This window comes from Mastacembelus armatus, chromosome 15 (genome assembly GCF_900324485.2).
Source record: "Mastacembelus armatus chromosome 15, fMasArm1.2, whole genome shotgun sequence".
NCBI classification, from domain to species: domain Eukaryota; kingdom Metazoa; phylum Chordata; class Actinopteri; order Synbranchiformes; family Mastacembelidae; genus Mastacembelus; species Mastacembelus armatus.
Genome location: NC_046647.1, coordinates 1046460 through 1177671, shown reverse-complemented (window position 1 = coordinate 1177671; position 131212 = coordinate 1046460). Strand labels below are relative to the sequence as shown.

Sequence of the window (131212 nt, the reverse complement as noted above, 5' to 3'; positions counted from 1 at the left end):
CAGATCATTCTTTAATAACTTTTGAATTTAAAATGATGGATCATGCAGCATTTGGAAGAAAATTCCACTACAGCAGATGTTTATCCGACAACGCTGTTAATAAATTTAAGAAAATGATTCCATCTTTATTTATGTCTATGCCAAGTATAAACATAGTGGAAGGCAGCTGCTTCAATCCTACTCCCTACCAAATTGATCATGTTGTTGACAGCGCTGTAACCTCACTGCGTGAAACGCTTGATTCTGTAGCCCCTATGAAAAAGAAGTTAGTGAATCAGAGAAGACTAGCCCCATGGTATAATTTACATATTCGTACCTTAAAGCAGGCATCACGAAGGCTGGAAAGGAAGTGGCGTTCCACAAACTTAGAGGAAATTTTTCTAGCCTGGAAAAACAGTCTACTAACATATAAAAAAGCTCTCCGTAAAGCCAGAACTGCATACTATTCATCACTAATAGAGGAAAATAAGAACAATCCCAGGTTTCTTTTCAGCACTGTAGCCAGGCTGACAAAAAGTCACAGCTCCGTTGAGCCCAGTGTTCCCTTAGCTCTCAGCAGTGATGAATTTATGAGTTTCTTTACAAATAAAATCACAACTATTAGAGATAAAATTCAGCAGATGCTTCCTATACCTGCAATAAATGAATCTTCTACTACAGTAGCTCTTGAATCATCTGTAGGACCTCAGTTATGTTTAGACTGCTTCTCTCCCATAGAATTCTCTGAATTTACATCAGTAGTTGCTTCATCGAAATCATCAACGTGTCTCTTAGACCCCATCCCGACTAGACTGCTTAAAGGCACCCTGCCATTAATGAACCCATCTTTATTGGACTTGGTAAATTTATCTCTAGTATCAGGCTACGTACCACAGGCCTTTAAGACTGCAGTAATCAAACCTTTACTCAAAAAGCCCAGTCTTGATCCAGGAGTCTTGGCTAATTATAGACCAATATCCAACCTGCCATTTATTTCTAAAATCCTAGAAAAAGCTGTTGCTAAGCAGCTATCAGACCACTTACACAGGAATGAACTATTTGAAGATTTCCAATCAGGATTTAGAGCACATCATAGTACAGAAACAGCACTGTTGAAAGTTACCAACGATCTTCTCTTAGCCTCAGATAATGGACTTGTTTCAATACTTGTCCTCCTAGACCTTAGTGCAGCATTCGACACCATTGACCACAACATCTTATTACAGAGACTGGAGCATGTGATTGGTATCAGAGGAACAGCGTTAAAGTGGTTCCAATCCTATTTATCGGACAGATTCCAGTTTGTTCATGTCCATGATGAACCTTCCACAAGAACAAAAGTTGGTTATGGAGTTCCACAAGGCTCCGTGCTAGGACCGATACTGTTCACCCTGTACATGCTTCCTTTAGGATATGTCATTAGGAAGCACTCTATTAATTACCACTGCTATGCAGATGACACTCAGTTATATCTATCTATTAAACCTGTTAACACAAACCAGTTAACCAGACTTCAAACCTGTCTAACTGACATAAAGGCCTGGATGACCAGTAACTTTTTACTTTTAAACTCGGAGAAAACAGAAGTCATTATATTTGGGCCAAAAAATTTCAGAAATAACTTTTCTAAAATTATAGCTACTCTAGATGGCATAGCCCTGGCCTCCAGCACTACTGTAAAAAACCTTGGAGTTATTTTTGACCAGGACATGTCCTTTAACTCACACATAAAACAAATCTCTAGAACTGCATTCTTTCACCTGCGCAACATTTCCAAAATTAGGAACATCCTGTCTCAAAATGATGCAGAAAAACTAGTCCATGCATTTGTTACCTCAAGGCTAGATTACTGTAACTCATTACTATCTGGATGTCCCAATATCTCCATAAAAAGCCTCCAATTAATCCAGAATGCCGCAGCCAGAGTCCTGACAGGAACTAGCAAGAGAGATCATATTTCTCCTATATTGGCTTCTCTTCATTGGCTCCCTGTAAAATATAGAATAGAATTTAAAATCCTTCTTCTCACATACAAATCCCTTCATAATCAAGCTCCTTCATACCTCAAAGACCTCATAGTACCATATTATCCCAATAGACCACTTCGCTCTCAGAGTGCAGGTCTACCTGTGGTTCCCAGAGTTTCCAAAAGTAGAATGGGAGGCAGAGCCTTTAGTTATCAAGCTCCTCTCCTATGGAACCAGCTCCCAGCCTGGGTTCAGGAGGCAGACACTCTCTGTACTTTTAAGGCTAGACTTAAAACCTTAATTTTTGACAAAGTGTATAGCTAAAGGCTCTGCCTCCCATTCTACTTTTGGAAACTCTGGGAACCACAAGTAGACCTGCACTCTGAGAGCGAAGTGGTCTATTGGGATAATATGGTACTATGAGGTCTTTGAGGTATGAAGGAGCTTGATTATGAAGGGATTTGTATTCGAGAAGAAGGATTTCAAATTCTATTCTGTATTATACAGGGAGCCAATGAAGAGAAGCTAATATAGGAGAAATATGATCTCTCTTGCTAGTACCTGTCAGGACTCTGGCTGCAGCATTCTGGATTAACTGGAGGCTTTTTATGGAGATACTGGGACATCCTGATAGTAATGAGTTACAGTAATCTAGCCTTGAAGTAACAAATGTATGAACTAGTTTTTCTGTCATTTTGAGACAGGATGTTCCTAATTTCGGCAATGTTGCGCAGGTGAAAGAAGACAGTTCTAGAGATTTGTTTTATGTGTGAGTTAAAGGACATGTCCTGGTCAAAATTAACTCCATGGTTTTTCACAGTAGTGCTGGAGGCCAGGGCTATGCCATCTAAAGTATCTATATTGTTATAACAGCTGTTTCTGAGGTTTTTAGGCCCAAATACAATAACTTCTGTTTTCTCTGCATTTAAAAGTAGAAAGTTACTGGTCATCCAGGACTTTATGTTCTTTAGACACGCCTGAAGTCTGGCTAACTGGTTTGTGTTATCAGGTTTCATAGAAAGATACAGCTGAGTGTCATCTGCATAGTAGTGGTAATTAATATGTCCGCTTCATTTCCCCTTTTCCCCTTTGTCTCTTTTTCCCCTTTTTCATTCTGTGTTTGTCCTCCTTGTTGTCTTAATTCTCCACAGGTGTGCGAGGCAAGGAGGCACACCCTTCAGAACCCATCTCCTCTGCCATAAAAGCCCCGGTCTTCTTCACTCCCATCACCAGTTTGTCAGTCTGCCTCATCAGTAATAACTACCCTGCCCCTTTTTTTGCACATGGCTGAACGATGCATACCCAAATTAAACTAGCTGTTGTCTTTATATTTTAAGGGTTATACTGATGACCTTGGTGTCATTTAAAGGAAAAGCTTTCCAGTTTATTTTTTCATGGTGTAAAGTATGAAATATGACTCCCCTTCCCCCCGTAGCTGTGCCCGCTGCATGCCCAGCGTTGTCAGGGAGACAGTACTGTAGGAGTGTGGGCCATTTAAATCCCCCCTCCCCTTCGCCTGCAATACCGTATGACACATCGTTGGAGAGGGCTTTTCATTGTCTACAACATACATCAGTCACCATTGACAAACAATGCAACTGGCTGATTTTACTGTCATTAGAAGTTGTTCTCTCCCTCTGGGTGAGTCATGACTCCCATTGGTTTTGGTACTATGCTGTAAAATGTAACGAACAATTTTGATTGTGGGCTCATGTGCTTCACAGAAGCTTGTTATGTGTAACTGTAGTGAATAAATAGCAAAATCAACCGTAAAACGAACCAGATTCTTTAGGAGGAGAATGGTTTTATGGATTTACTCAGGTATATACGTCTACGACTAAAAACATGGATGCACTATGTTCCCTGGATTCAAAGGAAAAAAATGCTGTTTCAGTACATGTGTGGATTTGTACACACCAGCAAAGGTAAGAAGTGTCATTTTTCCAGCATTTGTACTCTCAAACTGTAGTCGCTGTGATAATTCAGTCCTAAAATACCATACTTTGGTAAAATACCATTTGAATCATGAGACTTTCTGCTTTTAAATGATATATAGTTTGTCGGACTTTGTTGGACTGTGCAGTTACTGGCCCCACCAACCTGCAGTGTCTATTTGTTGTTTATTGTTGCTGTTCTTTTCTCTCTGCTCTATCCACTCACCCCAACCGGTCAAGGCAGATGGCCGCCCAAACTGAGCCCGGTTCTACTGGAGGTTTTTTATTCCGTTAAAGGGAATTTTTCCTCTCCACTGTTGCCAAGTGCTTGCTCATAAGAGATTTGTTGGGTTTTTAGTTTTAGTTTTTGTAAAGTGCCTTGAGATGATTTGTATTGTGATTTGGCGCTATACAAATAAAATTGAATTGAATTGAATTGAATTGTATCTACGTGTGGGTCCTCCTCTCTCGTACACACCCAACAGCCACACATAACAGAACAAACTGGCCAGAAATGGACCCAGCAGATACGACCAAGGAGGATGGACTGATCTCCAGTCTCCTAGGCACCCTGATCAACACCCGACAGCCACATATAACATAGTAGAGTGCTTCCTAATAACATTGCTCCAGTCTCTGTAATAAGATGCTGTAGTCGATGGTGTCAAATGCAACACTAAGGTCTAGCAGGACAAGTATAGAAATTAGTCCATTATCTGAGGTGAACTGTACCATGGAGCTAATCTCCTCTGATTTCACTCCTCTGAGTGTAAACTGTGATCATGAAGACAAGTTAGAGATCATTTTTAAAACAAACTCAACATTCTCCCACCTCTAGTTTGGATATCACCATTACAGCCACTGCATGTTTCTGTTCATAGAGACCAATGTACATTAGCGGTTTACTGTTTTGTCAAAGGTCTGCTGGAGCAACTGCTATAGTTAGCATATATCTTAACACATAGCTAGCTAGCTAGGTAGCTAGTTAGCTAACCTGTGGTTAATAATAACGTTAAGTCACTCGTACTGTGGTGACTTTTGAGCTTCAGTTCCAGAGGCCAGTGTGACTGCTGCTTCTGCTGCTGCTACACAAGATCTCATCTCTTGGTTTGGACCTTGTTCTTCCCATTTACCTGACTTCTTAGGACTTGTCTTATTCTCTGTAGGTACTTTGCTGTGGTTGCTTTCCTTGCAGCTTCTACCTGGGTTCCCATTTGCCTGTGGGATGCTAAGGTACTTGTAGCTTTCCTCAACATCCACTATGCTGTCTTCTGGAAGTTCAGTTCCTTCAGTCCTGACAACCTTCCCTCTCTTTGTTATCATCCGACCACACTTATCCAGTCCGAATGACATTCCAATGTTATTGCTGTATATCCTGGTGGTGTGGATCAGTGAGTTGATGTCTCGCTCACTCCTGGCCTACAGCTTGATGTCATCCATGTACAGGAGATGGCTGATGGTTGCTCCATTTTGTAGTCTGTATCCGTAGCCAGTCTTAGTGATGATCTGGCTGAGGAGGTTCCAGCCTATGCAGAACAGCAGTGGGGACAGAGTATCTCCTTGGCAGATACCACACTTGATGGAGACTTGTGCAATTGGCTTGAAGTTTGGGGTTGTTTTCCATAGTCCCATTGAGTTCCTAGAGTCCTATACACATTGTATAGCTCCAAGCGTTCCAGAATCCATGTGTGAGGCATTGAGTCATAGGCTTTCTTGTAGTCAATCCAGGCTCTCCACAGGTTGGTCTGTCAGGTCTTATAGTCCTGTGTGATTACTTTATCTACTAGTAGTTGATGGTTTGTTTGGACTTCACTTGGTCTCACAACACTCAGCAGTTCCTGAGAAGATCCCAGCAGCAACTGTACTTCTTAAGGAGGCAGAGGAAATTTGGTATGTCAGCCGAGATCCTCAGCAACTTCTACAGATGTACAGTTGAAAGCGTGATCACCAGCTCAATTACAGTGTGGCACGGAAGCTGCACTGTTCAGGACAGGAAAGCTCTCCAGCATCATAAAAATTCAATTCAATTCAATTTTATTTGTATAGTGCCAAATTACAATACAAATCATCTCAAGGCAATTTACAAAAATAAAACAAAAAAACTCCAACAAATCCCTTATGAGCAAGCACTTGGCGACAGTGGAGAGGAAAAACTCCCTTTAACAGAAGAAAAAACGGGCTCAGTTTGGGTGGCCATCTGCCTCGACCGGTTGGGGTGAGTGGATAGAGGAGAGAGAAAAGGACAGCAACAACAAACAATAAATAGACTGCAGGTTGGTGGGGCCAGTAACTGCATATCAGAAATATACAGCTCCAGGAACAGGGACACCTGCAGAAGGTACAGAGAGAGAGAGAACAGAAAGTAAGTTAGAGAACAAAAAGTTAGTGATATTCAATGGTGGAATATTCATGTGAAGAGGGAGGAGAGGAAGGGAGGGGAGAGCTACTTTTTGTCAGCCTGGCTTCAGTGCTGAAAAGAAACCTGGGATTGTTCTTATTTTCCTCTATTAGTGATGTAAATGCAGTTCTGGCTTTATGGAGAGCTTTTTTACATGTTAATATTTTTTCCAGGCTAGATAAAATTCCTCTAAATTTGTGGAACGCCACTTTCTTTCCAGCCTTTATGATGCCTGTTTTAAGGTATGAATAGGTGAACTGTACCATGGAGCTAATCTCCTCTGATTCACTAACTTCTTTTTCAGAGGGGCCACAGTATCAAGAGCTTCACACAGTGAGGCTACAGCACTGTCAACAACATAATCAACTTGGTAGGGAGTAGGATTGAGCCAGCTGCCCTCCACTGTGTTGGCATATGGCATAGAAGTAAATAAAAACTGCACAGTTCATCTGTGGAGCAGCCTTCCTATCACTCCGAGACATTTACAATACCAGGGTCATCAGGAGGGCCCATAACATCATCAGGGACAATACAACACAACCTCTTCACACTTCTGTCATCTGGGAGATACTACAGGAGAGTGAGATCAAGAACAAAAAGACTTACGAACAGCTTTTATTCACAAGCCATTGGACTCCTGAACAATTCAATTAAATTCAATTCAATTCAGTTTTATTTGTATAGCACCAAATCACAATACAAATCATCATCTCAAGCCACTTTACAAAAACTAAGAACCCAACAAGTTCCTTATGAGCAAGCACTTGGCGACAGTGGAGAGGAAAAACTCCCTTTAACGGAAGAAAAAACCTTCAGCAGAACCGGGCTCAGTTTGGGCGGCCATCTGCCTCGACCGGTTGGGGTGAGAGGATAGAGCAGAGAGAAAAGAACAGCAACAATAAACAACAAATAGAGACTGCAGGTTGGTGGGGCCAGTAACTGCACATCAGCGATATACAGCTCCAGGACCAGGGACACATGCAGAAGGTACAGAGAGAGAGAACAGAGAGAGCGGGAGAGAGCACAAACTAGGGGAGAGATGCCATGCTAACATAATAAGCTGGCCAAAAGAGGACATAGAAGCCACCGATGTCAAGACAAGGAAGCTCCTCACAATGCATGGAGGGTTTCACCCCAGATCCATGAGTATATCAGGAAGATGACCCTGAGCGATGGAATACTTGGTGAATATCTCAGGCAGCAGAAGCTTGATGCAGAGCAAGAGGAGCAACAACCATCATGGCAGGACAAACCCCTGCACGGTATGTATCACCGACAGATAGAAGAAGTGGCTTATATCGAAAAGTCCTACCAGTGGCTGGAAAAGGCTGGACTGAAAGACAGCACAGAGGCACTAATCGCAGCGGCACAAGAACAGACCCTGAGCATGAGATCGATAGAGGCTGGGGTCTGCCACACCAGGCAGGACCCCAGGTGCAGGCTGAGACAATCCAACACATAACAGCAGGTCGTAAGATGCTAGCAGACAGGGCGTACATGGAACGCTATAGCCAAGTGGCTGGCATAGTGTACAGGAACATCTGTGCCGAGTATGAGCTGGAGGTCCCAGGGTCAAAATGGGACACACCTCCAAAGGTGGTGGAGAATGACTGAACTAAGATCCTGTGGGACTTCCAGATACAGGCCGACAAACAGGTGATGGCTAACCAACTGGACATAGTGGTGGACAAACAACAGAAGAAAGCCATAGTGGTAGATCCAATTGGTTACCAATCCCAAGTGATAGCAACATCAGAAAGAAGGAACCTGAGAAGCTTGAGAAATTCCAAGGGCTGAAAGAAGAACTAGAAAAGATGTGGAAGGTGAAGGCAACAGTGGTTCCCTTGGTAATCGGCACCCTCGGGGCTGTGACCCCCCTGTGAACTGGGAGAGTGGAACAACATCAGAGCTCTCAGTTCAGAAGAGTGCAGTGCTAGGAACAGCTAAGATACTGCGAAGAACCCTCAAACTCCCAGGCTTCTGGTAAAGGACCCAAGATTGAGGAAGACACACACACACCAGCCGTAGGGGTGAGAAAAGACATTTTATATATGTATATACAGTATATATGTATGTATATATATCGCAACTGATCACATGATCTTCTTCCACCGTTGCTCAGACCTCTTCCTGACCCACTAGATTTCTAAAAATCATTACTAAACAGTTTGTTACCACAACCCACTCATATAGTTGATGATACAGTGATCTTGTTACAAAGGTTAGAGGACTGGATAGGCATTTCTGGTGCTGCCCTTAAATGGTTTATATCCTATCTTAAAGACATCTATCTAATCTAATTTGTTGAAATTGGTAGGTGTATCTCAGACCAAATGGCCTTGACATGTGGGGTGCCGCAAGGGTCCATCTTGGGGCCCTTTTTATTCAATCTTTACAGGCCACTTAATACACAGCAATAATGTGTCCTACCATAACTATGACAGATTTACATATCACTCACAGCAGGTGAATATGGACCAGTCAATTCACTGTGTCACTGCACAAAGAGAAAGTATTTCAATTTTATGCTGCTAAATTCTGGAATAGTTTTCCTGATGATGTTAGACAAGCTTCATTTCTAGCAATGTTTAAAGTCCATGCTAAAAACTTTTCTTTTTAGTTCTGCATATGACAATTGAAAGTGTTTTATCTGCACTCATTCGCCTTTAATTTTATTTCACATTAACTCCCCAATCTCTCTGTACCTTCTGCAGGTGTCCCTGGTCTTGGAGCTGTATATTGCTGATGTGCAGTTACTGGCCCCACCAACCTGCAGTGTCTAATTGTTGTTGCTGTTCTTCTTTGCCTCCTCTATCCACTTACTCCAATCGGTTGAGGCAGGTGGCCACCCAAACTGATCCTGCCTATCACCAGGGTGCCCACCAGTGCCTTTTGTCTCAGGCATGCTTCTGCCACCTCCACCGCTTTCTCCACCTTCTTAAGTAATACTGAATTAAACTAACATAAACTACATTTATAGTGAGTGCTGGTTGGAAAAGGTTTAGCTAGATGCTATAAGCGTTGTACACAGCACAACGTTTTTGTGGCGGGTGCCTGTCTGGTCCTGCATTGATGATAAATGAGTTCAGGCTGGTTTGAACGGGGTGTTATTTAAGTTTGGATCAGATTGCATTTGATTTTAACACATTCCAGTTTGTCACACTAAACAATACCACAGATATTAGGTGCTTTATTGAGAAAAACTGTTTTGAGAGGTAAAGTAGACCTCTTCAGAGAAAGAAAAGTGGTATTGTTGTGAGATTAAAGTTAATTTTGACAAATAAGCAATTTTTTGCCTGCTCTGGCCTCAAAGCATACACATCTGATCTTAAATGTGTATGCTGTGTACGCTGGCTGATTTTTTTGGTTTATTGTTAGTAGGAAAAGGGTGAAGGAGCTTGGATGTATGTCATTTTGTTTCTTTTCACCATAATGATCAGCATTTTACTCCATCTAGTGGTTACTCTGTATCTGGCATTTGCCCACAGCTGCCTGACGACAATGTACAGAAAAACACGCTGGCCTCTGTATTATGTTGTGGTGGATCGATGTCTGAGAGAAACTGTTCCATTGCATTAAAGGTGTGTGTGTGTTTTCTCATTTGTTATATTCTTTTTTCTTTTCTTTTCAAAAGAAATGTTTCAGAGTTTATTTTCCAACTAATCTGTTTATGACATTGTAACCAGAGCTACATTTGATCTTTATATTTGTTAACATTAACATGGATTATTCTGCCATGAAATTTGTGTTTGTCTATATTTGATGTAGTTAAGAGTGCAAAATCAGAAAAAATATTTGCTTTGTGAAAACAGTTTTCTCTCTAGGCTTAGGAGAAGGAGGAGCTTTGTCAAGTCATGATGACGTTGACCATGATCATGATGTCTTCAAGGTTATTTAGGTTTATTCAACACACTTAGTCTGATTTGTAAAGTGGGTGGGGAGTTTAATAAACAGTGGGGTTTACAAGGCAGACAGACTGTCATGGAAAGGCTCTATTGTACTTGCATTATATAAAATAGATAACTTCCTGTTTTGAGCGTGGCCAATAGGCTACAAGGGACTCATGCCAGGACATCCCTGTCTGTGCTACCCTGATTTTGACCATTGTGCTTTTAAACTTTGTGGAAATGCAACATTAAATGTACATCTGTAAGTATATTCACATCTCTTTTGGTGGCTGCTTGCTTTATGATGGTAATAACCTGATGCTTACAGTCCGCATCGATATTTGTGCTATCATCAGCGATATGAATCAAACATGCTTCTGTTCTGGTTAGTTTATGTACAGCTGCAGGAGGGTGGAGGCTGCATGTTCCGTTTGTTTCTACATTACATTTATTAGACATTGTAATGAGAGCTCAAATCTACTCACCTAGATGCTCAGTATATTGTATGTTATGGCATGAGGAAAATGAAGCTGCAGTATGTGGTGTGGATCACTAGAGGGTAGTACAAGTGTGTAAACAGGAGGCAGAGTGCAGGCCTGTGGGCTTACAGCATGACAGTATTAGATTACTTGTGGATGGAGGGATTCCACCTGGCTGAATCAGCTGCATGTTACGTTATGCTGGAATGCACACACTAGAAGTATCTAATGTGCGTCAATCTTCTGAAGAAATACAAAAATCAACTTCTTTTCTTTTGGGCTGCTCCCTTCAGGGGTCACCACAGCGAATCATCTGCCTCAATTTAACCCTATCCTCTGTATCCTCCAGACCCACATGAACTATCCTCATGTCCTCCTTCACTACATCCATGAACCTCCTCTTTGGTCTTCCTCTAGGCCTCCTTCCTGGCAGCTCTAACCTCAGCATCCCTACCATTGTATTCACTGTCCCTCCTCTGAACATGTCCAGACCATCTCAATCTGGCTTCCCTGGCTTTTTCTCCAAAACATCTAACATGAGCTGTCCCTCTGTTATACTCATTCCTGATCCTATCCATCCTTGTCACTCCCAGAGAGAACCTCAACATCTTCAGCTCTGCCACTGTCTCTAAACCATACTGCTGGTCTCACCACTGTCTTGTACACCTTTCCTTTCATTCTTGCTGACACTCCTGTCCAACCAAAACAAAAAAAAAAACAAAAACTAACACCCCTGGTAAAAATAGGAAGACTAATCATTTACTTTGTTTTTATTTTTCACTAAACAGTGTGACCACTTTCAGCAATCTGCAGGTCTACCATACAGTCTGTCAGTCTCAGTACTGAGGGATTGATATTTAGGGTGCAGGCAAGTTAATACAGCCATATGAAGGACTGGTCCTGTGTACAATGAAGAGATGAAGATCTATTGAAAAGCTAACAGTTTGGCTATACACAGTTTACAGAAACACTATGTAAAGTCAAAGTGTACATGTCAGTGAGTAGTATCACACTCATGAAGATGACAAGTACATTAAGTAACCAAAACCATGTAGCCTAATGTAAAGAAACATCTTAATAATCTTGTTTTTACGAGTTATTTTTTTCTAATTTTATTCACATTACTTGCAGTGTTTTGGTGATATCTTTTATATTTAAATAAATCAACCTGCATAATCCCCTATCTCCAGGGCCACAAACCAGACCGCACACATATGCACACACAAGTCAGCAGCACCTCAGTTCTCTGTACCACTCTCAAAAAGTGATTCTCCTCCCCTAGAGACCAGTCTGAAGCTACACTTTTAAAGCTCACCAATGCTCCCATTCAAGCCACACCTGGTCAAGTTTGAAAACATGACTAGGAGATTTTAATTGGATGCAATTAGAGATGGCGACCATGCATAGAGCTGGATGCACCCCTGCTTTTTAGACTGAAGAAAAAAGATGTGCTAATTAGGCCAAAGGCTACTTTTATTTGTGTGACCAGTGAAGACCCTGCACAAGCTGTTTAATGTCACTGCTCTGACAATTAAAACAGGAATTTATTTGAATGAGCAACTAATGTTGACATAAACAGACACCATTGCATTCAGTGCAGTGAGATGAGTTGGCTATGAGCCTTGAATGGCCTGTGATATTGGACAAACAGCAACAGGTGACCAGCAGCTGAACCACTGTGCTGCCATGTTCCTATAAACATGTTTACTCCTTATATAGATTAAAATTAACCCAGTGAGCTTCACTGATGAGATTTTGTGTGGCAGATTTTTTTCTAATCTTTACAGAAAAGTGCACACATCACTGATTATTATTGCATTACTTTGGCTTTTTTATTTAAAAACAAAACATTTGCTTTACGTTATGTCTTTCTGAGAAACCTAACAAAGCTCCTCAGAGGGCCCCAGAAAACCCCTCAAGGACGCCTGGCAGGAACCTGCAAGGGGCACCATTCAATTTTATTTATTTATTTTTTAAAAAGAGATAGCGAGTTCTTATTCCTCTGACAAATTAGCTAAAAACACTTGTCATGCAGCCCAATTTCATATGTTATTTGTGTCACTTGGACCAAACTGGCCAACACATGTGAATCATTTTCTTGGCAGCTGCAGCTTTTTTAAAGCCTGATGGCACCCTGCTGTTATAGCCTACCATCATCTGAAGAAAAAAAAAAAACAAGAATGATGGCCCTATTATAGCTTCAGATGTGAGAGGAGGAGACTGGGACCTGGCTTCACTTGCTGAAAGCTGCCCCCTTTTTTAGGATTCAGCATGTTAAAATGTATCTCTTTTTAAAAAGGCTAGAATGGGTTTTACTTTCTGTTGGTATTTTGCATATAGGCTTTGGCTCAAACTGTTGCTCCAGGCCTGCTAGTCCTGCTGTGGAGGCAAGGCCTGTACTGACAGGGAATACAGTTGTTAAAATCATTTTCTGTGTGAAAAAATGAGTTTCTGTGGGTGAACCTGTACTGCATTTTATCTACCAAACAGGAGATCCAGAGAATGAAAGGGCAGTTCTTCTGCTTTGCATCCAGGTGGTGGCGGCACTAACTTTCAAAGCATGACATGACCTAACCTACAGTGATGGTTCTGTGGTTGTAAACATCACTTTATATGTCCAAGAATAAATACAGAAGGCACATGATGAAAGAATATAAATACTCAAATGGAACGGTGAAACATGACTTGAGTTTCTTGTACAACATTATGTTGTTTTGCATCACTATCCATACAAGCCTAAATATTCATTTATATTATTGGATAATTATGGCTTAAATAAGTCACTCTAATTAAACTTCGTATTTTATAATAGAGTTTGTAAGGCTGAGTACGTTTTGAAAGGAAATCTGTTTAGTTTAAAGCTAAATATCTTGGTGATACACTGGCAAACAGTTTATCACAACAGGAATGCATCTTAATATAAGCAGATTTTCAGTTTTGGAGGCAAATATTTAGCCTGGGTTACCGAGAGGAAGTTCTCTGCCCTCTGCAGATAAGAAGGTGTTGATGAGCAGTAAGAAGAAGTAGTGACATCAAAGCAGCGCAGGGCCACGAGGACAAATCCTTTCTCTCTCCATAATGCTCATTTATTTCCCTGTGCGGCACATACCCTTTGTGTTGCTACTGAAATGCGAGCTAAATTTGAGCCGTACAGATGCGCTCTGGATGACTCCGCCAGCTGCTCAACGTCTTTAACGGAGCGACGCGACTCTCTGGGCGACCCCTGGTGACCCATGGAGCTGCGGAGCATCCTGCAAGTTAAGGGGACCGAAAAAACTACTGAGATTTATTTATTCAATACAGTCTTATTATTCTAATCATTAACACAGTCAGACTTTAAGCTCACATGAAATATCCTAGCTAGGCCTATCATAACATTTAACCATATCCCAATTCTGAAATTCTTAAAGTCCCATTTTTCCTTATAATTCCACACGTAATATTCCCACTACTTTTCAACTCGGAAATAGTTTCTACGTTATCATCTGAATAAGTTGTATAACGAAAAATATATAAACAATATAGAAACAAATATTTCTAGATTGGACAAAAGTGCCCGCGCATAAAATGTGGGGAATAAAATTTGGTTACGACAATAATAATAATAATGATGATTAGATGAAACAAGCAACAATTGGCCTATATTCATTTTAATTTCCAAACAATAAAGAACTAAATTCCTGGGCCTAACCCGTGTTAAGACTCCAGACAACGACCATAAAAACTGAAGGTTTTTATTTTAAACCAGAGAGTGACACTGGGCCGGACAGGATTTTAAGGCGCGATAAAATGAGATGAGATCAACTTTATTAATCCCCGAAGGGAAATTCAGGATACAGACACAGCGGCAGGTGTGTTTTAATACTTACAACCAGCAGACTTTAACCCTAAACATGAGCCTGTCGTCGTGAAGTAAGCCTGGACGCACTGAGCCTTCGATGCGCGCTGCACACCTCACTGCACTTCACTAAGACCCAGACACATCCAAGTGGAACTACCCGAGATCTGTGTGTGCCCGTGTACTGTCCTCATTGTCATTTCAATTGTGAATAACGACACAAGTCACCCGAAAAGCAACATAAATAAAAAAGAATTATTTCAAATTACAAAATAAACTATTAGACTTCACTCAGTCAACATCTAAAGCGGTACACTTCAAAATAAAAGCTTTACGAGTGTATAAGGAATTTGACATTTCCCGAATAAAATTATAACAACCACTAGAATCCAACTAAAACAATAAAAGCTCCGTCTGTGAGCCCTTTTAATTTCGTCATTGCTGCCACTGGTCTGTGAATGAAATGTGTAAAGGTAAAATTGTCCATTATTTCACCAACAGGATTTGAAAGTCAAGAGTTCATTGTAGGTGTGCAACAGCCCCCATTTGGCTGATGAAGGTCGCAAACGGTTCTCAGGTATTTTCACAGCAAGTATTGGTAAAACACGCAGAAACAGGCTTTGCTTGCTTGCTTGCTTTATATCGCTTGAAAAACATGTATTCATTCATTCTTCTTCTTCTTCTTATTATTATTATTATCAATAATATTAATATTAACATTCATATTAATATTACTAATGATGCGAATAATAATAATAATAATAACAAACAATATAATAAATTAAATATAGGTTGAGCTCCTGCAGTAACAACGCCTTGATTAGGAAGGAAGAAAAATGTGCTACTTACAAAACTGCCATTTCGAGCCATTTCGTGCAAACGTTCTTTCATTTGTTCTTGCGCATTTTTGTTGACAGATACTTATAAAACTGAGAATTGAGCCGGTTCTACGTGGCCTTGTGGGTATTAGCGGTAAGACTGAATGATTGTGAGTACAATTCACAGCCTAGTAATGACTTGACACCGGGGTTAAGGCCTTCCAGTAACGCACCCTCCGAGGGCTGGAGCGTGGTTTGTGCTTATGAGGAGAAAATCAATAAGTTTTGATTGCTAATAGTTGATACTGACTGATATTTTATGGAAGATGCTTAGGTCCACTCGACTATGTTCACAAACATCAGGCCTATAATAAAAGTACAAATTGTACAATTGAACATATCATCACAGGACAGTAATGATGAATTATTTAGGTGCATGACGCAGCAGTTCCTTAAATTAGCAAATACTTAATGCCCAATTATGAGATAATTATGAATAAAATATATAGTGTAAAAACCACATATCACCATATTCCTACTTCAGCTTAGACAAAAACTTAGATCCCATTCATGAACTGACTGGTCAGTAAATGGCCAAATATTGGCATAGGCCTGATAATAGGCCTGACAATGTTTAAAACCTGCAAGACTTACACAGTTCATTTTTAGTTGTACATTAGTGGCAGTCTGAAATTGTGACAACATTCAAATAGGCCTATTAATTTTTTTAAAATCAGCTCTTTAGAAAGACAGAACAACACAGACAAACGTAATAACAAAACAAACACTGAAGCACATTATGCTATCTTATTTATACCAAATAATTATATCTCATAAAGTATATTTCATCCTACACTCAGATCTTACTTCAAGGATAAAGAGTTCCTGCCTGAGGTAGACATTCAAAAGCATCATCTGTGACACATGCTGGCCTATTCAGAATCATGAAAATCATATATTCACATTTTATTTTTAGAAACTTCTCTTTCAGGAGACTTTTTTCTGACAAATATTCTTCCTGTTGTTGTTGTTTACATAAGCATGAACTTTAGAGCTATAATTAAGTGAAACAGTCTCAGTTTGTGCAAAACTGCAAAGCTCAGAAAAAACATGGACACTGTTCTCAAACTGTTTTTGTCCTGCAGCTGCTCCACACATTCTGAGCTTGAAAGCCGCAGGCCATCCTGTTAACCAACCAGCTTCATCTCACCCATTGTAGCTTTACAACTTCTCACATTCATTTTGCCATTTGTATAACAACAATCATTTCGGGAGAATAATAATAATAATACGATGAGCAGCCTATGATGGTCTACCGAGCTGCTATATCTAACACAACACAGCTATCCTGTGCTGGTCAGTAAAGAGGCTAAATGGAGCGACAGACCCATTATTGTGTCTTTTACATTGTCTCGTTATGCGATGACAAAAAGGCCTACACGCACGACGTCGCTCTGATTTCCTGGCCTCTCGCTGTCACTTAAACGTCTCGTTTCCATGGTTACAGACAACACAGACTGCAGAGACCGTGGCGACACCTGCATAATGTCTTATCAGAGGTTTCTCCGACGTTATTCTACAGAAGAACGGGAGTCCTTTGAAACTAAAACCGCAGCTGCCGACTTTTACCGGGCTAACGGAATCCCCGAGGCGATAGAGAGAGCCCTGAACGAGCTGTTCTTCCACAAGCCCACAGACGTTTACGGTTACCTGGTAAGCTCGGAGTTTTTCCCACGCTGGTCAGAGCCCTGACAGTTAACGAACTCAGCTGCCAACTTACTGGGTCTGGGTCCCGGTTAGGACCGTCTCATCCACTGCGTCCCAATCGGCTGCTTACTTGTTCCTTACCGTTCAAGTCTTTTCTAGTGTGTAAAAACTCTGCTGCTGCTGAAGTTAAGTCTCAGATCAGGGCCACTTTTGTGTGTTTGTTTCAGCTTGTACGGCGGCTCAGTGTCGCCTCTTATGAAGAAAACAAAACATGCTGTTCTTATCCAGTTTCAGGTACCACTGGGTCTCCAGCTTCGGAGGACATCATGAACCCATGATGTGACACACATTAAAGAATCCAAAAATGCCTGCAAAACAAAAAGGCCATAAGGGGGATGTGTTACACCACTGCAAATGCCCAGGGCTGCTAATTGATGGCCTTAAATTTGAGAGGCAGAAACAATAAGCATACCTTTGTGTTCCCATCAGACTTCATGACTGACTTTATGGTGTTCAGAAACACTCACTACTCACTATACTGCACTGTATAGTGCAATATTCAGTATGTTTGTTATTGTGTAGTGATGCCCCAGTGCTGAGTGCGTGGGGTGTAGAAATGGTAAGTGCATCATTTGTGATGGGAATGCATAAGTATCTAGTATTTTTGACTTTTGTCATTTTTGGGGGCTTACTGTTTGTGTTTTTATTTTTGACTTGCATTGTCCCTAATGGCCACCATACGTTATGGCTCTGTTTCTCATGCTGCAAAACTGTTTCCTATGTAGCAGGCCACCAGTTGCAAATTGAGATATGAATTGAAGGTCTCCTATCACTCAGTGGCCTGGACATTTTAACATCCAGATGGGGACTACCTTCAGAGCAACAATGTTCTGTGCTTTTTAAAAAGTAACTTTCAGAGAAACTGATTCGGGTTACCACTGTGACCCAAATGTATTCTAATATGAGAGGCACAAGCAGGGGAACGATGCATGGCAACAAGGGAAAGAAACCATGATGTATTAAGAGGGTGAATATAGTATGGCGGTTCAGCCAATTCTTCTGTTAACATTTTTGTCAGCATTGGGTTGATATTATGTTTCTCATTAAAATAGTAAGGTATAGAAAAACAGAGTTGATATTGTGTGTGTGTCTTAATACCTTTGCAGTATGAGGATCTAAAAATGTATTTTATATGTTGTCCCTGAATATAACATTGAAAGGTTTTCAGACTACCATATGTTTGAATGTTTGTATGTGAGCCAGTTTTAAACACATCTCTTTGTGACAGACCTAGTACTCTTCAGCTTGCCATTGTTAGGTGCTTGCTAATCAAGGGCATGAGTTATGAAGTCAGTCTTTAATGATTACACTCCTGCTTTAAGGCTGAAAGAATCACATAACTTGAGTGATGTTCAGGGGAAAATTGACCTAATTTGTTTTACAATTAACTGTCACTTCAGGCAAATTACTTTACAAACCTCTCTGCTCCACCAAGCATAAGCAGACTGAATGGAAGGGAGATTTATGATACAAGAGGACAACTATCCATTGAGGTGGAGGTCTTCTGTATTGTCTGCAACAAGGAAAAGGTAAAGCTCATAAGTCACATGTTTCTTTTTTGGCTAGTCCAATAAAATTTCAACAGTTTCATTTATTGCCATTATAGTTTTCTGAACTGCTTGGACTGTGGCTGACAATCATTTATGTACCAGAAGGATATTCTGGATATTCATTTCTGTGTGTGCATTCAGCACATACATGTAACAAATAAGGATTTGAACAAAAGTCATGTTATTGATTAGTGATGTGCTCATGGTTTTACTAGTCTTTTCAAGCATGATGTGCCGAGACAGCTGAAGGCAAGAACAAAGCAAAGATGGAAGCAATAAAAAAAACAGACCATGGCCTTTGACCCTTGCCATTTCAGTATTTATAATATTACAGAAATAGAAAGATGAGTTGTGACACCATGCCCTAAGGTTATGAGGTCACTGAGGAACATACCTAGGGTCTAGACAATATTGATGGATTAATCCTTATTTAACCCTCTTACTTAGTTCAATGTAGGTTACTACTTACTTTACCTGTACTACACATGGAGACTCATATCACAGTATTTAAAGGGAACAGTGAGAAAACAGGCTATGATGTAACAAAACCTTGGCCATAGAGCACACCAAGCATTAAAATATATAAATACATATTTAAACTTGTAGGATGCAACTGTCGTTTGAATATTTTAGTGGAAATATGCTCTAAAACATATTTTAATGGGCAGATGTGCTGTCAAAGACTCCTGTGATCCAGACTGATTGAATACTGTCTTATAGCAGTCAGATATACTTTCTTCTGAAAGTATCTATTCAATTCAATTCAATTTTATTTGTAAAGCTCCAAATCACAATACAAATCATCTCAAGGCACTTTACAAAAATTAAAACTAAAAACCCAACAAATCCCTTATGAGCAAGCACTTGGCGATGGAGCTGTAAGAATTTGTTATTTATTGTTGCTGTTCTTTTCTCTTTTCTCTCTGCTCTATCCACTCACCCCAACCAGTCGAGGCAGATGGCCGCCCAAACTGAGCCTGGTTCTGCTGGAGGTTTTTTCTTCCGTTAAAGGGAGTTTTTCCTCTCCACTGTCGCCAAGTGCTTGCTCATAAAGGATTTGTTGGGTTTTTAGTTTTAGTTTTTGTAAAGTGCCTTGAGATGATTTGCATTCTGATTTGGCGCTATACAAATAAAATTGAATTGAAGAGAGAGAGAGACTAAACTACTAAACTACTTGAGAGAGACCACAAAGTTAGTGACATTCAATGGTGGCATAGGGTTCAGGGTCTGAGCCTACCCTAGCTTTAAGCTTTGTCAAAAAGGAAGGTTTTATGTCTAACCTTAAATGTATAGAGGGTGTCTGCCTCCTTAACCTGATGATTTGCATTGTGATTTGGCGCTATACAAATACAATTGAATTGAATTGAATATTATTGTCTCAGGGGCATCTTTGCACAGCCTGCACCTGGGGTCCTGCCTGGTGTGGTAGACCACAGTCTCTATTGATCTTGTGCTCCTGTTCCTGTGCTGCTATGATCAGTGCCTCTATGGTGTCATTCAGTCCAGCCTTTTCCAGCCACTGGTAGGACTTTTGATATCAGCCACATCTTCTATCTGTCTTTGGTACATACCGTGCAGGGGTTTGTCCTGCCATGATGGTTCTTGCTCCTCTCTCTCCTTCTTGGGCTTCTGCTAGCTGAGATATTCACTAAGTACTTCATCCCTCACGGCCATCTTCCTGATATACTCATGGAGTTTTGCTGTTTCATCTTGGACGGTGGCTCTGACACTCACCGGTCCTCAGCCTCCTTAATTTCTCTTAGTGTCCAGTCTAAGGATGCTGCATTTGGGGTGAAACCCTCCATGCATTGTGAAGAGCTTCCTTGTCTTGACATTGGTGGTCTCTATCTCCTGTTGTGGCCAGCTTAAGTCATTCTTCTTGCTAACAGGATATCAGGTGACCGGCAGGGCGTAGGTGTTGATAGCTTGGACCTTGTTTATTCCATTTAGCTGACTTCTTAGACTTGCCTTCTTCCCTGTAGGTATTTGGCTGTGGCTACTTTCACTGATGAGACTTAGAGCAGATGTACCTCTGCCATTCACCCAGCAAGAGCTGGGATAGGCCCCAGCACATCCCTTTGACCCTGGTTAGGAATAAGTGGGTATAGATAATGGATGGATGGACTTAGAGCAATGTGTGACTTACAGCAACTTACATTTGGCAGTAAATTTTCCCACTGGTTTGCGTTGCATCCAGAAGTTATGTCTGTAATAGATTCAACTTTTGGCCATGAGCTCCAATCCCTACACAGTTTAATGTTCTAGTTTTCTTAATTACCACCAGAACATTCCATGCTTTTTCCAACTGTTAGTCCGTGCAATTTGCACCTTCCTCACACTTCACCTTCATGTGCATCACTAAATTATTACCTCTCTCCCTGACACTGTAATTAGTTCCACTCCAAGGATCCAAGATCAGACTGTGGCCTTAAACTTAACCTAGTGTTAACTTAGTGTTAGAATTATATTCGGGGCTGAGCTCAAAATATGCTTAATGATGCCACTGGGACTGTCCTCCCTCCTCTAGTCCTCCTTAGCATGATGAAGCTCTGTTACTGTTAGCCAGGTTTGTTACTGTTGTATGTGTAAAAAGTCTTTGTGGGCACAAATGTCATTGCATAAGCTGATGAATGATGTCGTTGTTAGTGAGTTGATCCAGATCTGTGAATGCAGCCCTACACACACTCTGACCTGTACAGTCACAGCAGGCCTGCAGCTCTGACTTTGCCTTCTCAGCCCATCTCTTCACAGTTTTAACCAGAGGCTTTGGTTGGAATAAGGTGGAGTGTGTCAGAGATCTAAGGCTGCTCAGGGGACAGAGCGATAGGTGTCCGTTATTACCAAGTAACAGTGGTCCAGTGTCTTTTTGTCCCTGGTGGAACAAGTCATTTGCTTTCTTTACGGATGCAGTCTGGGTGGTTGTTTGGTGCATGTTACAGGGTGTCATGATTCCCCTTTGGGACTTCCTGCCGGGGACTTTTTTTTTGTGTTGAGTTCCTCTTTTCCCTGCACTGGTCCCCAACAGCTTTACGTTACTTAACCTTTATCATTTTCACCTGTTCTTACTCTACCTTTTGTTTGGCTCCCTCTAAAAACTTCCCCCTCTCCTTTATGTTTGCGCGAGCATTAACGGATGTACTAGAAGTTACTACCAGTTGTAACATATGTACTGATTCTATCAGTGGAGAATTTACCTGTTTGCCTGCCTGTCTGCGCCAAAGTTGGTGTTTCATTCCCAGACAGGAACTCTTTGTTGAGAGATCCTGGTTTAAATAAAACTCTTTTTATTTCCTGCATTTGGGTCCTACGCTGAAAATCCTGTGGTTAATAAAATGGTGTACAGTTTCTGATGAGAGCTTCCAAATTTGTGATGTCTTTACACATACCTGTGTTTATGTAGAAGCAGAATCCCTCCCTCTCTTTTTCCCAGATAACTCAGTATGGCAGTCTGAAGAATGCTTGGAGACAGTTGTATGATGTTTAAAAGCTCTTCTGTACTGAATGTGACCCAACAGTAGTTGGGCTCTTGGATCATGACCTTAAGATACACTGTGTGACAGGAGAAAACTGTGCAGGTGTTCTGTGAGAATTAGGGGGTGGGGAGAGAAAATAGACAAGCTGAGACAAGCCAATGGTAGCTCCTGTCCTTCGCCCTCCAAACACACTGCTGGCTGCAGTTTTAGTGCAGGTAACTGTGTCAGTAGTGTAGCAGCAGAAGCAATTCATTTTACAGTTTACTTTGCATTTCCAAATAAAGTGTTAAGATGTGTTTAGAGAAGGTGTCTGAACAGTTTGTTTAGTGCTTGAGAGGCTGTTGAGAATAGACAAACCTGCTGTTTTCATGTTATTCATAACATAATAACAAAGAAATTTGTCTGTGAAAAACTTTAACTAAGTGTTTACCTCTCTTTATGTTCAGAGGATGTGTTCAGCAGCTGTCTCTAGCCACTTTGGTCCTAAGGAATCTTTACTGGACTGGAAAGCCAAGAGTCAGGAGAGAGTTGACCATGTTATGACTGCTCTCCAGTGGATCAGTGGACCTCTGAGCAACATGCTGAAGTGCCAAAACCCCTGCACCCAATCAGAAGTTGACCATCTACTCAGGTAGTGTTCAAATGTCTTTCATGTTACTGTGCAAAAATGAGACCTTTGGATGTTCATGTCTCTAAATACTTCATATGAAATTGTGTTGTTTATATTAATAATTATCAATGTGTATTTCATATTGCCCCACATGTAAAATATTTATTTAGATCAGTATCATAAATTTTCTTATACGTAATTTAATTTCTTTGAAATGACTTCACTCTCTGTGCTCCATTGACAATTTTGTGTGCAACCAAACATGAGGGGTAGTTTTGACAGTTTGGGGGTGGGCTCATGGACATTTCTGTCAGTAAATGCTGTTGGTTGCTTTTTGTGATTGTGCATTGAGAACTTCTCCAGAAGTCCAAGATGGCAGACAAGGACGAACGAGTGTAGGTTTAATACACTCTGTGAACATGCAGATCTATATTTTTCACCCTGTTTTTATGCCCCCTAGCTTTGATATTGACACCACTTAAGCCAAAGTTGGATTTAACCAAATTAAATATTGGATGACAAATTCAGAGCTCAGAGCCCCATGAACCCCCTGAGTTCAATCCACTAGGCTAACTCTAGCCCTCTTTTGTCTCTTTGTTTTCACAAGCAAACATGTATGTATGCTATGTAAGTCAACCACATGGTGCTCCAACGCTGTTTTATTGTTCTCCCTTGTTACCTGTAACCACATGGGAAACCTCTGTAGGCTGCCATTTTGTGTGCCTCCCCCAGCCACCATCTTGGCTAGTGCTATTAGACTCCCCTTTAGCTTAGTGTTCACTCATACATACACACACGTGTGTTGATTTACTCAGTTATAGTAGTAGTAGGTTGTGTTAGTTGTTTTGACTGTAGGTTAGAACAGCTTTATTAATATGATCCAGTGGTAGTTATAAATTAATATTGCTCTGTTAATAAATTCTGCTATAGTTTAATCAGTATTCGTTTGGGATTATTTGTGCATATTGATGTGACAACTGCTGGCTTTTGACCGTGCTTGGATTCAACTCTTCACTGCTCATTTAACCAATGTTTATGTAACACTGACAGTCCTGAGTGAGTACTGTATTGAGACTGCATTTACAGTTTGGTTATTGGTCCATGGTAACAGGTTGGTTCAATTTCATGATTAATAAGAATTATCCTTAATAATCACTAATAATTTAAGTTGCCCTTGACCGGCCCTTTACCTTCATGAAAAAGATTGGAGGGGCTAGACAAAATTTAGTTTACTGACTGGATGAGGAACTTGATGCGGTAGGGTTCTGCCCTCCACAGCTCAGACCATGAGATCACTGAATCCCATCTGGTCCATTTGACACAGTCCCACTGTCTGGTTTACAGTCCCACTGTCTGGTTTACTTGCAACTCCTCAGCCCTGCCTGTCAATTTGTTTTGGTCTTAGTTCTGCCTCTCTTTGCCCTGGGCTTTGATGTGGGTATTTGGAATAATGCCTAGTCTTGCTAAGCCACTGCCACATCAGCATGTGTGGTGCTGCTGAGATTCTGCCTGGTCAACTGCCTTCTGTGCCCTCCACTTTTTTCCAATTCTCACCTCAATGCCAGCCTCAGAGATTTTATCATCACTGGATTCTCTGTATTGCTGCATCTCTCTTGCTCAACTGACCATGAACTCCTCACAAAGGCTGTTGTTAGGGAGTGTTAACTTCTAACTTCTTACCAGTCCCAACCACCTTCACACTTAACAGTTCTTTAATCTTTCCATGATTGATGGAATGTGGGTGCCTCCAAGACAGGAGTGAAACTGACAAGTCACCTTCCCTCTCTTCAGTACCAAGGATGTTGATTTTGCCAACTGGGCCCAAGTAATTAGTTCCACTTGAGCCAACTTGACATGTTCATGGGCAAGGAAAAAGGTGCACCACATGATGTGCCCTTTCTCCATTTGCTGCTGCTTGGAGTCAATGTATTGATTTTTCAGAAAGTACTCTGTTAGTCAGTGGTTATCGACATTGAAAAATATCTTTATCTTATCTGAACAACAAGATTGTCTGAAACTGCTCTGGCAACCTTGACAACCCCCTGGATTTTCCTCCAACCAGGTTAATAATGTTAAACCCTATGGCTAGTTTTGGTGGGTTAACAAAGGCTCTGTATTCACCTAGATTTTCCCCATGTAGTCCCTCGCTGTAGGTGTTGTGCAGGTAGTTTTGTGTCTCCTTCTTTGATGTCGAGAACTGGCCATTGCGCTTCAAGCAGCTGTTTTGGTGAACCCAAAAGGGTTTGTTAGGAAGGCAGTGTATTTCCTGACCCTCACTCGTTCCACCTCCTGTGCCCCTCAGCTCTTCAGAGAATCAGTAGCTTTTTCCTGAAGATGCTGTATAGTTCCCTTTTCTCACCCTTGCTAGCCTTGACCCACCGCTTGGTGCATTCATGGCCTAATGGATAGGCAGTTAGAAATCTTTGTTTGGATGCCGAGGAAATCAACCTTAAAGTTGCGGGTTCGAGTCTCAAGACCAGCAGGAATTGTCGGAATAGCCAGTGAATAGCCAGCGCTCTCTCCACCTTCAATACCATGACTGAAGTGGGGATCTCACCTCTTGAGCAAGGCACCGAACCCCCAGCAATGGCTGCCCACTGCTTTGGGTGTATGTTCACGGTGTGTGTGTGTGCACTTTGGGTGGGTTAAATGCAGAGCACAAATTCCGAGTATGGGTCACCATACTTGGCCACAAAGTCACTTTCACTTCACTTTAAAAGTGTCAGTTCTTGCCTCAGCTGGGTGGTCTTCATTCCCCCGCAGTTGTTGGTGTATTGCCTCTTGGTTTTCCCTGTCTTCACTGAGCCAAACCTTTAAGTGGTAATGAATGTTAAGGCCTCACAGGTTTTTGCAAATTTTGCTAACTACACATTGAATTTGCCTTTGCACTGGTCATTGACTGTTCACCTGTCCTGCATGTTTCTGTAGGTTGACTACATGCAGAGATTATTGCTTTGTGCTTGCTTTGTGCTTGCTTTGTATTATCTGCCAAGACCCAATAAAAAAATGAAATGTTACTATGTTTGGGAGTTGGGGTGTACTGCCTGACTTATCATGGATTCCTGAAACAGAAGCAATCTAGTTTAGATTCCAAAGGTCCAGATATCCAAAATTAAAGTGGCAAGAAAACGTGAATCCTATTAGAAACATAAAAGTAACAATTATGATAACAATTATAAGTCACCCTGTGTTATGTGGTGGGTGTGAAGGATTGGAGCTGGACCCAAGTGCAGCACACAGTTTTCTTTATTTAACTTGGACTCACCAGGTTCAGTACAACTGAGAGCTCTCTCAGCTCTAACTCTGCCACTTGGTGTAGACACAAAATACAAGGCTCCGCCACTCGGCATCCAAACAACTACATTGACTCCGCCACTGTTAGTCAGATCCCCCACCATAACACCCTTATACTCCACAGGACTAGTAGAAAAAAGATGTGTGGACTGATGAAGCTAAGATTGAATTGTTTCAGCAGATCATGCATCACTATGTATGATGAAAAATACAAACAAGGTGAATTACAGTACAGTGAAAGGAGCATCATGATTTGCAGCTCACTATCGTTCAAGAGAAAATGAATTCCCATGTTTATCAAGGTATCTGACAGGATAATGTCAGGGTAGCTAACATTATGCGCCAAGGTCTTGGTTAAAAAATAACCCTTATTTTTGAATATAATAGTTGACCGCTATCTTACCAAATATCTAGATATATGCAGAAGGTATAAAACTAATCTCTAGAACTGCATTCTTTCACCTGCGCAACATTGCCAAAATTAGGAACATCCTGTCTCAAAATGATGCAGAAAAACTAGTCCATGCATTTGTTACCTCAAGGCTAGATTACTGTAACTCATTACTATCTGGATGTCCCAGTATCTCCATAAAAAGCCTCCAGTTAATCCAGAATGCTGCAGCCAGAGTCCTGACAGGAACTAGCAAGAGAGATCATATTTCTCCTATATTAGCTTCTCTTCATTGGCTCCCTGTAAAATCCAGAATAGAATTTAAAATCCTTCTCCTCACATACAAATCCCTTCATGATCAAGCTCCTTCAAACCTTAAAGACCTCATAGTACCATATTATCCCAATAGACCACTTTACACTCAGAGTGCAGGCCTACTTGTGGTTCCCAGAGTTTCCAAAAGCAGAATGGGAGGCAGAGCCTTTAGCTATCAAGCTCCTCTCCTGTGGAACCAGCTCCCAGTCTGGGTTCAGGAGGCAGACACTCGCTGTACTTTTAAGGCTAGACTTAAAACCTTCCTCTTTGACAAAGGGCTGGCTTCAGGTAACCCTGAACCATCCCTTAGTTATGCTGCTATAGGCCTAGACTGCCCGAGGACCATCAGTACACTGAGCTCCCCTACCCTAACCCCCACCCCCTTTCCCTTCCCTTCCCCTCTCTTCCTCTCCTCCCCCCACATGTATATTCACCATTGAATGTCACTAACCTTGTGCTCTCTCTCTCCCCTAGATTGTGCTTTCTCCCTCTCTCTCTGTTCTCTCTCTGTACCTTCTGCAGGTGTCCCTGGTCCTGGTGCTGTATATCGCTGATGTGCAGTTACTGGCCACACCAACCTGCAGTGTCTATTTGTTGTTTATTGTTGCTGTTCTTTTCTCTTTTCTCTCTGCCGTATCCACTCACCCCAACTGGTCGAGGCAGATGGCCGCCCAGACTGAGCCCGGTTCTGCTGGAGGTTTTTTCTTCCGTTAAAGGGAGTTTTTCCTCTCCACTGTCGCCAAGTGCTTGCTCATAAAGGATTTGTTGGGTTTTTAGTTTTAGTTTTTGTAAAGTGCCTTGAGATGATTTGCATTGTGATTTGGCGCTATACAAATAAAATTGAATTGAAGAGAGAGAGAGAGACTAAACTACTAAACTACTTGAGAGAGACCACAAAGTTAGTGACATTCAATGGTGGCATAGGGTTCAGGGTCTGAGCCTACCCTAGCTTTAAGCTTTGTCAAAAAGGAAGGTTTTATGTCTAACCTTAAATGTGTAGAGGGTGTCTGCCTCCTTAACCCAGACTGGGAGCTGGTTCCACAGGAGAGGAGCATGATAGTTAAAAGAATGTGTCATCGGCATAAAAATGTATATTATAGATTTGTGCTGGAGGAATAGTATTGCTGATCTAGAATGGAAATAAAAATGGATCAAGCACCATTTTGGTACCTTTTTAGTTATTAACTGAAGCTGATTTCAGATCATTAGTCAAGGTCACCTGTGTTCTAGTGAAAATGCATTAGCTGCCACAAATATTCGGCAACTCACTACCTACACAGAAAGGTAGAGCTTGTTGTTTTCATAACCTTGTACTTTTTGTGTTCTGTAATTGCACAGCAATTTCTACTTGGAAGAGAGAAACATCTGCAACAGGGTGGAGGAGAGTTCACCCAGTGAATCTGAGAGGGTGCTTACATCTCCATTGCCTGTACAGACTAAAGACAAGAAGAGTATTGATCAAGGTACAGTAGGGACTAGATGTACAGCAGTACTGCTTAATGTTTGGTATCATATCGCAATTTTTGCAATTCTATAATGCTGCATAAGCATCTAATTACTGAACCCAAAGAAGCCTGAAAAGGACCCTACCTGTGTATCAAAATCCTGGTATACACTTAGTTGGGAGTTTATTAGGTAACCCTATACAACAGTCCTGCACTAAATCTTCTGTCATGAATGCTACAATGTTCAGTTTTTTCTTCAAACTGTTTTAGAAAGCTCTTGATTCAACTGTGTGATTCTACATGTGAAAGAAATAGTTAGCTAGGAAAAATACCATAAACCTTTCTCTGTAACAATTAATCATCCTTCATTGAAGGCAAAAAGAACAATACTGCAGAGAAGCCATTTCCTCCAGCAGCACCACCAGAACCAGTTCTGCCTGGCAGCTTGGCCATTGGTTCAGTGTCTCTGGCTGTTGCCAAAACTGCGGCACAGTTAAAGGGCATCCCTCTGTACAAATACATAGCAGCTCTGAAGAGTCAAGAGGTTAGACCATAACAGCACAAACACATATATATACACAGAAGAGCAACGTGTAATGATATCTTACCATTTTGTTAAGACTACATCACAGTTTCACATCCCTGTCTCCTTGGTAACATTGCTGAGCTGTGGGAAGACTTGTCCTGGAAAACTGAGTTTACTGGAGGAAGTCATCCTGATCCCCAAAGCAGGACAACGAGTCAAACAAGTACTCACCACTCTGTCACATTTTTGCCTAGTTGTCTTGGGCATACTTCCTAGAGTTGGCAGTTGGTATAGACATATTCTCTGCATAAAGTTAGTGTTCATTGTGTGAGTTTGTTGCCTCCTTTGTTGATACTATGATGTGGTATATTATTGGTAAGGCACCTCAGTTATTCAATTTTCAATGTAACTTTAATAAAATGCACTGAACTGTGAACTTCTTCAACAGATCATCACAATGACCCTTGAGATACAGAAGGAGATGATGAGAATAATGAACACTTCAACAAAAGCTGGGGTGAGGGACATTACTATTTATTCACTGTAAGAATAGGAGTGCAGGCTTTATGAGAGCATAAAATGTAAGAGGTGGAGGCAGGATTCAAAGCTTTTTCTGTTACTGAGCTTTCCTAAAAGATACACACAAAAAAGATTTCAATTCGATTTTCAAATTAACTCAGGTATGCAGGCCTGAAGGTATGTTGAAATGCTTATTAAACTATTCAATACATTTCCTATCTGCCTTTTCCTTCATGCAGTATTTGTACTGCATGCACAGAATTATCTCCTGCATTGTTCAGTGACCCCTAGCACTTACATTCATAACATGAACAAAGGAGAGGGTGAGTGGGACACTCTTCTAAAACCTTGCAATGACAACTGTCTCATTCAAACCTGTGAATAAATACTTATCTATTGTCATTCACATGTAGCTTCAACTAAGCTGCTTTTCAGCAGTTATATCCAAAGAGTAGAGGAAAGAACATTGTAGGTTAATGTATTTATTACAGTTGGATGTGTAAAAGCACAATCCATATGTAGATGTTGTGAACAAGGCACACTGTCTTTGGTCCAAGGCCACTCAGGTGATTCTCTGTGACAGTGGAGCACTGACTGCAAACTATGAGAGACCCGAGCAGCCTCTGGATCTGATCACTGAAGCCTGCACTAACCTTGGACTGGCACTGGGAACAGAGATCTATTTAGCAATAAACTGTGCTGCCCAGGAGCTAATGGACTATGTAAGTTAATGAAAGGTAATTGGTGCTACTTGCAATGGAATTCATGTGCAAATCAATTCTACATGCATTCAACTCAATGGGTCACCACAAATGCAAACACAGTATAGACACAGCAGATGGAGAGACAAACAGAAGGCAAGCTACACTTCTCTTCCTTTCAGTCCAAAGGAAAATATGAAGTTGCAACAGGCATTTTGAAGTCTCCAGATGAATTAGTGGACATGTACCAAACCCTCATCAGCAAATATCCAGCAGTGGTAGCCATCATCAGTCCATTTAGGAGTGAGGTATGTTCAAAAATATTAGTGTTCTTTTAAGTTTGTGTATGTAGAAAATGCTGTTTATATATTAGCTGTGTTGTTTCTCTTTAGCTCCTGAAAATCAGAAAAGTAAAACTACTACTGAAAATACAACAGTATACCATCAATACAGAGATGGTTTTAAAGTTCAACACTGTGCAATAGTAAATAATACATTTCTTAGGGACTATTGTCAGTGGTGGATGAATCCACACTTGTTCTCCAGTAAATACTTCCAGCACCAGTAGGGCGTGTGAGTGTTTTACACAGCATGGAACAGGTGGTCAAAGGGTCACTTAAATGTGTTGGGCTAAAGAATGCATGTTTTTAGTGTTTTAGGGTTTTAGAGGCCTGTAAATAACTGCCAACAATTTGTTTTAGTGCTGGTAAAGGCATGAAGATAACAGAGGACACCTGAACAAACATGTGGGGTCTTTTCCAATATGAGTCCACCCCTTTTTGTCAAGCTATAAAAACCTGAATTCTGGAGAGAAAAGACGATTTATCACACTTGTGTTTGTTCTTGAGAATAACCTAAACGAAATTTATACAACAGGCGTACATGTGATTATCTCAGAATAAATTACAGTATATTGTATATTGTATACTGCTCCAGGTGTGTGTATTCACTGCTCTCTGTGAGTGCACTTTGGGTGGTAATGCAATTTCCCCATTGTGGGACCAATAAGGTAATAAGGGTAATAACTTATATTCATCGTACTGAGGGTAGTGTTTTAAAACCAAGCATTTCTAACTTTTAGACTGATACAAACCAAATCCCTACATCTAAGTTACCAGGCCTAATTGGTGAATGTAGAATAATTGTATTATTGTATATTGGTCAAATAGTGTTCAATAAATTATAAATAAATTGTATTTAATTTTATTCAATATTAATTATTTAAATATAACAAATATATTTCCATCTCTGGTCATATAGTAACTTAGAAATATAGTGTATAGAGAGAATAAATGCCTCTGCTCAGAAGGTTGTTTTACCAGCTGAAACTTAACATTATAGTAACCTGTTGACAGGGTGACATGTGACAGGTTAGTTTCAGGGTGTAATTTGCCATAATCACAGATGTAGCCAGTTCTTATTTATGGAACAAACCCCTGGTTTACTGTAAACAGCTTGTATTCAACACCTCATCTCAGTCCCTAATTAAGCAACAAATGTTGTGCAGCTTATGGCAAACTTTCATGAATTTCCAGTGCAGCTTTGTGTAGAACCAAAACAGTTTTTGGTTTGAGTAGCAATTTTTATGTCCGCTATTTATGTGTGTCCCTGTGTTCCTGTTAGATTTATGTGCTTATGTTCACGTGTAGTCATTTGTACGGCATGTTCTTGACTCAAATGTGTGTCCTTGTTCTTGTGTATACGTGTTTGTGAACTGTAAGGACAAAGACCAGTGGGAGAAGCTGAGCAATGCAATTGGAGACTCATGTTCACTGCTCTTTGATAGCACTTACAAGTCAAAGACCCCACCCCTTCCCGGAGTCACAGGCCACATCTTAAAATACATTCATGAGACAACAGTCAGTGATTTGGTCTGCATCACATCAGAGCACCAAGGTAACAGATCCACTGATGTATGGTAGAGAAAAGTGGGTACACGTGGGAAAGATAGTAACATTCAGCTACAAGTTAGACTCAAAAACTCAACTTACACATTTATATAACTGAATTACTTCAAGACATGTCTGTGTGAAGCTTTTAACTTCACTTATAAAAAGCAGTTAGGAAAGCTAATAAACAGCAGGTGAGCTACAGGAGTCCATTGCTCAGGTACTTCACTTAGGCTGATAGGCTGTAACAGAGCATCAACACATCAAGCCCCAGTGCCCTCAGTTTATGACAGATAACAGTGACAACAGTGAGTCTGGCAGGTATTTTCCAAGTACATCCATTCCCATAACAATTTATCAACTAGGTGGTTTATATAAACAGAATGAGTGCTGAATTGTTCTGCATACACTACTGCTCAGCACTGTACCCTTCTGCTTCTCAGGTATTTAACTCCCTCCATTCTCTCCCCTACCTCATACCTCTGCATTACAACAAAATGATGTGCATTCAGTACAGCATTTCAATTGAGTATGTATTCATGATAATTAAACTATTGGGTGTTGTCCTACATTCTGGTAGGTGGGGCCTTGAGCCCAGACAGGTCAGGGTTATATATGTGTACATTTGTCCTATTCAAATACATGATACTGTTGCAGTTAATTATAGTTTAATCTTTGATGAGTGTGTCCTAATGGAAAGACAGTTGTCGAAGCTATGGTAATCTGAGCTGCATTTAGATATACTGTAATCAACTAAAGGAGAAGGCCTTTATATAATCCAGATGCATGTGGAATGTAGATACGTATAACACCACATAGACTATTTCAGTAGAGTTACGTGGTTCCAGTGTGGTTACTGGCAGTCTCCAAAACAACATTTAAAAGTATAACAAGAATAACACATTACTTGATGCAAATGAGCAATTTTGGCAAACGCTTCCATTTCCTAGCACAATGTTTTGTATGAGTATGTTCACCTCTTCGTTTCTGCTCTGATACTTATTTACAGCCAAAACATGGTCAGGGGCATAAGTTGTTCTGTTCACTTTAGACTGTCACTCTGCACAGATCAGAGACATCTATGTCAAGGGAATGATTATTTAGAGCAAGCTCTCAAAAGGCCGAAGAGCAACAAAGGTTTATGTGGGAGCAGTAAACTTAAGTGACATGTCTAAAACACTAAACATGCAGCAAACAGGGAGGGCGATGGTGTGGTGGAGAGAGCATGGCAGTAAATAGTGGCAGCATGAAGGTATTAGCAGAGTAACAGGGAGAGGTGTGATGGCTTCACAGTACTCCAGGAATATGCTTGGGCGTTACTAGTCAGTCGTCAAACACATGAATGAAGCAGCTGGTAAGTGCTGAACTAATGGTAGCTCTATAAGTTTGAAGTGTGAAATATTGTTTCATTGGTGGAATATTATTGTTGCTGATCATGTGTTAAGTGTGTGTCTTCACTTGTTGACCTACAGGTTCGTTGTTAATGGGTACAACAGGCAATGAGCCCTGCATTGAAGACTCTTTGGCAGATATAGTAAGTCTCCTTCCCTTTTTGTGCTAATTGTCTGATTAAATGCCGCAGTTTCTCTTTAGAACATTCTGTTTGTATGAGATTCTCTCAAAGTAGAAAGCCTTGTTCCAAAGCAAAAGCCATTACTCTGATAGTCACAAACCACATACCAACTGTTTTATCTGTATGGCCAACAACAAGTGTTGCAGTGATATCATGAAAAGCTTAACCATGATTGTGTGCTTGCACTACAACAAAGATATATGGCACAAAGTGTTTCCAAAGGATAATAATGCTGAGCCCTCTCCAGATGTGTTTGCTTAGCTAGTTACTTTGTGTTAAAGAGGACAAGTTAAGGAAAAAGGCTTATCCCAATCTGACTGTGATGTCATGCTCTGTTTATACTTAAGGAACATATTATCAACATATGGATATGTTGATGAAAAACTTGCATGTATTTTTTGCATATTTGCAGAAAATACATCAGCATCATTTTCATAATAATTTGTCCATGTTATTTTTACTCAAAAATCATTAGATCTATTTCAACATGACAAAAATGTTCCTATCAAATCCCCCCACCCTTCCACCTGTTGGTCAACCTAGTCAACTGTGACTGGGCTCAGGTTAGTCATCGTGCTTGACTTCTGTTTCAGCGAGTGACAAAACACAACAGCAAACCCATCAGTGTGTAACATTGTCTTGATGTGCTTCTTCAGTAGCAGTTTCTGTGGCCTATTGTGCTTCTCTTCTTCTCCTCCCTCAGGCTGTGGGTCTGGGCCTGGACTATGTCAAACTGGGGGGTCTGAGTGGTGCTGAACGGATGATTAAATACAACCGGCTCATTTCTATAGAGGAAGAACTGGTCCAACAAGGAATCCTGGGTAGGTTTTTTTCTTTTTTTTTTACTGTACCCTAGTATTTTTTTAAACTGAAGAGAGAGAAAGGAACCAGACCAAGCGATAAAAATAGGTAGTAATGACTAAGCTTGAGAACATACACCTCTATTTCTGCCAGATTTGAAAGGAAACTGTGGGTGAGGAATCATACAAATGTGTATTTGTGTGTTAGAACAGAAGAATAAAACCCATACCTTGAATCTGTTAATTGGCTATCTAATTGCACACACAACCAAATACTTTCCCATCCATCATTTACAAATAGCAGGTAAGGGAGGGCTGTTAATGAGAGATGAGCACATACCTGTGTATAATCAACTCTCAGCATAAAAAGTTGATTTAATATGTTTATGGGTATTTAATATCTGTGTTAGTATCACATGCCCAAGCCCAGAGAGCACTGAAGTGGAGTGAAAGGCCCAGTGTGCTTCAGCTGGAGCAGCAGAAACACGATTTAAGTACATTTATCTGAGGCATCTGTGGTCCTTTCATTATTTTGTCTTGTCCACAGTCTCCAAGGAGAAGCACTCCCCTCCACTCTTCACTGAAACACTACAGGAGTGGTCCACTACTGCAGAAAGAGCTCTGTCAGACACAGCCTAATGGAATACAGCACATGTTGTATTTTACTTTGAGAATTCAGTCTGACTCTAATCACATAGGTGCAGGTTATGATGTCACTCATATAACCTACTGAGGTGATTCTAACTATAATAAAATGCATTGCAAATAAATGCATTGATATAAATAAATAATATGATATTATCCAGAGAGTGCATTGTAATCAGTTTTCAATTAAACACTTTTTGAAACACTCACACACCCAGTTTCCATTTCAGGTATTTACAAGCCATATTAGCAGAGGCTGTCCACTGCAGCTCCTTAGAGAACCGCAGGTCTCCTTTTAGGTCACCTCCACAAAAGTATCCAAATATAGCTGCACTCACGAACTGTAACACAATGACATGAGCCTTCACTCTTTTGCAGATCATTCTTGCATTTGACTGCTGCAGTTTAAAGCACATTTCTTTCTTTCTTTTTCACAAATAACAATTTATGTCAGTATTTTTTTTTTTTGGCCAAAAACCATGAACATTCAGTTTCTAACTGTTCCAAATTAGCATTGTTGTCAAGAAAGAAATAAAGATATATTCACCCATATATATTGATAGTTTTACATTTAATTTGCATAAAATACTTTTTCTCTTTGGATGTTTATTGCTACACTGTCCTAGATTACCATGAGTCCTGACAACACACCACTGAATTAATGAAACAGTTTTTTGGATTCATAACTCTGTAAGAAGCCATGGCAGGACAAATGCCACAGAACATGTTTTCGCACACAGTTGTGTCAGTGTTATCCAACAAAGCCAGCCTCCTGTCTGTGTGGGACGTGTGAGGAAAGGGCCCCTTCATAACTGCCCAGCACCCTCGCTGCCCCTCTTATGGCTCCTCGGTTCCTGGAGGAAATGATTGTCATTGTGCATAAACAGGAGAGAAGAGGGCTGGAGGAGCATCCGCCTGGCCTGCAGCACAGGAAAAAAAGCCTGTCTGTATACAGTGGGAAGTGGAGGAGTTTCAGAAGTGCTTTGTGTACAAGGCACCTACAGCTGCTTGAATAGGCCTGTCTAGTGAGTTATCCCTTATTCACAAGCCTTTCTGCTGAACAGACAACAGACACAACCCTGCTGACACTACAATAGGCTTGCTTAACCTTTAAGCCTGGACATGACAGTTTAGACCAGCTGTGTTGATACACAAACACAAAACTGATTGGTAAACACACATTTCTTTTCAGTTTCATTGCACTTGTCAGTTTACATGTTCCATAAGTTATCCGATTATTTTTCAGTAACATGTCATTTAATCCAAATTTTAGCGTGTAATGTGAGGCAAATAAACTAAATTCCAAATTTTTCCATTTGTATTCCATTGTATATGGCTTCTTGGTTTGCTGGCAGTGTACCTTCAGTGTTTCTACAAATGTAGGGGACCAAAGACAACTTCTAATCAATAAATAGGTGGACACAAACTGAAGCCGTGCATACTGCAGTGCCTTGACTTAGGCTGCACACCAGGCAATTACTGTTTTTCACAGAATAAATGAAATGACTAACAAAATAGGTCAAATTAAGTGTTTCCCAGACACACTAAAAGAACCTCCCTAATTGCCAGTCCCTAAAGAGACAAAAATACAAAACAACAAAACATTATATTGTATCGGCCGATGAGGGAGTGCTGAGAATGGACTGTGACAGCGGAGAAGTGGAGGAAAGAAAAGGACACAGCGTGGTTTGCGTAATTACATCTTTTGCCTTGACCAGTGATGCATGTTCCTTTCGTCAATCAACGTCAGTAGGTCTGGTGGCTTGGGTAGATGGCAGAGGAAGGGATTGAGCTGGCCATCGACTCCATTTCTGCTGAGGGAAGGGCAACAACACAGACAAAGGACACTCGCATCATACCTCTTCTGAATCAAAGACGTTAGCATACTATTGAGTGATGCCAGGAAGGCCTCGGCTAGAAAGGTCTTATTAGATATGGAGAACATGAGAGGAGACATGAATCGATAAAAAGGCCTTGTCCTCTTTTTCATTCATTTATTCAGGTTAACTACTGACTGACACTCCATTCTCTAAGTTTTTATTGCAGAAACATTTTCATGCCACTTTTGTTATGAGATAATCATATAGGACACCCCAAATATGCTCAGTGCACAACTGATTAGTTCATACATTCTCCAAACAGACCACTTCGGTCCACTGATGGGTCTAAGTCTGCAGACCAATAAAATTAGAGTGGCTGCCTCTGCCGCATTTGGCTCAGTGCTGTGAGCATCGAATGTGCATCTGTGAAGTGCTGCTGATGAATCTGGTTAGAGAAGGGCCTTTGCACCCAATGACTGGGGGGGGGGGGGGGGGGGGGGGGGGGGCTGGAAGCTGAAAATTGCACCTCTGTGCTAAATGAAGCCTAAAGCTTTAATTAACAGCAGCACACAAAAGGTGATGGACAACATGCACAGTTCACAGCTCTCATGTTTCTATCCCTGACTCAAGGAAGTGTCTGGGAAATTTGGGCAGGTGTTGATGTAAAACAAAACAGGAGCACCATTGTGCTTTAATCGCCAGCATTCACGGTGGTTTTCAAAAGGCACAGGCAGATCCTCTGCTTTATACCTGACAAATACCCACCTCTGACTGAGGCTTAAAGGGAATATCCATACTAATTCACAGTTACAAAACAGCCAGTGGTGAAGTGTTCTGCAATTCTGGACTGGTTGAAATGCTGTATGGGTTTCAGTCTTGTCATTTAGTGATCATTCCTTACATGAATACATCACAACCTGTTGACTAAGAATCCTACAGTCTCCTGCAAATTGCAAACAATAAGGTTATTTACATTTATGCAGGAATAAACACAAAAAGATGCAATTTTTTACACAGCAGTTTAATTGTCACATAGGGAGATACAGTACCCTCAGTGAACCAGAATAACTGCAGGATGAAATAAACAAAACAAAACATGCCGGGTAATCCACCAAGAATGTTGAACCCCTCTCAGTTTTTATTGCAAACTGTCTTCCTTGTAGTGTTGACCTGCTGACTGCAAACAGGATAAAAAAATTGCTGCTGTGATAACTTTCCAGATTGTTAAAATTTATTCTCGCTATTTTACTATTCTTGAAAGTATCTGAAGTATCTATATTCAGACTGGCCTTCCGCCAACATATTCTTTCACTGGTGCATGTACAGCTACATCAATGCAGGTCCCTGTTCTTGTTCTTTTAAAGTGGTTCTTTTTATGGTATAAATGCATGTTAACAGTGAAAAGCACCTAAGAGTGTTTATCCATTGATCTGCATCCTCAAAGTGTCTAGCCAGCAGCAGGCGTCCAGCAGATAAGTTAAAACTGAAGGGTGCCTGCAGTAGGGAGGAGGCATGCCCTACATAAAATGGTGGCCTAAAGGCACTGGGCAATGTAAGTGTGAGTGAGAGAGGGCAACAGTGGAAACTAAATCTACCACAGTGACCTGTAATTGCTCACTGAGAGGGTACAAAGTTAACACTTGTCTAGGCAGAACAATTGAGAGATAAAACATTGCTTTGGCCACAAGATCTGCTTCACTGTTTCTAGCACTGCAAAAAATAAACTGGACTTTAGCTTTTATGAAAGTAAGAGCTGAATGAAACGGCTGGTATGGGAAACACAACTTTAATAAAATGACACAGCCTCCATTTAAATCACTGATATGTATGTGCTTTGGCTTGATTCACAACTAGGATGTGAACTCTCATTTGAGTCCAGTGCTGAAATTCACTTTGGACCATTTCTGACTATATTACCGACTACTAATGCAGTCAGATGATTATTTTAAATGCACTGTGTAATGATACAGAGTAAAATGAAATTCTAGACAATTATTTTGCAGCATGTGAACCTTAAGTCTGTATTATGTGGGGACTTTGCTCTGGTGGCACCCTTCACACTGCAGGGGAGGGGGTGGGATGGAGACCTGCACAAAGAGGCAAAGATTCACTCAATGTATAGCAGATTGAAACGACTGTGCCAACATTCTCTCAGTGGGCAGAATGAAGTCAAAGATTGCAAATATTCTTTCCTATCATCGTTAATAACAATATTCAGTGGCCAGGAATCAATCACAGGCCTCGTCTAAAAACTGTGTAGGACCCATACAAAGTTTTTCATAGAAGTACTGACACTACAGCAGGAAGCAAAGGCTGCAGACAAGTGTACATACATACTAGAAACTACCTATACACTAAACTGGCAGGTTTCATGTCTCATCTTTGACAGAAGGACCTGGCAGATGCTGCACGACCGACAGAAAGCTAAACTGAAGGACATGAAACTTACTGGTGTTGTGTTGGGACTCCAGTGCACCTCGTCGTCTCAGCAGGATCCTCTGCAGCTCCTCGTCATGGTTTGGTGATGGAGATGCTGACTTTGGTTGGGGGGAGGCTCTATTGAATTTCTCCTGGATAGTTTCAGCAGAATAGAGCTGCAGAATAACCATAACATCCTCAAGAAGTGTCATTGTTTTCACCTTTGTATTTTAATTGCTACTTGTTTGACTTTAACTAAGGTGGATGCATAAATAACAATACAACAGTAACAGAATATGTGCTTGTTTAATCTGCTCATCATCAAGTTGCAGTAGTAGTTTGGTTGCTTTTGTAGTACTACTTTGAATTTTATCTTAACATTAAGTTCTGATGTGAGCGTAGAAGTCTCTGTCTAAGTTCAACTAAGAAAACCGTGTGAGGACATTTTATTGTTAAAAAGTCCTGTTACCATGATTCCTTTAAGTTCCTGAATGGCAGAATTAGAGGGCAGTCTCTCCATCTGAAAAAAGGAAAATAGGAGGAAAAAGATGGGGTTCGTAAATAAACAGCAGTCTGACACATTATACTTATTTTTCCCCTCATTCTGCACTTAGAGGCTAAACTGCACCTTTTACCACAGAGATGAGACACTGTAGGCAAGCACGAGGACATATGCTTTCTACAAGAAGCAAATGTGTCAGCACACAATCATTTTGAGTCATGTCAATTTTCCCCTTACTCATTATTTATAATTACCTTGCAGAGCAGCTCCTAATGCTATCCAATTTGGCAGAGTTGTTATGGTGGAGGAACACCCAGGCCTAAAGAAGTCTTGGCCATATGTCATGTTTAATCAAAACAAGTAGCCCTCAGATAATCCCACACACCGATGGATTTAAGAGCACAGTTTTTGCTCAAACAACATACAAAAATACTCATTTAGGCCTGAGAACAGTGGATGTTTGCAGCAGTACTTTAGGTAGGTGTTTTCGGCAAAGACGCATAAACTTCCTTTAATAGCTCATCACAGGGTAGATAATTATAAGATTAAACCTCATGAGAAGTAAAATGAGGTTGCATTCTAAATTTGACATCACAGATGGTGAACTCGTGATTTGAGGTGAAGTTGTTTGCTGCTGTTCAAGATTACAGAGAGTTGTATTGATCCCAGAGGGAAGTTTGCAAAGTGCATTAGCCTTACAGTAATATTAGCCTGTCTGTCAAGTGAGCACCACAAATGGAAAGTTACATCTAGTAGTTTAGCTTTAAACTTTTCAGTGTGGGTCACATTCAAGTTCATTCAAAGGAGCACATACGGAATTATTGAAGTTACCTGTTTCCTGCTCGTGTTAGGTGACTGGTTGACCGGTCGAAGTTGAATGCCTTTTTTGATTCTTTGCATCATTTCATCCACTGCCTGCTGCCTGATGTTCACTTCTGTGAGTGACAGACATTAAGTGAAACAAAGATTTCATCACTTCACTGACCCTTAATGGGATTCTGCCTCAGTGGGAAATACCGCCAAGAACCAAAGAGAGTTGAAACGATTTTGAGAGGTATGAGGCAGCATTAGCAGAGCAGCTGAAATAAAGCTCATTTGAATGTGAAAGTTTAAAAATGACACGTCACCAGACCCATCAGTGAAGTTTTTGTTGGAGAAACTCAAGGGTTTTCCTCTTAATTATGCCATAAAACATGAACTGTATCAGTGTGAATTCTATTTTAGGGCCAATTTAAGTGTAGTTGAGAAATAATAATTATTGCTGTGACTGCTAATTTTGTAGTATTCAAAATACACCCGTAGAGTTCAGAGCCTTTCTAGTGTGTGAGGTTAGCAAAATTCATCTGCAACAGATTTCAACTCTGTTAAAAACACAAAATGTGATGAATTTTCCATTTAAAAGTTCTCAGAGGAAAAGAGTTTCTCAACTTAACAAAAGGTGGGAACAAAAATCAAATTCTGCAATAATGCAGCCTATTGGTAAAGAAATGTGAATATTTAATTTTCTAACACAGAACATTCAATGACACTCACAATGGAGCTATTGTCAGTAAGATGTCTTTAAAATGTCACACAAAACTATTTTGTGTTAAAGTAATAGCCAAATATTTTTCTCCAAAGTGCTCAGAAATAGGCCATTATTCAGGTGTCAGAGTAGAAAATCCTTGGGTGGCACCTATTCAGTCCTGTATGTAATTCCAACAAATACCCTGCGCATAGTGCCCAATTCACTCACATATTCAAAAACTATTTAATGAAATGAGGACACAGCGGCGCCTGTTCAGTCAGCATGGACGTTCTACCTGCTCCAACAAGTCAAGGCTTCCCTTTTGTTTGCACAAATTGAAGAATTTAACATGTTGACCTAATAGGCCAATGACGGAGATTTGAGTTTAAATTTCTCATGCACCACTTGCTACACCATTTGTCCTTCTACACAGAAGTGACATCAATTTGCAAAGCAAAAGCCCAAAAGGATAAAATCTGAAAGAAAAAAAAGCAGGATTTGAGACCAGATCTCCGACACTGAAATGCATGAGACACAGCAACACTGAGGAGAATAAAATACAAAATGAACATACAGTGCATACAGAAAGAAAAGATACACTGAATGTTTGAATTTTGAGTGAGTGTAAGTTACAGAATATGGACATTAATACAAGATTTCTCACATTGCCATCCCTTGAATTACAGAATGTCATGTATTTTTTAGGACCACTGTAGCCTTCACATCTTAAGTGCACAAATATCTGGAGTTTTTGTTACTTTTTAATTTAGTTTTTGATTCTGGACTATGTGACACTGTGACCTCAGGTGACCGAACATTTGAGGCACTTTTTATTTGGCCTGCCTGTGACAGACAGACAGGATAGGCATGGTTCCCAATCCAGCTCTGGGCCAAAGGCAGCACAGAATCAAACCACACCTTTTTGGCATAGTCCTTTAGCTGAGACATTCCTTTAGTTGAACAGGTGTGCTGTGGATTTATTGTTTTATTCTGACTTTTTCTTTCTCCCTAGATGTAGATCATGTGTTTTCCATTTCTTGCTCAATATCACCATGTGGACAAGATTTCTGTATTCACCAAACACGAAGAAAGACCTTTTATGTTATTTTTTCAGATGATTTGTTGTCTTGTTGCAGAAATACTGAACTACAATAAAACTTCTAAACTGTTGGGCCTTGGGTTTAAGAGTGTACACTATATTAATACAGCATTATATTCAAACAACAAAGATGCGCATCAGATTATGTTGCAAAAACATTATGGCGAACTTCCAGTCAGTTCAAGTAGATGGTGCAGCAGCATATGTGAATGGCATTTTGTGGCTGCCAGCTGCATACCTGGAGTCTTGGCAGATTCCTGGACCACCATTGGTATGTCAGTGCTGATGTTTCTCCTCTTTCGGATCAATGACAACAATGAACTACCCGAATGAAAGGAAAAATATATCAAAAATGCATCAAAGTAAAACAGCTTGTCCTAACTGATGCTGTTCACAGTGCAGTGGTTCTGATCAAACCTGAGCGGGTTGGAGGCCAGAGCTGGGGCTGGAGGAGGAGGAAGTGGAGGTGGTGGGGGAGGTGGCGGCGCCGGAACTGGGGGTGGGTTGGTAGCTGCCTGGAGCTTCTTCTGGAGCGCCTCAACTGGCCAGTCAAACACATGCAGTAACAGGACACATCAACAACGACAGCACCAAAAACTGTTAAGACTGAGCTAATGCTCTTCTCAGCTGACAAATGACATGGCATGACAGTCTCATGGTCTTGGGTTTTAAATCAAATGGGGTGTTCTGGGATTCTTGTAGCCTACACACACAATGATCCCTCTATAGTTATGTTACTGTGTTGGCAGTGCAATGCCCTATAGTGCATTCATTTCTCACCTGTAAACCGCAAATCCTTAGCCTCCACTTCAGCCTTAGAGCATCTGTCACTGCACTCCCTCTTCTCCTCCTCCATAAGCTCCAGTTTGCGCCTCAATGCTGTCAGCTCCTTCTGAGCCTCAGAGCTCCTGAGTCTGTCTTCCACCTGCTTCATCTGAGCATGGACGCACCACAACACATACTCACTGTTACAACACCATGTGGGTGTATTTTTCTGCAGTTTGTGCAGTATTGAGCCTGAAGCAGCTTATTGTTAATTCAAATTATGTGTATCTGTTTTTTTCTGTCTTTCCATACATGTACGTATATTCCTTAACAGGACATTCCTTTTTCAATAATACAACAACAATAAACAAAAGGTTTCTATTCCACTTTTCTGCTGCCACTGCATTATTATGGCTGTGGCGGCGACAGCTCCCGTGGTGATGATTTCCCACAAGTAACACTGGGTAGCTGCCAGCTGACATTCAGTCATCCACTCCCCAACCCCAGTTCCTTAACCAGTGTTTTTATTGTTCCTCAAATGAAGGGTATGGCTCACCTCCACCCCGACACCAGGAGAGATCACTGATCCCACTCAGCTCTAATTGTTTTCCATCAGTGCCAGAGGAGGTAGGGGGGAGTTGGAGGAAACACTGCTGCTTTTAATTATTAATCTGGCAGGTCATGGCCCATGATAATTCACCAGGCATATTCCCCTATGTAATTAACCAGCTAAATAATTCCTGTTTTGATGCATATGAATTAGAGGAATTACAGGTGCAAAGAACAGGGATGGCATATGGTGTTTTCCTTATATTTGAACTACTTTTTGTGTTTCTAATAAGTGTGACTGTCATCATAATCTAGTCTTGAAGTCTCCATATTACATACTGGGGATTTGGTGTCAGCGGATGGCCACGGTCTTTGACCAAACAGACTTTCAGGCAACCACGGTAACATCTTGATCATGCTCCAGTAGAGACGTGTGTCATGGATGAATTAAGAAGAACTGGATAGTGGAGTCTAAGATGGCACCCAGCAACTTACAGTAAGTGAAAATTGCTCACCTGGCAAATGATCCCCAAAAAATATCTAGCTTTTCGTTTTGCTTTTACAATTGGACTGCCGCTTTAATGTTAGAAGTCACTATATTCTGATCTTTTCTTAAGGTACCATAAGCTTTAAAGCAGGTTAGCCTCATCCTAGATGTCTACAAGATATCCAAACAGAAAGAAAGAAGCCTGTGTCTATGTGTGATGTTACAATCTATAAATCAGTCTTGTTGTGCATGAGCTGTGTATACACAGACCTGGTTCTGGTGCTCCAGTCTCTGTGTCTCTAGATCCTGAGTCAGTCTGGTGACCTGGCTGAGGGCTTCCTGCAGAGCCTGGCTGCCGATGGAGCTTTGCATCAGGATCTGACTCTTCCTCTGCAGCATCTTTTGCTCAACCACCATCTGAAGAAATGAGAGACGGAAAATAGACATTGCACCACTTGGAAGAGACGCAGGACATAGTGTTGCAAGATATGAAAATCAGCCTGCAAAAAAAACAAAAACAAACAAACAAACAAAACACTCACTGCTCTGGCAAAGTGCTCTGCCTCTGCCCTCAAATCCCGCTCCAGGTCCAGTGTATCCTGTAAGGCCTCATATTCTTCCACTGCAAACTGAGACACTGGACAAAGATTTCCACACTGGGTAATTTGGTAATTTCTATAGGCAAAAGCAGCTTCTTTTTCATTGGAGATTATTAGTTAGATTATTACTGAGCACATTATAGCCCCCTCTAACCTCTGTTATATTTCCCCAGGAGCTTCTTTTGCCGCACCGTCTCAGCAATTAAAGCAGTGTTGTCATGTTTCTCTCTCAGCAGCTGCAAATAGAAGAGACGGTACAAAAAACAATACAGAAAAAAAAAAAAAGTCTGTTTAAGGAGTTCTGCTTCAGCATAATGACAGTCACCATCATAATAAAGACAACATGGAAGGTTCTAATGGTTTTACATTTACAGCCACTATTTTTACTTCGAACAATAAGGATTATGTAGCAAACTACATAATCATACATAACAAACTGTGCTATGTAACACATACATTACTGAGAACTGTCCTTCACTCTTCTAAACAAACAAAAGTATATTCCATTCAGTGTCAGATATCCATGTTTACTACTGCAGGCTACTTGTACCTCCACACGGAGGCTCATTTATAAAACAGAATGTGGTTTTCCAACCATCAAGGCAGCCATCCGTCAGTTTTTAATTCATTTGTCTGCAGTATTATTTACTTTTAGTGATTACATTCATAACTAAACTGCAAGTAACTTATGGAAATATGGAGACACCAAAGCAAAATATAAAGTTCTAATACTGGAGAGAACTTCTTGGTATTCATGCCAATGTAATTGTTGAGTCACAGTGATACAGGGTTAAGATTCTGTCAAAGTGGTAGAATTATTACATTTACCAGCAACAGCTTGGTTTTGGTTTTGACCCTTTCCACCCTGTGGTGTACTAAAGTTACTTATTTTACTGAGTTGGACTTAAGTAAAGTTCAAGTATTACTGTACTTGTTTTATTTATTTATTTTGTAAAGTGACCTTGAGTGTTGTGAAAGGCGCTTATAAATAAAATGTATTATCATCATCATCATTATTATTATTATTATCATTATTACTAATATCAATGTACTAGTAGTACACTTGTGGTGTATTATTTTAAGTATTGGACTAAATTTGTCATGAGGCGGCGGGACTCCCTTCCTGTTTTTATTTCACTCCTACTCCTACCCCCTCCTTTCCTCCAGCCTTTTCCCCTCTCGGGGCTTATTGTTCACAGGTGCGCGAGGTGGGACGACTCTCCAATCAGCAATCACCTTCCCGTCAATAAGAAGCCTGGTTCCCTCCGGTCAGATCGCCAGTTCGTCGTCAAACTTTCCCGGTAGCTTCGCAACCGATTGTTGTTTTGACCGCTTGGCAATTCCTAGCCTAATTACTTACCTCTTCTCCAGGTTCTCAGCCTCGCCTCGCAACCTGTGGAGATCTCCGCCCCGACCGACAGCCTCTCTGGCGACTCATCCGGGGCCACCGCCCCGTTTCAGCTCCTCAGCACAATCCCAATAAACTCTGTTCTGCTTGGCATCTGCTCGTGGGTTTCTGTGTCTCGCTGACGCGCACACACACCGCCTTGACAGAACAAACTGGCCATGATGGACCCAGCGGACACCAAGCCAGAACCATCTTCTCCGGCTCCGGACCTGCAGCAGGCACTCCTGCGCCAGGGCGCGCTTCTGGGCGAACACGACCGGGCATTACGAGCGGTAATGGAGACTAATCATCAGCTCCTTCAACAGATGGCGCAAGTGACGGAACAGATGTGCGTTCTGTCTGCTCGCCTGAACCCCCCAGCCCTCCAGCCAGAAGCCGACACCTCGAGTCCCAGCCAGGCCAGTGCTGCAGTCCTACCGGGCCCCCCGCGGGACACGCCTGTTACAGATCCCTCTCCGTTCTCAGGCGATCCAGATAAGTGCTGCAATTTTATTTTTCAGTGCACGAATGTGTTCAAGGCCCGTCCCACTAGTTTCACCACTGACCAGTCCAAGTTACTCTTCTTTTCTGGGCTATTGAGGGAGGAGGCTCTTACGTGGGCCCAGGCTGAACTTGCCGCTCGCCCCTTAGAGACTCAGACTTTTGAACAATTTTTAACCTCCTTCCGCCATATTTTTGACTACGCTGACCATGCAGGGACAGCGGTTAAGAGACTGCTGGCTCTCCGCCAGGGAGACCGGCGGGTGGTGAAGTACGCTATAGAGTTTAATACTTTGGCTTCGGCTGTGAACTGGGGAAATAGGGAGCTAATGGGGGTTTATATTCATGGACTAAATGGAGACATAAAGGACCTGTTGGTGGGGCGAAGTGAGGAGTCATCCCTCAGTGCTCTGGTGTCCCTTACAGTCACCCTGGACAACCAGCTGCGGGAGCGACAGAGAGAGAGGGAGGCGGAGCCGGGGTGGAGACGGAGACGCACCGTCACTCGCGGCCCCGAGATCCCAGCGGCAGCCACGCCTTCCCGGATAACCTGCCCTGCGGAACCAGAGGAACCTATGCAGCTGGGTCGCGCCAGACTTAGCCGTGCCAAGCGGCAGCGGCGCCTCCGCCAGGGATGTTGTCTGTACTGTGGCTTGGAGGATCACCTCGTCGCCAACTGCCCTAGTTGCCCGGGCGCCCCAAAAGCACCGGCTCGCCAGTAGGCGTGGGGATAATGGCGAGCCCACTTAAGAGCCCCACTTGTAGTTCCCGTTTGCTGTTACCAGCAGTAGTCACGATCGGAACCCAGACTCACTCATCTCGGTCCAGGTAGAGGCGCTGGATGGGCGGCCGTTGGCGCGGATTTTTCACTCACAGAGAGGAGATCAGTTTTAAGCTCATTTCGTCTCCCGTGTCACCACTAGTTTTAGGTCACCCCTGGTTAAAGCAGCATAACCCACACATAGATTGGGAACAAAATAAGATCACGGGGTGGAGCACCCTCTGCCACGCCACCTGCCTCCGCCGGACCCACAGGGGTCGCTAGTGAGCCATCTCCGGACCTCTCCGGCGTACCAGGTTGTTATCACGATCTGGCAGGGGTGTTTAGCAAGGACAGGGCCGTTTCTCTTCCTCCACATCGGCCATATGATTGCGCCATCGACCTTCTCCCGGGGGCTCCCCTGCCTTCGAGCAGATTGTACAGTCTGTCTCACCCCGAGAGAGAGGCGATGGAAAAATATATTCGAGACTTCCTAGCGGTCATCTCCACTCGGTTCCGGGTTTTTCTTTGTTGAAAAGAAAGATAAGACCCTTCGTCCTTGCATAGATTTCCGTAAGGTCAATGAGATAACCATTAAGAACCGCTATCCCCTGCCGCTGCTCTCCTCAGCTTTTGAGGTCCTGCAGGGGGCAGTAGTGTTCTCAAAATTAGATTTGCGAAACGCCTACCATCTGGTCCGAATACGGGAGGGGGATGAATGGAAGACGGCGTTTAAGATACCGCTCGGGCATTTCGAGTACCTTGTTATGCCTTTTGGTTTAACCAACGCCCCGGCCGTTTTTCAATCACTAATTAATGATGTGCTAAGGGTTTACCTGCACCAGTTTGTTTTCGTTTACCTAGATGACATCCTTAATTTTTCCCGTTCTCTGACCGAACAACGTCGCCATGTCTGCCTCGTTCTCCAGCGCCTCCTTCAGAATCGGCTCTTTGTTAGGGCTGAGAAATGTGACTTCCACTGCTCAGAGATCGCATTTCTCGGTTTCATCATCGAGGCAGGAAGGCTCCGCCCAGACCCCTGTAAGATTGCGGCGGTAGTTGTTAACTGGCCGCGACCCAGGAACCGGCGGGAGCTCCAACGCTTCCTGGGGTTCGCTAATTTCTACCGCCGATTCATAAGGAATTACAGCACCCTGGCTCAGCCCCTCACCCTTCTCACCTCCACCAAGATCCCTTTTAACTGGACCCCGCAAGCAGAGACGGCTTTCCATGCCCTTAAGCTCCGCTTTACATCGGCCCCAATCCTGATCCAGCCGGACCCCCGGCGTCAATTCATTGTCGAGGTGGACGCCTCCGATGTGGGGGTCGGGGCGGTCCTCTCCCAACGTTCCGAGGAGGATCACAAGATGTACCCCTGCGCCTTTATGTCCAAACGCTTGTCACCCGCGGAACAGAACTATGATGTGGGCAATCGTGAGCTGCTGGCAATTAAGCTGGCGTTGGAGGAATGGAGACACTGGTTGGAGGGGGCAGAACAACCTTTCCTGGTCTGGACAGACCATAAGAACTTGGAGTACCTTCAGTCTGCCAAGAGGTTCAACTCCCGACAGGCACGCTAGGCCTTATTATTTAGCCGGTTCAATTTCTCGGTTACCTACCGGCCGGGCTCCCACAACCAGAAGCCAGACGCCCTCTTGCGTCAATTACCCCAGGCCCCGAAGGAGGCCCCCGCCGAGACCATCCTCCCGGCTCAGAGAATCGTCTCCGCCTTAACCTGGGATGTGGAGGCCCAGGTTCGGGAGGCGCAGACCCGGGAGCCAGACCCGGGTGGGGGCCCTTCTAACTGTCTTTTTGTTCCGTCCTCTGTGCGTCCGCAGGTGTTGCAGTGGGCCCACTCCTCCAGAATTGCCTGTCACCCAGGGGTGACGCGGACTAGCAACATCCTACGAAGGCGGTTTTGGTGGCCGGCCATGGACGCCGACGTCCGGAGGTTCGTGACATCCTGCTCTACGTACACCCGGAGCAAGACGTCCCACCAGAGGGCGGCGGGTTTGCTGCACCCGCTGCCAGTCCCCTCTCGGCCCTGGTCGCACATTGCCCTGGACTTCGTCACCGGCCTCCCTCCGTCTGAAGGTAACACCACCATCCTCACCATCATTGACCGGTTCTCAAAGGCTGTGCATTTCGTCCCTCTCACCAAGCTCCCTACTGCACTGGAGACGGCACGGCTCCTGACAGATCATGTCTTTCGCCTACACGGAATCCCTCTGGACATAGTCTCCGCCCGGGGTCCCCAGTTCACCTCCAGGGTCTGGACGGCTTTCTGTAAGGCACTGGGAGCTTCGGTGAGCCTTTTTTCCGGCTTCCACCCACAATCCAATGGTCAGTGTGAACGGGCCAACCAGGAGCTCGAGGCTGCACTTCGGTGTCTGGCCGCAACGAACCCATCTTCCTGGTCCTCCTCCCTGTCCTGGATTGAGTATGCCCACAATTCCCAGTGGTCCTCTGCCACTGGGATGGCCCCTTTCGAAGCCTCCATTGGCTTTTTGCCTCCGCTTTTTCCTTCCCAAGAGGCAGAGGTCGCCGTGCCTTCCGTGCAGCACCATCTCCGGCGCTGTTGACGCGTTTGGGCCAGGCGCAGGCAGCACTTCGACGTTCCTCAGCTCAGAATAAACGTCTGGCGGACCGGCGGAGGATTCCTGCCCCAGCCTATCAGGTCGGCCAGTCCGTCTGGTTGTCTACACGGGACATCCCCCTCCGCTCGGACGCCAAGAAGCTGGCTCCTCGGTTCATCGGGCCTTTCCGGATTTCCCATCTGGTCAACCCTGTGGCTGTCCGCCTGGTCCTGCCCCCCACCATGAGGATACACCCGGTGTTCCACGTCTCCCAGGTGAAACCAGTCTCCTCCTGCAACCTACAGGCCCCGGCTGTTGCCCCCCCGCCCCGACTCTCCAGTCTTCACCATCCGCTGGCTCATGGACGTCCGCCGGCGTGGTAGAGGTCTTCAGTTTCTAGTGGACTGGGAGGGTTACGGTCCGGAGGAACGTAGTTGGGTGGCCCGTTCCAACATCCTGGATCGGAACATGGTGCGGGCGTTCCTCCGCCGCCATCCGGTAGGGCCTGGGGGACGCCGGGTGGGGGGGGGGTCCTGTCATGAGGCGCAAGGACTCCCTTCCTGTTTTTATTTCACTCCTATTCCTACCCCCTCCTTTCCTCCAGCCTTTTCCCCTCTCGGGGCTTATTGTTCACAGGTGCGCGAGGTGGGACGACTCTCCAATCACCAATCACCTTCCCGTCAATAAGAAGCCTGGTTCCCTCCGGTCAGATCACCAGTTCGTCGTCAAACTTTCCCGGTAGCTTCGCAACCGATTGTTGTTTTGACCGCTTGGCAATTCCTAGCCTAATTACTTACCTCTTCTCCAGGTTCTCAGCCTTGCCTCGCAACCTGTGGAGATCTCCGCCCCGACCGACAGCCTCTCTGGCGACTCATCCGGGGCCACCGCCCCGTTTCAGCTCCTCAGCACAATCCCAATAAACTCTGTTCTGCTTGGCATCTGCTCGTGGGTTCCTGTGTCTCGCTGACGCGCACACACACCGCCTTGACAAAATTGGCCCACCTTTAGTTAATAAAAGTATACTTTTAGTAAGATTTAGGTGTAAGAATACTACATTTTGATTACCAAATTGTTCATATTAAGTTGATTTTTTTTACTTTTCACTTTTTACTTTAAGAAAGTATAAAGAGCAAATACATTTCTATATGTTTTGTTAGCCACCTAATATTCATAACCATACTTTAGGGATAAAAATAGTAAACTAATTTACTTTAAAGTTGTTGAACTGCAACTACAATACAGCAAGTACTGGCCTGGACAGGAAACTATGAGCACTTCACATTTGAACAGCTTCCTTTGACTTTGATAAGCCCATAGAAAACTCAGGACAATCACAAAGACAGCTCTTCTACACAACAAAAGGACAGGACATGTATCACTTAGGAGGCAGGTAAAACTAACTGGACAAGACTAATTAACTACAACACAGGATAAAATAACCACATACACAGCGACAACCACACAGCAGAAGGACCATAACCAAACAATGTGAACACAAACAATATTAGTGGTCAAACACAGTTTCTATCCTTGGGGCATGCTGGGAAATCTCACTAGTCCAACCCCGACCACACTGTTATGCTGTGTCTACTGTAGGTAGTAGTTAGACCTTTGCCAATCGAGAGAAACGAGACCCAAAGTGCAGATCAGTGCTGTAGCCAGTGATTAATGTTTTACCAGCCTGTCTCCTTTTGTTACTAACCCATGTACTATTTACTCTGAGATATTCCACACAAAACTACAAAACAAATACTCAAATGTTATGTAGAAGGCAGGAATGCTTAATTATATTTAACCATACTAAGTATATCTTCATCAAAAAATAAGTACAGGTATAGACCAGATATGTGTAAGTGTACTTAAGTATAAGTACAGGTACAGGCTGAATATACTTCAAATTTTCTGTATAGTTGCCAGAATAATCCAAGTGCACATGGGTATAATTTTGTGAAGTATATTTCTGATAAGCACATTCAAAGTAAACTGAAAATATTCTATTTTAAGTCTACTAATAACACAGTTGAATAAACTTCTTTTTTGTAAGGGAAGGTCTGAGAACATGACATATTTGGCTCTCCAAAGCTTCCAAATGGCTAAAATTGACAGTCTTGCATTGTTGTGCTTCATTTACAGGTTCAACAGCATCTGTGTCACTGATTATTCTAAGGTTGTTTGTGAGTCTGATTTAAAATTTTGATTAAAAGTAGAAATTGGAGTTTTTGAGTGTTTCAAACCTCACTCTGGCCTGGTGATGGGGACACATATTGTATTTCAACATTCTCCCAAATGTTGGCATTCATAGAGCCCAAGGTTGTTCATTTTGGCCTCACAGTTGTATTACTGGTTGAATTTGGGTTATGTTATTTGATGCAGTAATTCCAACAAAAAAAATGCCTTAGGCTTAAGGGATTAATGGCCCTTCTCTTGGTAACAAGTTTTTAATAATTTGGTAGCCTTGCTGTTGACATAGATTTATTATGGACAAAACGCATTGTACATGGTATCTGAGTGTTTGTGAGAGAGAAAAACTAATAAAAAATGCTTAAACTTACTTCTTCCCTGATTTCTCTCAGCTGTTCTCTTACTGCCTCCAGATCAGTGAGGGCTTGCTTTTTCTCCTTGAGGGTTAACTCCACATTCTTTTGTAGCTCTTAAACAAAGAAAACCCAGGAAGTGTTAAAAAGTATTCTTACACTAAAAACATCAAGTCTTGCACAGCAATAGGCTAAGTTTGTAAACATGAAGGTAAACGAAAATAATATACTGCAGTTTTTTGTCTAATATCTTTACAAAAATAAATATAATGATTATGACAAATGCAATTTAAAAGGCATGAATATACAGAAACACAAAAGCAGAATAAAAGACAGCACTGTTGCACATGTGTGTCAGGTATCCACTTCATGCGGTAACTGATTAATATTTGGGAATTTCTGTTCCCAGGGACTCAAGAAACGGTTTTGTTCTGAAATCTCTTTAACTGCACAAAAATTAAATCTGTTAATACAAGGCGGCTCACAGCAGGACCAGGATGAGACATTTAGCAGGGTACTTAAGCAGAAAAAGGTCAGTGACACATAAAATTGTTTTTGGGAGGGATTGAATGCCCTTTGTTAAGCAGGACTGTAAGGACTTAAGTATTCTGTTGAATAAAATTCTCCAAATCCAAAGAAAATGCTTCAAATATCTCAGCAGTTTTATCGTTGATGTGCTTAGGTCAGAACCATTTGTTTTTTAAAGTAAAAAACATATAGAGTGCACATATCATGTGTGTTCCCTGACAGGATGTTCTTTGACCAGCTATCCATTAACATGTAATTATAAATTTTCACTATATTAAGCCCACAGTCTTTGAGCAAGTCAACTTAATTCTGTATTCAGTCATCTTCTGCATCAGAGTATAGCATTTCCAAATGACATGATTATCTCTCCCTTTTAATGCCAACAGCCTTGAACAACATGATGGGAAAAGCATCATGGAGTATAAATCCATTATCACCGAAGGTATAATTACTGGTTGACTAAAGGAACTGACCATGACATTTCCCACAGACAGCTTGATTGGAAGAAAAGTAGTTCAGTAATACTCCATTTCAAACAGTTTAAGAGTCACTGGACATCTGTAGCTACTAGCTCCTTACTTCATATAAATGAAATGCGTAACTTACGAGTTTATAAATGGGGAGCTCACACTTTTGGCCAACCATATTGGATGATCTTCTTGTCTTTATAGATGGTACATTTAGTATGTACTGCCTTTAATTACACCACTATCAAATGAGGCTACTGTTAAAAGAGCATTCCAATAATTTGGTATTAAACTAAATTAGAGAACAGATTAAAAAGGTACTAAACTTCTTTATTAAGGATGTTTCAGTGCTCACAGTACATCAACAGTCACCATTACTGTTTGTTTTCTTAAAATTGTAAAAATGATTCTTCCTTAGCCTTTCACCCAAAGAGATAATGGATGGATGGATGGATGGATGGATGGATGGATGGATCATTACCTGTTCAAGTCTGGCTCCATGCAGCCATGACATAAAGAGATAGCAATGTTTCTTTGTGCCTAGAATTGTGAATGTAGTGTACAGTACCCTGCTGCACTGGTAAATATGACAGCTGGGGGACTTGGGGACATTGTGTACCTGAAATGGTGGTCTGGCAGTAGGTGGAGAAGCAGACCTTGCTGGCTGCATTTATGTCTTCATCATTCTCTTCTTCTTCATCATCTAGATTGATCTTTTTGATGGTCTCTGGGCTGAGGTGGGAAAGCAAAATCATGCTCTTCCTCTTTAGAGAGCAGTTCTGACGGTTCAGCTACACTCAGGAGGAACATAAAAAGACATACGCGTGTCAGTGCTGTTCATAGTCAATATTATATATAAGATCAATGGCACTCTAATACTATTTAAAGATGCTACATGTGTATATTTTATATTTCTCAAAATTAAAGCATTTTTAAAGTGCTGTTATTTGATATCCGCATTACCTGCAAATGAAAATGATTAATCTTTTGTGCCATAAAGTACCATACAGAGATCCAGCATCATTTATATGGTCAATTATACAAAGTAAGCTATGAAATGTGTTGCTGTGTGGTTCAGTTCAGCAGCTGAATGAGATCAAGGATTTCTGCTCACAACATAAAAAAAATAATTGGTTGGACAAATTTATGCAAGTAATCATTTAAAACTGAGAAATTACAACAACCTTTTTCTGTGATACCTCTATGTAAAATCTATTGGACATAATTAAGCAGCAAAGACGGCACAAACACAAATACTAACCTTTGTAAAAAGAGGACTCTTCACAGATAATCTGCTCAGCACTAGCTGGGCATTCAGCAAAACAAGCCAAGACAATAACCCTTAAGTGTAAATAATTTCACATACCACAATATGAGATGATGCATATATTGATTGGACAATATATTTAGCACATATAAGATGACATGAATTCAACCGAAACTGTGAGAATCTACATCTTACAGCACCTTAATTTTTCAAATCTGCATAGACTGACAAGTGTGTTTTGTATTAAGATAGTGGAAAACAGGTAACGAAATAAGGCAGCAGAGCGACAGATGGGGCAGATGAGATGTTGTTCAGATTTCCTCTTTTCTTTGGCCCTGCAATCAGTCATAATGGCAGGATGCATGCAAACGCAATGATAAGGTGTGAAAAAACAGTCATCATTAGAGGGGCACAAGCAGACGAACGAAGCGTGAAAAGGCAGTGAATATCTCTCCTTTTAGATGTAATCACAGTTTTTTGATATGACATCTATTTGCATCTTGCATTTTTGTGCATCATGTTTCTCTGTTTATCACTTCTAACACATATTCTTATGTGGTGTTTTTCTTTGAAATTCTTCGCAGTTCTATTTGAAGCATACATACTAAACTGCCACAATGGCCTTTCGTTTCTAAAAGTTCAATCATCAGGACAGCCATATGTATCAATTAAGGAGACCATCACTAAGTAAAGCATGAATGAAGCCTATTGGAAGGAGACGAATGCCAATTATGCATGTTTCTTGGTGTCATCTGGAGGACGAAAAGTGTCTGAAGAGGTAAAAAAATAGAAAAGAGAAATAGAAAAGACAAGCCATAAAAGAAACATTTATTAATGGTATCCTGGTGGGAGTGGATTGCAGCAATTCCATCTTTCGATGATGCCCTTCAGGCCGCATCTCTTTTCTGATATGCAATCAACAATGCATAACATGGAATCATATTCTTTTGATAATCATCTACAATTGGTGAGATGCACCTATAAAAATACATACTCAGATAAATCAAGGCTGACACAGCATTGGGCTGGCACTCTTCAGTGGTCACCCTTACAAGGTCACGGACCCTTCATCTTACCTTTGATCACACATCAATGCAAAAACAGTAAGTATCAAAAATACTTTCTGATTTGACTGGTTGTGAATTACTAACACCACTGGGTGTTTTTTAATTCAAAATACTGAAGACTTAAGGACTTGCTCTAAACTTTAGCTTCTTTCAGAGAGGCCTTGAGAATATTTGGTATAAAAAAAAAATTACCATCATTGCATACTAACAAATAAAAACACAGTTCAAATTATCTGTGCTCCTCTGAGAACAACTCCTGTATTTTGATTTAAATGCAAACAAGTACTAAACTGATAACACCTTCAAGAGAAGGTGTAAGAACTATGAATTTATATTTCTAAAATGCTACTGAAAAGGTCAGCATTTTTTTTACAAATGTAACATCTCCTATTCCGATCTGATTTTATTCACAGAATACATGTTGGTTTTGTGAATAGTGAAGAGCGGATGTAAGCATATGTTGTCTGCTATGGCTCAAGGCCTACCGCACACTACCACACACACATACAAACACACAGTGAGTGTTATAGCCTACACACTGCTATATTAGGATGGAAGGCAAAAGGAGAACCTAGCACTGGTCACTGCTTAGTATCAAAAGAGTAGACGAGGGAAGAAGAGAGCCGAGGAGACCAAAGACATCAAATAAAGCTTGACAGAAAGTAGTCACTTAGACTGCCATGAAGAAAGCTTTTAGCCAGTATATTCTTAAGAACAAACAGATTAACTCCTGCTGTTAGACCAGCACTGGGCTAGTTTATTGCTGCCTCTTAGTGGCCCTCTCCAGTGGACATAGCCTGATACATTTTGGCTTTTTTGAAGATAAATCCTGCACTGGGTCAGTAGTAAAAAATACAACAGAATAATTTCTCTTCCATATATTTAAAGGCAATCACAATTCATCCCATTTGGTTCTGTGTCATCAGCTGCTAAATATTCACTTTGTGCATATTTTATCAGCACATCTGCATCCAATAAAATTGTAGAGTATCTGGTAGGCTCTGAAAGTCTCCCATTTTTATATGAAAGGAAGGTCTGTTCCTTTGTGACAATTTGATGATTAAAACATTACTAGACTGGTCAGACAGATTTGCTATTTCTGCTTCTGTACACCCTTCCCCTGTCTCCTACTATTTCTGCATGGCTTGTCTCAGTCATATCATAGAGATTGGGCTTCTGTTTTTTTTTTTTTGTTTTTTTTTTGTAAAGTGCCTTGAGATGATTGTGTTGTGATTTGGTGCTTTACAAATACATTGAATTGAACTGAATTGAAGTGAATCATAAGGCTGTGGCCGAAAGAGGAACAGCATCATACTACAGGTCAATGCTCAGGAGGTGCTTTATCCAGGAAGGACAGACAGAAAACAACTCACACCTTTATCTACTTAGCCTCCCCTCAGTTATGTTAACAATCATTTGTTATGTGGACAGACACATTTTGATTCTTTGATTTGATTCCTGCATTAAATCACTGTATTACTCATAAAGGCTTGTTCCTAAAGCACAACTGTATTTCGATACACTTATTATTGTTATGGAGTTTTTTAAGCATTTGTAAAGTCACTATGTTATCTCAGATGTTACTCACCACACACTATGAGTAAGAAGGAAATGCAACATTAACAGTATAATTTGTCCTCACTACATGTGCACTTCACAGTAAAACAGTTGTGTAAATATATGCAGTGCAGCGGTTCTCAGGCCTGTACTCCACCAGTGAGCCCATCAAGATATTGCAGACTTATCTTAGCATCTGAAAATTATTTCTTTTTTTCATATTTTCTTCATGTTTTCAGATATACAATAGGGGAGCAGGCATTCTGGTTGAAGGTGGGGGGAAAAGTCTCGAACAGACTGACTTAAGTAACAAAGGATATGATATCCCAGCAATTTGGTCCTTTTAACCCTTTTATGGTTGTACTGTAATTGTTGTTTAGAGGTTACGCTTACTATCACAGAAACAGGACATTGTCAAAAATTCAGTCAGTCAGTCAAATAATCTTTGTGCCACTAGTCTTGATCAATAACTTAGTAAGATCCCTTACTGTATCTGAATGAGTAAATATCTTACTTGTCACCCTGGAAGTCAAGGATGAAAAACAAGCTACAGGTAGGAGAAAATGTCAACCTTCACCCTAATTCTCCCAGCCTGACATTTCCCAAAATCTGGTCCCAACAGGTGGACTGCAAGGGCTTTCATCCAGAAATTGAATGAGAAATTATTACAGCACCACTGGGCTACAAAATCACCATGTACCAAGCTTTCCTACTCAGTCACAACTCACATTTTAGCAAGGACTCCAGAAAAATGTGCTCTGAATAAAAAGAATCCAATGCAATTTTAGACACTAAGTCACGGGGACAGCAGTGGGACTGGAGGACCATAATGCTAATGGCAACATACAAACTCAGGGTGTTGAAGTAACCGTTGCTGACCAGAGTGGCATCTTAAATGGCTTATTTGGGGCTGTGGCATCTATTTAGCCAAATGTGCTCTAAATCAACAAATTCTAAATTATTTATTATATTTATTAATTAAATTCTGATTACATTATTGCTATCAGTTTGTTGGTTTTTAGCATGTTTTCTTGGACTTGAATCCAGGTTAGACAATGTCCTTAACATAAGACATAAAAATGGTATGGCAGACCCTAGCTCAATGTCTAAAGATGAACTGTACCTTGGAGGCCAGGGCTTCAGCACTTTCTCTACACATCCTCTCAGTTTCCAGGTTGTCCTGAATGGTACTGACCTCTTCAATGACCATCTGAGACACTAGGAAAAAGAAGATATTTGGAACCCATTACATTAGTGTCACAGACAACATCATTAACCCACAAAGCAACAAATTACAGCAGACTGCATTATAGTTCACACAGGAGGAAATAATCTGTACACACTGACAAGGAAAGAAACCTGAACACTGCAGTATACGGGAAACCTACACGCAGATCAGTAGTTACATGCTGACTCTCGTCAACCACTGGAGCACAAACTGAGGTTTGCAGATGCCTGCACCACTGGGATGAGAATGTATTTACATCAAAATGTATGTACAAGGGCAGAAGTTCTGAAGCACACAAACAGATTAAGAAAGCACTTAAAACCTGTGGCTCCCCCAACTGGGCCTTTATCAAAACCGCAAGTAGATCCAGTGAGAACCCATCTAGAACAAATATGAAAAGGACTACAAATAACACGGCATTGCCAGTCCATAGTATTCTGAAATACAGAATCTATAAAACCCAAGTGAATCTGCAACAAACACTGCCAACCCAGAAACAGTCTAAGGCTAAAGGTTTGCCCACCCTAAGTACACAACATAAGCAGAGCAGTGTTGTATATGTAATACAATGCAGCGAGACATGCCAAGACTTGCAAAATGCAAAAAAAAAAAAAAACAACTGCTCCACAAGTGCATTGCAAACAGGACATGACTCAGGGTTCCAAACACTCGTTTGAAGACAGCAATGTGCACATTCTGGCCAGAGAAGCCAGATGGTTTGAAAGAGGAATGAAAGAAATCATCTGGGTGGGGTAATGACACATGTGACCTTATGGCCCTCAAAACGTTAGTAAGTCCACATAAGTTAAACTGTGCATGTAATTAGAGAACTAGATACAATGCTGTCATTCAACCATTTAGCCAATTTTCCCTATTGTTCACTTGCAGTACGGCAAAGAAATATTCCCATACACCCAAAAAGCATTTTCTTGATAGATCACAATGATAAAGAGAGTTCTGAAAAATTATGATAGAACATTTTGAACTCCACATCAGGTGGTATATTACTCTTTGCATTATGAATTTTGAATACATATACGTAAACCTTTCCCAGAGCTTTTTCTCTGAGAGTTGAAACCCCTTAAAGAACCCTGAAGAAATCCAAATGGCAAAGTTTGGGGTTTTTTTTTACTTTTAATTGTTTTTTTTTTTGCAATTAAGTGTATTTTTGCTTGCTATTCTGGCTGTCATCTGAGTAGCCTCAATGGCGAGTCATTGTGATTTGAATTCAAAAGGAACTGAAATAAATGTTACCAATGTATCTTTTATTCAGATAATTTTCCCTAACTTTGTATTTTTGTCAGCCAAGGTCAATATGTATTTAGTATAGACTGAATACATACAGGAAACAACTATAGGTATACAGTATAGCTCTATGAATAGATTCAGTTCAATTCAATTTTATTTGTATAGCGCCAAATCAAAATACAAATCATCTCAAGGCACTTTACAAAAACTAAAACTAAAAACCCAACAATTCCCTTATGAGCAAGCACTTGGCGACAGTGGAGCTCAGTGCACCGATGGTCCTCGGGCAGTCTAGGCCTATAGCAGCATAACTAAGGGATGGTTCAGGGTTGCCTGAAGCCAGCCCTAACTATATGCTTTGTCAAAGAGGAAGGTTTTAAGTCTAGCCTTAAAAGTACAGAGAGTGTCTGCCACCTGAACCCAGGCTGGGAGCTGGTTCCACAGGAGAGGAGCTTGATAACTAAAGGCTCTGCCACCCAGTCTGCTTTTGGAAACTCTGGGAACCACAAGTAAACCTGCACTCTGACAGCGAAGTGGTCTCTGAGCAGACAGACTTCTGTTTTATCTGATGTCAGTCCACATTGACTCTTAAGACACAGGCAGGGAACCCATGTCCCCCTTAACCTCCACGTTTTTTTAAGCTTCGTGTCTGTATTTCCTCTGTCGTATTTTGTTGTTTTTTGTTTTTAGCTGCTGTGTCTGATAGGCTGACGGTGAAAATGCCACACACGCACGCTCTGCTGTTGTGATGACTGACACAGGTCGGAGTCAGTGTAGATTAAATGTTTCTGTTTTGACATATAAACTCCAGACAATGTCATGACAGTCATGTCCAGAGATAGTCTGGAGTTGTAGTTTTAACACATGCAGCCACAGCTGGAGTCACAAGAGACAGGCAGGTGGACCGCTGCTATGCACTATGATTGATATGCACTATGGTTGATATGCACTATGGTTGCTATTTTTTAAGTGGGAGACACACTTGACTCTTTTGGCACTGCAGCAAGAGTGAACGTCACGCTTGATGCAAGGATTCTGAGAATCTGTCAACTTATCCTGCTGCTATATTATTGCCCCAAAGAGGTTTCACATGCTCATGACAGCTCAGCTCCTGCAGCGCATTCACCAGGCCACTGGTTCATGTTGATAGATCTGAAATTACTTATTTCCATGTTTCTATCATTTCCCAGCACAGAGAATTCTTACGCTTCAGTTACCAGTCCAACTGCCATTCGGCTACTTGCAGGCTCCCCGTACCTTCTCCATGTGTGTCAAGATCGCACTGGAGACTTTGCATGAAGGCCCTGTTTTATCTTGACGACCTGCTTCTGATAGCATGCTCCTGAGAAGAGTTGTCACAGCAGAGGAGCTAGTGACTCATTTGAGAGCTTTAGGCTGTGCAATAAACTGGAAAAAGAGCTCCCCCAGTCCACTCAGACCAAAGGGTACCTAGGCATGGAGCTGACACGAGGGCCCATCTGTTGAAGGAGAGAGCGGTGACCCTCGTCCTTGTGTCACTTCCGCCTCTCGCCGAAAGCAGTGTGGTTTTGAGCTTCAAAGCGTGCAAAGAAATTGTTCAGATTGTTCAGCAGGATGATGTCTCTGTCACAGGTCTGTGGTCAGGGTTTATAGTCTGTGATGCTCTGAATCCCCTGCCACAGGCTCTGCATGTCTCCGCTGTCTCTGAAATGGTGAACTATTTTCCTAGAATACAGCATTTTTGCCTCTCAGGCCAGCTTCATCAGGCAACCTCATCACCTACTCTGAAGACGGAGTTCTGGGCTCTCAGTAACCTGTGACCTTCCCTTGTCAGCCAGGGTTTCTGGCCCTTACTCTGATGGACTCTGTTACATCATTGATGCATTTATTGATATAGGCAGTAACTTTTTCCACGTAGGCTACTCTTGAATGTGGTGTGGTGGTTATAGGTGGCTGCCTGCCTGAACCCAGCTATGATGAGTAGTCCATCTGGATGAGCTGTCTACTGCTCACTAATGCCATTTTAACATTTCACTCAGTGCTTTGTGTGTCATTGCTGATAGTGCTTGGGGGGGGAGGGTGTAAACCGCTACAGGCAAAATGGCTGTAATTTCCCTCAGTAGGTAGAAGGGTTGACACTCCACCAGAGGTGAACAGTGTTTGCAGACAACCACTGTGTCTTGTCTTGATGTTAACACAGACCCCGCCACTGCAGGTCTTTTCTCCTTCGAGCAGAACCCTGTCTGCTCGGTAGCATGCTAGCTGGTCGAGCTGAATGGTGGAGTCTGCGATGCCGTTGTTGAGTCATTTTTATGAAAGTAAATATGGTTCTGATAGCTCCGGAGCACTGAGGTTTCCACTGCTGCGTCGCATGCTGGTATCTCCGCTGTGGAAAATCCCAGGGAGGGAGGATGCTCTCTCATAAGAGGGAAACGATCGTCAGCCCCTTGGTGTTAGGGCAGCCACTGGGTCTGGCCACTGAGAGGGAAAGATTAGAGGGCTTGGGAGTTTCCCCCGGCATCATCACTACCATCCAGGGTTACTACTGGAGAAGAATTTGGTGTTTCGCAAAACGCCTTTTTGTTCTCTACACAGTGTCTGCTGGGCTCCTAGGAGCATCTATTTCGCAGGCTTGCTCTGCGCTCGAAGCTTGTCCTTGCCGGCTCTTCTTCGCGATTTGTCAGTGGACAAACTTGTGGGCCTCTGTGTGTTCCTTTGTGTGTTTCTACTTGCGGGATGATGCTAGTTCATCCCTTTCTCACACTGTACTGGGGGCTTCCCAGTTGTAATCTGACTGGCAAGGCAAGAGTGCATGCACCGTTTGCACGCACCGAATGCTATGAAGGCATCCATCTCTTATCTCTTTAAGAGGCGTGGTTTGGTTGGAGCTAAATTAATTGGTGATTTCTGAGGTTGTACTTGTTTGCTGCAGAGGGAACGCTCGGTCTTCCCTTTCTGGAGTGGTCCTGAGAGCCAGTTTCATCATAGCATTTAATGCTTTTTGTGACTGACTTAAAGAAACTTTCAAAGTGATGGACTGTTGCTATTCTTTACTTAATTGAGTGGTTATAGCAAGGATTACTAGAGTAGGTGCATAGTTGCTTTATACAAACGCTACCTCAGCACAACACAACTGACCTCAAACCACAGGAAATCAAGAAATTTAAGTTATTACCTTTATTAGTCCCACAATGGGGAAATTCCATTACCACCCAAAGTGCGCACACACACACCCGAAGCAGTGGACAGCCAGTGCCGCAGCACCTTGCTCAAGGGTCTTACCTCAATCGTGGTATTGGTGTGGTGGACAGGGCGCTGGCTATTCACAACAATTCAACAATTCAAGCCGGACCTGAGACTCAAACCCGCAATTTTCAGGTTACAAGTCCGACTCCCTATCCATTGGGCTTCAAGTGCTCCCCTCTAGGCCACGACTAAAGCACGATAAAGCACACCTCTTCACAAAACCATTTGCTTCATAAAGCTGGTTAAGATGTTGCTAAGAGTGTGCTAACAGTGGCTACATTGACGATTACCTGTGCAGACACACATTGATGTATTAGCAGTATTATGTACTTGCCCACTTTCTGGTTCTTACTTTTTGGAGTCTGTCATGGTACTTATATACAATATTCTGGTATAATGCGAACATGGTCATATATGGTATTTTATATATTAAATTATTTCCTGTTTAAACACAGCAACATTAGAATTTGTAGTCCCATGACTTGATGAAAGCAAAAACAGTATTCGCTGTCCTTTTTGTCGAGTTTTGGTCTATACCTGTTGAACTGGGCACAAAATATTCACCAGCTATTCTGTAAATTTGTCAGTCTGCTGTTGCTGGGCAGGTAGCATTCAATATGGAAATCTGAGCTTGTCACTAAAAACATGTGAACACAGCTGCTGGAAAAGAGGCAGATGAAAGTGATGTTTATGAGTTGAAAACTTCAACAATAAATAAGCTACAATGCTCTACAGAGCTGAGTGGAAAGGCAAATGAGCAACACCTTTCACATTACAAAGTCATTTGATCCATTGTAGATATGAAAAATATTGATTAGCACAGCTTCAACTAAACCTAACTAGTTCACAGAATCAGGTAAAATTGCACATCGCAAACCATAAAGATTAAGCTGCAATCACACCTCAGTACAAAAAGGATGTCCTTAAGAATGCCTGCCACTTAACTAATTAAACATTGTGGTTGAGCGAGGGAGAAATTAAGCATTGGTGCCATTGCTGTGGGCCATTCCTTCCTCCCAGTGACACCTAATTAAGAACTTGATGAACACCAATACTGGGCGATATCTATGTTCCTCTGGCACCCCCCACATCAGTCATTCAGCAGCACTTAGCTGCTGGTTTCATCCTCAGCCTCTTCTCCGTGCCTCTCTGTCTGTCTCTATAATGCTGTGGCCACACTCAGCAACCTACGAAGGGACGCCTTGAACTAAATGACATGTTAATTATAATTACTGGTAGCCATGGTAAATAAACAGTGGTGGAAGTGTTGAAAGTGTATGAGCACAAGTCGACGGGGGGCTCTGACACGTCAGAATTGGCAGTCTTAATTGTAAGTTTCGGCCTCCCCATCATCATGGCTCCATCTTTTTTCTCTTTCTTTTTTATGCCTGTCTTTTTTATCCTCCTCTCAGGAAAGACAGTGATTACCCCTGTGCCGACGTGCTGCATAATGGTATCAGCGCCGCCAACAGAGCAGTGAATTAAATTGTATCTGCAGGCACTGTGAAGCCTTGATGAGGGGGGCAGATGCCTTTGTGGTGTTATCATTATAACACAATGGTCATGTTGTCATCAACCTTGCCATCCAATTGAAAAGGCATGATTGTGTGTTGGGGGCTTTTTCTCCTGTCCTCCCACTACCCCCTACCCAACAACCCTGCCGCCCCACCCCCAGCTGTTTCGCTGTGAATAGGAGCAATTTTCTAAGAGCTATGAAATCACGTAATAGGTCCTAATATGCAGCTGCTTGGCACAGTGAGGCAGCCTCTATTAACGCGGAAGTCAAACACAATATGTGTTTTGGCTGTAGAATTGCTGAATATACGAGTACGGCCAGATTTATACAGATGAAAATCCACACAACAGTCACCATTACAAAGACAAACCATTTGCTCCATCTTCTGACATGAGGTCCCCTATTATGAATTCTGTCTTCACTAAAGCATTCAACCTGTAAGGAAAATCATTTTGGAAAATTGAATGGTGGGCCAAAACATTCAAAACATATTTGCAGTGTTGAGTAACAGATTCATGATAAAAGCTGCAGCACTGTTTTCCCAGTGACATTGTCTGTGTCCTGGTTTACATATTTGTACAGCTGGCATTTCCAAAACAGAACATATGTTCTCTTCTTAACTATTGTTTTATGCACATTGATAAACAGATGTGCTTTACTGTATGTGCCTAAATTTCTTGGTGTCATTGCACATGTTGACCTCAAAGTTTGATTCCCATAACACAAAGATGTCTGAATGCTTGACAATGCAGCATCTACTAGATAAATGTTAAAACAATAAATTCAAGAGTGCCAGGAAAATTTTAAAAAACTGCTGGGCAAGTCCTTCAATGAGCCTAATTTATACTATATTTCATGCTCCATGCTGTATTGAGATCAGATTTAAATAAAGTTCAGAAAATGTTGAGATAAAAATGATCTTAGTGTTATATAAAATAAAAAAGATGCTATTTTTAAGGTTTCTATGTCACAGCTGTCATACAAAGGCAGCTGATGCATAAACATGGATAAGCCACACTGTGTCTATGACAGTGAGATAGGTGCTTACCATCTAGGGATATCTAGAGGTAGATCGGTATGCCACAGTCCCAGGTGAACTAAATCAGAGGCTACTGACATTTGGATTATCACCTCTATCTTAAATACATTCTTTGCTGTACAATTTTCCATAAGTTTGTAAAATGAAAATTATGCCTTAATCTCACTTTCTGGAAATGCACTGATCAAGTGAGATCAACTTACCTTGATGGAACTCATTGAGCTTCTTGATGGCCTCATCTCTCTCCTCCTCCAGCCGTTTGCACTTACATAAGAGAGACAGAGCAGTTTAAACACAGGATCACTGCTGTTTTAATCAACCTTGGACCTGTCTGCCTGCGCTACATAACAACTCAGACGCTGCCTGGATAAGCAGTTAATTTAATTGGATAAAAATGTGATACAGTCTATTGAAAAGTAAATGACACATAGCACTGAAGAACAGGTAAGGAAATATAATAAATGTCCCCAAAGTGACCCTGATGTTTCCATGTAAAATCCAGTATACACTAAATAACTAGAAAACTCTACACAACTCTTCTACAAAATTACAAGCGCATTTTAAAAAGTCAGTTTCAGTTTTTTTAATGATAGCTTTTAATATGCATCATACATTTTCCATTTCCATGTCATCAATCTCCATTCACACACTGACATTGCTGTCGTTTCTCTTCTGTTAACATTATTTGGTGAACATTGTTCTTTGGCAGGAAGGGCTACAAGATAACATATAGCACACTGAGAGCTTAGAGGAACTGCCAATTCTAGTTCCTACTATTGTAAGACCAATTACTGCTTTTACTGTAACTGCGAGATGATCCTACTGGTGCTACTGTAACTGTTACTGCTGGTGCTGTACCCAAACAATCACCAAACTGGAGGTGGTCAGCACCAGAACAACTATAAATATTTCCAGACATGCAAACTACATCAGTCTAAGCCTGACCAATATTAACACTTACCTCCATGGTCACAGTCTCGTGCTTCCTCTGCAGGTCTTCATACTCCTGTAGAGCTGTAGGGAGCAAAGGATGCCAGTAAGCCATGTACAGCATAAATTACAATCAAACAAATGTCAGTGAAGAACATACTAATCCCATCTTCCCAAATTCAACAAGTGGAAATACGTCCAGCATGTGATAACTTGTCATTCAATGACTATTACAGCTTGTGGCCTCTGTCACCTGACTAGGATGTTAGCTATAGCAAGAATGACTCTTTGCCTTGGGTGTTACTAGAATAGAAATGGGAACTGTGGAACTGCCTTCGATAATAAATGTGTATTAACAGATATGGCAGCGACTACTCACTGCCAAGATAGGATGTCCTAAGTACAGCTAGTAGTCAAAAATACTTTATATGATGCATACTGTAAATCTTCTTTTGCACCCCCATAACTGTCTTACAGTGATAAAAGGAGAGGTTTACCTGTTTACTACTACGATAGCTTTTCCTGCTGTAGCTCTAGCAAATATACATATGACCCTTTTGCTGCTTAATACCAAATGTCCAGAACACTCGACTACATTGCTGAGAGAAGACAGATCAGAGGGGCAATGTTAAACTGTCAAAATGCTACTGTATTATGAATTTAGAGCCAAGGTTTTTTTTTTCCATGAAACAATAAGTGTTAATCAGTAACCAAAGTCAGCCTCAATTTGCTCCTTATGACATCCAGGAAGCTGAATAAGGATGTTGTTTTCTTTCAGTGAGGCTGGCTTTTAAAGAAGGGTTTTGTATGCTTGTTCGAGGGCATATCCTCCAACAGAGGAGAAAACACTGTGTACCCTTTCTTTTTTTGTACTTTAGTCAATCTTACAGTAAATGTGTTGGTTTTAATTAGGGGAAGTTACTAAGTAAAGCAAAGTAAAGTAGAAGTAAAGTAAAAATAGCCACCTTTATTGACACTGATTAGGTGAAGACTGAAACCAAAATTGGTGACTCATACTTTTCCAAATCTTAGTACAGTAGTAGTATAGAAGGTTGACCTACAGTACTTTGATGAAGTTTCAACTAAACTTCCATCTTTTTATTGCAAGTATATATTTCATATGGCATGCACCTGCATTGTGCCTTTTCTTTTTTGGGAGGCAGGAGGTTGTGATCGTGGGGCTGACCACCCTGGTGGACTGAAACACTGGCTAACAGAAGTAAGGAAAACATGGCAATACACTGAAAATTAGCTGAAAAGGAGCTACTACTGTGCATTAAGAGCTTTTGTCTAGGTGTAAAATGGTGCTAACTGCGCGTAATAACTAATAATAACTGCATTAGTAATGCGTCGTACCAGCTGCTATGATAGAGGTCTTCAAGTGGCCCAGCTTTGATTTCCACATGTGAGGCCCTGTCAAGTACAGTTCACTTCAGCTATCCTAGTGGATATGACGCACTGGACTCATTCCACACAATAAGAAAAGAAAGGGATTTGGGGGACCCAGCAACCTGTGAGTCCAGGGGCTGAATACAGCAGGCTATATGATGGACTGCAACCTCCATGTAGCCTCGAACGGGACATGGACTCTGGCCATGAAACCAAAACTCCCTGACGTCTGTTCAAGGACAAACTGAGCTGAAGCTGAAGTTACAGAGCATGTACTCAGCATTGACTTTTTACTCCCTGAGTACATGTGAGTCGTCTAAAGTTCGCTAAAACCAACATTACCTTAGAGCATGACTTTCTTTCAGACTGTAAAAACCGTGTTTTGGCGCAACACAGCGAAACAACAAGACAGTGTACTCACGCACCTTGGTTAGACAGGTCTGTGATGACACTGATTTTACCCAGCTCTCCTGCAGCCATAGCGAGACAGTCCTGGCCCACGGTACTGACCCACGGTCCTGGCTCACGGTCTAACAGGAAGTGCTCCTACGCGACACGCCTAACGAAGGTAAGGAAGGTAACGTGTCTTCGCGCGGAGGAGTTTGAAAAGGGATATCTCAGTTCTCTGAGGACTGTAACATAAAAGTAAAAGTAAGGTGAATGGACTTTCCAAAACGTTTCCAGGTTACTGCACACTGCTGCCTGACGGCTGTGGTGGATTTCTGGTTGAAGAAAGAACTTGTAGTGCAGAGCTGGACAGCTCTGTGACCTTCAGTGAGATGATTTTAGACTAAAAGCTGGACATTCCTTGTTTCCCTTGAACTGTCGTCTTGTCAAAGATTCACAAATTTCTACTGAGCTTTAAACAACATATGAAGGTATTTATAAGGACATGGAACCAACATTAGATCTACATTATCTAAATGAGCTTTGTCAATCACAACTAAGAATCCCCCAACACCTGATGAAGACCAAAAAAAAAAAAAAAAAAAAAAAAACAGCAGGTAGACCTTAATTATGAAGACAGAGCATCCATTCTCAAGTGAATTATCCACTGAAGGGCAAATACATTGTTTTGGGGTTTGCCTCAGAGATCACAGAGAAAGGAGGCAGATGGCCGCCCAAACTGAGCCTGGTTCTGCTGGAGGTTTTTTCTTCCGTTAAAGGGAGTTTTTCCTCTCCACTGTCGCCAAGTGCTTGCTCATAAGGGATTTGTTGGGTTTTTAGTTTTAGTTTTTGTAAAGTGCCTTGAGATGATTTGTATTGTGATTTGGCGCTATACAAATAAAATTGAATTGAATTGAACATAGTCCAGGAAGTATATCCAGTGTTGCAGATGTAAGAAGGAAAAACCAAAGAAAAGAGCCTAATTTTTCATATAATTTAATTTATTCATAGACACATAAACTCACAAAACCATTATTGATGCACAACAAAGTAGTAGTTCCTGGAGATGCATGGGAATGTTTAATAAACCTTTGTATAGGATACCTCTTTTCACAACAAAAATAAAAGCAAACACAAAAATCTACTATATATTCTTTCCAGAGTAGAGGGCCCAACAGAGAAAAACGTTTGGGGTTCAATATAGAGAAAACATCAGCGCTCTATGCTTGTGACGCAGGTTTGTCTGTTATTAAGAATATTGAGAACAATAACATGAGAAGATCTGAACTTGAAGCTACTGACATTAAAAAAAAAATCCAGCACTTTTACTCAACAATATACAAGGACCCCCGGGTAAATACTAATATGATGACATTTATGATGTTTATGTATTGTTCAGTAAATCACACATTTTCCAGTGTGCAAACAGACTGAGCTTCACCCAAATGGTGCTGATAGAAGGACTACTGCATTTTACAGCATTTGTCATGTTATTGACCCTCATATCTGAACTCATCTTTCTTCTGATGGAAACCTTTTGTGTTAAACAGAGGATGGATGTAACATAGCATTAATTAAAAAACAAAAAGAAACTGAAGAGAAAGATCCAGCAATAACACACCCCAATAACTTAGGATATGTTTGCAATCAAGAGTAGATATTACAATCACAGACACTTTCTACACACAGCTTCTGGACACAGATACACACAGTACATCTAGAGAAAGGGGAATTCTTGCCCTGTTCTAATTCAAGATAGGGAAGATTTGGGCGTGGTATTGGCATAAGTTGATTCATGGGAAAGAGACAAATAAAATAAATAAGAACAGTGGAGAAAGGAGATTAGGTCTGGTATGGGCAAAAACTCAACAAAATTGGGCTTGGACTCCCCGAAAGTATAGGGTGAGGTGAAGGAAAGGAATGAAGGGACAATGAGGATGGTGGGTACAAAGGTGAGGGGAGCTAGAACCAGAGCATCCCTTAGTTGTGCCTTAGTGACGGGCGGCGGACTCCCTGGGGTAAAACTCAGCCAGAGTGCTCTGAGGAATCCTCTTGAGCATCTCCTTGGGGAAGATTCGCAGCAGCTGCCAACCAATGTCCAAGGTTTCATACACAGTCCTGTTGTCGTAGGGCCCTTAGGGACACAGAGCGGTGTTGGTTAGCGTCTAAAGATTCTCTACTGTGCATCAAATCACGTAAAAAAAGGTTCTCAAACAACAAATATCATAAGGAAAGACATCAAGAAATGTAGTGTAGTAAAGGATTTTTTGACTGTATAGATATTTACATATTTTCACATACAAGCCTTGTGACAAATGTATCATGTGCTTATATAAAAAGGCAACTGACAAGGAAAAACATCATCTTTGCATTATTATTTGTCCACCTGATGGCTATAAGGTTAACATTCATTCTCCTTGAGTCTGTTTTGTTCTTGACCAAGCCCTGAGAAAAGCATCTGGCTCTTTAGCTGCTAAATGCGCCACCAGCTAGTTTATCTGAGCTTTTCCACTAAAACAGCTGCCTGGAAATGGCTTTAACAACAGAGGCTGCAGGACATATAGGATCTTTTGTTTGCTTTTCAGGGGCAACATCCCAAGAGCTTTAGCTGAAATGACTAAAATCTTGTTTGTGACATGATGTCCCCAGTTTGTGATCCAAAATATACTTTTCAATATTTCATCTTGTTTTCTTTGTCAGTGTCAGGTTACCGTCTAGCAAGATGCTGTGCAAACCCTAGATATCTTGAATATAATGCTGTATAGAAGAGGACTTGAATGTCAAAGGAAGGAAATCTTGATGCATGTAAACATACTTGGAAAAAGCTTTAAAAGAAACAATGCACAATAACTGCCTCATTTAGGTCATTTTAAAGTCAAAATGGTAATTTCCAGTTTTGATAGTCCCTAGCGGACATATAAAAAAAGCCAGACTGGCAGACAGACTGCAGCTGCTGCTCAGTGACCATGTTTTCATTTTATTGAGATTGGCAGGTTCAGCCAATCTCAAATGAATTCATTCATATATATTTCCAAAGAGTGGAGTCCCAAATGTGTTTTCTCAACAAATATTTCAAATTCAACTACAAAAGAATCCTTTTTGTGCTCTGTTTCTTTCCAGAGGTGTCTTAAAGAGCTACCTTCAACATTTGGCTTAGCTGAACTATAACAAATTTTTGTCTTTTTGTATTTTTTTATTTCAGATTCAGTTTTTTGAAACTCTCATGCCATTCCATAATTTGCTGGGTTTTGTATTCTCTTGTTTTCACTTTTGTCATAAAGTTTTTTGCTTTAAAAAAAAGCTTTTAAAAAGGATACAGAATAACCTTAGGTTTAAAAATGAACTTCACAAATGTAGTTGCTTTGTCTGACAATCCAGGGTGGGGACCGGGATGCAGAGACTCAGTCTAAAACGCTTCTCTGCAGTTTCCTTAGAGCCGCCGCCCCCTTCAAACCACATAGAGACTGTGTCTGCCCCTCGAACATATAAATCAAACAAATCAGAAGTTAACAGAAGAGGAGTTATTCATAAAAACTTAATAAAAATTAAGACCACTCCTCTTATTGAACAGAAAAACAGAACTGTCAAATGTGGATTATTAAATATTAGGTCCCTTTCTTCTAAATCTCTGTTAGTAAATGATTTGATAACTGATCACCAAATTGACCTACTTTATCTTACTGAAACCTGGTTACAGCAGGATGAATATGTCAGTCTGAATGAATCAACCCCCCTCAGTCATAAAAATTATCATGTTCCTCGAAGCACAGGTCGAGGTGGAGGAGTAGCTGCAATCTTCCAGTCAAACTTATTATTAAACTTTCATCCTCAGAACAGTTATAACTCATTTGAGAGCCTCACTCTTAGTCTCTCACATACAAACTGGAAAACACAAAAACCAGTTCTACTTGTCATTTTGTACCGTCCACCTGTTCCTTACTCAGAGTTTTTAACTGAATTCCCTAACTTCCTGTCTGATTTAGTGCTTAGATCAGATAAAGTCATTATAGTGGGAGATTTTAACATTCATGTAGATGTTGAAAATAACAGCCTCAGCATTGCATTTAATTCTATATTAGATTCAATTGGTTTCATTCAAAACGTTAATAAACCCACCCACTGTTTTAATCACACCCTTGATCTTGTTCTGACCTATGGCATCGAAATTGAACATCTAATAATTTTTCCCCCAAATCCTGTTTTGTCAGATCATTCTTTAATAACTTTCGAATTTAAAATGATGGATCATGCAGCGTCTGGAAGAAAATTCCACTACAGCAGATGTTTATCCGACAACGCTGTTAATAAATTTAAGAAAATGATTCCATCTTTATTTGCATCTATGCCAAGTATAAACATAATGGAGGGCAGCTGCCTGAATCCCACTCCCTACCAAATTGATCATGTTGTTGACAGCGCTGTAACCTCACTGCGTGAAACGCTTGATTCTGTAGCCCCTCTGAAAAAGAAGTTAGTGATTCAGAGAAGACTAGCCCCATGGTATAATTTACATGTTCGTACCTTAAAGCAGGCATCACGAAGGCTGGAAAGGAAGTGGCGTTCCACAAACTTAGAGGAAATTTTTCTAGCCTGGAAAAACAGTCTACTAACATATAAAAAAGCTCTCCGTAAAGCCAGAACTGCATACTATTCATCACTAATAGAGGAAAATAAGAACAATCCCAGGTTTCTTTTCAGCACTGTAGCCAGGCTGACAAAAAGTCACAGCTCCGTTGAGCCCAGTGTTCCCTTAGCTCTCAGCAGTGATGAATTTATGAGTTTCTTTACAAATAAAATCACAACTATTAGAGATAAAATTCAGCAGATGCTTCCTATACCTGCAATAAATGAATCTTTTACTACAGTAGCTCTTGAATCATCTGTAGGACCTCAGTTATGTTTAGACTGCTTCTCTCCTATAGATCTCTCTGAATTTACATCAGTAGTTGCTTCATCGAAATCATCAACGTGTCTCTTGGACCCCATCCCGACTAGACTGCTTAAAGGCACCCTGCCATTAATGAACTCATCTTTATTGGACTTGGTAAATTTATCTCTAGTATCAGGCTACGTACCACAGGCCTTTAAGACTGCAGTAATCAAACCTTTACTCAAAAAGCCTAGTCTTGATCCAGGTGTCTTGGCTAATTATAGACCAATATCCAACCTGCCATTTATTTCTAAAATCCTAGAAAAAGCTGTTGCTAAGCAGCTATCAGACCACTTACACAGGAATGAACTATTTGAAGATTTCCAATCAGGATTTAGAGCACATCATAGTACAGAAACAGCACTGTTGAAAGTTACCAACGATCTTCTCTTAGCCTCAGATAATGGACTTGTTTCGATACTTGTCCTCCTAGACCTTAGTGCAGCATTCGACACCATTGACCACAACATCTTATTACAGAGACTGGAGCATGTGATTGGTATCAGAGGAACAGCGTTAAAGTGGTTCCAATCCTATTTATCGGACAGATTCCAGTTTGTTCATGTCCATGATGAACCTTCCACACGAACAAAAGTTAGTTATGGAGTTCCACAAGGTTCTGTGCTAGGACCGATTCTGTTCACCCTGTACATGCTTCCTTTAGGATATATCATTAGGAAGCACTCTATTAATTACCACTGCTATGCGGATGACACTCAGTTATATCTATCTATTAAACCTGTTAACACAAACCAGTTAACCAGACTTCAAGCCTGTCTAACTGACATAAAGGCTTGGATGACCAGTAACTTTTTACTTTTAAACTCGGAGAAAACAGAAGTCATTATATTTGGGCCTAAAAATCTCAGAAATAACTTTCCTAAAATTATAGCTACTCTAGATGGCATAGCCCTGGCCTCCAGCACTACTGTAAAAAACCTTGGAGTTATTTTTGACCAGGACATGTCCTTTAACTCACACATAAAACAAATTTCTAGAACTGCATTCTTTCACCTGCGCAACATTTCCAAAATTAGGAACATCCTGTCTCAAAATGATGCAGAAAAACTAGTCCATGCGTTTGTTTCCTCAAGGCTAGATTACTGTAACTCATTACTATCTGGATGTCCTAATATCTTAATAAAAAGCCTCCAATTAATCCAGAATGCCGCAGCCAGAGTCCTGACAGGAACTAGCAAGAGAAATCATATTTCTCCTATATTGGCTTCTCTTCATTGGCTCCCTGTAAAATATAGAATAGAATTTAAAATCCTTCTTCTCACATACAAATCCCTTCATAATCAAGCTCCTTCATACCTTAAAGACCTCATAGTACCATATTATCCCAATAGACCACTTCGCTCTCAGAGTGCAGGCCTACTTGTGGTTCCCAGAGTTCTCAAAAGCAGAATGGGAGGCAGAGCCTTTAGCTATCAAGCTCCTCTCCTGTGGAACCAGCTCTCAGCCTGGGTTCAGGAGGCAGACACTCTCTGTACTTTTAAGGCTAGACTTAAAACCTTCCTCTTTGACAAAGCATATAGTTAGGGCTGGCTTCAGGCAACCCTGAACCATCCCTTAGTTAGTTATGCTGCTATAGGCCTAGACTGACCGAGGACCATCGGTGCACTGAGCTCCCCTACCCTAACCCCCCCCCCCCCCCTTCTCTCCCACCTCATGTATATTCCACCATTGAATGTTACTAACCTTGTGCTCTCTCTCTCCCCTAGTTTGTGCTCTCTCCCTCCCTCTCTCTCTCTGTCTCTCTGTACCTTCTGCAGGTGTCCCTGGTCCTGGAGCTGTTTATCGCTGATGTGCAGTTACTGGCCCCACCAACTTGCAGTGTCTATTTGTTGTTTATTGTTGCGGTTCTTTTCTCTCTGCTCTATCCACTCACCCCAACCGGTCGAGGCAGATGGCCGCCCAAACTGAGCCCGGTTCTGCTGGAGGTTTTTTTCTTCCGTTAAAGGGAGTTTTTTCCTCTCCACTGTCGCCAAGTGCTTGCTCATAAGGGAATTGTTGGGTTTTTAGTTTTAGTTTTTGTAAAGTGACTTGAGATGATTTGTATTGTGATTTGGCGCTATACAAATAAAATTGAATTGAATTGAATTGAATTTGTACAAAGTCTGATAGAAAATGGAGCTTAAACTAATGATGTTCTGATTCCAGGTCTGTACTTAGCAGCAGTTCTTTAAAGTGAACTCAATGAAAGCTGCGAAATACAGTAATGCTTGATCAAAATCAAATGTTTTAAAGCCAATGCCCTCCACCTAAGGTACATACTGTGGCTGCTATTGAAACAGGCTTATTTCTAATGGATGCATTGTTGTTGTAAGCTGGATGGGGAAAAAAGGCTAAACATTTTTCTCTCAACTTCCCCATCCAATCTTGCTGTGATGACTGATGAGTCCTGTGGAATCCTGCATGTACAGTATCTACCAAGATGATTAAACTGTCTCAACGCCAAGCTTTGTTTAGTCACTCATCTAAAAAGAAGGCATAGAAGAAATGGTAAAGTATGCCAGAGCACCAGAGCCTATACAGATACATTTTCTCCCAGGAACAAATGTAATCTTACAATATAATGTGAATGCCACTTCAAACACCATTTTCAAAGCAATACCTTAATAGATGAGCAGAAACCACTCAACCTGACATATGCCACTACTGTTGGGTGGTTGCTCTTTATTTCAGACCATGAGTTTATATCTGGGACAGTGACAGATGTACAGACCTATGTGGTTTGGTGATTTTGTTTTATGTATTTGTTATTTTTAATAAATCCTATCCAGAGACCGATAGCAACAATGATTGTGGTGTATTCACCATAATGTGTGTAAAACCAGAACCTGGTTTAGCTTGTTGATCTGTGCCACAGACCTCCAATGTTTACCAAAAATATGTCTCATAACACCATCACACTAACAATATGAGAAGTTAGGCAGGGGTCAGAGGTCACGGCATGTGCACAGACTCTGACTAAAACATAATAGCTTTTCTTAGCACTTTTGTTTTTGAAATAAGACACTTGGTACATTAGTGTGTTTTTAGACATCAGTGGAGGACTAAATTGTGGATTCACATACACCAATCTACACCTTTAGCTTTGCTTGGCAGGCCAAAGCCTAGACTTTGCAATAGGGCTGGACAGGAAAAATCAATTTTCTGATCACAAGAATACATAGATATTACCACACAAAAGGATGGAAATTTGTGAATTATTCCATTAGCATCTTACCCTGTGCAATGAAGTTTTTCTCAAACTTTTGTAGGAACTCAAGGTAGAGTAAATCATCAGAGGTGAGGGCCTCCTCTCCCACAACAGCCTTCATAGCCTGGACGTCTTTACCAATGGCGTAACAGGCATACTGGACACAAAGAGAGGAAATAATATTAATAATGAATGACTGTACCAAATATCATTGCTGTCTCCATAAATTATCTTTGTCAGTGCTTGTGATAATTTATAGCTTCAGAACCACAAAGTATTTAAATGCACTTTAGTAACCAGATTACTCAGAAAGAAATCAAGTTATGTGGGTAATCAACAAATCAGTAAACAGATTTCTCTTCTGATCTCTCTATCCCATCCCACCACCGCTACTCTCCTGAGGTCTAGCTCACAGGATACTTTATTTAGGTACAATAGGAAGAATTTGTTACCAGTTGGTTAGAGACATCAGCATGGTCCTTCCTGGTCATGCCCTCGCCAATAGCGGACTTCATCAGACGGGACAGTGAGGGCAGTACATTGATTGGTGGGTAGATCTGAAAAATGATAATGAAATTGTCTGATTACATGAATTGTTAATTGTTTTTGCAATGCAGTTACAGAACAGCTTTTGAAGGCTCTCGCAGGACTTGATTCTTGGACCACTGCTATTAAACCTATATATGCTTCCTCTAGGTCAGATCATACATGATAATGTTTCCTATCATAGTTATGCAGATGACACTCAGATTTGCTTAGCTCCGTCACAAGTGACTATAGTCCCTTAGACTCTCTCTCCCAATGTTTAGAGCAAATAAATGCCTGGATATAATCAAACTTCCTTCCGTTAAATAAAGATAAGACTGAAGTTATTGTCTTTGGCATCAATAAAGAAAGTCAAAAGGTTGTTTATCAGCTTGCTAATAGTAATAATAAGCTAATAATAATAAAGACTAAAACTCATGTTAGAAATCTTGGTGTCATAATAGATTCAGACCTTACTTTCACCAGTCACATTAAAGCCGTCACTAAATCAGTATTCTATCACCTTAAGCAAATAGCAAGACTTAGAGGTCTCATGTCCAGACAAGATTTAGAGAAACTCATCATCTCCAGCAGGGTGGACCACTGTAATGGTCTTTTGTCTGGCCTTCCAAAAAAAGATGGTTAGACATCTTCAGCTCATTCAGAACGCTGCTGCCAGAGTTCTGACAAGAACCAAGAGAACTGAGCACATCACTCCTGTTCTAAAATCCTTAACACTGACTACCTGTCACATATAGAATAGATTTCAAAGTGTTACTGCTAGTTTATAAATCCCTAAATGGTTTGATCTCCTTGAAGATTACAGACCCAGCAGGGCTCTCAGATCCTTAGATAGCAGTCAGCTGGAAGTACCTCGGGTCAGAACCAAACAGGGCGAAGCTGCTTTTAGCTACTATACGGCACAAAAATTACCTTAAACGTGCCCCAATTCTAGCCGCTTTCAAGTCTAAGCTGAAAACTCTGCTGTTTTCCTGCACCTTTAACTGACTGTTTTTTTTTTTTTTTTTTTACAGTTTTTTACCGTTCTACCTTTATTCTGTTTATTTTATTTCCCTTTAATTTTTCACTTTAACGTCTGGTTTTAATTTTAATTTTATGTATTTCAGTTTATTTTAATTTTGCTGTGGTTTTTAATGATTTTTTTATGCTGTTACTGTCTCTTTGCCTATGTAAAGCAACTTGAATTGCCTTTGTGTATGAAAAGTGCTATATACAGTGGTGTGAAAAAGTGTTGGCCTCCGTTCTGATTTCTTATTTTTTTTGCATGTTTGTCACACTTTAATGTTTCAGATCATCAAACAAATTTAAATATTAGTCAAAGATAACACAAGTAAACACATCATGCAGTTTTTAAATGAAGGTTTTTACTATTAAGGGAAAACAAAGGGGGTCAACACTTTTTCACACCACTGTAAATAAAGCTGCCTTGCCTTGCCTGCCAGAGTACTCTATTCTAAACTCTGACTCCACTAACTTGATTTAGAGTATAATGAAACATTTTGACCAAAGGTTAAACTTTCCAGCTTGTGCAAAATATTACTTAGTAGCAGGTTGCTCCAACAGGCCTGAACAAAGAGAGGACCCATTCATAGAAAAATAGTTCCACAGGTCTAAACTACACCAAAAAAAAAAAAAAAAAACTTATATAGTGTAACTCACTGGTTTATCAGTGAAGTATATGAAACTATGTTGCTGACTGCAGTCTCTACTACTGGGCCCAACCAGAGATCAATCAGTGACAACAGTTCGATATTTATTAATGGATCCCCACAAGCCAACCACATGTTAGAAGAACCACATCATATGCATTAAATACTTTTACAATGCAGAAGCTTTATGCATACAGAATTCTAGTCTTGGTTGTCAAAGGACGATGGACAGTGGTCTATTTGTGTTTATCAAAACAGAAAATAACCAATAGAGCTTGTGGCATTTTGGGACCATCAACGCCAAGAATGTCAACCTCGTTTTAGACCCCAGGTGTGATGAATATTGCCTCAAAGAAATGGCTTCAAAAAAGGACTGATGAATACCTGTCTGTTGTGCAGCTGTCTGTCAACGTACACCTGGCCCTCTGTGATATATCCAGTCAGATCAGGAATAGGGTGGGTGATATCTGTTAGAGACAAAATACAACGAGTCACAGCATATCCAACAAGTAAGTCCTGTATTCAGTAAATACCTAAGTATAAACACTAAAAATAAAAATAATGCCTCAGTTGATTTCACATTCACAGTGAAGGACATCTAAAATTGAGGCACTATTCAAATCATCACCTGATTTGTAGATAATAAAACAGTGTCACACACACAACAGAAGACAGAATTTGTGCTAGCTTCCCAGTTTAAAGACCTTTACTCTAAATCAAAAGCCCGAGAGCCATCAGGAACACCAGCAGTGTTTAGTAAGAGCCGACACAATCACCTCCCTGTGATGCTGTAATGGGGGACTCCTGTTCAACTAGATAGGAGTAGGCTCTTCATACCTGTTGCTATGGTAACTGCAGGCATCAAAAATGTCTCCTCTGTCCATTTCACATTGCCTACTCCAGTAATTCAAACAATGACTTCCATGAGAGTTAGGCATTTAAGGACAGAAAAGAGAAGTATAATCTGTACAATCACACTGATATCTAACAGATACACTAGAACAGAAAAACTATGACAATGTTTTGAAATCATAAATACATGTGTTCATTATGCACATCCAGGCCCACCACACAGCTGTTATTATTATTCAGTTTAAAGCAAAGAAAGCCTTTATTCTGTTGCTGCTGCTCTCACCATCATTGGGCATGGTGAGAATGGGGATCTGGGTAATGGAACCATTTCTGCCCTCCACACGGCCAGCACGTTCATAGATGGTGGCTAGATCGGTATACATGTAGCCAGGAAAGCCTCGACGGCCTGGTACTTCCTCTCGGGCAGCAGAGACCTTGGATGGGGTAGTGGGGGTGGGTGTGTGACAGGAATGATGAGAACAAGGTCAAGGACATAGGCTGGTTAACATTTATTTCCCTTTTGTGATAGTATGTAAGGGTAGAAAAGGCTTAGTGAAGGGTTGTTTCTATATGGGTCAATCACTACCACACCTTTCTGAAAACAAACAAAAATAAATAAATAAACCAATAAACCCATTTACTGTTGGAGAATCAAGTGATGCTAACTCCTTCAATACCTTTCATAAGAGGCAAACAGCTGGTTGGAAATGTTGCCATTCTGTTTTCAGGCCCTCTACAAAAATGACCAAAAGCAAATTGTTGTTCCCAAAGTCAAGTGAATTTAGAGCAAGCAAGAAAGAAAATACATCCCATTCATCCTCAGATTCAAAGGTTGATGGGCAGGCTAAACACTTGTGAACTGTAGATTCAATGCAAAGTTAAACCTTCACATACATGAATGGGAACAGAAGTTAAACGTTAATGTCCTCCCAGCTCTTTGTATGTACTGAAATACCCATCAAGCTGCATGAATCTTATCTGACAATTCATACAGTGTGCATATGCCAAGGTTATGGATAGCAAATGCAAGAAGGGAAAACACACACGCACCATTTTAAAAGCTACATTTTGCTGCCAGCATATTGAGCCAGCAAACTGTACAGCATAAAAGGATTATTACTGAGACGCAAAAGTATGAGTCAAGAAGGCCTTACTCCCCACCACGAGAAAAAAGGAGGGCAGCAAGTGGAGGAGGAGGGAAGGGGCCCATTTCCTTTTAAAAGCCAAACAGATAATAACGAAGTTAAGGTATTTCCTACAAGAATGAAGGACACATTATCCTCCCTTTCAGTAGGACTTTAGTGAGTCTATCACTGCTGTATTACATTGACACACTGTTGCATGGTTCGTTGCTTCAACTTCTGCTGCAGTTGAGAGGATTTAGTATGTACTATACTGAATGTGCTGGACATGTAGTAAGAGCACAGCATTTAAAAATAAGTGACAGTAAGGCAGATACAGGGATAGCTGTATGCAAAACGTCACTGCTCACTGGGTTGCAGTGAAATGCCACATTTTCATGTCTTATACATTTTTTTGACTTCACAGTGCACTTTCTTCTGCTATGGGTTAATTGCAACTGGAAGGTTAGCACCACCAATCGTTTCTCAACAAACTAATTCCTGCAATTTGCATAGATGGAAACAGACATTTAGTTCCATTTTGTTGAACCTATGTGTCAGCATAAAATTCAGGTAGAAATTGATAAGCAAAGGACTGTGGAAAATTGAGTCCATGTGGAGACGTGAAAGCAGCTGCAAGTTTATTTTGAGTCCCAAACACACTATACACCGAGACGCAGAGAGACAGTCTAAAACGCCTCTCTGCAGTTTCCTTAGAGCTGTCGCCCCCCTCAAACCACATAGAGACTGTGTCTTCCCCACTAACATATAAATCAAATAAATCAGAAGTTAACAGAAGAGGAGTTATTCATAAAAACCCAATAAAAATTAAGACCACTCCTCTTATTGAACAGAAAAACAGAACTGTCAAATGTGGACTATTAAATATTAGGTCTCTTTCATCTAAATCTCTGTTAGTAAATGATTTGATAACTGATCACCAAATTGACCTACTTTATCTTAGTGAAACCTGGCTGCAGCAGGAGGAATATGTCAGTCTGAAAGAATCAACCCCCCTCAGTCATAAAAATTATCATGTTCCTCGAAGCACAGGTCGAGGTGGAGGAGTAGCTGCAATCTTCCACTCAAACTTATTATTAAACTTTCATCCTCAGAACAGTTATAACTCATTTGAGAGCCTCACTCTGAGCCTCTCACATCCAAACTGGAAAACACAAAAACCAGTTCAACCTGTGTACCGTCCACCTGTCCCTTACTCAGTTTTTAACTGAATTTCCAGACTTCCTGTCTGATTTAGTGCTTAGATCAGATAAAGTCATTATAGTGGGAGATTTTAACATTCATGTAGATGTTGAAAATAATAGTGTCAGCACTGCATTTAATTCAATATTAGATTCAATTGGTTTCACTCAAAATGTTAACAAACCCACCTACTGTCTCAATCATGCTATAGGCCAATGCTATAGGCCTAGACTGCCCGAGGACCATCAGTGCACTGAGCTCCCCTACCATAACCCCCCCCCCCCCCCCCCGCTCCTCCCCCCTGTCATGTACAGTGGGTACGGAAAGTATTCAGACCCCTTTAAATTTTTCACTCTTTGTGTCATTGCAGCCATTTGCCAAAATCAAAAAAGTTCATTTTATTTCTCATTAATGTACACTCAGCACCCCATCTTGACAGAAAAAAACAGAAATGTAGAAATTTTTGCAAATTTATTAAAAAAGAAAAACTGAAATATCACATGGTCATAAGTATTCAGACCCTGTGCTCAGTATTGAGTAGAAGCACCCTTTTGAGCTAATACAGCCATGAGTCTTCTTGGGAATGATGCAACAAGTTTTTCACACCTGGATTTGGGGATCCTCTGCCATTCTTCCTTGCAGATCCTCTCCAGTTCTGTCAGATTGGATGGTGAACGTTGGTGGACAGCCATTTTCAGGTCTCTCCAGAGATGCTCAATTGGGTTTAGGTCAGGGCTCTGGCTGGGCCAGTCAAGAACGGTCACAGAGTTGTTCCGAAGCCACTCCTTTGTTATTTTAGCTGTGTGCTTAGGGTCATTGTCCTGTTGAAAGGTGAACCTTCGGCCCAGTCTGAGGTTCTGAGCACTCTGGAAGAGGTTTTCTTCCAGGATATCTCTGTACTTGGCTGCATTCATCTTTCCTTCAATTGCAACCAGTCGTCCTGTCCCTGCAGCTGAAAAACACCCCCACAACATGATGCTCCCACCACCATGTTTCACTGTAGAGATGTATTGGGCATGTTATGAGCAGTGCCTGGTTTTCTCCACACATACAGCTTAGAATTAACGCAAAAAGTTCAATCTTGGTCTCATCAGACCAGAGAATCTTATTTCTCATGGTCTGGGAGTCCTTCATGTGTCTTTTGGCAAACTCTATGTGGGCTTTCATGTGTCTTGCACTGAGGAGAGGCTTCCGTCAGGCCACTCTGCCATAAAGCCCCAACTGGTGGAGGGCTGCAGTGATAGTTGACTTTGTGGAACTTTCTCCCATCTCCCTACTGCATCTCTGGGGCTCAGCCACAGTGATCTTTGGGTTCTTCTTTACCTCTCTCACCAAGGCTCTTCTCCCACGATTGCTCAGTTTGGCTGGACGGCCAGGTCTAGGAAGAGTTCTGGTCGTCCCAAACTTTTTCCATTTGAGGATTATGGAGGCCACTGTGCTCTTAGGAACCTTGAGTGCTGCAGAAATTCTTTTGTAACCTTGGCCAGATTTGTGCCTTGCCACAATTCTGTCTCTGAGCTCCTTGGGCAGTTCTTTCGACCTCATGATTCTCATTTGCTCTGACATGCACTGTGAGCTGTAAGGTCTTATATAGACAGGTGTGTGCCTTTCCTAATCAAGTCCAATCAGTTTAATTAAACACAGCTGGACTCCAATGAAGGAGCAGAACCATCTCAAGGAGGATCAGAAGAAATGGACAGCATGTGAGTTAAATATGAGTGTCACTGCAAAGGGTCTGAATACTTATGACCATGTGATATTTCAGTTTTTCTTTTTTAATAAATTTGCAAAAATTTCTACATTTCTGTTTTTTTCTGTCAAGATGGGGTGCTGAGTGTACATTAATGAGAAATAAAATGAACTTTTTTGATTTTGGCAAATGGCTGCAATGACAGAAAGAGTGAAAAATTTAAAGGGGTCTGAATACTTTCTGTACCCACTGTATATACCACCATTGAATGTCACTAACCTTGTGCTCTCTCTCTCTCCCCTAGTTTGTGCTCTCTCCCTCTCTCTCTCTGTACCTTCTGCAGGTGTCCCTGGTCCTGGAGCTGTATATCGCTGATGTGCAGTTACTGGCCCCACCAACCTGCAGTGTCTATTTGTTGTTTATTGTTGATGTTCTTTTCTCTCTGCTCTATCCACTCACCCCAACCGGTCAAGGCAGATGGCCGCCCAAACTGAGCCTGGTTCTGCTGGACGTTTGTTCAGTTTGGTCCAGCGGGGAAATTGTTGGTGGCATGTAGTGAACAGCCAGCGCCCCGTCCACCTTCAATACCACGACTGAGGTGAGACCCTTGAGCAAGGCACCGGACCCTCGGGCGTTGCAGCATTGGCTGCCCACTGCCCCGGGTGTGTGTGTTCACTTACTGTGTGTGCGCACTTGGGATTGGGTTAAAAAGCAGAGCACAAATTCTGAGTATGGGTCACCATACTAGGCCAGTTAAGTCACTTTCACTTTTTCGGCAAGTGCTTGCTCATAATGGATTTGTTGGGTTTTTAGTTTTTGTAAAGTGCCTTGAGATGATTTGTATTGTCATTTGGCGCTATACAAATAAAATTGAATTGAACTGAATTGAACTGACGTACTCACTGGAGCACCAAATGTGCATTAACCTGCTGATGAATATAGCATTACAAATGCACTTTTTTCGACTTTGTGTTTGATCATAATTACAGTGACTGGTACTTTTAGCAAATTACTGCAACAATTTTTTATGCAACTATTTAAGTACAAGTAGGGCTGGGGAATAGGGCCAAATTTGGGGTAGAAAAGGCAAAAGATACGCAGACAGACAAATTCTGGTGTTTTCCACATTTGTAGACATTGAAAAACATTTTTAAAAAAAATAGAACAAAAATATTTTTCAAAGACACAATAGTTATGTGAGGACAGAACAGCTCAGACTTTGATGTATGTCAAAGTACTCCTATAAATTCCTTAATGGGAAAGAAAAATAATTTTCTGCTGACAGAAGCACAGAACACTTAATATACATACTAAGAACAGGTTTTGTCATCACCACTTACTACCTCTAAGCAAAGTGGTACCTTCAGTCTGTAGCAGGGGGTGTCTTAACCAGACCATGCCATAAACTGAAATATACTTAATATTTATGAAATTTTTTTACTGTTTATACATTCAGACTTTTCCAATCAGGAACTCAGACAAAAGCATCAGATGGTTCATGTGAAAATGTGAGGTGGTAGTCATACCTCTCTTAGAGCCTCAGCATAGGAGCTCATGTCAGTCAGGATGACCAAGACATGCTTCTCACACTGGTAGGCCAGGTACTCTGCTGTAGTCAGCGCCAGGCGAGGGGTGATGATACGCTCAATGCTGATTAGTTACAGGAAAAACAAAAACAACTTATCTTGATGAACACATCAAAACTTCTGTCAAATGTCAGCTGTTTGCTAGTTTACTAGTTCTTAGCAACAAAGCAAAAAATGATTTGGGAAACAGGGAGATCATTTTTTATTTGTGGATATCTTGCCAGTAAACTTCTATTGTGCATAGCAGACATTACACATCATCTCTGACATCCATCACTAGAACATCCTTCAGAATCAATGAATGGGAGGAGCTGGTGTACAATTACAGCTTTCACACACATGTACTGAGATCAGTCTTACGTGGGGTCGTTGGCCAGGTTTAGGAAAAGGCAGACATTGTCCATGGAGCCATTTTCCTCAAAATCAGACTTAAAGAAGCGAGCAGTTTCCATGTTGACCTAAGAGACAAATGTTACAAGTTAAAGACAGAAAGGAACCTTCGGTGGAAGATCGTGAATCATTTTGATAAAAGATTAAATATAAGCCTTTTCAGACAGAGCAGCAGACATGAGTCAAAGAAACAGTGTAAAGTGAATAGAATAGCTGGATGCTAGGGTGCTGACAACAGTCAGCAACAGTTGCAGTACAGACTGTAGATTGTAGAGACATTTAAGGTATTTTAACCTAATTAATATAATTGATGCAATGTGAGAATTTACAATTTGTGCTCCCTCCTTAGTTCAACTGAAGTGTTATATAAAAGCAACTCAGGCGCTAAGATATGAGACTAACATGTAAAACTCAACATATTTAGGTCATGTCTCACTTATAAGCAGTAAACCACGACAGTCAAGATGCTAGGGCTGAGAAACATCTGGCATTTGTCTTTAAAAATTATTACAGATAGACAACATTGCTCATGGTTTCCTTTGACAGAGATGACTCCAACTTTTCCACAACCAAAAAGATAATTCACATCAATTTTCAATCTCAGGATAAAGATGAAAAGATAAAAACTATAAATAAGGACAATTTCTCTACATCAAGAGGCATACAATGAGCTCCGTAACACAAAACATTCTGAAGTCTTGCACTTGCATTGCATTTTTTTGAAAAGCATTCATTAAAAATAATTGCTGTTATTTTGCCCTTTTAAAAAGTCCTATCCATGTGCAGATATCCCTATTAACACTGCTTTGGAATGCTTCTGCTAGACTTACCACAATGGGATGTGAACTGGTGAAGTAGAAGAGGGAAGCATTTAGCAAGTAAAGCAAATGTGTGTGTGCATGTTTGGTATGGTCCAGCCTATCACAATCAGGGTATTACAGCAGGAGAGCAGGCAGTGAGGTGAGAATTTGATACTGTGGAGCTGACACTGTTAAAGGACCTGTTGAATTAGTAACCTGTCCACATAGCCTGGGGATATGCTCAGAGGTGCAGAAATAACAAGAGAGCTTAAAGGTTAAATCACCTGGTGAATATAAGATAGAAAGCAGGGTGGGACAGAGGGGACAAAGTGTCACATCAGGGTTAAGAGGGGGATTAGAGTCACAGATGGGTGAAAACAAAGATGTCCACTGAATGCTGCAGTCTATCAGCTTACACCCATGGCTGCGAAGACAATGGCAAAGTTGTCAGCACTGTAGTCCATCACATCCTTCGACTTCTGTACTAGGCCAGCCTGACGACAGATCTGGGCAGCAATCTGAAAGAAATATAATATGCAGAAGGATTTAGACAGTTAAGAGGTCTGAAGCCAGTCAGACAGGTCTTTATTTTCAAGATTGCTCATTCACTTGTGGTCTTGCAAACACAAAAACACAAATTCTTCTTAGCCACATTAAACAGCCATTTCTCAACACCCATTAGTCACATTTTTACTGTCAGAAGCTGTGGTTATCACGACACAAATGGAAAGTTTTATAGTTTAAAGAAAAGGTGTGATTACCAAAAAAAAGGTTCACAGAAATTGGATAGTGTTGGGATTTTATCAAATCAGAAGAAGTTGTCAGTAATTTATTAATTAAATGGGTAATACATTTTCTCTGAAAATACACAAATAGAATTCTATTGCTACCTGACAATATTTTCATATTGGGAGAAGGTAAAAAGATTACCGCAGACATATAAAGGAAAAAGAAGAAAGGTCAACACAGGTTTCTAAATTCTCTTTTAGATAGAGCATCAAAAACCAAAAACGGCCAATGGCCTGTCACTCAGGAAACCTCAATTGTGCTGGAGTGCTTCAGTAGATTAAAATCAATCAATACTGTTTTGCTCAGTACAATGAGTTAGTGTTGTGGCCACTGCTTATTTCATTTTTGAAAGAATGAAACACCCTATGCATTACTCTTTAGATTTCAGCAAATATTTTTATTTTAAGGAAAATATATACAAATATAGCAAATATAGTCACTTAGCCTGAGAATGCTCCAAAAATTGTTAGTCAATGTTTACTGTGGTTTCTACACATTATGTCACACATATGTAGATTTAAAGTATTGCTTCTCATGGACCAGTAGGAAGTGGGATGGGAGCTGGAGGTGCAAGCTGTTGAGGATCCTCACAGCTTGAAGAAAGAATCTGTTGCAAATCTGGCAGAGGAAGCCTTGAGGATCTCATGCCTTCCTGCTTCAAGGTGAAGAGGTTTTGGATCAGGTCCTTTATAATGCTGAGGGCTTTATGGTGCATCATGTTTTATGTTGGTGTATGAAGTACAGACATACAAATGATTTTTTCTGTGGTATTCACCATTCATTGTAAAGTTTTACAGCCAGCTATCTCTGTTCCAAAAGCAAGGTACTAGTGTAACTGTGAAGCAGAAGGTCCACTCTTTCATTTGATACCTGTTTAATACAATAACAACTTTGTAATTAAAAAAAAGTAAAAAAAAAAAAAAGTAATTAAAAAAAGATTGAGTGTGTGGAGATGCAGAAATGGAAGTAGTACAAGACTGAAATTTCATGTGATTTCAAAACCAGATTACTTCAAGATACTATTTTTTTGCACAGACTATCACATATCATCATTGGAAACGGCTAGTCCTGATGCTATTTTTAGGCACCACATATTTAAATGTTTCTTGTTCTTGATAAAGCAGTATTTCTGTTATTTTCAGAGCAATGCAAATCACAGAATAGAGAAGTATGGCAGAACAAAGGGCAAGTGTTACACAGCCAGTGTTTAATACACTGTTCAGATGATGACTCTAACCTTGTGGCACCTACGAATATAGATTCATGGAACACACTACTCAGAGCAGCTAAAATAAGAGGATAGAGCCCATCCTTGATCTTGCTAAAGACCTACCTGAAGGTAGCATACCATCAGTATTGTATCACGGGAAATGATTTACAGAAGCCCAGGATAGAGAAGGATATGACAGATGTAAATGCCTTTGTAGAACTTATGGAGAGGAGCTGGGTAAACCCTTTAGGTCCAGATCAGTCTGATATCATTAGTCTTTCCACAGGAATGGCTGTGTCACCAGACATAGCCAGTGATCTGCTGCAAGCTAACAAGACTGGAGAGCAGGCATATCAGATGTTCAGAAGTGAACGTTTAGAGAAAGAGTCACCTGCAACCAAATTCCATGACAAAATGAGAAAACAGAATCTGAAGACATTCTCAAGCATCAAGACAAGTGCTAGAGTAAAGAAGCACAGAAGAAAGACGTGGTCTTAAAAGCTGACAGAAATCTCTTTGGGCATATGATCATTGCTTCACAAAGTAGAGAACTTCACATAAAAGATGTCCTGGCTCATCCACTTGGTCCACTGCCTTGGGCACTCTCAAATCCAGATGGCTCACTGCGGAAAACTAATAAGGCTGCTCTTGCAAGAGAGTTAGAGAAATCAGCATCATCAGTTGAAGATATTGGAGAACACTGCATGCATCATTGATGGAATGAGCCTTGTTCAGAAACTAAAAGGTGATGGCAAGACTTTTGGAGAGATTGCTGGTTCTGTGCTGAACCTAGCATTCCTTGATAATATTCATTGTGGACCAGTGGAAGCTAGCAGTGAACCGAGTAAAGCTTCAGGACAAGCAGTTATTTGCAACTTGTGGAGAGAGATGCTATTGTCTTACCAAAAAAGACTGGAATATTGTTGAAGAGCTGAAATCTTCCCATGAGGAGGCGGATACCCGTATGCTCCTATATGCAAATCAAGCTAGCCCGTATGGCTATCAAACCATAGTTATTGCGAGTGAGGACACGGATGTCATGATCCTTTGTCTTGGATGTTGTAAGAAGATAAACTGCCCCCTTTGTCAGAAATCTGGCACTCAGAATCGAACAAGGTACATCAACATCAGCAACCTTGCTCAGCTCCTCAGAGATGACCTATGTGATGCTCTTATAGGGGTACATGCCTTTACGAGTTGTGATAGTGTACGTGCTTTTGCAGGATGAGGAAAAAACTTCAAATCCCTGGGAACATCCTGGGATGTATCAGAGGAACTATACAGCAACATGGAATCGTTTGTCTGCAGGATGTATGCATGTTTGTCTAGTGTATGTGATGTCAATGATCTACGTTACCTGCTATTCTGTACCAAAAGGGGTGAAGTGGAATCCAGCCTACTTCCCCCTTGCAGGGACTGCTTAAAGCTGCATAGGCTATACAGCGTGCCAATTACCAGGCAGCTGTCTGGAGGCTCAGTCTGGAAGGACAGCCAGACATACCCGAACCAAAAGGACATGGATGGACAACTGATGACAAAGGTATGCTTATAATAAATACAATAATTACATGTTCTAATAACTAATAATAAAATAGTATATATGTATAGGTAATTTCTAGATGAGAAATATCTTATTTCTTATTTGTACAGGTATGTTGATGTTAGACTGGATGCGGGGACCCCCAGCACCAATGGCTGTTTTGGAGCCTATGGCCTGCAAGTGTTCACGGACCTGCAAACTTCCCGACTGTTCCCGTCTTGCCAACAAATTAAAGTGCACAGAAATGTGCAAGCTACAAACCTGCAGCAATCAGAGGGAGGAGGAGGAGGAGGAGGATACTGATGTTATGAAACTAGTTGAATATGATGATGAAATAAACAGAAAGTTTACAATGATTAAAAAAATAAGTTGATGAACAAGGTAGAATTATGTTGTTTTTCTTTGTATGACATGTTCTTTTCAAATAAAGTTACAAGATATTTTCATTCAATTGGGTCAACGGTTATTGACATTGAAGTCTGATTTCTGTGACAAAGCTACCACTAACAAAAGGTTATCATGTTGTAATATCATCTAGAGATATGGTCTTTGAAGAAAAAAAAAAAAAAAAAAAAAAAAAAGCTTTCCAGGTTATTATTACACGATGTAAAATATAAAATATGACTCCCCTCCCCCCTCTAGCTTCGTCCGCTGCGTGCCCACCGTTGTCACGGCAACTTACTGTAGTGGTGGGGACCGTTTAAATCCCTCTTACCCTTTGTCAGCTATAAAGTGTGATACATTGCTGGAAAGGGCTTTTTGTTGGCTACAAGATACGTCAGTCATCATTGACAAACAATGCGACTTGCTGGTTCTACTTCCATTAGAAGTTGTCCTATCCCCCTGACTGGGATTTGCTCTCAGTGTTGATTCTTATTGGTTTTATGCTTAGTTACGCTGTAAAACGTAACAAGTAAGTTTCATTGAGGTCTGATGTGATTCACAGAAGCTTGCTATGTCAATCTTTATTGAATAAACAGCAAAATCAACCGTAAAACGAACCGGATTAAAACGTTTCATGAGGAGGACGATGGTTTTATGGATTTACTCGGATGATACGTCTTTTGGACTAAAACATGAATGCACTATGTTCCCTGGATATTAACGAAAAATCTTGTAATAAATCTGGAAATACAATTTTTGTTTAGAACCGCCTTCTTTCACTTGTACAATATTGCCAAAATTAGGAACATCCTGTCTCAAAATGATGCAGAAAAACTAGTTCATGCATTTGTTACTTCAAGACTAGATTGTCATCAGGATATTTCGATAATTGCCTATAGGCTATAATGTCAGTCCTAGATTATAGGCCTAGACTGCTGGGAGACTTCACCGAGATTCTCTTCTCTCTCCACCATCAAGTGCTCGCTCAGGGAGGGATTTGTTGGGTTTATATATGAAGTGCTTTTAGATAGTAGTTTATTGTGATTTGGTGCCGTACAAATAAAACTGAATTGAATGCATGTAATCAGACATTAGTGTACTTTTTTCTGTCTCTGTTGTAGTAATTGGCTTCTTGGCCTCACCTCGTTGTGTGGCAGTCCAGCAGCTGAAAAAATCGGGATCTTTTGCCCTCTGGCTATGCTGTTCATGGCATCAATGGCTGAGATGCCAGTTTGGATCATCTCCTCAGGGTAGATACGGCACTGAGGATTGATGGGCTGACCTGTAAAACACAGAAAGACTGCTTCAGCTAGAGACCACGCTCCCAAAAAAAAAAAAAAAAAAAAAAAAAAAACAATGCTCAGAGTAAAGGTAAAGTCAACTAGATGACAGACGCCCCTTCGAAAAGATGACACGCAAATTCGTGAAGCGTTTCCACATTTTAAAAATTGCAGGGTTGAGTCTCAGGTCCGGCGGGGAAATTGTCGGTGGCACGTAGCGAACAGCCAGCGCCCCATCCACCTTCAATAACACAACTGAGGTGAGACCCTTGAGCAAGGCACCGGATCCCCAAATGCTCCCCGGGCGCCGCAGCATTGGCTGCCCACTGCCCCGGGTATGTGTGCACGATGTGTGTGTGTTCACTTGGGATTGGGTTAAAAAGCAGAGCACAAATTCTGAGTATGGGTCACCATACTTGGCCAGTTAAGTCACTTTCACTTCACTTTCACTTAAGTTACTGCCTTTACTCCTAAAACCTGGCACCAAAATTAATCATCGATGCATGTTTACCTCTGTAGAAAGCATTCAGATCCCTAAAGGCACAGTAATGCAATATACAATTCCATTAACTATAAAATCTTAATTCAGACAAGTCTCCCATGTGACTACTGAAACTACTACTAAGTTATTATTACTACCAGTACATTAATGTGCAAACACCACATTTGGAGCATTAGAGCTAGTTTTAACTGTTTGATATACTGTTGGACAGTATATGCTATATATATATATATTTTCTTAGTAAAAGAAAATACTAAGTGTATATACAGTGGGTACGGAAAGTATTCAGACCCCTTTAAATTTTTCACTCTTTGTGTCATTGCAGCCATTTGCCAAAATCAAAAAAAGTTCCTTTTATTTCTCATTAATGTACACTCAGCACCCCATCTTGACAAAAAAAACAGAAATGTAGAAATTTTTGCAAATTTATTAAAAAAGAAAAACTGAAATATCACATGGTCATAAGTATTCAGACCCTTTGCAGTGACACTGCAAAGGGTCTGCTCCTTCATTGGAGTCCAGCTGTGTTTAATTAAACTGATTGGACTTGATTAGGAAAGGCACACACCTGTCTATATAACACCTTAAAGCTCACAGTGCATGTCAGAGCAAATGAGAATCATGAGGTCGAAGGAACTGCCCAAGGAGCTCAGAGACAGAATTGTGGCAAGGCACAGATCTGGCCAAGGTTACAAAAGAATTTCTGCAGCACTCAAGGTTCCTAAGAGCACAGTGGCCTCCATAATCCTCAAATGGAAAAAGTTTGGGACGACCAGAACTCTTCCTAGACCTGGCCGTCCAGCCAAACTGAGCAATCGTGGGAGAAGAGCCTTGGTGAGAGAGGTAAAGAAGAACCCAAAGATCACTGTGGCTGAGCTCCAGAGATGCAGTAGGGAGATGTCAACTATCACTGCAGCCCTCCACCAGTCGGGGCTTTATGGCAGAGTGGCCCGACGGAAGCCTCTCCTCAGTGCAAGACACATGAAAGCCCACATAGAGTTTGCCAGAAAACACATGAAGGACTCCCAGACTATGAGAAATAAGATTATCTGAGAAGCAAGAGCAAGATTGAACTTTTTGGCATTAATTCTAAGCGGTATGTGTGGAGAAAACCAGGCACTGCTCATCACCTGTCCAATACAATCCCTGCAGTGAAACATGGTGGTGGGAGCATCATGTTGTGGGGGTGTTTTTCAGTTGCAGGGACAGGACGACTGGTTGCAATTGAAGGAAAGATGAATGCGGCCAAGTACAGAGATATCCTGGTAGAAAACCTCTTCCAGAGTTCTCAGGACCTCAGACTGGGCTGAAGGTTCACCTTTCAACAGGACAATGACCCTAAGCACACAGCTAAAATAACAAAGGAGTGGCTTCGGAACAACTCTGTGACCGTTCTTGACTGGCCCAGCCAGAGCCCTGACCTAAACCCAATTGAGCATCTCTGGAGAGACCTGAAAATGGCTGTCCACCAACGTTCACCATCCAATCTGACAGAACTGGAGAGGATCTGCAAGGAAGAATGGCAGAGGATCCCCAAATCCAGGTGTGAAAAACTTGTTGCATCATTCCCAAGAAGACTCATGGCTGTATTAGCTCAAAAGGGTGCTTCTACTCAATACTGAGCACAGGGTCTGAATACTTATGACCATGTGATATTTCAGTTTTTCTTTTTTAATAAATTTGCAAAAATTTCTACATTTCTGTTTTTTTCTGTCAAGATGGGGTGCTGAGTGTACATTAATGAGAAATAAAATGAACTTTTTTGATTTTGGCAAATGGCTGCAATGACACAAAGAGTGAAAAATTTAAAGGGGTCTGAATACTTTCCGTACCCACTGTATATATATATATGAAATAAGATACAGTACATCTTGTGAGCAAAGACATTTAGGTTACAAACATACAGCCCAACATCCAACATCATCATCAGGTTAGTGATGTCATACCCATGATGTCCAAGTAGTCCTCAGCCAGAACAGTGGGCCCTCGGTCGATGGGTTTGCCTGAACCGTTGAACACACGCCCTAAAAGAGGAACATTTTCTCCCTTAAGCCAAACAGAATTTAGTTTCTAATTAATAAATATTTGATTTATTTGGAACTTGAATGAAAAAATAATTACTAAGAAACACTAATAAAATAACATTCATTAGATGACACTTCCAACCACATCTGATCCATTCTGTTTTGTGCCAGACTCTAAACAGATAAGAGTGGCTCTGATGGCTCTTGTCGAGCCTACAAGTAACAAGTACAAGTAATTAGAAATTCATGGACATGATTAATGATACTTCAAAAACAAAAGCAGGTTTACTTTCCTCTGCTGTTCAAATATATATATAACCTTGTGCTGTACTGAGATAATCGCACTGATTGAGACATTCAAGAACATTCAGAAAAAGGTTTCATTCAGTGTTGTTTCACTTTTACCATTTACTGAGTAGACTGAAAATGTAAGTAAAATCAGCACATTGAAGGAAAATACAGTACAACACATAAAGCATCATTCAGTATACTTTAAAGTGTTTCAAAGACTGAAATATGAAAGGAGGACTATGCAGCTACTACCAAAACCTAAACTGTGGACTAATCAGTTTCATTATTTACTTACTATTTTGTAGGGCGTTATCACTAAATTTGAATTAAATATGCAGTCTGAAATCATGTTCATCATACCCAGCATGTCCTCTGACACTGGGGTACGCAGGATATCACCGGTGAACTCACAGGCCGTTTTCTTGGCATCAATGCCTGATGTTCCCTCAAACACCTGAACACACAGACACAACAAGCTGTAAAAAAAGAACACTCTGAAGACAGTTACATGAGTAGTATACATTTTTGTTCAGCATGGATGCAAAAACAGGACGGAGTCCATAGCCACGCTCTTTGCTGCTGCACTAACGCTGGAAGCTAACATGCTAATATTTTGTGGTATAACACAGATATACTAGTATGACCACTGAATGGGCAAGATGAGCTTTTGCTGGGTTAGATGTGGGGCCTTATAATTTCTAAATTTTTACTATTGCTTAACTGTTTTGGTTCTTCCTTTGTCATGACTGTTGTTCTGTTTTAATCTCTTTCTATTTTTAAATATTAGATTATTTTCTTATACATAAAATGTTATCTTTTTTATGTGCATTAGTCTCAAATACTCTTACTGTTTAGTCTTTACTGTCAATCATCTGTAAAGCATTTGAATTGCATAACCTGTATGTGTAACCTGCATAATGTGCTATATAAATAAAGTTTGACTGATATTCTATAATGAGTGTCAACTATAGGACTCTTTAACGAGAGGTCTGATAGATGCTAGGTCATCCATTACACATTCTTTATCTTACCTGAACAACAGCCTTGCTACCAATCACCTCCAGGACCTGCCCACTCCTCTTGGTGCCATCCGGCAGTGTCAGGTGAACAATCTCAGCATATCTGGGGAACTAAATCAAAGAGATTCAACACAGCTGTCCAAAAACTACATTTATATCATTAATACAAGTGGCGTCTGGAAATATGAGTGGTGAGTTATACTGGCTTTTTACAGTTTGTTGAGCAGCTGTGTTGCCAAGTCTGACCTCATTTAAAAATGTATTAGCATAGGTAAGTATAAATAAATAAGAACACAATATTAGTAGTAGTAATAGGAGAATTCATTTAGTGATAAAAAGGTGAGCACCAACAGAACATCTTAGCAGCCTCACCTTCACATTATCCAGGATCACTAAAGGTCCATTTACACCCGACACAGTAGAATAGGCTGAAAGAGAGGAGAGTTACATGGTCCACTCAGTTCTATATTTTAATAGACCACAGGACAGGAAAATAATCCTGGCAATAATGACAATATTCCAATTTCCTTATGCAGCTGAAAGCCACCAATCAACATGAAGAACAAGTACACTTTCTTTCAGCCAACACTGTTAATAATCACAAGCTGACCTTTCATGGTGAGATTTAAACAGCTTTCAAGCACTTCTAGGCCCAAATGTCAAAGGCAAGCAAATGTCACGAAAAAATGCATGAAATTTACTTGCTCACATATGGCGAGTACAATTACAAGCACATGTGGTTAGTTCTGAGCCTCACAATAACAGACTACTAAATGAAAGGTCATCAATGAAGAAGGTTAGTGGAAATAGCCTGTGGCCTTCCGCAGCATTAAACTGTGGGGACTGCAGCACAATATACTGAAAGAACACACTAGAGCTCAGTGGAAAAACCAGCATCAAATGCAGTTTAGAGAAGTATTTGGACAGTTGCACCATTTTTCTTATTCCCTCTCTGTGCTTGAGCTTATTCAGTTTAATGTAATAATGGATACTACATTATAAGTGCTAGGTCTCAGCTTTAATTTAAACAGGTTTTGTTGAGAGACAGAGCCTTTTCACACATACTGCCCAAAGTGAAAGGGTTCAAAGGTAATTGGACATACGATTACTACATTTCTTCATTATTGTGTGTTGTTTCAACATCACTTCATGCACAAAAGAGCACATACCTAGCTCAGAGTTGATTGAGAGTTAACAACTCAATTGTGGTGGGTTGTCTGTCAATACGAGGATATATCAGACAGATATAAAAAATAGGTGGTTTGCCAAAAATGAACACTCGGGGTTTATTCTAAAAAATGTAAAAACAAAAAATAAATAAATAAATAAATAAATAAAGGCAAACGGCCTGGCAAACTGAGGAGCACAGGTCTTGTGGATGACATGGTGAAGAAAAGCCCTTAATAACAGCAAGTGTTCTCCATGTGTCGGAATAAAATGGCTTCAGAAAATATTTGAATGCTTTCATGCTTTCACTTTTTGCCGACTTCATATGCACATAAAATTTATAAATGGATACAACTCAATCAACACTCAATAATCCTTAATGATGAAGTGTAAATGCAGAAATTTTTGCAAATTTGTCAAAAACCCTAAAATGAAATCTCTCATTGCTGTGGATGCAAACTCTGGCCATTTGCATCCTGTTTGATTTATTCTCCTTGAGATGAGTCTAGAACTACTACAGCACGCCTGGGGTAAAATGAACTTATATGACAAGGCACATACACTGTCTGTCCTATCAGTTCAGTTTACCACAGGGGGACTCCGGTCAAGGATGATTTAAGCACACATGATATACTTGACGTTTGGGAACACCTCAGCAAAGGTCTAATACTTTTGTAAATGACAGATCTCAGTTCATGGATTTTTAAATAATTTAATCAAAAAGTTATGCAAAAATAAAATGATAAAAACCATAAACAAAGCCCATTGTTAGACTCCATCACAGGGCTTCTTGAGCTCTGAAACACAACTGACCCAGACACATAATGTGTATATGAATGCAGTACACTAGATTTTCGTGAACTATGTGAACCTAACTGCCTTTGCTGCCTTAATTTGCATAAAATGGATTGTTTAAGCCACAACAGTAGACAAACAATGTGATTAGGCTGATAACACACAATTCTAATTTTGTCTTTATTGAACACACCCATTAAGCATTCATAGTGCTAAAGGAAAAAGTAAGTGAACCCATAGACTAATTACTTCAAAGAAATGTGGAGTGGAGTGAAAAGTGGAGTCAGTAGTTTGGTCCCCTAGAGTCCTGTTGATGAAAAGAGTCTTGAGGTGTGGTTTAGAGCTTTGAATAATAAAAGGCACTTTTTAAGTTTGCTCTTCATAAGAGGCATCTGCTGATGTGAACTATGCCTCACAAAAAGGAGATCTCTGAAGACATACAATCAGGAGTAGTTGATTTGCATAAGGCTGGGAAGGGATACTAAGGTGTCTTAAAGTCTTTAGCCATCCATCAGTCGACATTTAGACAAACTGTCTATAAATGGAAACAGTTTAGTGCTGTGGCTACTCTTCCTAGAAGATGACCTCCAAGGTACAAAGCAGAATCTTCAATAACATAAAGCAGAACCCACAGCTAAAGGCTTAAAGGCATCACTGGAAATGGCAAACATCTCTGTTCATGAGTTTATCATACATGGGTCTGGACAGGCAGGGTGTCCATGACAGGATACCACACAGGAAACTGATCCTCTCCAAAAAAAAACATTGCTGTGTGCCAGAGGTTTGCCAAAACACCTTGGCCAATCTGCAACACTACTCGGAAAATGTTTTGTGGACTGATGAAACAAAAGACATCAAAAACATCAAAACATCCCCCCAATGGTGAATTGTGGTGGATGGAGCATCATGATTTGGGGCTGCTTTGTTGCCTCAGGGCCTGTTCAGTGATGCAGCAGGACAATGAACTTCGCATCCTTGTGGAGGCTCAGAACGCAGACATAACACCCATGGAATTACCTCCAGAGAGCTGTTCACAGCAGACATTTTACATCTAGCACTGTGAATGTTCAATTGGTCTGTTCAATAAAGACAAGTGAAATTTCTTTGTATGTTATCAGCTTGAGTATATTGTGTTTTGTCATGACTTGAATGAAGCTCACATTTTATGGTAAATTAATGCAGAAAATCAGTTAATTCCAAGAGGTTCACATATTTTTACCTTATGCTACGTTTGCAAGAAATCCCTAATATCCAGTCCCTTTGCACATCTGCAGGGCTCTGGGGTGGAGGGAACTGCAAAGACAAGGTACTGGAGGAGGTGAGCGCCTGAAGGTGGCAGTATTGTTTCCACTGAGTTCTCTATCATGGTCGGGTGTCCTCTTTATGTGCGAACCATCAGTCTCAGGACTGATATCAAAGGGGAAAGGAAAATAGAGGAGACTGGTGCGAACATAAAGCACTAAAGCTTAGCAGGGTGCATCCACTATGCCACTAATTAGGCATAGGCCAACAAAATAACTTGTCAGTATTGCAGCCATTTCCCACACACACACCTGCATTTCACCCTCTATTAGCCAGACAGGGTGTGTGTGCGCGTATATATATATATATATATATATATATATATATATATATATATACACACACACACACACACACATACATACATACACACACACACACACACACACACACACACACACACACCCCCCCTCGGGGCTGTGACCCCCAAACTGGGAGAGTGGCTCCAACAGACCCCAGGAACAACATCAGAGATCTCAGTCCAGAAGAGCGCAGTGCTAGGAACAGCTAAGATACTGCGAAGAACCCTCAAACTCCCAAGCCTCTGGTAGAGGACCCGAGATTGAGGAAGACACAAAGGGCAGAGACTGGGCAAGACAAAAGCTGGCTCAAGTGTGATAATAAAAACCAATGGCACCACGGGTAGAAAAAAAATATATATACATTTTCTCCTGAAAAATAAATCATTAAACAGCTTTATCTCACTTCTTGCCTCAGAGCTCAGATTCTGGTGAATGACTCTCATTCTTTTCATTTCTCTGTTTGTTGGGCAACCTTGCAAAACCAGCGAATAGGTCTCCTTTACAGCAATATTCTGATCAGTGTTAATTTGCTGGATATACTGCATACAACATATACTGATGCTGCGACATAAAAATCACACACCACGATGTTGAAATAGAGCAACAGATGATGGGAAAATTACTGGATGGTACAAATGCAGATCTTAACTATGTCGGCAGACAGGAAAACAAATAAAAGTAGACAAGCTGCATGAGTTGCACATTAAGATGTAATAAAGACCTCCAAAGACCTTCCAATAAGCAAAGCTTACTTGTCCCAGAATACACAGTCAGAGCACTGCTTCAAAACTGCTCCAAATATTAAATATTGGTATTAATACAATGACTGGCATCATAATATATTAAATCCAGCCAGTTCTCTACAGCTAAACATTCCCTTTGCATTAAAAAAAAAAACAAACAAAAAAAAACAACATACCTACATACAATTCCATCATTTTCATGGCTACCTCTTTTCCCCTCACAAATGGCAAATGTTGGCTATGTTTATAAAATGGACTTAATAACTACACTTAACCTACAATTTGCCCACAGGTCTCAAAAGAGACAAATATGGCTATTTACACAAGGGTGGTAATAGTAATGATGCAGGGAAAATCGGGCTACATAATTATACAAGAACCTCTTACAAATCCACAAGTCTACTGCATCTTAATGGTCGAAACGGTGCAAAAAAGTGTTGGCCCCCTTCCTGACTTCTTATTTTTCTGCATGTTTGTCACACTTTGTTTCAGATCATTAAACAAATTAAAATATTAGTCAAAAATAACACAAACACATCAAGCAGTTTTTAAATGTAGGTTTTCATTATTAAGGGAAAACAAAATCCAAAACTACATGGCCCTGTGTGAAAAAGTGTTTGCCCCCTAAACCTAATAACTGGTTGGGCCACCCTTAGCAGCAACAACTGCAATCAAGCGTTTGCAATAACTTGCAATGAGTCTGTTACAGCGCTGTGGAGGAATTTTGGCCCCAGAATTGTTGTAATTCAGCTACATTGGAGGGTTTTCGAGCATGAACCGCCTTTTTAAGGTCATGCCACAGCATCTCAATCGGATTGAGGTCAGGACTTTGACTAGGCCACTCCAAAGTCTTCATTTTGTTTTTCTTCAGCCATTCAGAGGTGGACTTGCTGGTGTGTTTTGGATTATTGTCCTGCTGCAGAACCCAAGTTTGCTTCAGGTCACGAACAGGATTTTTTGGTAGACAGCAGAATTCATGGTTCCATTTATGACACCAAGTCTTCCAGGTCCTGAAGCAGCAAAACAGTCTCAGACCATATGACACTACCACCACCATATTTTACTGTTGGTATGATGTTATTTTTCTGAAATGCGGTGTTACTTTTACACCATACATAATGGGACACACACCTTCCAAAAAGTTAAACTTTTGTCTCGTCAGTCCACAGAGTATTTTCCCAAAAGTCTTAGGGATCATCAAGATGTTTTCTGGCAAAACTGAGACGAGCCTTTATGTTCTTTTTGCTCAGCAGCGCTTTTTGTCTTGGAACTCTGCCATGGAGACCATTTTTGCAAAGTCTCTTTCTTATGGTGGAGTCATAAACAGTGACCTTAACTGAGGCAAGTGAGGCCTGCAGTTCTTTGGATGTTGTTGTGGGATCTCTTGTGACCTCTTGGATGAATCGCCGCTGCGCTCTTGGGGTAATTTTGGTCGGCCGGCCACTCCTGGAAAGGTTCTCCACCGTTCTATGTTTTCACCATTTGTAGATAATGGCTCTCACTGTGGCTCGCTGCAGTCCCAAAGCTTTAGAAATGGCTTTATAACCTTTTCCAGGCTGATAGATCTCAATCTCGGCATGATGTATAGCTTATGAGGATCTTTTGGACTACTTCACTTTGCCAGGCAGGTCCTATTTAAGTGATTTCTTGATTGCGAACAGGTGTGGCAGTAAGCCAGCCTGGGTGTGGCTAGAGGAATTGAACTCAGGTGTGATAAACCACAGTTGTTTTAACACAGGGGGGCAAACACTTTTTCACACAGGGCCATGTAGTTTTGGATTTTGTTTTCCCTTAATAATAAAAACCATTTAAAAACTGCATGATGTGCTTACTTGTGTTATCTTTGACTAATATTTAAATTTGTTTGATGATTTGAAACAAAGTGTGACAAACATGCAAAAAATAAGAAATCAAGAAGGGGGCCAACACTTTTTCACATCGCTGTATTTGTTTACAGTGATGGGAGAAAGACTTTTCTTTCCATCATTCCCTGAAATCATCAAAATATGCTTTTTGATCATACAGTTTAATCTTTACTTCAACTGTAGTATTTAAATGTACTAACATATATTTACTAATCTGGCCAATTAATAAATATATAAAATTTAGTACATCATCATTTGCAAGGTCCAAATAGTTTTAAAAGGGTTTTTAAGATTGACTCTTAAAGCAAATGTAGCATCTTTTTAGTGCCTAAAGGGCAAATAATCTCTGAATAAGGAGTTTCAGCTGGATTAAAGGCACTACATCATAGCCTCTCATTAAAGGAAAAAAAACAAACAAAACAACAAAAAAAAAAAAACAGGACAGCTCAGGGTGTCCTCTTATGTATAACTGTGATGACTAAAAAAGTGGTTTGCTCTCTTATTTCACAAGATAACGACTGCTCAATGGACTATACCTTCATGAGGTGTGAAGTAGCAACATTTCCCATTAGGCTTGGAAAACTTTCTCCACCCCTCTTGCTACTTCAGCTCAAGTGCAGTGGTCCCCCAGCTTGGCATGCAACGGCAGTGTGGGTCACCCTGCAGTCTGTTCAGCTGCCACAGCCCTTTGTGTACAAAGATGTTAATTGGTCCTAATCCACCACTAGAAGCTGTTTTGGTAGCCTGACCTCGCACCCTGAAGGACATCTTGGTGTGAAATACTAAAGAGCCCATTGAAGTGCCAGAGAAAAGAGGCACAGAGCATTCCAACACAATTCAATTTCCCAGCTGAAAGAGAGGGGAGCAGAAGGGGCGGAGAGGGGTTGAGGCTGGGATGGCGATGGGGGCGCATCATCATTCGGACAATAAATGAGCGCTACAAAGCAGTGGCTGCTGTGATGTGCAGCCTCACAATCGCGTCTTAGGCTCTACTTCAAGGGATTCCCACAGCCCCATGGGAATGCTAATTACCTCAAACCTAAAACTAGCCCTCACCCACACCTCACCTCACACACAGCCAAAAAACATGCAACAGTGAGTCAATAAACCACCATGATAAAATTACTTGTAGTCTTCACACTAATTCTACAGCCTGTGTTTCTCTGCTGTCAAGTGACAATGTTGTTACACATTCATGGCTGAAGGTAGCAGAACCTTAATATCAAGATGTACTTGTCCAAAATAACAACACAGTCATCCACAGCACCACAAGCAAATGTGTGGAGCTGTGCTGCTGGCTCCTGCACCTGGTTACAATATAAGCCACAGGTACAAGATAAATACAATAATGGCTGTGGTAAAAGAGGTAATGTGAAGATGTAGAAGTGCAGTCATTCCAAGGGTAGGTCTGGTCTACCATAACAACAGTTACCAGGAAAACTGCCAAGTCCTCCAATTTTCTATGAAGTCAGCAAATGGCCATCTAACAGTCTTAACCCCAAAAAACATCCTTACACCACTTTCAGATGCTTTGTTGTGATTATCCAATCAGCATGGCATTTTTCACTGGTGTCTATTGTCCTATGTTTTGATATATTAGCTTAGATTGGTGATTAGGGCCTTGACTAGGTCACACTATTAAGAGCACCCCCTCCTGGACCAGAAGGACAACTACTTGAAATGGTCTGTTGCACTTAGAGATTGCAACTTTTGATTAACAATATGTTCATACAGTCAGATTATAAGATTCTTCTCCATGTTTGAACACATACCTAAATCTGGACTGCATAGAGTTACTGAAGCACCTCATCTTGTCTATATTCCTTTCAATCAAGGTTTAATGTCCAACCATTGCTGAACAATGTTCTTACTAACTAAAGCAGGCAGTTACCCCAGTCCCTCAGGGCTCTTACAAATAACAGGGCCATGTCATAAACTGGTTATTTCATTTACTGATATATTTTCAGAGAATATATACCACTAAAGCACAGTGGCAATCATAAGGATAGGTCCTGAATGATAGATTTTTTTATGAAGGGCTTTTACGTTGAAAACCTAGGGACTGGTAGCATTTCAGCATAGGAGAAGTATTGGTATTGCAGAAGAGAACTAGTTTCTAGATTACAAGGCAACTGTTGTTGCCAAGGAAAGCAATAAGTCAGAGTAATAGCATTCAGTGTTCTCCTTTTTAACACTGTGGTTGTATTAGTGACTCAGTCAATTAAGGCTTTCCCAATTTAAAAAGCATACATTAGTATGTATTTCCATGAACACAAGCTGTTCTTACATTATGAGGGTGTGTTCAGTCTTGGTCAGTGTTCGTGTCAGCATAAAGCTATTAAATCTGTACCCTGCGCACAGGATGAGCACTGTCAATTGCCACCATGTGTTTTGCAGACTGATGAATATCAAGGCAGAATAATCTATTCTCTACTTTTTGTGTCTATTATCTCAACAGCTCCAGGTTAAATTAAACAGTTGCAACCTTCAGAAGAAAACAACAACACCAAGGTCAAGAAGTACAATCATGAAAGAAAAAAGCCAAACAAAAGTGTCAAATTAATACCTCTGATTTATGCACTAAGTTTTAAACCTGCTGAAAGTGCTTTGTGCTTTTAGTGTAACAGAAGTCCAAAAAAAAAAGACTGACAAAAATGAACTAAAAACACAGATGAACACCCACACCCACCCCACCCTCACCCTCAAACCATTTGAGGGTGAGGGTGGGGGTGGGTGTGGGTGTGTGTGTGTGGAGGGGGGTGGGGGTCATAAACTCATCAGGGTCCGTCAAGATGCACACACCTTTTTCCACCCAGCTGCCGCCCAATGTTTTGACAACATTACAAAATGAGGTGCACAGGTCCTGCATATCAAGGGGACTCCTACCTCACTGCAGCGATTGTGAGGATATCAGGCTCAAACCAGAAGCACATTTGCTAGCAGAGTGGGGTCTCTGGCTGCAGAGTAGTATAGTGAAGGAACAACGCTGTCTATACAGAGAGGCAGCTGGTTAATACACACATAACACCTTCATTACAAAGATGGAAAGTGCTTTGGTTACAATAGCTAGAACCATGAGCTTGACAGAAAAACAGGCAGCAAAACATCCTTCTCATACAGATACAATATTCAAACTACAACCAAGAAAAACAGCTTCAGTGTCAGCAGACACAGAAAAATTCTATCTGTACTGCATTATATGTTTTTATGTGTCCTGGTAAAAGGCTAAACCACTTCCCAGTCCTGTGCTCACTGCATGTACATTTAACCTTCACTATTGCTATTTCAGTGGACAGAGTCATGCTACTGTAGGCCCTGACATCTGAGGGAAGTTAAGCAATGGAATGGGGAATTTCTTGTATTTGAAAATACACATTTACTTCCACTTGCTAAACAAATGTCAGGAGCAGTTGGGGAAACAAGTGTGTTGCTCACATGGACGGGTTTCTGTTCATGCAACAGACAGGAATGGTGTCAAAATCCTTAGCCTACATTTTAATGTTCTTTCATGAAATGAATGGCAAACACCCACAGGAGAGTCTTTTTTTCCTACTGACAAGCTAGCTGATTAAGCCTAATTAGAATGTGGATTATAGAACTGTTACAAAAATAACATTGATTTTATAGAAATTACTTCCATAGTGACAGATGAGACATTTGTTTATCTTGACTACATTATTACCATTAATTAAATCTTTACAAAGAAGTATAGTGCCTTGCTCCATGTCTTTTCATAGCACTAAATGACAGAATGTAGCACTAAAACAAAGACAAGCCATTTTCTGGGCTAATGGCTTTTGTCGCATTTGACATGAGAGAGACAAAGGCCTCTTAAAAGAAAAGACTTGGTCTGATGAGAAATCTCTGTATTTGTTTATTTTCTTGCTCTGTCTTGGAGTGGCTTTCCAATAGTTGCTGTGCTTAGAGCTCTGTCAAATCAATAAGGTAGTGAAAAGCTATCTGAACATTGTGATCTTATAGATGCCTGGCAACTAGCTATACTGAACAAAGTCTCAGATTTTCTACACTCCACACTGAAGTTATAGTTAACTTTAATGTGACGGCGGGTGGCTCATTCTGAGGCCATCTTATCTTCATTCTGACATACACTATACTACAACAGATAACACCAAGTGTGAGGATACAGACCCATACTAAATGGGGTCAATGACTATGACAAAATATTTGACAAAGCCACTCCCCTCGATCTGTTTATGACACTCGTTAAATTCCCAAATTTTATTCTTTCAAGAAAAACAGCTTCAGTGTCAGCAGACACAGAAAAATTCTATCTGTACTGCATTGTAATGATAAATAATAATATAATGCTACATTATATATATGTGTCCTGGTAAAAGGCTAAAACACTTCCCAGTCCTGTGCTCACTGCATGTATATTTAATCTTTACTATTGCTATTTCAGTGGACAGAATCATAGTACTGTAGGCCCCGACATCTGAGGGAAGTTAAGCAATGGAATGGGGAATTTCTTGTATTTGAAAATACACAAAGGACTTCAATAGGAGCCAAATATTGAGTTTCCAGGTAAGTGAACTTCCTATTGCAAACGTGTCGTGCTTTGTGTGCTGTACAGTTCGTCTACAGATTAGCAACAGACTCGTTGTGATCTTATAGATGCCTGGTTAGCTTAGCTAGCTAGTAGCATGGCCTCTCCCTCTCTCTCTCTTTCTTGCTCGGTGTGCCACATGTTTAGTTATTCCTCTGCCTCCTTTAGCGATAATGATACCTGCAATAAGTGTAAGGTTCTGTTAGCCTTGGAGGCGAGGATCACTGATTTGGAAGCGCGGCTCTGCACCTTTGAACAAAAGCCAGCTAGCCTAGCCCCGTTAGCTGGTGTGGAGCCACCGAGCTCAGGGTCTGTTAGCGGTCCAAGGGCAGCTCCGGAGCAGCCCGGAGAATTAGCCTGGGCGACGGTCCGACGGAAACGTACTCCTAAGCAGAAGCCCACGGCTCATCACCTGCCTGTTCACGTTTCTAATAGATTTTCCCCGCTCAGCGACACACCCGCTGAGAAACCGACTGATAATTGGCGATTCCATAGTCAGGAACGTGAAAATAGAGACGCCAGCGACCATAGTCAAATGTTTCCTGGGGCCAGAGCGGGCGACATCGAGTCAAATCTGAAGCTGCTGGCTAAGGCTAAGCGTAAATATGGAAAAATCATTATTCACGTCGGCAGCAATGACACCAGATTACGCCAATCGGAGGTCACTAAAATTAATGTTGAGTCGGTGTGTAACTTTGCCAAATTAATGTCGGACTCCGTAGTTTTCTCTGGACCCCTCCCCAATCTGACCAGCGATGACATGTTTAGCCGCATGTCGTCGTTCCGTCGCTGGCTGTCTAGGTGGTGTCCAGCAAACGATGTGAGCTTCATAGACAATTGGGCCACTTTGGATGGTGCGGCTCTCATCTCTAGAAATTTGGCCGAGTTTATTAGCCAACCTAAAGTTTGACAATCCAGAGTGGGGACCAGGACGCAGAGACTCAGTCTAAAACGCCTCTCTGCAGTTTCCTTAGAGCCGTCACCCCCCTCAAACCACATAGAGATTGTGTCTGCCCCTCGAACATAAATATCAGGTATGAGTCCACTAAACATTTTATTTAGACCAGGGGTATTCAACTAAAATTTAAAGAGGTCCAGTTAGAGAAAATTTCTTGAAGCAAAGGTCCGGAAGATCATAATGTCTAACTAGTTAGTGTGATATATATTTAAGTAACCTAGTAGATTTATCAACATCTGCGTGTAATCAATACCTGACTGTCAAATCAAATGCATTCATAATCTTTATGTTGTGTCTCATAATGGTGTTTCACATTGGCACTTAAAATAATTGCCATGGTTTCTGAACATATGAGACACACTGGTTTAGTGTTCCCAGTGGGAAGAATGACCAGAAATGAGTCTGTCCATTCCGGATTAAATGCTCTATTTTCGCTGTCCACATTTCTTTTTTTGGAGGGCGCCATTTGTTCCGTATTTTTCTCCCTTTCTGTGTCTCACTCGCGTGTTTCTCTCCCTTTGTTTCCTACATGTATTGCCTTTTTTCTTTGTAACCATCTTTTCATGTGTAACTTGCCTCTACCTCTGTTTACACTGTAGAGTCGTAATGATTACCGCCTGGAATGCACAGACTTGATTCGCTGAGTGGTATCATGTGGGATGGCTCAACTGCAATTGGTCTGTGTGTTTCCACTACCGTGAAATTTACAAAAGCTGGTGGAAATAAAAGCGCCCCATTAGGTTTTAAATCATAACCTTCTCTTTTGGCTGTAGGTACGGGTCCATATGGGGCAGCTTTTGGGTCGGCAACCGGACCGCAGTCTACCTGTTAGTGACCGAGGATATAAATCAAATAAATCAGAAGTTAACAAATAAAAATGAAAACCACTCATTTTATTGAACAGAAAAACAGAACTGTCAAATGTGGACTATTAAATATTAGGTCTCTTTCATCTAAATCTCTGTTAGTATATGATTTGATAACTGATCACCAAATTTACTTACTCTGTCTCACTGAAACCTGGCTACAGCAGGATGAATATGTCAGTCTGAATGAATCAACCCCCCTCAGTCATAAAAATTATCATGTTCCTCGAAGCACAGGTCGAGGTGGAGGAGTAGCTGCAATCTTCCACTCAAACTTATTATTAAACTTTCATCCTCAGAACAGTTATAACTCATTTGAGAGCCTCACTCTGAGCCTCTCACATCCAAACTGGAAAACACAAAAACCAGTTCTACTTGTCATTGTGTACCGTCCACCTGTCCCTTACTCAGAGGTTTTAACTGAATTTCCAGACTTCCTGTCTGATTTAGTGCTTGGTTCAGATAAAGTCATTATAGTGTGAGATTTTAACATTCATGTAGATGTTGAAAATAATAGTCTCAGCACTGCATTTAATTCAATATTAGATTCAATTGGTTTCACTCAAAATGTTAACAAACCCATCCACTGTCTCAATCACACCCTTGATCTTGTTCTGACCTATGGCATCGAAATTGAACATTTAATAGATTTCCCCCAAAATCCTATTTTGTCAGATCATTCTTTAATAACTTTTCAATTTAAGATAATGGATCTTGCAGCATTTGGAAGAAAATTCCACTACAGCAGATGTTTATCTGACAACGCTGTTAATAAATTGAAGAAAATGATTCCATGCCCACTGAATGATTATTTATATCTATACCAAGTACCAAAACAGTGGACGGCAGCTGCCTCAATCCTACTCCCTACCAAATTGATCATATTGTTGACAGTGCTGTAACCTCACTGCGTGAAACGCTTGATACCGTGGTCCCTCTGAAAAAGAAGTTAGTGAATCAGAGAAGATTAGCCCCATGGTATAATTTACATATTCGTACCTTAAAGCAGGCATCACGAAGGCTGGAAAGGAAGTGGCGTTCCACAAACTTAGAGGAAATTTTTCTAGCCTGGAAAAACAGTCTACTAAAAGGCAAAGGCAAATTTATTTGTATAGCACCTTTCATACACTACGCAATTCAAAGTGCTTTACAAGGCATATACAGTGGGTACTGAAAGTATTCAGACCCCGTTAAGTTTTTCACTCTTTGTGCCATTGCAACCATTTGCCAAAATCAAAAAAGTTCATTTTATTTCTCATTAATGTACACTCAGCACCCCATCTTGACAGAAAAAAACAGAAATGTAGAAATTTTTGCAAACTTATTAAAAAAGAAAAACTGAAATATCACATGGTCATAAGTATTCAGACCCTGTGCTCAGTATTGAGTAGAAGCACCCTTTTGAGCTAGTACAGCCATGAGTCTTCTTGGGAATGATGCAACAAGTTTTTCACACCTGGATTTGGGGATCCTCTGCCATTCTTCCTTGCAGATCCTCTCCAGTTCTGTCAGATTGGATGGTGAACGTTGGTGGACAGCCATTTTCAGGTCTCTCCAGAGATGCTCAGTTGGGTTTAGGTCAGGGCTCTTGCTGGGCCAGTCAAGAAGGGTCACAGAGTTGTTCCGAAGCCACTCCTTTGTTATTTTAGCTGTGTGCTTAGGGTCATTATCCTGTTGAAAGGTGAACCTTTGGCCCAGTCTGAGGTCCTGAGCACTCTGGAAGAGGTTTTCTTCCAGGATATCTCTGTACTTGGCCGCATTCATCTTTCCTTCAATTGCAACCAGTCGTCCTGTCCCTGCAGCTGAAAAACACCCCCACAACATGATGCTCCCACCACCATGTTTCACTGTAGGGATTGTATTGGGCAGGTGATGAGCAGTGCCTGGTTTTCTCCACACATACCGCTTAGAATTAACGCCAAAAAGTTCAATCTTGGTCTCATCAGACCCGAGAATCTTATTTCTCATGGTCTGGGAGTCCTTCATGTGTTTTTTGGCAAACTCTATGCGGGCTTTCATGTGTCTTGCACTGAGGAGAGGCTTCCGTCGGGCCACTCTGCCATAAAGCCCCGACTGGTGGAGGGCTGCAGTGATAGTTGACTTTGTGGAACTTTCTCCCACCTCCCTACTGCATCTCTGGAGCTCAGCCACAGTGATCTTTGGGTTCTTCTTTACCTCTCTCACCAAGGCTCTTCTCCCACGATTGCTCAGTTTGGCTGGACGGCCAGGTCTAGGAAGAGTTCTGGTCGTCCCAAACTTTTTCCATTTGACGATTATGGAGGCCACTGTGCTCTTAGGAACCTTGAGTGCTGCAGAAATTCTTTTGTAACCTTGGCCAGATCTGTGCCTTGCCACAATTCTGTCTCTGAGCTCCTTGGGCAGTTCCTTCGACCTCATGATTCTCATTTGCTCTGACATGCACTGTGAGCTGTAAGGTCTTATATAGACAGGTGTGTGCCTTTCCTAATCAAGTCCAATCAGTTTAATTAAACACAGCTGGACTCCAATGAAGGAGCAGAACCATCTCAAGGAGGATCAGAAGAAATGGACAGCATGTGAGTTAAATATGAGTGTCACTGCAAAGGGTCTGAATACTTATGACCATGTGATATTTCAGTTTTTCTTTTTTAATAAATTTGCAAAAATTTTTACATTTCTGTTTTTTTCTGTCAAGATGGGGTGCTGAGTGTACATTAATGAGAAATAAAATGAACTTTTTTGATTTTGGCCAATGGCTGCAATGACACAAAGAGTGAAAATTTTAAAGGGGTCTGAATACTTTCCGTACCCACTGTAATTGCATTAAAAGCATTAAAAGCATTGAAAAGAGCATTTAAAAATAAAGACATTTAACATAAAATAAATTTAAATCAAGTAAAGTAAATTAAAATAAAACAAAAGCACATTAAGAAAACAAAGATAACAATTATTCGAAGGCAGCAGTAAACAACAGAGTTTTCAGTCCAGATTTGAATGAGCTGACAGTTTGAGCAGACCTCAGGTGTTCAGGAAGATCTCTCTGAAGATCTATGGAGAAGCAGTCTAAACATAACTGAGGTCCTACAGATGATTCAAGAGCTACTGTAGTAGAAGATTCATTTATTGTATGATCTGACAAAACAGGATTTGGGGGGAAAACTATTAGATGTTCAATTTCGATGCCATAGGTCAGAACAAGATCAAGGGTGTGATTGAGACAGTGGATGGGTTTGTTAACATTTTGAGTGAAACCAATTGAATCTAATATTGAATTAAATGCAGTGCTGACACTATTATTTTCAACATCTACATGAATGTTAAAATCTCACACTATAATGACTTTATCTGAACCAAGCACTAAATCAGACAGGAAGTCTGGAAATTCAGTTAAAACCTCTGAGTAAGGGACAGGTGGACGGTACACAGTGACAAGTAGAACTGGTTTTTGTGTTTTCCAGTTTGGATGTGAGAGACTAAGAGTGAGGCTCTCAAATGAGTTAAAATTGTTCTGAGGATGAAAGTTTAATAATAAGTTTGAGTGGAAGATTGTAGCTGCTACTCCACCTCCACCTGTGCTTCGAGGAACATGATAATTTTTATGACTGAGGGGGGTTGATTCATTCAGACTGACATATTCATCCTGCTGTAACCAGGTTTCAGTAAGATAAAGTAGGTCAATTTGGTGATCAGTTATCAAATCATTTACTAACAGAGATTTAGATGAAAGAGACCTGATATTTAATAGTCCACATTTGACAGTTCTGTTTTTCTGTTCAATAAGAGGAGTGGTCTTAATTTTTATTAAGTTTTTATGAATATGCAGATGACACTCAGCTGTATCTATCTATGAAACCTGTTAACACAAACCACTTAACCAGACTTCAAGCGTGTCTAACTGACATAAAGGCCTGGATGACCAGTAACTTTCTACTTTTAAATTCAGAGGAAACAGAAGTTATTGTATTTGGGCCTTAAAACCTCAGAAATAATTTTTCTAAAATTATAGCTAATTTAGATGGCATAGCACTGGCCTCCAGCACTACTGTGAAAAACCTTGGAGTGATTTTTAACCAGGACATGTCCTTTAACTGACACATAAAACAAATGTCTAGAACTGCATTCTTTCACCTGCGCAACCTTTCCAAAATTAGGAACATCCTGTCTCAAAATGACGCAGGAAAACTAGTCCATGCATTTGTTACCTCAAGGCTAGATTACTGTAACTCATTACTATCTGGATGTCCCAATATCTCCATAAAAAGCCTCCAGTTAATCCAGAATGCTGCAGCCAGAGTCCTGACAGGACCTAGCAAGGGAGATCATATTTCTCCCATATTAGCTTCTCTTCATTGGCTCCCTGTAAAATACAGAATAGAATTTTAAATCCTCCTTCTCTCATACAAATCCCTTCATGATCAAGCTCATTCCTACCTTAAAGACCTCATAGTACCATATTATCCCAATAGACCACTTCGCTCTCAGAGTGCAGGTCTACTTGTGGTTCCCAGAGTTTCCAAAAGTTAGTTATGCTGCTATAGGCCTAGACTGCCCGAGAACCATTGGTGCTCTGAGCTCCCCTACCCCTCTCCTCCCCCCTCACATGTATATTCCACCATTGAATGTCACTAACCTTGTGCTCTCTCTCTCCCCTAGTTTGTGCTCACTCCCTCTCTCTCTGTTCTCTCTCTGTACCTTCTGCAGGTGTCCCTGGTCCTGTATATTGCTGATGTGCAGTTACTGGCCCCACCAACCTGCAGTGCCTATTTGTTGTTTATTGTTGCTTTTCTTTTCTCTCTCCTCTATCCACTCACCCCAACTGGTCGAGGCAGATGGCAGCCCAAACTGAGCCTGGTTCTGCTGGAGGTTTTTTCTTCTGTTAAAGGGGAGTTTTTACTCTCTACTGTCGCCAAGTGCTTGCTCATAAGAGATTTGTTGGGTTTTTAGTTTTTGTAAAGTGCCTTGAGATGATTTGTATTGTCATTTGGCACAATACAAATAAAATTGAATTGAACTGAATTGAATTCTGCTGACTGCTGAGGGTCTTTAGATGGGCATTTTGCTGATTTTGCTGAATCTCAGTTTAGTTGTTGTGACAATGACATGATTCTATTTCTGTACTGATGGAATTAGTCATGTGGAAATGTGTAATGTACTCAAATTACAATGGGTGCTTATGCTCCCTTCCACCCCCAGTCCTTCATCCTCTGGCCCATGATGTGAAAACTGCAACAGGCTTTATGGGGGATTTAAAAAAACCCATTACTGTATTCCCTAAGGCAGATATAATTTTTTTTTTTTTTAAATGTGATTAATATCACACAGTGGGTTATGCATCTGCTGTCATCTGTCTCATACCACCTTAAGGCCGACGTGGACCTGGTCATGTAGTCTTTTCATTTTTTCTTACAACCATGTGAAAGTATCTTTTAAAAATGCTTAATTTTATAGTCAGTTTAGTTTTACATCAATGAATAAAGTTATAAATGTAGCCAAATACATTTTATATTTGATTCCACTATACTACTGCCTGCTAAGAGGAGTTTTTGTACAAATTTTGTCACATGTTCAGAGAAGGCTGGACATCTAAAAATGGGCATTAGCTGTCGGATGTAACTGAGTATTTCATTATCTTGGAATCATTAAGAAACACAGAACATATTAAGCAAATAAAAAGTGCATTACTGTATCTAAAAGAGTGACATTAAAAGAGAAACTAGTTTAGCATGATGGATTTGTGGCGCACATAGTGTAAGGGAGGAGACTAACACTGCTGTTATTTATAGTTTGGTTAAATAATTAGGATGATATCATTTGTTGCATCTCTTGACAGCACTCCTTGACACTGAAGATATTCTGATGTTGTATTGTGTCTACTGTGTGGAGGCTCCTGCAGGAGCATGAGATTTTTTTTTTTTTTCCACAGCCATAGTATTAATAATATTGCATGACTGTAGTTGTGTAGATTAGGAAAATAAAGAGTGGAAGCAGTGGCAGATTTTTCCTCTGAAGTTCATCTGTCTAATTTAGAAAAATTATAGGTTCTAAAGTGTTATATAACTGCAGGGTCACAGATAACTCCTGAACCTGAAGAAGACATCTGCCTTACTGCACCTCAAACTTTCCATAGAGTAAGCAAAGTTACAACTAAAAGCGGAACAGGATGACCTTGTTTTGTTAAGCAAAACTGTGTAGAAGTTATTTCACACAGAAGCACCAGCAACTGTAAGAAAGTAACTCTCTACATTTCTACTATCTGCAGTCCATAGTGGTTGGCAGTCTGTCTACAACAGGTATTATCTCATAGGCTGTACACCTGGGAGTACTAAACAGGCATTTCTGCAAACAGTGTTTTTCCTGTATAAATGTTTTTCAGTCAAAGAGAAACCTCATCTGGAAACCTGGGCCTGACCTATAGAAAAGCAGTACAAAGCCAAAAAAATTATCTTTTTGCCACCAGAATGGGCTGAATATATGTAACACATGCGGTAAACACAGCAAACACAAAGTTTTTGTCATTTGAGATTATCATTTGCCTCTAAAATTGTTACCTCATCATCAGAATGGGCTATTTGATGTGTCTGAAGAAAGAAAAAACACAAGCCATTCTGCTACAACAAAATGAGAGAATTTTAGAAGTAAGGTGGTTGGGTGTTTTTAGGACAAGGGTTTTATCACACATGACATCCTCTCTGCTTAACTATCAAATGGTCCGAGCTCCATTAAGTAATTTCCTTCCAGTTTGCTAAAAGGCTTTTAGTCCATGCTTGCTTCTCTGACATGTGTACAAAAGAAAACCATCACCTTGTAGGCTTCTACAACACAATCAAAGTCATGATAAATGCTCAACTTCAGGTACACAGAGCAAGGTGCCAAACACCATTACCTTTGTCAAACTCCCTGTGTTGATTCAAATCATGCCACCAGCACGACCAAAACATTACCAATAAGTCCACCACATAAACACATCTAACCACTGTGGGAACCAAGCTAGACTGCTATACATAAAATGGATTTGTTTTATTTGAGGGGGAAAACAGCAGAAGAATCACTTGCACCTTTTCGTTACAGAATATCTTTTAAGCATTCCCAAAAGAGAATACTCGTCTAAAACTCTGAAAGCTTTGATTCATTGAATGAATCAAAAACATGTGTGAACTTTCATCCAATCCCAGTTTTGTTCTAAGGGAAAACTGTTAACTTAAACTATCATGGTGATTATCAGTTCAGTCAGAGCACTCAATGGTGCATAAGTGCCATCTCCCCCTATCCAAAACGCATACTTATCAAGCTGGTGGTAATAATGTTGAACAAGTATTCAGACCATAAGAGGATACTAACATACTTGGTTCAGATAATACACACTAATGAAATTATTCTAAGGCTAGCTCTGTGAGACAGATCAACATGCTGCATTCAATTTTAGGTGATCTTTGGATAAGGAATTTATTTGTTTAAAAAAGAAATTAATACAGAAAATAGACTTGGGTTTTTTTACATTAAGAGTTAAATAACTTGTTTTAGGCTGTGTTCAGGTCAACAGGAGTAAATCTACAATAGGCTTGAATGGTAAATACAGTGTCTTTGACTGTTACATTGCTGCTTAAAACTGCAATAGGCACGCACTGTTGAGACATTTTATAGACCACATGGTGAAGACAATAATCACCACATGTAGTGATAATAAAAGTAATCACCATTTGCAGCTCTGCAATACAGTAAAGGCAATAGCTATTTGCTGTTCCACCCCTGCATTTCCCAGCTTTTAATAAATATAACACCTGGACACTGAATTGATCATGAATGTTACCAGCACTGCAATGTTCTACTAAAAATTGCCAAGCTCTATGTTTCCCAATTCCCACAAGAACTTGTGAGTTTTTCGAGTCATGTGAGTCTTGTGTGTCATGTGACTCGATCACGAGAGCTCATCATGCTGCTGTTCAACCTTTTGAAGGGGGACGTTTATTCTAAGGCTGCATAGTAACTTTACGACAGGACAGCACAACTACCTAATGAATAAATATCTTGATCACAACTCAAAGAACAAGCAAACAAATCACATCTCATTCACTGGTGTATCTGACTCCATTGCTGGTGGCTGTAGCTGTGTAGTGAGTTTGTGAGCAGGTTGCGGTCAGCTGATTGATGTTGGACACGAAAACAGTTTTATGAATACAGCCGTGAGTTCTTACGTACCACCATCAAACCACTGCTCGCTCTGTAAAACGTCGGTGTGCTGTAATGGTTGATGTGCCTCAGTCGGCGCTAAAGTGTGTCCATATGCTTTGTTATCCTGCACGGTCACACTGCGCTCATCTCTAACAAGGCATTCGCAACGAACTACTCAAGAAACCAGGTCAGAATGCAAACTTTCCTGAAAGTAAACACAGCTACAACTCTGTCTGCCTTCAGGGCGTCTCTAAAATCAAATGTGCTGCTCTAACACTGGGGTCCCTGGACCTGGACCGTCATTCTCCGTGTAATACAAAGGCTTACTATTCCAGGCCCAGGTTCTTACAGTGCGTTTTAAAGCTGAAAGGCAACAGAGACTTCCTCAGGCCGGCAGCCTTTTGCTCCTTAAACTCACATTAACGATACCCCCACCGATGTCACTGAATGTGGCACAACAACCGTGCTCGCCATTATCCATTAGCTGCTAGTCTTTCGTACTTAGCCGGGGCTGAGAGATGTAGTTCCTGGTCACAGCCTGGGTGTGCGTCCTCGCAGCTGCTGCCAAGCCGTTGATGTCCATCCCCCGGTTTGCCACCAAAGTTGCCATCGCGGAAAAAGCCAAAGAACCTGAGAAAGCTAAGGCTGGTTATGTCCTTGGCTAGCTGGAGCTGAGTAACGTAAAAGGCAGCACAGCGTAGGTCATGTGACGCACAGGAACCGGAAGGAGCCGCGGCGCATGGTCTGTGCGCGCATGAGCGAAATACAACAAGTTGGGCCTTTAATGATAAGCCTCCGCCAAAATACAGTCTGCAGTATAATACATAAATATTCAAATAGTCCTATATGAAGAGAAAGCAGAAAACTATAATCGGGTCCTGCTGCATTCTGCCAGTTATGCTTCAGTGGATTTTTGGGGAACTATAATGTGTCATTTTGTTTCTTATTTTGTTCTCTCCATTTTCCACAGTGGCTACAGACAAACGTTGGGACAAGGATTCAGACACAGACAACCTTAGCCTGGGCTTCATTTTAACCCTAATCTTAACCCCAGTTGTAAACCTGACCTTAAATCTGCCAAGGTTAACAACCTCCAGCTTTTACCAACTTCCTGCCTTCCTGTCACTCATTAGTAGTGTCTTTCTCCTGCATATTATTTGAATGCTGCACCTACTACAATTAATGAAAAGTAGCTCATGCAGTAAAGTGTGAGACTGAGTTAATAAAAAAAACAGGAAGGCTTTTATTGTGAAACATCAGTAGGTAGTGTTGACAGAGAAAGAAGAAGGAATTAATGGGAAGGATTAGTGAGAAGGGTCCTGTGATGGACTGGTGACCTGTCCAGGGTGTACCCCTGCCTTTCACCAAAAGAGAGCTGGGATAGGCTCCAGCAGATCCCTGTCACCCTGGTTAAGGAATAAGGGGATATAGATGATGGATGGATGGATGGATGGATGGATGGATGAGTAGTGAGTGTAGTGTTGCTGTTCAAAAGGGGAAGTGTGAACAGTTGATAAGCCAGTGGGCCATGATCCTGTTGCTCTTCTTATAGAAATAATAGTTTAAAAATGTACACATCTCTGACTTCAGTGTAACAAGTAAACACAGAAAACGCACATTAACTACAGGCAGCATCGACAGCAGATAAGAAAACAAGAAGGCTTCTAACTAAAATGTAACATGAGAAAACTGAAAATTTACAATAATGACATTTATCATAAGGTATTCAAATTCTGACTGAAATGACCCAGAAATGCTATTTGATAGTTATGGTAATGATATTGTTCATAAGCAAGACTATTTGTTTAAGCTGTTGCATGATTTGTATCTTGAAGAACTAAATAGCTCTGCTGTATCTAATGTAGCCTATATGTGTTTTTTCTGTATGCCTCCTTTTAGTGCCACAGTGTTCTGGTGAGAGAACTGTTGAGTGACAGGTAGAATGACATGATTGCACACATTTTGCCCCTAAAACTCTCGGTTTGCTGTTTTCTCATTTTTGAAGCCCTGATCCATTCTAATTTGACGCAGCATGTTCTGTACAATAGCTTGTAAGCGACTGTTTGAAGATGATTTTGAACCATGACCCCTGCACAACCAACACATTGGCATTCACACATCCCATCCAGACACGCACAGCTCTCTGATGGTAAAAAAGCACTACAGATTGAAGTGGTAAGCACTGCCATGGTGAGGCTGATGGCAACCCCTAGAGAGCTCATCCAAACGTTTCAGGCCACATGCAAAAAATGGCAAATTAATGCAAGTGAAGGGCTTCTCCCTACAGGAGCAGTGCCCTCATTTTAGAAATACCAGTTTTTCTCCTGAGTCCTTTATGATGAGTTCAGAGGGATATGATTTCCCTCAAACTCCTTAGATCCACCAATCTAGGAAAATAGATGCCATAATAATCATGCTTTCATTCTGTATGCCTGCTGCTCTGGCTGTTAACAGGCTCACAGTGTCCTGATGTACAAAGCTTAACTTCAATTAAACCCAGTAGCAAAAGGAGCTACATTTATGTTGGGTGATTCTGCAATGCACAATGTACAGTACTGTGCAAAAGTTTTAGGCACATTAGATGTTTTAGATTCTTATCACACAACCATCAGGTGTTTGATTGATCCCAGGTTCATTGTGCAGCCCACTATGTAGTACAACTAGCCCATAAAGAACCCATTCGAGTTCATAAAGTACTATTTTCTGAGGCATGAAGTATAAGGAGTCCTGCAGCAGATGGTCTGACCCCCACAGAGCCCTGATCTGGGCAGTGTGGAGTCAGTCTGGGATCATATGAAGAGACAGAAACACTGGGACAGTCTGAATGTACAGAAGAACTGTAGCAGCTTCTCCACGGTGTGCAAAGTACCAGGAGAAACTGTGTGCAGGTCCAACCAGAGAGAACTACTGCCGATTTAAGGGTAAAGGGAAGTGCTGCAGATACTGATTAGATTTAGGTTTGGTAACATTTACTGCAGTTGGTATGAAGGTAATTTATAAATGAAATGTCATTTATATTAAAAGCATATCCTGTGTATTTTTTGTGCCTAAAACATTTGCACAGTACTGTACATCCATCCTTTACTGAAGCAAAGCTGAAAGACATGGTGTTACTTCAACTATAACCACAGTCCTTCCTTTAAGCTGCACAAATCAATATATTTTTTAATAAGAACAATGAAAATCATTATAAATAATGTGAAATTCACAGTATTATCACTCAACTCTGCAGTCCTACTCAGATCTCCAGAGCTTTTACCTACTTTCATCTATTGTGTTGCTTTTCTTACCCTGAAATGACTGTTTTGGTTCAGACTCACTACCCTCATCAACCATGTTTCCGGCATAAACAAGCCTCTGTTGCCAGTAAAAATGTTCTCATAATGTCAATAACATTTTTGTCATGCCTTTTCCATTTTTGTCAACTTTATATAGCCATAATATATCAAACGTGTGTGTTTTCAGTTTGTTATGGTGACCAAGAAAAACATATTATTGCAGCTTTAGATATTTAAACCTCTGATATTAAACATTCAAAATAACATGCAATTGGGGTTTTGCAGAAGCATCCTGAAAAATCATTCAAGTATTCACTATACTGTATTGTCCTGTTGGTCTGTGTACCATAAAAGGATAAAAAAGATATAAATTTAAAAAATCTGCTTTTGTCTCCTAAATAGTAAGTTATTCTTTTGGTACTCCATGGCAAAATATTAGCAAATTGGTTGGTTCATTGATCTGTAATCTTTGGATGCTGAAAATACCATTTAACATAGCACTGAGACTGAGCTGAGCTGAGCTGAGACTACAAACTACAGGCAAATCTGTAAACGTGACACACGTACGTACGTTCGTACATCCCAGTTCACCTATCTGATGGTTCCATGCTCCTCGATCCTTGCTTGACGCAAGTGGGCGACATGCCCATTTATTGGAAATCAGGTGGTGATTGGATACTTCAGGTGACAGATCAATGGAAAGGATTTCTCATGTCACCAGAAACATTCTCAATTCTTCACCCCTTGTATCTCCTCATTACATTTTACTGCACATCTTTGGGGGATGGGAGTAAGAGGCACGGAAAACTCGGATGCAATTAAGGGAACTGAGATGAACTGTTTTGAAAGAACTAGCACATTGTTCCACTTAAAAGTGAAAGTTGAATTCAAGCAATAAAGCCTGCGTTATTGGCCGCCTGAAAAATAATAATGAAAATGATGAATATGTCTGTTTGTTTCAAGACAGCTCAGATAATTACAGCAGTTCATTTCTAAATAGAGCAGTTGAATATTGGAAACATAGTGCATGCTGGTCAGGTCTGTTGGCTAATAAACAGTTTCTGTTATTTTCTGTTAGTTTCTTGGGCGCATGGAAAACATGCCAGTGGTTAATATCTTGACATTGAAGACTTTAATATGAAAAGTCAATACATCTCCATGAGAAAAGAATGATTTCTATTCCCTACATAATTAACTATTATATACTTTCTAGTGAGCAGATAATAGAGATCCTTGACACCTTTGAATCATTGTAATCTTTGCCTCTGTCACCTCAAGAGCAAAGGCATTGTCAGTGTGATCTTTACAAGTAAACTCTCCAACTATAAACATACCCTCTGTTTTACGTTTGTCTTTACAGGTTCCTACATTTGTGAGAAATCACCTACAGACTACTTTTAAAGTCAGGTTTGGTTTTAAACCTTATGGTTGTGACATTCGGGGGATTGGTTTCCTGTTCCGGTGTGTAATTGTGAAGGGACAACGGGAAATGAATGTTCTGCAGTTACGTGAGCTTTGTGTGATTGGTGATGAGTCTCACCTGTGGATTTTGAAAGGCTTGTAGTTATATAGCAGGGATCGAGCTGACACAAGTCGCCGGGTTGTCTGCATCCATACCCTGAGAAGGACGATTGGTTTCTTGGATTTATGGTTTCATTTGTTCACGGCCGCTGGAAGGATTGGATGGGTCTCCAGCTCATAGCAAGGTTTGAACTTTTTCATGTTGACAATTGGGATCAATTTGAATCAAGGACTTCTTTCATGTACTGCGTATCCCGCGAGGAGGAAAAAGACTCGACGAGGGAGACGTTTTTCTACGAGGATTTTGTCATGAACTGAAACAGACTATTTCACTTCAATTTCATTCAATTTCAATTTTATTTGTATAGCGCCAAATCACAATACAAATCATCTCAAGGCACTTTACAAAAACTAAAACTAAAAACCCAACAATTCCCTTATGAGCAAGCACTTGGCGACAGTGGAGAGGAAAAACTCCCTTTAACGGAAGAAAAAAACCTCCAGCAGAACCGGGCTCAGTTTGGGCGGCCATCTGCCTCGACCGGTTGGGGTGAGTGGATAGAGCAGAGAGAAAAGAACCGCAACAATAAACAACAAATAGACACTGCAAGTTGGTGGGGCCAGTAACTGCACATCAGCGATAAACAGCTCCAGGACCAGGGACACCTGCAGAAGGTACAGAGAGAGAGAGAGAGGGAGGGAGAGAGCACAAACTAGGGGAGAGAGAGAGCACAAGGTTAGTAACATTCAATGGTGGAATATACATGAGGTGGGAGAGAAGGGGGGGGGGGGGTTAGGGTAGGGGAGCTCAGTGCACCGATGGTCCTCGGTCAGTCTAGGCCTATAGCAGCATAACTAAGGGATGGTTCAGGGTTGCCTGAAGCCAGCCCTAACTATATGCTTTGTCAAAGAGGAAGGTTTTAAGTCTAGCCTTAAAAGTATAGAGAGTGTCAGCCTCCTGAACCCAGGCTGAGAGCTGGTTCCACAGGAGAGGAGCTTGATAGCTAAAGGCTCTGCCTCCCATTCTGCTTTTGGAAACTCTGGGAACCACAAGGAGACCTGCACTCTGAGAGCGAAGTGGTTTATTGGGATAATATGGTACTATGAGATCTTTAAGGTATGAAGGAGCTTGATTATGAAAGGATTTGTATGTGAGAAGAAGGATTTTAAATTTTATTCTGTATTTTACAGGGAGCCAATGAAGAGAAGCCAATATAGGAGAAATATGATCTCTCTTGCTACAGGTGTTTAACATTTTAGTGGGCAGTTTAAAGATGATGGCTGACCTCTTTCACCAAGGTGTTAATATGACCATGAAGGTTTCTGCATGATGTGAACACCCAGGTACCCAAAACTGACTGTCTCCACTAAGATCCCAATGACCTTAAGAGTTGGTAGCTTTTTTTTTTAAACATACATTTTTAAGTTTTGGAACTTTTGTTATATTTAACATGACAGATAGAGGGTGGGGTCTGTAAGAGCAGGAACTAACAAACAGAAAGGAGTTCATAGCAAAACCCAACAACACTCTTTTTCTCTAATCAAATCTCTTTTCATTGCACAAGTCTTCTATATGAAAACCCTAAAACAGAAAATCAAAATAAAAGTTCATATAGTCCACAGTAACTAAGGATCTCTTCAATAACTTGGCAACACTTCAACTTAAATTTACAAAACGGAGTCCATACACTTAACTCCTTAAATCTTGGGCAGAGTAAGGTTTTAACCAGTCAAGTCAAGTTAGAGAAATCGGATCCATGGGAATTACAGATACAGGTAATGAGTAGGCCATAAGACCACAGGTCAGGTCACATGTTCAGGTCAGAACATCAGGAATCATGTGACATTGTCAGGAGTTGGATTCAGCCTTCAGGAATTGGGTGATCAGGTGAGGCCTTCAGGACATTTAGTGCTCAGGTTAGGCCTTTATGAATTAGATCAGGTCCTCAGAGATCAGGTTAGGCCATCAGGAGTCAGGTCAGGTTAGGTCTTCAAGAATCAGGTGTTGTCTTCGGAAGCCAGATTCAGTTCTCCGGAGTCAGGTTAGGTTCTCACGAGACAGGTACTAGCTTATGGAGTCAGATGAGCTCTCAGGTACCAGGTTAGCTCACCAGAGGTTAGGCTATGTTTTAAGAAACAGGTAAGGCTTCCGAGAAACAGATTTAGTCATTAAGAGTCACGTAATGCTTTCAGGAATCAGGTTAAGCCTTCAGGAGACAGGTAAGGTATTCGGGGATCAGATTTGGCCACCAGGAGTCAGGTAACGCCTTCAAGAATCAGGTTAGGCTTTCAGGAAACAGGTAAGGCCATTGAGAATTAGATAATGCTGTCAAGGATCAGGTGAGGCCTCAGAGATCAAGTTTTGGTCTTCAGGCATCAGGTTTTGGTCAGGCAAAATATCATGTCAGACAGGACTGGATGGTGAGCTTCGTAATGTAACATCACAATCTGGCAAAGGGCATATGGAAAATATCAGCTTAATCTTAAAATGAGCCTTTTAAAGCTACATAGGGAGCGGGTCTCCTTTCACAGAAGAAGCCATGTTGGGCAGCGATGATTCTACCAAACCAAATTGTCATGATCCATGTTCTTGGACTTCCTGGGTGTGGATTTTTATTTTGGTTTTTATTTCCTGTCACCTGGTCTCATGCCAGGTAGCTTTATGTTCATCTGTGTTTATTGATTCCACCTGCTTCTGCTCTGCCCTGTGGTTTTCTCCACCTTGTCTCTCTCCTAGTGTGTATATGTGATTAGGCAATGAGGTGGTGAGCTACACCTGTTCCTCATTTGACACAAATCCTGGTTCTAGGCAGGGAATCATGTTTTGTTTTTAAGGTGATCTGAAATACCTTTTTGTAGCATGACAAAATCACTCCTGTGAGGTCCTAAGTCTTTTGTGAAATGCTTTTGTAAAAACCCGACCAGATTCATCCACCACAGGCCACTTCTCAACCTGTCTACAGCAGGCCATCCAGAGTGACATGTCTGGCGGCATGTAAGGATGAGCTAAAGGCTAAGCTAAGTAGCTGAAGCACAACATTACAACTAACAATAATTGACCTGGAGTCTGACCCAGAGTGAGAAAAGCGGTCATCTCAGCCATCTCAGAGTTGGGCCATCTGAGCCTCAACAGGATGTTTTTGCAAGGTTAGTTCTAAATGTTGTCACCTACATTTATTTTGTTTTGTACGAGGCTTCATTAGCCAGTGACGATGCTGTTTTTATGTTGTTGGAACAAGGACAGTAGTGTATTAGCAGGAACATGACAATAAAGTTAAACATATTATCCCTGACAGTGTAAGTAAGGGAGGTTTCATTGTGTTTGCACTGCAAATACAATGTCAAACTTTTCATGTCATTAGTCAGAAGTTGTTTGAAATTACAGAAAACATTGACTTCAAAATTGCTGCTGAACTGCAGCAGAACTTTTCTGACCACTACATAAGTATATTAATAATGCAGCTTTTAGTTGTACTGTGCTGTTAACTTTACCACACCACAGTATAGATGGCAATATGTTTATTTTTTTCCTCAGGATGTGTAACTGTTTAGATGTAATATCATATGGTCAACTAGATTAGGTTTTATTACACACAGTAGACATTTTTTTTTAAAAAGCAATTTTTTGTTTAGTAAGCTTTGACCTTTGTAGTGATTCTGTTCATCTCTTTGCTGGCACAGGTGTACATGTGGACATTGTGCCACTGTGCCTACAGAGGTCATGAATGGCTGCTGCTAACTAATATATAAACATCAGACTATTTACAGTCACATCATCATTGCCTTTAGTAAACTTCACTTTGCAAGTTTGCCTATACTAGGTCACCAGAAGAGTCCAGCAGCATGAGGAGCCACCATTATATATGGCAGTAAGTACAATAATAAAATCTAAAAACAATGTGAGCTTCGTAGATAATTGGGTCACTTTCTGGGGAAAACCTGGTCTGGTAGCGAGGGACGGCATCCATCCCACTTTGGATGGTGCCGCTCTCATCTCTACAAATTTTGCTGAGTTTATTATCCAACCTAAACTTTGACAATCCAGAGTGGGGACCGGGATGCAGAGACTCAGTCGAAAACGCCTCTCTGAATAGTCAACAGAATAGTCAGATGTGGATTATTAAATATTAGGTCTCTTTCATCTAAATCTCTGTTAGTAAATGATTTGATAACTGATCACCAAATTGATTTACTCTGTCTTTCTGAAACCTGACTGCAGCAGGATGAATATGTCAGTCTGAATGAATCAACCCCCCTCAGTCATAAAAATTGTCATGTTCCTCGAAGCACAGGTCGAGGTGGAGGAGTAGCTGCAATCTTCCACTCAAACTTAATATTAAACTTTCATCCTCAGAACAATTATAACTAATTTGAGAGCCTCACTCTTAGTCTCTCACATCCAAACTGGAAAACACAAAAACCAGTTCTACTTGTCATTGTGTACCGTACCGTAACAATCCCAGGTTTCTTTTCAGCACTGTAGCCAGGCTGGCAAAAACTCACAGCTCTGTTGAGCCCAGTGTTCCTCTTAGCTCTCAGCAGTGATGACTTTGAGTTTCTTTACAGATAAAATCACAACTATTAGAGATAAAATTCAGCAGATGCTTCATATAACTACAATAAATGAATCTTCTACTACAGTAGCTCTTGAATCATCTGTAAGACCTCAGTTATGCTTAGACTGTTTCTCTCCCACAGATCTCTCTGAATTCACATCAGTAGTTGCTTCATCTAAATCATCAACGTGTTTCTTAGACCCCATCCCGACTAGACTGCTTAAAGGCACCCTGCCATTAATTAACTCATCTTTATTAGACTTAGTAAATTTATCTCTAGTATCAGGCTATGTACCACAGGACTTTAAGACTGCAGTAATCAAACCCTTACTCAAAAAGCCTAGTCGATCCAGGAGTCTTGGCTAATTATAGACCAATATCTAACCTGCCATTTATTTCTAAAATCCTAGAAAAAACTGTTGCTAAGCAGCTATCAGACTTACACAGGAATGAACTATTTGAAGATTTTCAATCAGGATTTAGAGCACATCATAATACATAAACAGCACTATTAAAAGTCACCAACAATCTTCTCTTAGCCTCAGATAATGGACTTGTTTCTATACTCGTCCTCCTAGACCTTAGTGCTGCATTCGACACTATTGACCACAACATCTTATTACAGAGATTGGAGCATGTGACTGGTATCAGAGGAACAGCGTTAAAATGGTTCCAATCCTATTTATCGGACAGATTCCAGTTTGCTCATGTCCATGATGAACCTTCCACACGCACAAAAGTTAGTTATGGAGTTCCACAAGGCTCTGTGCTAGGACCGATTCTGTTCACCCTGTACATGCTTCCTTTAGGATATGTCATTAGAAAGCACTCTATTAATTACCACTGCTATGCAGACGACACTCAGCTGTATCTATCTATGAAATCTGTTAACACAAACCAGTTAACCAGACTTCAAGTGTGTCTAACTGACATAAAGGCCTGGATGACCAGTAACTTTCTACGTTTAAATTCAGAGAAAAAAGAAGTTATTGTATTTGGGCCTAAAAACCTCAGAAATAACTTTTCTAAAATTATAGCTACTTTAGATGGCATAGCCCTGGCCTCCAGCACTGACAGGATGTGTCCCTTAACTCACACATAAAACAAATCTCTAGAACTACCTGCACAACATTGCCATGGAACATCCTGTCTCAAAATGACGCAGGAAAACTAGTCCATGCATTTGTTACCTCAAGGCTAGATTACTGTAACTCATTATTATCTGGATGGTCCAGTATCTTCATAAAAGGTCTCCAGTTAATCCAGAAGGTTCATCTTCTGTTATTATTTGCAGTACTGTGCAGAAGGTTTAGGCAGTTTAGATGTTTTAGATCCTGATGCCACAACAGCATCAGGTGTCTGATTGATCCCAGTTTCACTGTGCAGTCCATGAAGAACTATTTTCTGAGGCATGAAGAACCAGGAGTCCTGCAGCAGATGGTCTGACCCCCACAGAGCCCTGATCTGGGCAGTTTGGAGTCAGTCTGGGATCATATGAAGAGACAGTAACACTGGGAGTGTGAATGTACAGAAGACCTGCAGCAGCTTCTCCAAGGTGCTGCAAAGTACCAGGAGAAACTGTATGCAGGTCAAACCAGAGAGAACCACTGCTGGTTTAAGGGTAAAGGGAAGTGCTGCAGATACTGATTAGATTTAGGTTTGGTAACATTTACTGCATTTGGTATGAAGTTAAGAGATAAATGAAAGTCTTTGACATAAAAAAGCATGCATATGCAATAATTTATCTAAAGATACTGTACTTTTTGGCCACCTATAATCTGTGTTTCCTTAAAATGTACTAGACTCATTCTAAAATAAATGTGCATAAACAGAAAGTAAATGAAATACTATTGACCAGGATTTCATCCTTAGGGGGGGCTTAGCTTAGCCCTCAGTATTGTTGCTGATAACACTACCTACCTATATCAGTGATTTGTGATATGCAGCCACATCCTAAGCTGCTTCCTTCCTGTATTTATTGTGCCAATGAGTCTAGCAATGTGCTGTTATGCAGCACTAGGTGGAGAGCTAATTCAGCTAACATTAGCTCCTTTGCTGTTGGCAGGTCTTTGAGGAGACACACTGAAGGGGCCTGACTATGTTAATGAGCTGCATTGTGACGTATGAAGGTGATCAAATTTGAATCAAGCTGTTCTGACCATCGGTTTTTAACAAAGCTAGCTTACAGAAACAACACTGGGTTGTTTGCTGACACTGACATTGGGGATCACTAGGCCCAGGTAAAAACAAAATACATGTGAAAAACATTAAAAGTCAGTTTAGCATCTTATATCCCCTTTAAAGGTGACAGCCACCATATTCTCTACATTATTGTACAATAGCAAGACTGCTTGAGTTGCAATTAAACACTGAAGTGTTGCAGCACATTTGGAAGTTATGTTTATTCCATAACTAAACCCTTGCTTTCTCTTTTATTACCTAATGGGATTAATTATCCTGCAAGGAAGCAGAGTGACTAAGCTATGCAGTTTTTCACAGGCTTAGTCTGTCTAGAGGTAAATCCTTTTAGATTTGTTGCACTGCAGAGCTTGAACTTGTTGGATTTATTGAGGGTTGCTTCTTTAGTAAGGCTTGTTACCATGTTAACCCCCACATCCACTGTAGGGCACATAAAGAACAAGGCCAAAAAAACATACTAAAAACAAGACAGGATGTAGCCTTTCTTTCACCTCCTAAGACCTGAGCATAAAAGAGACTACCATGTGACTGAGGAAAATGTGTTGGTGGTCTGCAGCAATGACAGCTCTGCATCTGCATGCACACACTGTCACACACACACACACTCTCTCTCTGAAACACCCCACTTACAAAACCTCCCTGACCTTCCGTCTAATTGGACTTTAGGGTGAAGGGAGAGAATGGGTAGGGGTGGCTGTGGGAGTTGGAGCAGGGGTAGGTGGAGTAAGTGTGACCTTTTTTCCTAAGAGAAGATTCTCAAGACTTAGTGGGGACGATTGGTTTCTTTGGCTCTGCTCACAATTAGTTTTCTGTTACTGGATGGTCCCGGCATTTCTAGTGGGATTATTCTGTCAGAATAAGTGTAATTGAACTCAGACTAGAACACTGAATATTGGAAACATGCTTAGCCTTGCAGACTACTACATGCAGTATTGCTGTCTTCTATCTTTTACTTAAGTAAAGGTTACAGTAACACATTGTACAAGTAAACACCCTTTTACTAACGTTTACTGTAGTAAAGCTGCACTACTGTTTCACACTTTAATATACTGCATTATAGCAGTTTCAGATAGTGCTAAATTACATTATAGCGTATTACAACAGTTTGTAAATAACATTTTATTGTTATAGCTGGTCACAGTGGTGGTAATTTTAACTACTTTAAATATTGAAGTTTTATGTGTAAAGTTTGCATATTAAGTACAGCTGCCAAATAAATGTAATGTATGAAAAGTGAAAAATTTGCCTTGGAAATGTTGTGGTATAGAGGTTTGAAATGGCATACACTGGAAATACACATAGCTCTGTTTTGTACTAAAGTACAGTGCTTAAGTAAAGTCATAAAGTATAATTACTTTCCATCATTGGCAGGTACACACAGTACTGCTATTTAGCTTGGCACAATGTTAATACTTGTCAAACTAGTTGTTAGTTGGCTGTAATTTAACACTGCAAACTTCTCAAAATTTGTTTTTGGGCTATTTGTAGAGACAATCTCTTTAATGTCTGTTTGAACCAGATGGACTTGGGGCTCTTCACGGTCCAGGAGAGGTATTGTGTTTGCTGCACACCTCAGTACCACACATGGGGGTTCACCCAGGACCTTTCCTGACACATCAATAGGGATCGTCCTGTTGCAGACTCAGTCCAATTAAGTGTACAGATTAAGTGTGCACAGTAAACTAATCCTCCAGTGTGTCAAAGAAGCAGTTCTGCTTTCAGAAGTGAGGGGGACAGTGAAGTTTAATTTTCTTTATCCCCAACAAAAAGAGCGAGGGCAAGCCTCATTTCAGAGAAATATGAAATCTAGAGCTGCCATTAAATTGATAGGGAACTATTTTGATAATCAGTTAATTAGTTGGGTTATTTTTTAAGGAAGAAATGCTAATCATTCTCTGATTCCAGCTTCTCCAGTCTGAGAATTTGGTGAATTATTTTTTTAAAAAAACGGAATCTCTTTGGGGTTTGGACTGTTGGAGAGACAAAACAAGACATTAGAAGATCTCATTTTTCACTTTTTTTTTTAACATTTTATAGACTGCACAATTAAGTTGATTAATATAAAGAAATAGGCAGATTAACTGATCAAAATATCAAAATATTTACTCGCTGTCCTAATGTAGTTTAAAACTTTGCTGTGATCACAATGTCATGACTTCTAGTACTCCTGTAATTGCTTTTTGAAACCTCTCAACCTCTCATAACAAGTTTCACTACTAACCAGAGTCAGGCTGAATGGTAATAACATCAGCAGCTCACATTACCAAAAATAGTGTAAAAAAACTTTTAGGAGCATACACATCAGGTCATTGTGTATAAGAGGTATAACAGTCATGACATTTATCATAACTTGATTCATAGCAACATATACTGTATGAAAGGAAAATGAAAACACCTTGTCTTTGTCTGTAGCCATATACATAATATATACGCACATTTGTACCACACATTTCACAAATTGCAAGATATTTCACAACAACAGCACCAAAGAGAACTGATTCTTCAACCTCGCTAATACATTCATTCATTCATAGTTTTCCAGATACTAATAATCTATTAATTACAGAAGTCAATAATTTACAATAAAATAACAATTTTAAGGTACATTTCTAATTTCTCGTACTTTTATACTACAATAATTCAATTTAGCCTTCACATGCATCTGTCTGCCTAAATATTTTATAAAGGCTGTTAAATTTAAAATTTTCGCACACATCTCCATGATTGAAAAACCTGTTACTTTGTAGTGTTCCACAAAGCAAGTGGCCTTACTGATGCTGAAAAGCCTTTCAGCAGCTCATTCCTGTGCTTAGCTGCAGCACGGAATAGAAACTGTACACAGAAATTATGAGAACTCACAGTGGTATTAAAAATCACCAAAAAAAAAAAAACCCTTAGGAACTGCATTTTGAGAACGAAAATGCCACAAAGTGAAGACTTTTGTTGTAAAATGTTAAAATCCTCACCAAACTATAGAGAAAACAACACTGAACAATTGAGCCATCGTACTGTATGACAACACGTTCTCTGGATTACATTTTGGTTTAGTCCAAAATTAATACAAACAGATATACAAAAGATCTTTTTGTAAGCTGAATTTTTGCATCTGCATAAGCAAATTGCATTCACACATCGAATAGATTGGGTTTGGTGCTGACACTGGCCTTGCAGTGACCTTCAAACAGAGGCACTTTTTTCTTTCCTCGGTCCTGTGTTGAAGAAATCGGCCTTGCTTGTTCATTCATAATGCTGCGTTTTAAACATTCTTCTTTGCTAATTGGATCTCACAAACTGCTGCTGCTGGTGTTTGACAGCTTGCGTTCTTTTTATTAATCTACTCATTATAATAACATGCATCTACACAATCAAATAATAAGACACAATTCAGGAAGGTACCTTACTTTACACATTCTGTCACCAATCATATACCTCCTACTATACACTATGTACCACTTGTCTTGCAGCAGTATAGTTTTTGTCATATGAAGCTATTTTCTTTGTGCCCCCTGTGTGGATTTTTTTTCTTTTTTTTCTTTTTTTTTTTTGGACTAATAGGGAAACCTGAACGATCCCTCAGTAATCTCTGCAGAGTGTGTCTTTTTAAATATCAGTCATTTATGAACATTTTGTGCAAAATTCTTTCATGTCTTTGTTAGGTGAGCTTGTACAGGTCTTTGTACAAGGTGCCAGATGTGCAACTGGAATACATGAACTGCTACATGATGACACAGACAATTGAAAGAGGCTGAGCAAAACCAAACAAAGACAGTGAAAGCCAAGA

General features: G+C 40.8%; 3 protein-coding genes across 7 annotated transcripts; 1 reads left to right on the top strand and 2 right to left on the bottom strand.

Annotated features, from left to right (window-relative positions):
- Positions 1-16810: 16810 nt before the first annotated feature.
- eno4 (enolase 4) lies at positions 16811-39136 on the top strand. 4 transcript variants are annotated; one of them, XM_026309163.1, is made up of 13 exons: positions 16811-17013; positions 18468-18596; positions 22537-22721; positions 28039-28163; positions 28520-28689; positions 28766-28894; positions 29120-29188; positions 29748-29912; positions 30074-30199; positions 31613-31787; positions 33253-33314; positions 34057-34174; positions 39008-39136. In XM_026309163.1, exons 1-13 carry the CDS (start codon positions 16846-16848, stop codon positions 39049-39051), a joined length of 1665 nt encoding a protein of 554 aa, XP_026164948.1. In that variant the 5' UTR covers positions 16811-16845; the 3' UTR covers positions 39052-39136. The 4 variants fall into 4 exon arrangements, with proteins under 4 accessions (XP_026164948.1, XP_026164947.1, XP_026164949.1 ...); XM_026309162.2 differs by lacking the exon at positions 39008-39136 and adding an exon at positions 34701-35340; XM_026309165.2 differs by lacking the exon at positions 39008-39136 and adding an exon at positions 34701-35340 and having other exon boundaries at positions 16924-17013; positions 17296-18596.
- shtn1 (shootin 1) lies at positions 37624-68327 on the bottom strand. 2 transcript variants are annotated; one of them, XM_026309166.1, is made up of 16 exons: positions 68189-68327; positions 66406-66458; positions 65648-65708; positions 58312-58406; positions 53917-54088; positions 52321-52418; positions 44699-44780; positions 44488-44582; positions 44216-44362; positions 42925-43078; positions 42562-42685; positions 42383-42465; positions 40370-40473; positions 39506-39556; positions 39068-39212; positions 37624-38705 (listed from the first exon to the last, which is right to left on the bottom strand). In XM_026309166.1, the coding sequence occupies exons 1-16, from the start codon at positions 68241-68243 to the stop codon at positions 38674-38676; spliced, it is 1551 nt and encodes a 516-aa protein (XP_026164951.1). In that variant the 5' UTR covers positions 68244-68327; the 3' UTR covers positions 37624-38673. The 2 variants fall into 2 exon arrangements, with proteins under 2 accessions (XP_026164951.1, XP_026164952.1); XM_026309167.1 differs by having other exon boundaries at positions 39068-39188.
- Positions 68328-69130: 803 nt separating this feature from the next.
- On the bottom strand, positions 69131-116594 carry atp6v1ba (ATPase, H+ transporting, lysosomal, V1 subunit B, member a). Its single transcript, XM_026308801.2, has 14 exons — positions 116379-116594; positions 95537-95592; positions 95177-95275; positions 94506-94599; positions 93777-93854; positions 91191-91330; positions 86542-86643; positions 85296-85393; positions 84876-84999; positions 79619-79769; positions 78868-78950; positions 76741-76845; positions 76316-76445; positions 69131-70284 (listed from the first exon to the last, which is right to left on the bottom strand). The coding sequence occupies exons 1-14, from the start codon at positions 116485-116487 to the stop codon at positions 70142-70144; spliced, it is 1512 nt and encodes a 503-aa protein (XP_026164586.1). The 5' UTR covers positions 116488-116594; the 3' UTR covers positions 69131-70141.
- Between the last annotated feature and the right edge of the window lie 14618 nt (positions 116595-131212).

What these genes read in the sequence shown, in the direction of transcription:
- eno4 (XM_026309162.2), top strand. Translation starts at nt 16,846, where the DNA reads ATGTCTTATCAGAGGTTTCTCCGACGTTATTCTACAGAAGAACGGGAG. An exon ending in GAAGTTGACCATCTACTCAG is followed by an intron (nt 22,722 to 28,038) that starts GTAGTGTTCAAA and finishes GTAATTGCACAG; the next exon opens with CAATTTCTACTTGGAAGAGA. An exon ending in CAAGAAGAGTATTGATCAAG is followed by an intron (nt 28,164 to 28,519) that starts GTACAGTAGGGA and finishes CCTTCATTGAAG; the next exon opens with GCAAAAAGAACAATACTGCA.
- atp6v1ba (XM_026308801.2), bottom strand. Translation starts at nt 116,487, where the DNA reads ATGGCAACTTTGGTGGCAAACCGGGGGATGGACATCAACGGCTTGGCA. An exon ending in ATGCTGAGGCTCTAAGAGAG is followed by an intron (nt 79,770 to 84,875) that starts GTATGACTACCA and finishes ACCCCATCCAAG; the next exon opens with GTCTCTGCTGCCCGAGAGGA. An exon ending in GAAAAACTTCATTGCACAGG is followed by an intron (nt 70,285 to 76,315) that starts GTAAGATGCTAA and finishes TGTGTCCCTAAG; the next exon opens with GGCCCTACGACAACAGGACT.
- shtn1 (XM_026309166.1), bottom strand. Translation starts at nt 68,243, where the DNA reads ATGGCTGCAGGAGAGCTGGGTAAAATCAGTGTCATCACAGACCTGTCT. An exon ending in CACAGACCTGTCTAACCAAG is followed by an intron (nt 66,459 to 68,188) that starts GTGCGTGAGTAC and finishes TGCTCCCTACAG; the next exon opens with CTCTACAGGAGTATGAAGAC. An exon ending in CCTGGGGAAATATAACAGAG is followed by an intron (nt 44,583 to 44,698) that starts GTTAGAGGGGGC and finishes ATCTTTGTCCAG; the next exon opens with TGTCTCAGTTTGCAGTGGAA.